The sequence below is a fragment of the Natrix helvetica genome (assembly GCF_964273705.1).
Source record: "Natrix helvetica genome assembly, chromosome: 2".
NCBI lineage: Eukaryota > Metazoa > Chordata > Lepidosauria > Squamata > Natricidae > Natrix > Natrix helvetica.
In genome coordinates, this window is record NC_138552.1 from 173,409,311 (window position 1) to 173,512,861 (window position 103,551).

The following is a 103,551-nucleotide window of genomic DNA, read 5'->3' on the forward strand; positions in this document are numbered from 1 at the left end:
CTGATTGGCTTTTAGCTGAGCTAGTTTCTGACTGGTGCAGGTTGGTGTCCCTGCTTAGATGCCTAACAGATCTCTTTGCCTCTGAGGATACCACAGTTGCTGGCAAAACATCAAGAAACCCGTTCTCTAGACCACAATCATTAAACTCTGTAAACCAATCCTAGTGCAGTTTTGCTCTACTATAATCATAAACTGGATAATAAAAAAAATAGAGACCACTTTATTTTGAATTTACTTTGATCAAGGTGTTTTATTGCATCTCAGAGGGTATACATGCATTGGGTTTTCCTCAAACCAAAATACAAAGCAAATCCATTTGAAATTCTCTCTCTAACTCTCTGTTGTTACAGGGTATGTTATCCCCACAATATACAACCACTTTTTAAAAATGGTACCACATGTTGATTAAATATTAATTTGAAAGACTTAGATGAACATCTTTCCAACCTAATATGCTTTAACAAAGAGCTGCCAAGCCACTTGTAACACTGATCAACAGTGACCTTATTAAGAAGTCAAAAATCTTAAGCTAAGCCATCAGCACACACAGTATGGAGAACAAACTAAAACGATAAAAGAACACTTTTGTTTACGGTAAAGGGCATAATTCAGGTTCAGTGTGACCTCTAATCACAAACAGTACAGAAAATACATAGTGTTGTAGGAGGATGAAAAACACTAATCTAAGATATGTACAGAGAAGAACAAAACTGACAGATGTACATAAAAGCAAAAGGGGGGAAAATTCATGATTTGCCCCTGGAAACAATGGGCAGCCGAAGTAGCCCGACAAACTTAAAGGAGTTTGCTTTTGTTATGTTTGATTTTTCTGAATTGTATGGCAAGAAACTTACCCTTTACTTGTTTTCAGTGCATTTTAAATATCAATGATAAATATGATGGTTTTAAAATGAAAATAAAAGGCAAATGTTTTTTAAAGAAATCTGATAAAATATTTTTATGTGGGGGATTTTTTTTAACAGCCTTTGTCAAGTAACTTGATAGAAGATTATTAATATGAATTTCATTCATATTAGAAGATAGAATGTCAGGAAATTAAAATGTACCCCACAACAAATTTGATAATAATCTTGCTTTGGGGAAAAAATTACATTCCACACACTTAAAAAAAAAAGGATTGACAGTGTTCTTCTTGCTACCCGATATAACCACAATATTGTTTTGTATAACAGATACGCAAAGGAAACTGGATTTGAAGAGAAAATTTAGAGGGTCGCCGAGGTTATTTACATTAAGACCTCCAGAAACACAGACACATCGCTCCAAATGGCTCACCACACAACAGCTGCATAATCTGTTCCTAATGGATTGGTTCAGAAAAGCACTAAGAAGGCATCAGAAACATACATCCAATGTTTAAGTTGAGAAACACATAAATTATAACCCAAGTACACAAACAGAGAGAGAGAGAGAGAGAGAGAGAAGGGATAACAACTAAAATAGTACACATTCCTATGATCACTTTCACAGCTGTGCTACACGTTTTGGAAGTAGGAGAGAAGTCTGAGTAAGCACTGGGTTTGGTACTGGTGGCTCACTTGGAAATTCTGAGCAACAAAATTCTTGTTTGCAGATTTCAAATTTGCATCTTCACTTATCCTTTCACAAAACTACAATCATGAAAAGAGGGGGGGGGGAAGAAGTGTTACAAAGTTTAAGGGACAGGCATTCAAAATTCAGTTTCATAATCTGATTTATATGCCAGACGACAGATGATACAACCTTCCTTTCCCTCAGCTATGTAATGCTCTGTTTTTTCCCCCCCTAAGATGCAAAATAATTGGAAACACATTTTCTTCCACATCTAATCTATAGAAAGAAGTTTAATACACATATCATTCTCTGCCTTTGGCACATATACATACACACAGAGAGCAGCAGACCTGTAACATTTGATTCAAGATACTAATCTAGTGCTTAAATTCAACTCTTGAAATGGAGACGTGGTTAGGAGAAATAGGGAAGTTTGATAACAAGTACGCCAGAGGTGGTAATTCTGCAGGTTCTGACAGATTTGCCCGAACAGGAAATCATGGTTGGCTCCGCCCACCTACCTCGGCTCTACGGCATCCCATTTAGGCCCTTTTTTTGGGCAAAGCGCATGCGCGGACGCAGAGCGCATGTGCAGATGTGGCACACGCTCACTCACATTTGCAAACTGGTAGGGAAGGTAAGTGAATACCATCCCTGAAGTACGCTGCATAGTGTACATGAATGTCTGCATTTTCTGTGTGAGAGCCAGGGAAGGGAAAGATACTGCTGCTTTTAAGGTTCATAGTTTTCGCTGCCTAGTGCAAACTTTGTCACTTGCTCAGGATTTATAGGAAGTCTTCTTCTCTCCAGCATAATCATTCTGTGAAGCAGAATGGGCTGACAAAAGAGATACAATACAATACAATAGCAGAGTTGGAAGGGACCTTGGAGGTCTTCTAGTCCAACCCCCTGCCTAGGCAGGAAACCCTATACCGTTTCAGACAAATGGCTATCCAACATCTTCTGAAAGGCTTGTTGGGGCATTCACAACTTCTGGAGGCAAGCTGTTCCACTGATTAATTGTTCTAACTGTCAGGATGTTTCTCCTAAGTTGCTTCTCTCCTTGATTAGTTTCCACCCATTGCTTCTTGTTCTACCCTCAGATGCCTTGGAGAATAGTTTGACTCCCTCTTCTTTGTGGCAACCCCTGAGATATTGGAACACTGCTATCATGTCTCCCCTAGTCCTTCTTTTCGTTAAACTAGACATACCCAGTTCCTGCAACCGTTCTTCATATGTTTTAGTCTCCAGTCCCCTAATCATCTTTGTTGCTCTTCTCTGCACTCTTTCTAGAGTCTCCCCATCTTTTCTACATCGTGGCGACCAGATCCTCCAAGTGAGCTTCTATGACGGAGTGTGAACATGAATCTGGGTGGTTTCTGTCCTAGTTCAACCCTTCAACCACTACATCATGTGAGCTGTTTGTTCAGCAAGCTCTGCACTGAATTAACATAATTCAAATCAAAACAAATTCTTAGCATCCCCTGTGAAATATAAAGGAGAATACAAGCCTGAATATATTCGAGGGAACGATGGAAGAAGAAAACCATACCTTAAATAGCTCATAAGAAATCTTTGATGTTAAGATCTGCTAGTGGGTCCTTTGTTGGAGGCTTCTTGGGACTCTGGGTGGCGGGTGTTGGACTTGGAGAAACCTTAATAGTTTTCATTATTCCAGAGGGATAAGAGCACAAAAGAAAAATATATATATAAGTATTACGATCCATCTCTAACCAAAATTAATATGCACTTCACAAATATGGGCTTCTGCTATGTCCCACTGAATGAATACGAGAACTATTGTGATGTTCAATATTTAAATTAATAAATAAAAACTGAAATAAAATCGCTTTATCGTGTTATCATATCCCTTTGAGGAAGGTGAGAGGTTTAGAAGTATGAAATATAAATAAATAAATTTGAACATTCACTGGGAGCAGGAATCATTTTTGGATCAGTGGCATACTTTTAATAGTTAAAGCAGCTTAAGAAGTAGTTTTTTTTTAAAGAAGTGTATTAAAAATTAAAAACTAAACAAATACACAAAATCCATATTGTAACTTTGAAAAGTCTTGATAGTATAAACTGAAAACAATAACATGTCACACTAGAATGCCTTCCAGAAATAAAAAGGAAATAAGTTAGAACATTGTCCTATATGACTTAACAAAAAAGGAGAAAAAATAAAATTTCTGTTTTCTCCAAAACCAGGCAAGTTCTCACTTGTGCACCAGGTCCTGCAGCTGCTCCAAATGGTGGCCTCATCATTGGTTGTCCATACATAAGAGGCTGCTGTGGCATCATCCCAACACCAGCTCCAGGAGGCTGCTGGAAATGATTTGAGAACAAACAATGTCTAAGAGATGCCATTTTTTAATCAAAAAACCCTCTTGATAAAATAGGCATGTTTCATTGGTGTGTGCGCGTACATATTTTAGGTGTCTTTTCAGGTGTCAACCCATTTCCACCTATATGCATCTCAGAGTAGAGTACATTAACTTAAGATGTCAGCTGGAAATTCCAGAAACTGGACTATAAACATTGCATCAGAAGAATACATCCTTCAGTACACAATACATTGTATAAATTTTTTTTTCCAGAAAGAGATAACATATAATGCACATTTTTCCTGGGGAAAAAGCATATATTTTGGCCACAATATTCAGAAAATAAGCTTCTGGAGATAAATCCTTAAAATATAGTTGGGAAAAAGAATACTATTTTCCAGGAAGAACTACAGTGGTATCTCCAGTAGTTATTCAAATTGCATTTTCCCAGATAAGATTACTGAGATTTTTTTTAAAGGCCAGTATAAAGGAGGAAGAAGTCACTTGGAGAAGTGGAAAGTAGTACTTTCCCCCTCCCATCATTCTTTGAGTCAATCCTTACCATCCCAAATCCTGATCCAGTTTGTGGAGAAGCGGCACCTGATGTAGGAGGGCCAGCAACTGCTGGAGGCACAGATCCTGTCTAGAGATTGGAACAATAGAGATAAATCACTAACTGGTTAAATTTTATACATATAAAAACAGTTTAAAAGCCCTCATGTATTTAATTGTCAAATGGCACAATTTTCAGCATTTATTAGGGAACTCTAGACCGCCACCATTAAGGCGGCATCAAATCAGTTCACTGCAGTCATTGTATCCTACTGCAAATGCTTCATTTAATAAATTATGCGATGCAAAAAGCTAGACTTATTAGACATACAAAAAATGTTGAAAACGACAAACACAGGAGGTTGGTTTTTTAATGGAATCAAACTGTTTTTTTGATTATTCCAATACCTTTTATGTGGAGCTACATTTGAACAATGTCCTGAGGATGTACCTGGGGTTGAAAAATGTGGCTAAAAGGCAGCTATTCAGCAGAGGGTAAAATGACTGTACCTTTTCCTTATGAATGAAGATAATAAAATATCTAAAAGAAATACTCCTGCCCCTCTGTTTCACTGCACAGAAAGAAAAAAATACCCGGAAATACCTATCAAGCAGAAAATAACTTGATCTACAGATGCAACGGTTATTTGCAAATTAGTAACACAAGTTTAGGTTGACTGTAAAAATAAAGAAATTTTGCATTAGTTTGGTAGTAGCCAGGTCTCTCTCAGTTAGTACAACTTCATAACAAAAGGCTACTTACATAAAAAACAATCGCCCAACCTTTCTGGTAGGAAAAAAAAACTTGCATTTAGTGTATTGCTTTCCTTGCCTGGAAAGATCATTACACTGTACAGTATTTAATATTTTATAGTCTTTTGTCAAAATATTTCCTATTGGAATGTCATTATTGCATTATTATTATTATTAGCTTGTAAAAAGAACGTAACTCTGAAAATAAATGCTTAACCAAAACTATACGAAAACTGCAAAACAAACTCAAAACATATCATTTGAGAAATGAGGAAGTGTTCCACTACTAGAACAGTAAGATAACAATGCAACATATAACAATAATAGGATGGGACTCCCATTTCCTTAAAAACGTATCAGAACTATAGTTTTGGAATAGACAAATGATGCTGATAATTTTGGATGTCAAAACTTTAATATCTGGCTGTATTTTGACATACTAACTGTGTCCCAATAGTTTAGCAATCATGTTCACACGGAATTTTGTACATCTATGAAATATGCAGTTATCTCCACATACCAAGGAGCCACTCGGAGGAACTCCAGATGACCATGTTGCAGGTGCTACTTTTGGTTGCCAGTTGGCTCCTCCTGTTAACCTCTTCTCTCCTGCATTCCACTGAAGGTCTCCCCTAAGATTTAGAATGATTTAGAATACAAGTGCTAACTTATTGCTAAACAGAATTGCAACCATAGCAAAGTTCTGGGCTGGAATCTTAAGTATAATCTTTAATCTTTATTGTCATTGTACTTAAATACAATGAAATTGGTTGCTGGCATAATCTTGCTGGCATAATTACGACATGCAATTTGTAAAGTGTTTGAATGGCAAGCACCAAAGAGAATTTGATACCCATTAACTGCACTCCACAATACAGAAGAAACTGCATCATGCATCTGGATTAATTAAGTACTGTATATAGAGGCATTGCTGTGCCTCTTCATTATTTATTCAGGAACAGAGATAGTTATGGAGTTAGAACTAGACATTTAATGACCATTTTAAGTTATGAAGGCCTCAGAAAGGGTGCCTTATAGCCAGTGGTGAAGTCTAATTTTTTTTTACTACCGGTTCTGTGTGCGTGGCTTGGTGTGTGTGCGTGGGGGGGTGTCATGTGACTGGGTGGGCGTGGCCAACCCCCCCCTTTTTAAAGCATTTTTTTCCTGCTGGTTCGGGCAAATAGGTAGGAAAAAATGTTTTAAAAATGAAAAAAATGGTTCTGACGATTGCGCGGATCAGCTGTGAGTCACACAATCGTCAGAACCTTTTTTTTCACTTTTTAAAGCATATTTTTACTACCTATTCACCTGAACCGTTAGTAAAAAATGCTTTAAAAAGTGGGAAAAAAGGTGCCAAAGATCGTGCAGTACAGCTGAGTGTCACGGGATCTTTTTTCTTCCACTTTTTAAAGCTTTTTTTACTATTGGTTGGGGCAAACTTTGGCATTTTTTTCTACCCGTTCTAGCAAACCGGTCAGAACCGGTAGCATTTCACCCCTGCTTATAGCCCATAAAGTACTTTTGGCTGTTGTAAAATGTCATGCCATCATCCTCGCAGTTACCTGATCACAATCTGGGTGCTTGGCAACTTGTTTGCACTTGTGACCAGTTGCCAAGACACCCACAATCACGTGTTCACCATTTGCATTTCTTCTCTGCTGGCTTTCCCAGAAAGTCATTGGGGAAGCCAACAGAGAAGGATGCAGGTTGCTGCTGCCTGTCAAGAGGATTCTCTCTAGTCTCGGGGGACTGGCAGAAAGAGCTGCCACCCAAGGACAACTGAATTGCTTCAGTGAGGTGAATAATGGAACTCAGATCCTGATCATTTGAGCTTCGTTTCTGTACCCCATGGAAGGAGTTTCCTTGGGCACATGGAGATGACATCTGCAGACTGCAGAAATGTAGCTCAGATTCTGATGATTTGAAGTCCATTTCTGCACCCCAGCAAAAGAGGAGGAGAGATTAGAACTGTGTGCGGAGGAGAGATTAGAACCTCCCCAAGGTACAGAATTGGAGTTCAGATCCTGAAGATTTGAATTCCATTCTGCATCCTGCTGAAGGAATTCCCTTCTATCCACACAGAGGAGCTGACATCCTTTGGCATGCAGATCTCTAGGGCAGAACGTAGAAAAGAGAGGGAGCCAAAATCCAAGCAGGGAACAGAGAGGAAGTGCAATAAGATAAGGAGCCTGGGGTGTTTCAGATGGATGGGAAAGGACTTAAAAGGCTAGTGCAGACCATGCATAAGTGTTTCTCCATGAGGATATGAAAATACTGTTTGGATTTCAACAGGGAAGATGTTCAGCTCCTGAGCGGAACCTCTAAGGGTCTTTCCCCCCCACTCACCCCATGCCTGACAAATTGGACTCTGTCCAGTTAGCAACCTGTGTGATTGTTTGATGGCCACAACAAGGAGTGCTGACTGTGTCCCAAATCCCAGGCTTAATTGTGGTCGTAAGTTGAGAATATCTGTAATTTACACTTGGTTTTTAGGAAAGTGAAGAAATTGTGGGGATATTACATTATGTTGTAAAATCTGATATTTTGGATTGTAAAAAAAAATAAAATTTTAACTGTTTTGCAAATTCATTTTACCTTTTGCAATATTAAATGTATAATAACGATTAATCACCAGCGCCACCATCAAAAGGCTATATAGGGACTATATAAAATACTGACTACAGTATTATGCTAGAAAGTACAGAAGGGAAATACACAACTATCTGGGACTTTGAATTAACCAGCTACTTACTTCTTTGTTGCGGTAATTCCAAGATCTGCAAAAGAAACCAAGAATTTAAAAAATTGTTTCGTATGATAGTAGATTGTAAGAAATAACATGCTTGTCTACCAAATCACTATGCAACTCATGTTTAGCTGACTTAGGCAGCATTCAGTCAGTTATCTAAAATTATAATAAACTATATCATGTTATACTTAATTTAATATATAATTACATTATATCTCTGAAAATTTTCTTATTCAGTCACTGATGTCAAAACTCTACCTGATCTAGACCTCAACTGAGGGATGAAATTCAGCAGGTTCTGAAGAACCAGTAACAGAAATTTTGAGTAGCTTGGAGAACCGGTAAATACCACCTCTGGGGAGGGAATGGAGATTTTGCAGTATCCTTCCCCTGCCACACCCACCAAGCCACGCCCACAGAACTGGTAGTAAAAAAAAAGTGAATTTCACCAGTGCCTCAACTTGCATGATTACTTTTTTGATTACTTTACTTGGTTACAACTGTCTTGATTACTTTCCTAACTATAAATACTATAAAAAATATGTTTTGTTAAAGAATGTCCATTAACTGGACTGAGCAACATGAAAACATGATGCACCTTGGTCTCAAAAGTTCAGGAGGAGAAAAGGAACTTTCTGTAACAACCTAAATTGTAACACAACTGCACTGTCCTCCCACATAAGGGAAGACATACACCCTTCAAAACATAGTAACTGAACTCAGGAATTGATGCAATGTGTAAAAGATCAACGGTCATAAAAAGAAAATCACTGTCAAAACCTAATAGTTTCTCTGACTTACTTCCTACTAAGTTTGCAAGGGAGGAGTCAAGATCACTTCCAATTGGTTTGGTAGCAGCTGAAGCAGAACCAGTAGCTGTGCCTCCACTGGATAAAGACTGACCGGTTTGCATTGTAGTGGGCATAAGAAGATCACCTAAGCCATCAAACACTGAAGATTTAAGAAAATCAATAGATTAGGAAAAATACTTGTTCAGACAACTAAGCTTTCACGTAATAAACAGAAGCTTAAATGGAGAATTCACAACCTTTTAAAAACATACAAAAATCACTACTGATCTTTGAACCATCACACAAATTTAATGCCAAAGTAATGCCAACATAAGGCATGCATGCTTTTTGACCAACACACTGAAATAAATGAATTCCAAACATATTACAATAAGACAAAGCATTAGACAACACTAATTTTTTAAACTATGAAAACAGTCCATGTTGCTGTACTGCACACTTTGTTTTTAACACCGATATATGGAAGAATTGATTTACATATTATTGTGTCCATAAATCTAATGAGAATGTTACCATTTTCTGGAACAGTAAAAAAAAAAAAAGGCAGTTTGACATTACTTTCATCCAGTATGGCCCCTAAAATCAATTCAGGTTTTCATATTCCATTTCTGGGTTTTTTCCACAACACTTGAACCAGAGTTTTTAATATCTGATTCGAAAGGAATAATAATTTATTAGCCAATTAGCTATTTAAGACTTACATCAGGTTTGTCTGAAGTGGGAGTATTGTAACTAATTATTATTTACTGATTTACAGATTTGGAAGGGAATCATAATAAAGAATTGTCTCTTATGTAAGGATTATTTTTATTAAAATATTGACATAACAAAGGAAGCTAGACAGCAAAATACTACAACTTACTAATGAATGCTTTCTAGGAACAAGTTCAGGGAGAGAGAGAAATTGAGCAGGTAGAGAGAAAGTAAAGTAAAAGACAAAGGTTTGGGGCAAGCATTGTTTTTGCTGACAAATTCAACAAAATTCCAGTGGGTGGGAATTCTTTTTCAGTGGAAAGAGCACTGACTATGTACTTTCAAGTTTGTGTCACTCTTAGCAACCATAGATTTTTCTCTAGGATGATCTGCCCCAGACTGGTCCTTTGGGTTTTGGAAAAGGCACAGATGATAGGAAATTCTTGTAAAATAGGGGCAGGGGGGCCATGGCATCCTGTGAACATACCTATATGGGCAGAAATAAACCATCATCTCCTCCAAATGTCATTAGGAGAGGAAGATATTATTAAATGGGGGCACGTTTACAGCATCTATTGCCAGTGAGAAATATTCTTCTTGGCTGTATTAATATTGCCATGGGACAAGGTGGAGGCCTTTCTTCTTATTTACTGTGGGTAAAGTCATTACTACTCTGCTGCTAATAGAAGCACAATAGTCATGTGTTATTTACCATGCAATTCATATCAGGTTGTCTGGCTTTGAGATGGATTTCACAAAAAACTCAATAATGCCCTACACAAAACACATTTATGTCTTCCAATTTACCATCAAGTTATATGGACAAATATGGATAAAATACAGGGTGGACATCAACTCCCAGAATTCCCGAGCCAGGAAGGAATTGGCATTGAAGGTTCAAATGACAAGCATGTAATCATGGGGCACCTGTGGCTTTAAGTGCAAATGGGTTGCCCAGAGTGTGATCACATGATTGCAAGGAAGGATGCTGGAACAGTTGCTGACCAAATGGTCATATACCCAAAAAATACCAAAAAACAACCCATGTCGTCCCTCTGTATCTAATGAAACAGAGCTATCTACTGCAATCCAGGCCAACATTACATAGTCAGTAACCCCAATTCATAACAGATACAGTATGCATGCTAATGTTAGTAAGCAGAGTTGCACTATGCTCCGGCAAGCATAAACTATAAAGCAAAGTACTACTAACTACTATTTGGTTTCTTTACTTCTTTCTGTTGCAGAACTCACCCAAAAGGCAAATTTGTAGCAAGGCCCCAGCATGGAAGTAGACAATGAAAGAGACACAAACAGAAACGACAGAGCAGTAATGAAAAGTCAAGCCTTGTGTCAAAGGACAAAATATCCTGGACCTCCTTTATTTTTAATTTCTGGTACCATGCATGCTTGGGAAAGGCTCTGGAGAACGGCAGCGCCACACAGGCATATGCTGAGTGTACAGGAATAAGGTATCTGCAATTTCAGGAGTTTCTTTTAAATGGGCATGCATATAAAGCACATGCAAAAATACAGAATATGTGCACTTCGGTTTGATGTGTGCTGAAATCCTACGGAAGAGAACTGAACAGAAGGAACTATTCTGAAAATTATATATTAAAAGTAGTATACTACATATTCATATTCACATATTCAACTGTTTCTGAATGCTTTCATTTAAAAAAAAAACAACCAATACTTTGGACATCTGGGAGAATTATAGTAACATATCTTGGAGACGAAAGCTGCGCAGAAGAATCCTTTCACTCACCTGAGGGATCGAAGGAACTGCCAGCAGGGGAAGGAGAAGGGGCTGCTCCAAAGGCTGCTTCAAAATTGGGCTGCAATATATTAGCCTGAGCTGGTGTGATGGGGGAAGGTGATGGAGATGGAGCAATAAAAGAACCTCCAAAACCTTTTTTTTTAAAAAAATAAAGAGAAAGAAATTAATTATTAGCCTAATAACTAATCCACAGGCCTGAAAAACATTATAATTGGCTTTGACAAACACAAAGTTCCTTTCCTCTTCTTGATGTCATTAATATTGTTGTTCCCACAGTGAAACTAAAAGGCACCAAGTATGAATGCAGAAAAGTATAGAGGTTTTTTTTTTAAGCAAAATTCTGCCTGTAAAGATATAAAGTGTGGCAATGAGCAGCAGTTGGGAAGTTAAATGTGTGGATTCACGCCAGGTAAGGAGTTTGCCCTGCGGAATTCTACTCTTCTACAGTTCACTGAGAAACAAATCAATGAGAAAGTTTTATTTAAAGAAAACATGTTCTGTGTGAAAGTGTTGATTCCTAAAATAAACAACATACAACAGAAGTATAACATGCATAGGAATGAATGAAAAGGTTAGTGAACTGTTCAATAGAGAGTAAAGCCATGGATGTGTGATGTTCCCCTTGTTACATAATGTATTGTATATGTATAGGAATATCTAAGGCAGTGGTTCTCAACTTGTGGGTTGGGACCCCTTTGGGGGTTGAGTGGCCCTTTCACAGGGGTCACTCAAGACCATCGGAAAACACATATATTTTAAAAAATATGGAAAACATAAAATAATTTTATAGTTGGGGGTCACCGCAACATGAAGAACTGTATTAAAGGGTTGCGGCATTAGGAAGGTTGAGAATCACCGATCTAAGGAATGCCTGTGATTGGTCTAGTGTTGTCAGGGTCATGTACAGTAGTTTGGTAAGCAAATATGTTGCAAACCTAAATGATTTACAGCAAACATTAGATACGTGTATAATACAATAAGGCAGTGCTCCCCAACATTTACAGCTTGGCAGCCAAGGGGCGGGAAAGGCAACTGGCCCACAACTTGCGCTAGTTGAGCTGCACACGAATGAGCACTGGCCTGCTGCTGACGCAAATCGAAGTGCGCAGATATGTACCCGCCCACCGCTAATGCAAGTTGAGCTGCATGGGTGAACACCAGGGGTGGGTTCCTGAACCGGTTAGTACCGGTTTGCTGCATGCAGGCGCGTTGCTTGCACATGCGCATTTGACTAAAAATTGCTCTGTGCATACGCAGAACCATGCCGGCAATGGCAAAAGACACCGGAGAACAAGTTCGGGGTGTCAGGACTGGTTCTGCGACCCAGGCCTGAATACTACTACCAGTTCAGCCAAACCGGGCCAAACTGGCAGCAACCCACCTTGGTGCACACCAGCCCACTGCTCACACAAATTCAGCTGTGCAGGTGTGTACCAGCCTGCCACTTGTGCAAGTCAAGCTGCTCATACATGGGCTCATTGCTCGCTCAGCCTGGTTCTGAACGGGCCACGCCCCAGGGGTTGGGAACCCTGCAATAAGGAGTGTGGGCCTGAAAATTAATGTACTAATGTGAAGGCTTTAGTGTTTGATAGACAAAATGGAATGAACAATTACAACTGATATATAAGTGGCAAAACAGAAAGCAGACATATGAATTGTGTGTCAGTAAATATTTTCTAACCATGACAAAATGGAAACATTTTGAGCAATAGAAAAGTAGTGGGTAGCACGTATTTTACAAATGAATGGAAGCAAAACAAGTGAAAAGGCTATCCATAAAAGTGCGCTTCTGCTAATTTTGTAAGGGTTGGGAATGTCAAAAGAAATGAAAACACTAATTGGAAATTGTTTACTTAGAAGTAAATGTGCTAAAACAGGAAGAGATAAGGGCCAAGAATGGATGCTGAAAAAATATAGATTGAACACAAAAGCAAGGGAACGGTATGAAAAGAGTACTTAAAAGCTTGGTGATACACAGACATTGAATGGGTATCAAATTACAAACATATAAGAACAGTGATTGTTGAAAAGGGGAAAACTGAGAATATTGTGATGGAGTTAATAAGAATTTCAGAAAAATAAATGGAAGAATTTATTACATTTAAGTCATCCCCTACCCCTTCTCTGAAGTTTACAAAATGTTGCCTTAACAACATTTTAAAAAGCAGATTAGCTTTTTTAAAATATAAGATTTGTATCTGTGTAGTAGAAAGGTTGCATGTTTACATTTATTCTTTAAAAATTAATCTCAGGAAGACACAATAGATCAGCAATTAATGTCATTCTTTTCCCCTACGTGTTGTAAACAGTTGGCGGATTTGGCATAGATTAGACCAACAACCCATTTTGACAACTGCTATTTCAGTTTGTATGAACTACTTTTCCTTCCTGCTGTAAATTGCAGAAGGAATAACCCCAAGGCACAGGAGGAAGAGCTGCAACCAAGACAACATTGAGATAAAAGAAATCTGAGTCAGGCTAGAACTGTAATCTGAGTAAACATTTCAGGCAAGACTCTTCCTACTTCTCAGAAAGATAAAAGGGAAAAAGGAAGCAAATTCAGACTTATAAGACTCTGCACTCTTGTAATAAGAACAATATTGGCATGCATGACTTTAGTTTTATAATTTGGTGCACCTAGGGCTGACAGAACAGAAAACAATATACACATTAGCATGCACTATCAAGTTTTGACCATACCGAAGAAAAAACCCACCAAGCATATTTTCTGAACTGTGTTATCTCAAATAAAATAAAAGGTTAATTAATTTGTAGCTGTTCATCAGAACATATGCTTTCTAATAAACTTGAATCTGTTTTATATCTTCTCTTCTGGGTGTTCATTGGATATTCAAAGCAGTAACAACAATGACAAATTTATGGAGCTAGAAATGGAATTTCTTTTGAAGTCTGAGTGAATTTCCATTCCTTGTCTTGTTGAGGACCCTAGCTCCAGACATTCAGGAAAACAAACAGAAAGCCATTCTGAACTAACATAAGAAATACCACGTCATATAATTTAATTGGTTCATGCACCCTGGATTGAAAGGGTCTTATTTAGCAGCAATTTGTGCTTTCTTTCCTGGCTTGCCTTTTTTCAAATCTAGAACACAGCTGTATACCATAAGAATTAGATTCCTACGAATTACATAACATTACTTAGTAGTGGTTATAGTATAGACCAGTGATGGCGAACCTATGGCACGCGTGCCACAGGTGGCACGCGAAGATTTGTCAGTGCACACGAGGCACTGCCCTGTCAGCTGGCCAGCTGAGTTCACCCTTTCTTAAAGCCATTTTTCGCCCTCCCCAGGCTCCAGAGGCTTTATAGGAGCCTGTGGAGGGCAAAAAGAGCCTCCCCCCCCTGGAGGCCCTCCAGAGGCTTCATGAGCTTCTCTGAAGCATCCGGAACGCAACGGCCCTACGGGCAAACCGGAAGTTCGGAAACTGACTTCCTGTTTGCTTGGAGGGTCATTTTGACTGCTCTGGAGGCTTCAGGGAAGCCTCTTGACTGCTCTGGAGGCTTCAGGGAAGCCTTCGGAGCGCTTAAAACGACCCTCTGAGCAAGTGACTTCCGGTTTGCTCGGAGGGTCGTTTTGAGCGCTCCGAAGGTTTCAGGGAAACCTCTTGACGGTCCCTGAAGCCTTCAGAGCACTTAAAATGACCCTCCGAGCAGGTCCCTGAAGCCTCCGGAGGGCTTCCGGGGGGGAGGCTGTTTTCGCCCTCCCCATGCTTCTATAAAGCCTCTGGAGCCTGGGGAGGGCGGAAAAAACATGCAAAAATGGGGGGGTCACGCCTGTAGCACGCGCATGCACACTGGGGGGTCGTGCATTGCATTATGGGTGCAGCATGCCTGCACACGACCCCGCTGCGCTCCCCCCACTTATGGCACGTGAACCAAAAAAGGTTCGCCATCTCTGGCATACACCAATATGTATCTACTTTGAATGGTGCCATATAAATTAATAGGTAAACAGGGGGAATACATGAGTGTCTCAATATCTTAATTATGACTAAGGATATTTTCTGCAAGCAGTGTGACTAATACTTATAACGATCATGTAAAGTCATATTAATATAGCTTCCTGGAGTGATGGGTTTCACAGAATGCTTATAGTTTGGAAGTCTAGTAGCCTTAGTGAGGGTTCATTGGCTATTCCTTTTGTCACAGTACAGAAAAGATGCAGTAAAAACATGCGCATCCTTTATTAAAAATACCACAATTATATTTCATTACCAGCTAATAGGTCAGCAGAAGCACTAGAAGCAGTTGAAACTGCAGGTTGGGGCTCTGAAGGGCCACTTCCAAAAGCATCTATTGATTTTTCCATAAGGCAGCAATAAAAGATAATAGGATTTAAAGATATTGTAAATATATAACCATGTAATACTTGGAGGGAGAATGCAACTATGAATATGACATAATTTTCAAGACCATAGAGGAATGATTGGTAAAATATATGAAACAATCTGAAGAATAGTTGTAACTGAGTAAGAGGAGTGGCAAAACCTGGGAGCGGAGTCAAAACAAAAATCAGCCTGGAGTTTCTATCTTGTCCAAGTCTGTTGTGGCTACATAGAGATTCCAGGCTGATTCCTCTTTTGACTCCATCCCCAGTTTCTGCCATTCCTTGCCCTGCAAGTTGTTCTAAAACCAGAAGAAACCAAAAAAGGATCCAAACAGACTATTTTAGAAGTATGACAGTTCTACTGATGAGAAGTGATGGCAGTGTTAAGATTTTCCACAGGAAGATGACCCCAAGAAAACGGCTAGCTTTCTAAGAGCATGTTCTCTTCCTCATTTCTCTACACCATTTTGAAACTATTTTTGTAAGCCTATGTAGATCTATGCATAGAAACTTTAAGGGATACAAGAGCCTGTAAGTATTCCCTGTCCAATGTCCAATAGAATTTTGTAGAAGGATATCATTCAATTCCTGTGCTGCTGCAAAATATAGGCCTTGGATCTCCCTTCCACCATAAACCATGCAGAAAATAAATAAATTGTATTGTTACTTCCCTAGTATCAGTTCACATTTTCTTAAGATCTTGTATGCACTCATCTGGCCATCTGTAAAATATGTCTGAGCAGAAAAGGGGTAGCTGCAAAATTCCAAGCCAACTTTCTTCTATTGCATTTTAAAGTGTATTGCTAGCTCTGATGATGAAAGGAATAGCATGCCGGCACTTTTGCAGAGAGGTGATTTTCTCAGTAGCTGTAACCATAGTTACACGAGGGTGTGGTTGTGCAGTGAGAAGGAAAGATATATTGTAGTCTAAACAAGTCCTACACAGAGGCATCACAAATAGGACACTGAAGGTTGATGGGGAGTAGGCTGGAAGCAGATACTCTTAATGAAATAAGAAAGGATGGAAAAATATTGGCATCTTGTCATTTGTAAAGTGGCCACTTAAGAAATCAAAAACAAAAAGTACTGTGAACAATTTGGTGCTTCGCCATTGCCCCCCCCCCAAATGAATGCAGACAGTGGGGATGTATAAAGCATTTGAATAAAGTGCTTCACAGCACACTTCACAGGAAATAAAATCAATGGAAGTTTCTGTTTGTTAAGACATCTGCAAATAGATTTTTTAAGCAGGCACAAAAGATGTGACTTCAGAATTCAACAGAAACCCTTTATTTTCTCTTTTCTAATGCACTGTTTCCTTCTTTTCCTCTTCTACATCTTACCTATCCATCCATCATCGAAGGTTTTCTGTGCACATGAGCAAGACAACCTCTGCTTGTTCCCACAAACTTGCAGTCCCACAAGAATACTCTTTAATGCCTCTCTTTCCTTGGCATTCTGCAGCTTTCCTTCTCTTGATCACATTTCAGGACAACCTGCAGACAGATTGTTCCAGCACCTAACTGAGCTGCCTGTTTGCCTGCCTTCCCATCTGCCTTTGGCAGACATATAAGGGGCATCAGAGCCAGGAGAGAGAGAGAGAGAGACTAACTGCTATGAAGCATATGGGATACGGATTCATTTGACTGAGATGGAGGCTGTACAAAAAAAAAGGCAATATATGAACAGTATTTTCAGGAGAAAAAAATATTTTTGATATCTGAAATGAACCAAATTTATCTGTGAAATTTAATGAGTGTGCTATCTAATAACACGTTTCATAGCTATTGCTATTCTGTAAATCTGGGGACTTTCCTAATTTATACTGTTTCCAATCAGTATAAATGTCCCTTCGGAGAGAGGGAGCGGTTTATAAATCTAAATAAAGTAAAGTAAAGTAAAGTATCTTCTGTAAGGTAAACATTCTGCCTGGTTGTATATTATCACTGCTGCTAATGAAAGTTGTCTTCATTTGTGCTTTTTCGCCTTTAAGTATCTAATGTTTTCTTGAGTAATATTGCAAATTATGAAGAACCTTTTGCCTTTTGATAAAAACTTTTTGCCTTTTGATAAAAAGCAGTAACAGTTTGTGCTTTATGCTTGGCCAGAGTTACATACATAGTTCCCTTCATGATTTGTAATTAAAAGACAGTAGATACTATGTATTAAAATAATTTCAATGTACACCCCAGAAGCAAATGTAGCATTTTACAACCTTCAGGTCACATCTGGCATTTTTGGGGGTGTCCCGATCAAGCCTATGTGAGGTCAATTAGAAATTAGAAATCAAAACTAAATAAGTGTATACATCACACACTCAATACAATTGCAATCCTTTTATTTTGAAGGTGACTATTTTTTCAATTTACATATGTGTGTCAATGCATGCATGTAGTCCTATTTTTTCGTTCCCCCTCCCCCCCCGGCATAAGAACCCCTGTTTCTCATATGGCCACTTGGGAAAATTAATTTCACACCCCTGACATAGGGAAATAATTGCTAAGCATCACAAGAGTAGCCTCAATTTTACCAGACTTATCTGAACAGATAGATACCGATAGATATATAGATAAATAGATAGATAGATAGATAGATAGATAGATAGATAGATAGATAGATAGATAGATAGATAGACAGACAGACAGACCCTTCATCCCCAATCTACAAATAGATAACAGGTAGCTGTCAAGAGAAATATACATGCTATAGAGAAGCATAATTGTAAAACTGAAAATTGTATACTGTAGGAGGAAGAATGCAATAGTTACTTGAACAAGAAAGGAATTCCATGCGTGGAAATAACGACAAGACAACAACAAAAAAAAAACCCCACACCTCAATTGCATTTTATAACACTCAGTTAAAAAGCAAACGAAGCACACCACACTGCAATAAAAGTAACTGTTGTGAAATGTTGAATTGCTGGCAAAGAAAAATGAAATGAACCCTGAAATGAAATGGGAAGTACTTGAATGGTGAGGAACAAAAATACCCACCACAAAACAGGTCAATCACACCTGAAGAGTCCACTTTAGCCGGGGAAGCAGTGGGCAGGGACGATGGTGCTGCAAATGCATCCACTGGAGTAAGCATGATAATATTTAGTATCAGCAAATTAGGAATGATGAGGCCATTACCTTGATTCCATGACCACACAATATATATATATATATATTGGAAAGATTTGGAAAAACTAAATTTTTCACAAAGTATCCACTATAAAAGCAGCGTGTTTAAAAATTAGATTGAAAAGAAAAACTGTTCTTTGGCCATTTTTAAATTTATCTTTGACACATGCAGGGACTGCACACGGTAATAGGTATGTATTTTATTATATAAATATATATTAGCCTTGGTTTTATATTATTGCATGTATAAGCTCAAGAGCTGTTTTTTTCCTGTTTTCTCATTTCATTCATGCTATAGGAATTCTGGTTAACTCGAAATATGATCAAATTTTATTGCCAGATATGTTTAATTATTTAGATTTCCTGGATTTTTGATAGCATGAAAACATCCTGATCATGGAAGCTTCATGAACCTTCTTTTAATAGATAAGCTGTGGAGGACAGTATTATGTCCCTAGACCCTGAAAATGCTTATTAATATAGCAGGTAATTGTCACTTAGAACTACATCTCAATTGCCAGGTAAATCTGTCAATAGGGAAGGTGCTATAAGACTATGTATCTCATAAAGCTCTTTTCCTGGGTTATGATTATAAACAAACTCTCCAGGTGGCTTTTGACTCTGTCCATTTTTCAGTAATAATTTGAACAGGAAGTGGAATGTGAATTGCACACAGAAGTCTGTAAACAGGATTAGCACTACAAATTTAGCAGAAAGTTGCACACGTTGCCTTCCTAAATTAAAATAATTATATTTTCATGTTTTATTATCAAGATTTTATGAGTACGATTAACAGTCTCATGTTCTAAGAATCTAAGTCAAACGCTTGTGTGGGAATTTGGGCAAGGCTTATACAATCTAAAATTTGGGAGAGGGAATTGTCTCTCTTTAAATATAATGGCGTAAATGTTCTCAAAGGCAGCGCCCCCCAACCTTTTGGGGGACAGGGCGGTTTTCCCATGGACCGGGAAGGTGTGGTTCTGCACACTGCCTGAATCCCACTCCTGTGTGGATGGGGACTTCACTCACTTGCACAGCCTGGTTCCTAGTGGGCCGCGGACCAGTGTTGGTCTGCGAATCAGGGGTTGAGTATCCCTGCCCAATGGTAATCTAAAGTGACTCAGGGAATATTCAAGAGATCAGCTCAGTTTTGACTTTATTAACTTTTCAGCAGTTTAAAACTGATCATGTTTCACAGGTATTTTGGAAGGAAAGTGACAAGCCACATGAGAATAACTTAGGTCTAAGAAGAAAGCGCCTACCTGATAAGAGATCACCAGTAAGAGAATTCTCGGGCCCAGGAGAAGCTCCAGTAGTTGCAGAAGAAAAAGTATCTTGCAGAAGCCAAAGAAAAATGAATTATAAATTACATGAAGATTGGAGATAGCTATTTGTATGATTGACAAAAAAAATGCTCAGCAATCAAATAAAATGGAAATTTTAAAACACAAGCTTGCATTATTATAGGACAGTACTTTTATATATATTTACCTGTCCCAAATAGGTCTATGCCAGGAGCTGCATCTGACTTAGGTGGTGCAGGAGCCTCAGCAGGTGTGGATTCAAACAAATCTAGATGAAGAATACATTGTGTCTTACTAATTTATATCTTCATGTTGTGAATTTTGTTTCTTTTCAAAAAATAATTGCCACGTAGTTTAAATATTTTTTTAAAATGACTGTTTCCATAGACTGAAAATCTAGTTCACCCCAAAATGTATCAGCAAGAAAGAAAGAATTAAATAAGTAAGTTACCACCAAAGATATCTAGAGCAGGAGGAGGAGCAGAGGTGGTGGTAGTGGTGGTAGGAGCAGATGTAGCAGCAGTAGTGACAGTAGCAGTAGTAGCAGCAGTTGTAGCAGGGACTGGAGGGGCCACAGCAGCAACTGGAGTAGGACTGGTTGCGGAAGTAATTGCACTAGTTGTAGGGGTAACTACAGGAACACCGGTCTCAGCTGGCTTCATAGCAAAGAGATCCAGCTCAGGAGCAGCCTCTGCATTGCCTTCTGATGGGGCAAAGGGGTCTTGTAAAAGGAAACGGTAGAATATACATATATATAAAGGATCAGCCGGGAAGGAGATAGGAAAAGCCACACCGTGTGTGGATTAAATCACACACACACATATCATCATTTATACATACATGCAAAACAGAGACCAAAGCAGTATTGGGTTGCTACTGGTTTGGGCCAGTTCAGCCGAACTGGTAGTGGTTTGGCGGTCTGGGTCGCTGGAACCAGCAGTGACCTAGGCCTACCACACTCCCCAAACTGGTTTTCCAGGCGGCGCCATAAGCGCTGCCATCTTGTTTTTTGCATCTGCACATGTGCAGAACAATTTTTATTGTACTGCGCATGCAGCACACATCAAGCACACGCGCTACATGGCCACGAGCAAACTGGCAGTAGTGACTGCTGGAACCAACCCCTGGACCAAAGGCACAGCTTTGTTAATTACTGTTGATTCTCTGACATCTGTACTTATAGGCGCTCATGTGCCCACATGCATTTTCCCTCTCACTTAAACTAAGGTGCTTTGAAAAGATCTGTTCCTAATTGGAGAACCATTCTATCAGCTACATGCAAGATTCAGCATTGCTAACATTTTTCAATTAAAAAAGGCTTTGGCGAAATCATGTAGGAATGCTTTCTTGACACAATTTTGTTCGATTAGAACTTTTGTCCAAATACCTGGGGGAAATGGGGTTTTTTTAGGAAAAAATCCCCCCCCCATCCTTAAGTGACAAACATACTGCCATGAAGTTTATTTTAATTAGTATGACACACACGACGACGACAGACGAGCTAATGAGATGGAACCCACCATTTCCTGAACATGCATCAAGAGCTGCTGCTACGGGGGTTGGGGTAGCTGGTGCTGCTGCCCCTTCAGGTGCTGTGGGGGCGTCACCAGGAGAAGTTGCAAAGGCATCTTGAGTGCAGGTTTAGAAACAGAAATTAAGAAGAATATAAAAAAAGAAGAAAATATAGTAAAAGGACCAAGTTAAATAGCACAAAAAAAAAAATCCCTTAAACAAAATGCGGGTTCATAGGGTGAAGGTTGCGTTTGTTTTGTGCAACGACCAACAGTTTTCAAACTGAACTCAACCCACGTAATTATATTAGGTCACGATGATTGCGATAGTCTGCAAGTACACACAAGGTAAGCAGAAAAGCTAATGGCAGGAAATGCTCCTTGTATAAGGGTCTTGAGCAGAATGCACACGTAGCCTCCAAAGAGGGGGACGGGACCCCTAATGGAGAACATCAAAATCATTCAATAACCAATACACTTAACAGAGTAACTTTTCCTTTTCTGTCAAATTGTTTTATATGTTCTCTAAGATGGGGGAAGTAAGTTAAAAAGAAGTTCCTACGGATTTTACTCCACTAGTGGTTGCCCACTTTAGGGAGTGGTGCTCATATCTGTTTCAAGGCCATTGAGCCAGAACTTCTGAAGACATTTCTGTGGTCATGTAGCTAGCACAAATGACCTATGATGGCGTGCTGTTACCTTTCCATCAAAGTGGTACCTATTTATCTACTTGCTTTTGCATGCTTTCGAACTGTTAAGCTGACAAGAGCTAGGGGGGATTGGAGCTTACCCAGTCACATTGCACTTGGGTCTTGAACTTAGTCTGCCAGCTTTCTAGCCAACAAGCCCAGTATATTAACCACAGGGCCACCGTGCTGCCCTCAGGGGAAGTAAAGTAGACTAAAAATGTTATTTGCACTACAACGCCTCTTAACTCGGACTACTGTAATTACATCCATAGCATTCTAATAATTCAGTTGACATTATTGGCCTTATTTATTTGCATTAAGTGATACACAAAGCAATTCACACCCTTGCAAGGTATTGGTCAAGCTTGGGGTGTGTACAAAGAGAACTTGTCTCCCTAAGATGCCACTGTATTGGTTGTAGGAAGCCAACCAAATGCCTACTTTTTCTTGCACACATCAAAGGTATAATTTTATATCCTTTTTAGCATTTCACAAGAGAGTGTGATTAAGACTCTGGATCAAGACCCAGTCTCCTTTTCAGGAACACCCCAGGAAGGGGTGGTGGAAACCTTCTGCTTCTGGATTTAAACTTGCTTGATACAATATAATTGAAAATAGCCAAAATCAGGGCATGCTTTCTAATTCTTGCTTGTGTCAATAAACTCTAGTTCAAACTAATTCCCAGTTAAGATACTGAGGCAAAATATGATTGGTTCACCACTTAGCAAACAGGAATTTATGGCTTGATAATGGCTAATTTTGGGTCAGGGATGTTAGAAAGTACAATATTAGGGTAGAACTACTTTTCCAGTGTTGTTAATACAACTGATTCTTGCATGGGACTACCTTCTTGCCACAAGTGTTTTCTTTTCATCTCCTTCAAGAGTATTTCTTGTCATCAGAGCAAAATTCTCACGATGGGCATAGCAGGGCAGTTCAAGTAGCTTAAACCACAGAAGGAAAAGTCACGGCACCTGATTGCTGTTTCCTCAGGTATCTCACAGTTCTCACACATCAAGGCAATTTTAAGGATAATCTTAGCTTTACTACATCATGAGAACATTATCACTGACCAGTTCTAGTCACTTTGAATAAGGGTATGGATTCTGATTTTTTTTCTCTTGACATCCTCAGGGATAAAAATTCACTAGCCTGTTTATGCAGTGCTAAACTATCCTTTAGAGTTAATCACAACAAGCCCTTTTTTATCAACTAGCAGAGAAAAATATAGACTGCAATTCACTAGCGCTACATGGTTGGGAAAATAATGCATTTGCACTTGCTGCAATTAAGAGACATCTAGAAATGTCGACTGAGTCATGGGAAACAGAAAAAGACTAGGTCTGGTTTTCTAAATTCAAATCTAGAAAAATATCCTGCCTCCAAGTAACGTTAAAGCTATTTAAAAAAGTAGAAGCTGCGCTATACCAATTTCCCCACTCTCTATTAATTGTGTAGAGTACCACAAACCCTGCCGACTCCAGCAGCATTAAATAAGATTGAGCAAAATGATCAGAAGAAAACGGGGAAAGACCAAAGTAGCCACAATAGGTGGGGAGTTTGAAAAGACAATTCAGAATTGAAAAAAAGGACGCTGTTGGTTTTGCCGCCATGCAATTTCCCACTAGAAACATCAAACTTACAATTTCTCTAGAAACAGGAGGACAGACATGCTTATTAAGACACAGACAATTTAATGTTAAAAATATTCATCCTCGAAAATAAAAATCCTGCTGCCTATTCTAAAAAGCTCACATAAACATGCATCTGATCTGCAACAGAATAAGTTAAAGCTGCCTAAGATCTATTAAAGAGCAAAGTAATAAGGAAAAAAGCAACAGGAAATGGAGTCTGCCAAATTCTCGTGCTGAACTTGAATTCTAATAAATGAAGCTTTTAAGCAATTTGGTTTTGCTTAACACGTTACAGAAAACTGTATGGCAGTTGTCCAATAACGGAGAACATTTCAATCTCAAGAACTCTACTTAGCTAAGGTAAACAGGAAGCTTTACCCTAAAGTCACACTGAAATGCTGAAAGCAGATACTGAAAATGGGATAAAATTTCACAGTTGTTATATTGGAAACATTTTGCTTACCTGAAGAATCACTAAATCAATTGTTACGTTTGTTTTACAGTACGTACTTTTACTCCTGAAAAACTTTTATCTCATCAAATTATATTATTCTACAGACTATAATTTACCAAATAAAGCAAGACAAGGGCCAACTTCCTCTCCCCAGTTTGGCATAACATGGTTAATAGTGATAAGTGCAGCAATACCAATAGATCTATTTCTCCCTTTCAGAGAAAGAAACCTGTACAACAAGGGTGTCAAACTTGCAGCCTGCGGGCCAGATGCGTCACATGCTGGCCACACCTACCCCCGGTTTAGTGAAGGGGGAAAAGTCACGATACGTCACATGACAACGTGACGCTGTGAGTTTGACACCCCTACCATACAATATTTATAACTAGCATCTCTGGTTAGCAGATATTTTGCTTAATTATCCAAAGTTCAATTTGCTTCAGAGGGTATAATTAATACAGGGGTGTCAAACCCGTGGCCCTGATGTGTCACATGCTGGGTACGCTTCTGCCTGGTTTAGCAAAGGGAGGAAAAGTCCCAATATGTCATGTGACATTGCCATGATGCCGCGGGTTTGACACCCGCGAGGTAATACATTTGGAGTACTAATTGGCGCTTCCAAGTCAGGTTGAATACAGCTTCAGAACAAGGGACCACCCATAAGCAGAGAGCGGAAAAAGATTAAACTCTTCTACAGGTCTCAAACCCATTGCTATGTGCAAGGAAAGAGATTTATGCTAGTTAATATAACACATTTATGATAAATAAATTCATTCCACCCATGTTCCTATGAAGATTACTTCCCAGAATCATTTTTGCAGGAGGTAACATGCACGTCGGGTCTCTTTTCAAGAATTTTTATTAATTCTGTAGGTGAAGTGAAGAAAGTTACCAAAATCGATAAGTGTTTCCTCCATCCTCCCCGTGTTTCAGTCAAGAAAGTGGTAGCGAATAAGTAAGCTAACTAACCTCCAAAGAGATCCACCTCAGCAGCCGCAGCCGCAGGAGCAGCACCGGTGGTAGTTGCAGAAGTAGTTGCTGTGTCAGCAGTTGCAACAGGAGGAGCTAGGATGGGTTCTGGTGCAAATGGATCTGAAATCTGTGGTTCAGAGGTAACACTGGAAAATCCAGCCAAACTGTCTACATGCGTCCATACAGGAAGATCAAACAGGAACAGTAAGGAGAAAAGGCCAAAATAACACTAGATTGCACAGTAAAATAAATTGAACAGAGACAGGCCTAGTCTAATTGAATATTTAAACATTTCAGCTGGAAAAACTGCTTAGAAATCAAGCATTACTCACCCTCTCCCAGGAGGTCTGTAACATGTCCATTAAAAGACAGCATTGTAAAGAAATAAAGAGGGTTAAGAAAGTCAACATGCATGCTACTTAGCAGTCACTCTCTGGCAATTTTGGGCTATTTCAAATCAGCAGGACTCTCCGCTAAGTCCAGATATGTCACAGGTATTGGCACGCAATACCTTTTACATGATGCTGTCACTTTTCCTTTTCCAAAGCACCTAGAAACAAAGACTTAAGTGACTAAGGCTTATCTCAACCCATCTCTGGCACAGCCTTATTCAACTACAAACTATTGTTGACAGCAAGAATTAACTTGATATGTTGGGCAAATACTGTCATTATTAGTTTTTTGAACACCCTGAACCTGAAACTGCACAACACTTCACAATCTAACCGGCAACAAAATCAGCAGAGATATGTGCTTTTAAATATTGATTTTAGAAATGACAGAAGCAAGGCAGTTTAAAAAGTTTAGAATTAAACATCTCTGAGTGAATGCAAATTAACAATTCTAATAAGTGGATTTATAATTTGGTTGTAATGAGCAATGACATCCACTGATAAATAGAAAAAGACTTCCCCCACCTTTGAAGCTGCAGAGGTGAGCAAAAATTGACTTAATAGCTGTTCTATGATTCTTAACCATTCCAGGTCAAGAGTGAAAAAAATGGTAAGCTTATTTGTCAATTTGGAAAGGAGACCCAAAATGCAACCAAGCAAATATAGTGAAGCAAGAGAGGCAGCTGCTTTGGGATTTACAGAAACCCTCTCATTGCCCATTTCTGTGCTTCCAACAATTGTTGTCTGGAAAACTCTCCTTGTTCCAGAAATTGTCCAATTGAGGTTAACTAAGACCATGCCTAGGAAAAAGCTACCCACCAGTAGCAAGAGCAGCCAGAGCCTTAATTCTGGTATAGGATTTGTGATGAAATTGCCCAAATATGCCAATCTTGTTAATATGTATGGCCCATTTCCAGAGAAAGATATTGTTTGATGGTTTGATAGGCAGCCCAGAACATTCCATATCATGCTACCTGAGCAAGCAGGGGAAAGAAGTAGATAGACTCCAGTTCTTGGGTAGACAATGTCAGGTTCTGGTCAGACCTGGCCATGTTTCTCAGCAATACACACTTCTCACTCACAAGCAGAGTCTTGAGGAAGAGAGTTCTGTCTAGGCAGGAAACCAGAGGTGGTATTCAGCCAGTTCAAACCAGTTCAGGCGAAGAGCCCACCCTTCCACTCCGGCTCTATGCTGTCCTATTTAGCCATATTTCCAAGCCGTGTGCGCAAGCAAAGCGCATGCACAGAAAGTGTGCACGCTCACAGCAAACTGGTGGTAAGCCTATGTGAAACCCACCTCTGCAGGTGACATGATTCACCCCAGTTATTGGCACCTAGAACGTGACTCTTTTATTTTGGAATTTTCTTGAGCAAAAATGGGAAAGCAATTGAGGATTAGTCCCCTTGTCTTGCCTGTCCAGCTATGGACAATGATGAGAAACAAGTTCTGTCTTTTTTATGCCAACTCACTTTGTTCTGTAGGGAGAACGAGGCAGACAGGAGCTGAGGCAAGGAAGGTTGAAGCTAACACAACCTTTATTAACAGTGACAAACAGCTCAAATGTAAGGCAAACCTCGAACCGGCAAACAGCAAAGTAAATGACAGCTGACAGCTCTTTTATACTAGAGCTGTCAGACGGTTAGCCAGTCAGGTAGCTAGATTCTCCCGCCAGCAGGCTCCTCGCGTCTTAGCCAATCAGGAACTAGCAATATAAGTCAATGACAGGGAACTTCAGTACTTAACACCCCTCTCCTCCCAGTTGGCACATGCGTAGTCCACCAAGTAGCTGGCCGGCGACGGCTCCGCCCTGATCATCTCAGTTCAGGGGTGGTGGTCAGAGGAGGAGTCTCTGCTGGCTGGGCCTGCGGAACTGCCGGGGACTGAGCGGCCGAGACGGCGGGAAGAGTGGCCTCCGCTGGACCAACTGGACTACCAGATAGGGCAGGTGACCAGAACGCATTGGAGAAGGGTGCAGAAGCGGCTTCTAATGGTGTTAGTTCACCAGGGCAGGATTGGGCCCCGGAAACGTTGAGCCCCAACGCGGAGAACCAGTTTAGCCCTAGGAGGCTGGGCAGCTGGCCGTCGACAATGATGAGGGGAAGAGGCCCATGGAAATTGTGGCTGGTGACCTGGAATGTGCCACAACCCACAATAGGAATCTGTTGCCCTTGATAGTCTCTGAGGCGAATCGGGCACTGCTTAAGGGTAGCCTTAGTAAGGCTGGGCACTATCCGCTTGATAGTGGCCCAAGAGACGAGGGATTTGGAAGAGCCAGTGTCCACTTCCATTTTACAGGGCTCTCCCTCAATTTGGACAATCAAATAGATCTTGTGGGCCGGCTTTGATAGCGCTGTGTGGCTGACGGCCCATTCAGAGTGCTGCTGGTCACCCGCGATGGTGAAACAGTCCTCGCGGTGCCTAGGAGCCTGTCTTGTGGACTGTCTTGGCAAGGCGCGTTCAGGAGGCCGAGCAGCAACTGGCATGGCCGCCTTGCACACCTTGGCCAAATGTCCCTTCCTGTCACACCGGTGGCAAATGGCGTCTTTGAACCTGCAGACTTTCATCTGAAGAACACCTGATATCCATAGTGTATGAGATTTCCTGAAATTGCTGTAGGATTCATTTGCGATCCTCTTCATTCTCTGCCCTCCTCTCTCATAGCCCACATACCTTCACCTGTAGCCAATGCCACTGCTGCTCCTTCTACACCCAGTCATACAGGTAGTCCTCGAGTTACGATTGCAATTGAGCCCAACATTTCTGTTGCTAAGCGAGGCAGTTGTTAAGTTAATTTTGCCTCCTTTTACAACCTTTCTCTCCACACTTGTTAAGTGAATCACTGCTCTTGTTAAGTTAGCAACATGGTTGTTAAGTGAATCTGGCTTTCCCATTGACTTTGCTTGCCAGAAAGTCGCAACAGGGGATCATGTGACCTGGGGACACTGAAACTGTCATAAATATGAGTCAGTTGCCAAGCATCTGAATTTTGATCATGTGACAATGGGGAATGCTGCAAAGGTTGTAAGTGTGAAAAATGGTCATGAGTCACTTTTGTCAGTGCCATGGTAACTTTAAACGGTGACTAAATGAACTGTTGTAAGTCGAGGACTACCTGTATATGCAGTTGGGTTAAAAGGGGATGCTAATGCCAGAGGTATATATACATGCGGCAGTGTAAAAGCAATGTTGTGGCCAGCAACTCACACAGACAAACATTGCATACACTCTCTCTTGCAGGTTTATTATATCACATTCTAATGGCCTAGAACAGTGGTTCCCAACCTGTGGGTTGGGACACCTTTGGGAGCGAGCGACCCTTTCACAGGGGTCACCTAAGACCATCAGAAAACACATATTTTTGAAAAAAATACGGAAAACATAAAATAATTTTATGGTTGGGGGTCACCACATGAGGAACTGTATTAAAGGGTCGCAGCATTAGGAAGGTTGAGACCCACTGGCCTAGAAGAAAGCTACGGCTATTTCTCAAAAATATTTTCTGAAACGAAATAGATTTTGTTTCTGTGTGTATTCTGAAAAAAATGTCCTTCTATCCATCTGTTGTACAAGTTTAGTCATGCCAACTGGGTGCATACTTTAATCATGTTCTTCTGTCTGGCTCAGGGTTGAATTCATGATGCCTTTAAAAGGTAAGTGAATTTTCATCTTCAGTGGCCCTCCAAAAATTCCATGTTGTAATCGACAGGACAAACATAGGCCCAAGCTCAGCAAACCAGCATAGGTTTTTCCTTCCCAAAAGGATTTGGTTGGCTGGTTGATTTGATGGCTCTGATGTCTATGTGTGATTGCATGCACATGTCCTCCATTCATGTTCTTACGTACTAAAGATACATAGTTCTTTAATGCATTTTGCTGCAAAGCTGCATTTGAACTTGTTGGTTGGCTTGTTTGCTGCAGTTCTGCCTCTCAGGCACTTTAAGGAAAAAAATTCTTGTTAAGTGAGGGTGAGTAGATTATTGCTTCTGTGCTACTGCTTAACTCAATATTACCCCCATTTGTTATTATCAGTTGATGGATTTTGTGCATTATGATCATGAAAATCTTTTGGCAGTACTTAGCTAATTCATCGCGTATTGCTGATCATCAATAGCAATTTCCCTAAATTACAGTTTTTAAACATTAAATGTAGTGCTGTCCTTTAGAAACTATGGAAAAGCCACATTTTTGATCAATCCTAACAAAAATCCCTGGTTCTCTGTAAAAATAGCTTTACAGAACAAATACAGAAAGCTAATTATTCTGTTAAACTATCCCCGTTTGAGCAGTACTTGTTCCTAGTGAAAATACTGCATTTTCTATCATTGCCAAAATAATTTAAAAAAATAGATTCTGCAGGAATACAATCCCTTCCTTCGCTGTTGGAGCAGTGTTGATGTAGGTATAGGATTAAAAATAAATTTCCCCTCATCCTTCCTGGAAAGACTCTTGAGACAATTCAAATACATGCGGATGTACTAAACAATTCTTGCTTTGATAGGGCAAACTGGGGAAGGAAAAAGATAGCGAAAACAATACTTCATTAAGTCCCAGAAAGGAAAGATCTATCTGCCTTGTTCCCTAGGATGGGACATAGATGGGATTTTTTCTTTATATTTGACCTCCTGAGAGAGCAGATGCATAGAAGAAAGCATGCAGCTGACAATACATTTATTTTCTTCCCCTTTTTCTAGCACTGCCAACACACATATTAAATGACATGAAGATGACCTCTAGGATAGAACTAGCTTTACCACTATGAAGATTGGGGGAACCAATTGAAGTGGCAAAAGCTGAAGAGAGAGCATCCTAATTGTTTATACGTATACATTACATGCAGGGGTGGGCTTCAAAAATTTCAGCAACGGGGAATGGAGAGAGCTGACGTTGCGACGATACGACGTGCGATCTTGGAGCTGCAAGATCACAGTTGATATTTCTACCACTGGGCGGTCCTTTTGGACCTAAACCGTCATGAAGAAACGGTGATAGAGAAAAGTATGTTCTGCTGATCTCAGGGACACCGCAAAGTCTCTGATTGATTCAGGAGAAGCTCTTTTTCCTGATGACAGAAACCCAGCCCTGAAGCTGCTGAAGTTGGGACAGCTCCGGAACGGAAAGAAAATGGAAGAGAATAGTGTGTCAGATTGGTGAGGAAATTTTATTATTAGAAAAGAAGCTACCCCAAAAAAATTAAAACTAAATTAAAATTGAAGACAAAAGAAAACAAGCGGCGAAATTAAGCTACATTAAACTTAGTGTGTTATCTTTTTTAAAAAACTCTCTTTTTACGAATGGAAGTTCTGCAAATGTTTCCTATTTTTTAAATTGGAAGGCTCAGTTTTTCTTCTTCTACTTTTTATTTTTTACTTTTTCTATATATACTTATGGATTAAAAATCTCTTGCTTTTCTACAACGTTTGATTGAATTTTTTTTATTAAGAATTTTTCTCCATAAGTCTGCTATTTAAAAAGGGCTGTAATAGCAGAGAAAAAAAGTAACACTGCCACTTTAAGGCTGGAGGTTGAATCATTGTATTTTCTTTCCGCTCTTTGATCAACGGAGGTCCTTTCAGTTTGTTTATTGAGAATGATAGTGGAAAGAGCACGGTTTGTTTATACAGCTGCTGTTTTAGAGTTTTTGCAGTGAAGGCAAAGTTTTGACTTGAAAGATTATAATGAACTTGTTTGGAATACAATAAAACCCTCGAATGCTATAGTGGCAGTGTTTATAAGTTGGAAGAATGGCGCAACATGAAAAAGAAACATTAATTAACTGGAACTTTACCTCAGACCTCAAAGTACAGAAGAAGAAAAAAGAGAAAATTTGATGGAAGTAAGGAGAAAAATCTTGACTGAAACATTGGTGATAACCAAAGATAAGTTGATGAAAGGAACAGATGGAGGGTTTCGAGTGCTCATAAGATATACAATGAGCAACAAGCTGCGAAAAGAAGTCCATAAAAGACTCACTAAGAAAACAACCAGAATATTAATTCCACAAATGACACGAGATATAAAACTGCACTACTACTGGAAAGATAGAGGTTGATGTAGTGAAAGTTTATAATAAAAATTAAGTCCAACTTAGTTAAATTTAGAGTATATATTTAGAGTATTTATATATAGTCATATAAATGAGTAATATTGATAATAATACATATATTGGTACTAGTTTGAGGATATGAAATTTTATACAAACTGCAAATGCGGACTATGAGAGGAGACTTAAAAGTATTTGTTATTAAATATAATCAATTTTTATTCAGAATATGTTAGAAATTTGAAATGTTATTGAATAGAATGCTATTACATAGTTTTACCTCAAATTTAGGATATTTCATACAAAAGGATCTAAAAGCAATTTATAGTCAAATGAATGTTTAATTATAATATTTTTATATAATATACTGGATTGATGATATGCGAATTTGTTTGAAATGAGTTGATAATTTGTGATTTTACATACATTTGAAAGTGAGGACTATGGAAGTGATGCACAAAAACTTTACAACCAAACGACATGCTGTACGTGATTGAAGAAGGTTCTATGTGTTATTTGTTGTCTGTTTTTGTCTGACCAAAAAAGAAAAATATTCTTTAAAAAAAAACCAAGAAATGATATACAAAGATTTTTGGGTTTGCGGAAATACCACCCCAAGAAAATAGAAATTAAAAGCTGGAAGAGACACCTGCAGCAATATAAAAAGAAAGGAAGAGAGGAAAAGGAGGGAAGGAAGAGAGAAGGTGAGGAGAGGAAGATAGAAGGGGGAAGCAGAGAAGGAGAGAGGGTAAGAAGGGGAAGAGGTAGAAAGAAGTAGGGGAGAGATAAGGGAAGAAGGAAGGGAAAGGAGAGGAGGAAAGAAGAAAGTAGAGAAGGGAGAGAGGGAGAGAAAGGAAGAGAGGAGAGGAGAGGAGAAGAGGAGGGAAGGAAGATAGTGAGGAGGAGAGGAAGATGGAAGGGAGAAGGAGAGAAGGTAGGAAGGGGAAGAGGAAGAGAGGATGAGGGGAGAGGTAAGGGAAGAAGGAAGGGAAAAGAGGAAGGAAGGAAGTAGAGAAGGGAGTGAGTGAGAAAAGGACAGGAGAAGAAGGTAGTGTCAAAATAGGTGAGGGATGGTAAACAAAACAACCCGAATGGAATATTACAATTCTATAAATGGAATGACAAATGTATTAGAATTATGAAGGTAAAAAAAAGAATAATTATGTGAATGCATGTCTAGAGAACAAAAAATAAAAAAACATGTTTTTTTTTTAATTCAGCAACGGGTTCTCTGCCCGGCTGCTGGGTGTATGTGGCCATAGTGGGCATGACCTAGTCGGCCTCCTGCACCACGGGGGGAGGGGGGAAGAGACGGGACATTTTCATCTTCCCCAGGCTCAGAGGGTTTCCTCAAGCCTCTGGGAAGGCGAAAACTGCCTCCCCTGGGCCCGGAGGATGTTTCAGGCCTTCCGGAACTTTCAAGAGGCCCGTTTTTCCCCACATCCTGAGCCTCTGCACTTACCTCACATACAAAACGGGTCGTGTGGAGACTCCTGGGAGGGGTGGAAGGGGCAGGGTGGGCAGGGCGGAGCAAGTCAGGGTTGGGATTTGGTGGTTCTTCAAACCAGCCATAACATTAACTACGGATTCTCCCAAACCCAGGTGAACCCATAGCAGCCCACCCCTGATTAAATGTGACCTTATAATCCAAAGGCCAAAAAGCAATCCTAGTTGAGTTGTCCAAGTCTCTTTTTCTGTTAGAGAATAATGGCAGGCGTATGCCACATAGCCTAGAGTGCCACTCTTGGGTATAGTGAAAGACAGCATTAGAAAATTTAACCCATAATACCTGTGATGGTTTGCTACAACAGACAAGGTTGCACTTTTGCAAATTGTTAGAAAGTTTTAATGCCACTCGTCAAGAAAAACATTATATAACTTAAATTGCTATTTTTAAATTACTAAAATCTGTGTGTCTGGTTGGTTTTATGACAGATTTGATATTCTCAATAGATGTTAAAAAATGCTCTGACTTCCAACAGTACCCACTGTAGTTTCCAATCTCCTGTATTTTAAATGGCAATTTAAAACATTCAAATTTTAAATGTCAAATTCCTTCTGTAGAAGGAGAAAATTAAACCCAACAGAATTAGGATAATAGTGCTTTGATTATAAGCCAATGAAATGTAAAATGAGAAAACACATTTCAGAATTTCTTTAGATTCAACCATAGGCTGATTCATGAAACAAAACCTTCAGGATACATTTGTTCGAAACATACAATGGAATAACGTCAGTACAAATTGTATTCAAAAATATTATTCTGAAGTTAAAATATGTTGTAAAGGTGAAACTTTAAAATTCATTATAATGGCATTCCGGTTCAGGCAAATAGGCAGGAAAAAAATGCTTTAAAAAGTGAAAAAAGAGCTTCCGACGATTGCACAGATCAGCTGTGAGCTGCACGATTGTCAGAAGCTTTCCCCCCACTTTTTAAAGCATTTTTTCACCCGAATTGGCAGGAAAAAATGCTTTAAAAAGTGAAAAAAAGTTGGCCACACCCACCGTCACATGAGACACACCCCGCCAAGCCATGCCCTCAGAACCAATGGGCAAAAAAATTAGATTTCACCACTGATGGTAGGTAGGAATGTAGTCTAAAACACCTGGAGGTCTGAATGACCAAGAAAGTCCAATTTACAAAATTGCTCTAATCAGCACAAATAGTCTTAGACATATGAAGATGGATTAAGAAACCGTGGTCAGCATTCCAGCTTTATTCTGAAATTAACTTTTAGAGAACTAAAATCATAAAGGTTTTACCTCCCCATGAAGTTGTTCCACCAGTGGGAGCTGCTGAAGCTGCTTGTGCAGAGCCAGATGTGAAGTCTGGTTGAAGATCTAGAAGATCACTGGAGAGCTTGGAAGCACTATTGAAAGAGAGAAATATCAAAAAAGGATTTGAATAAAAGTCATAAAACTAATTTTGAAATCCTATGAATTAATGTGCAAGAATTAAAACAAAAATAATGGCATACTCAAGAACATAATTAGAACTGTACAAATTGTTGTGAGCTTATATCAACATTCCGCAACCAAGTGTTTTCCAGATAAGTTAGTCTTCAAAAGTCATAATTTCTAGATTGATGAAGCTCATTTACTCATTATTAATCCACACGCCACAAAATTTTCAGGCAAAAAGAATTTGTAGGACATTTTGTAGGAATAAGGTACTGTTGGGATCTTCACCCCCCCTCTGAAAAAGAAACCTTAGGTTTGATTATGATTTGTACATTGAAGTGTTTGATTATGATTTGTACATTGATTATGATTTGTACATGTTTTGGCTTTTGTCTGCAATGCTTTTATAAGCATAAGTATCAGTATAATCAGTATAATCTTTATTGTCATTGTACTTAAATACAACGAAATTGGTTTTAACCTCACTGGTGCAAAATTATAACAGAAACGAAAAAAGAAAGAAAAAGAAAAAAAAAATAGCCTGTGCATGGAGTGATTGTGGTTGCATTTAAAAGTCTCACAGCCCAAGGATAGAAACTTTAATCTTTAAACCTGTTTGTTCGGCTGGCTATACTTGGATGTCTTCATAAAAACTTTGTCTTCTATCATCGAAGAAACACAAGAATAAACACACTTTAGAACATCTTGTAAGTAGTGACCACTATGAAGCCCAAAATTTCAGTTGTTAAGTGAGATATTTGTTAAGTGAGTTTTGACCCATTTTATGACCTTGCCACAATTGCTAAGTGAATCACTGCAGTTGTTAACTTAGTAACACTTGTTACGTGAATCTGCTTTTCCCATTGACTTTGTTTGTCAGAAGGTCACAAACGGTAATCACATGACCTCGGGACACTGCAATGGTTATAAATATGAACCAGTTGCCAAGTGTTTGATTTTTTTTTAAAGAATTTTATTGGTTTTTAAACATTTATGGGAAAAGGTAGATGGGTGCATAGAAAAATTTGGCAGCTCCCACGCTAGTGGTAGAAATCCCTCCAAATCTCACAATTTTTACAATATTAAAAACAAGATATAAAAGATAAGCAAAAACAGAATCTTATTCTACATTGTATCAACCATGTGTTCAATCATTTTTCCTTTGTCACTTTCTAGTATATCAACAATTACATATATTTCAAATACTTTTATTTTTGTGACCTGAGCCTTTTCGATATTGCTCCTTCCTCCCTGTCCCCAGGTGGAGCCACAAACCTCCCTTCCTTCATATCTTGTATCTTGCTACCCTTTTCACTACCTTCCCTGTGTTCGTCCTCTAGAAGAGAGAAATGTTTTTTAATGAAGGCTTCAGCCTCCTGCACTGTATTAATTCTAATCCCATTTCCCTCCCAAAAGATCAACATTCCCTCTGGCAATAACCATCTAAACCAAACTCCTTTATTGTATAATTTCTTTGATAAGGAGGAATACTACCTCCTTTTTTCTCTTATCTTTTTCGGAATCTGCTTAAGAATGGTGATTTCTTCATCTTTATATTTTAGTGGTCCCTCCCTTTGGGCCCCAAGCACCTCATCCCTTGTGGTCCTCCTGAGAAATTTAACAAGTACCTCCCTTGGAACATTATGACTTCTAGCATATGCTGAATTAATCCTATAAACCAGGTCCAGGTCCCACCACAACTGTTCTTTGTCTCTCTTAATATATTCTGCTAAGATTGTACTCATAATATCCTTAAGATCTTAATTTTCTGTCTCTGATAGGTTCTGGAATCTGAGAAAAAAGGACATTCTTTCAAATTCTATTTTTGCCATGAAGTTTTCCAATTCTACATTTCCCTTCCAGACTGCTTTAACCTCCTCCCCTAGCCCAGCCGTCCCCTCCTCCAACACCATAATTCTCTGTTTGTTTTCTGAAATATGATGTTGAACACCTCTGAGTTCATCTTTAAGATCTGTCACCTCTTTTTTCAACTCATTTTGACCCCTCATAATTTCTTGAAACATTTGGGTAACAGATACCTCTTTCGGGCTCTCTCCAGACCCTTCTTGTTGTAACAATGAGGTAATTTTCATTTGCTGCATACTTGGACTGGAGGTGGCAGACGGAGGAGCCGAAAATGACTTGCCCGTTGGTGGTTTCTTAGGCCCCATTTGTCTAAGTTCAGAGATGTATATAAGTCTTTTACAAAGAAAATGCTGTGCCGGTCCAAGAAGGCAGGCAGATCAGAAAGCGAAGAGTTAATTCTCCTTCACAGTTCCCAGACACCGAGGCACAGCAGAAAGGGGAAAGTCAAATAATCAAAGTCCAGGTGGACCATGTAACAGGAGAGGTCCCGGTCTCCCTCAGAGATGGTAATAAGACAATACCAGAGGTTTTTTTTTTCGAAGGTAGTTTCAAAAGGCAGACTTCATTTGTAAGTGCAAAGACAAAGACGGAAGGGAGCCATCTTAGCTCCTCCTTTCACAGGGAGAAGAACGGAGATTTCCATAAGGTTTTTTAAAAAAAGACAGCTCAGCAATCATCTCTTGCAATTGTGATAGCGATCTTTCTCACATAGTTAGTTCAAGTGACGAGTCAGCCTTTGTTCTCTCTCCATTCCAATAGAGAGAGAGATAGTTCAAATGCCGCTTAATCCGAGGGGGGGGGGTTAAGAGAAGAAACACCCCCCTCTAATCTTCAGTTTCAAATAAGTTGAACACGAAGTTACAGTAGTCTGCTGCTTATCCTTTAATGACGATTAAGGAGATCAGGGTGGCTCCCCCACCACCAGCATTCAGCCACTCTTCCTTGGATAACCTCCTTCCTCCTGGAGCCCATTCGGCGAAAGGGCGGACAGCCCGAAGCTGTCCCAAACCACCCCTTCCGCTCCCTGGCTCCTAGGCGAGCCTGAAAACACAGCCAGCTGCCGCTGATTCTGGGGGGTTTCAACGAGTCGCCCTTCGGCAGGGGATCCCTCCAAGGCCCCCTGTGCTCCTTATGGAGCCAACCGAGGAGACGAGCGGCGGACAACACGTCCGTCGCCAGCAGGAACCGGAAGTGATCTCCCGCCAAGTGTTTGAATTTAGATTATGTGATCATGGGGATGATGTAAAGGTCATCACTGTGAAAAACGGTTATAAGTCACTTTTATCAATGCCCTTGTAATTTTGAATGGTCACTAAACTGTTTTAAGTCGAGGAATACCTGTACAATTATTTAAAAGTAAGTATTGCATTTGCAACCAAACTAACCTGATTGGAGCCGTCGTTGAAGATGTTGCAAAAAGATCAACTGGTGGAGATGTATCAATACTTTTTGCTGGGGTAGAATTGGGAGATGTAACCGTTGTGGCTGGAGAAGACTGGAAAAAAACAGCTGGTTAGGACATATGACATTTATTTTATTCATTTAATAAAATTTATATGGCCACCCACTCACTCTCAGTGTCTCTGGGAAGTTTACAAAAAATTAAAAAAAAATTGATTTCCTGTTAAATAGAAAGCTAAAGAAATCATGCAATCATCATAAAATAAGTCTTTCTAAAATAGTAACCATTTCTGTTAAGTATTGGTATTTGGTACTCCATACTCCCCTATTCCAGGTTGATACCAGGAATACTGCATCTGTTTAGCTATGTTTAACAGAAAATATGCAAATTTATATGTCACATTGTACTTACATATCATTAAGTTGACTTAGTTACATCTGTCTTTTAAATTTACTTAATTTACTTAAAGAATAAATGTGAATTGGGAGGGGGGAGAAGTTCACTAAATACTCCTTTTAATATTATATCTTTAGTAATTTTTTGTGACGCAGGTTGAAAGCAGGATAAAGAGCAGTAAAAGAGATGAGTAAAAAGTCTGTAGGATACAAGGAAGGTACATTCTTTAGATCCACTTCCCAGAAAGCTAATACTTAGCTTTCCTTCCTCATATGGAAGGAAAGCCTGCAAATATATGCAGATTTTAACAGTGAACAAAAAAAGCTAATGTATCCCTATTTTTATAGGAAGGTTCCAAGCTTGCCCAGACTCTCAAAAATTCCAGTAATATCACAACATGAAGTTTGACTTAAATGAACACTATTTAATTATTATGTCATAAACTTCAAATTAGCTTTATAAAAACCCATCCCATTTTAAAATTATTTCAATATTTTGGATAGCCCTTAAAGAACAGAGGAGATAGGATAATATTAAAGAATCAAGAGCCAAAACAAGAATTACAGCATGAAAAGCATTTCAAAAAGGCTGCTCTGAACACGTCCTTGAATTTTTGCTCACAACTCAGCATTATCTGATGAGCAATGATTAAGTAAGATTTCAAATTTACTGGCCAGCGCAAAAATTGGCATCTTGTCAAGATCCACGTAGGAAAAGATACTAGCAGTATATCTTTCTATCAAGAATGCTCCTTTGCTGTAAGAGTTCACATACATTTTACCATTAAAACAAAAACAGTACATTCCTGACGGAGGGTGAGTTTGCATGGAGTATAAATCTCTGTACAATAAATGCCTTATTTAAAAGCTTCAAAACTAAGTCCATTTTAAAAGTTGGCTTTATCATAGTAGATATTATAAAATTCAAGTCCAGCTGAGATCTTTTCTGGAAAAAAATGAATTCAGTGTATACATTAAAAGTTGGATAACCCCATGTATTTTATAAAAGTGATATTAATATAAAATATTTTGGACAGAATTTGGCATGCAGTTAATTATGAAGGCGGTGACAACTCTGAAATGTAGACTGTTTACTATGACAGTTTGTCAGGCAGCTGATGGACAGCAATAGGACCTTTGATTCTGGAATGTTGAATAAAACATAGTAAGACAGGCTTTTGTGGACTATATTAATTGTGGTGAGAAAGGCCTACCATATTGTAGATCTTTCATCTAATTTCAGAAGTCTATTTGTTCAGGATATGGTAGTAACCTTCAACCATCATATCAGAGCTATAAAACACTAACTTTTGCTTTGCCTTTGGGAAAGAAATTAAACTACTTTCATCTAAACTTTTGAAATGCTGATTATTTTTGTTGAATTTTTTTTTACTGGATTTCAACTCTCTAAAATTATTCAGCTTTTGTTTTGTCTGTTGCTGAGAGCACTCTAGGGATTTCAGTACTAAATATACTTCTGCATCTACATTTGGCTGTTAGGAAAATTGCAGTGTTGATAAAAGACAGCACAGTTTTTTTATATAAAGACTCTGCTATGAAATCATCATAAATTGTTTTACTAGTCTTAGATTTAATCCTGAGAAGTATTTCCAACCTTATTTAAAAATTGTATTGCCAAAGCAGCCTCCGCCAGCAACCTCAAAGCTGTCAAATTCGAAATCTATAGTAACTAGGAAATGTCCAAGAAACCACTAGGTTTCATATTTTTGCTTCACAGCAGGAAAATTTTCCATACAATTATTTTCAAAGTTAAATCATGCATGAAACCTCATGTAGAATGAATTTTTAAAAAGCCTTTAAAAATATAACCTTCAACATGTCCAATAGGATGTCAGAAGAGCTTATGAGCATGGAAGTTACTTTAAAAAGGGTACATTTGTAATGTGAAAAATAGATCACGAGCGTTATTACAAAATGGTTGTCAGGAAGAACAATTACAAATACCACAGACAAATATATCTATTGCTCAAAGTAGTAGTCTGCTGGCTCCTCATCCACCTATTCCAGCCCAGTGGATTGGGTTTGAAATTGTCACACATAAGGCAAAGAAAAGCTAATCCCCACCCCCTTTTTTTTACACCTGACAAAGAAGCAACTCTGTTCTGTGCTGACTACAAAACACAACTCTGTGTCCACTATAGTCCAAGTCCTGCTTCATATTAAACCAAATCCCAATATGGATTAGCATGTTGTGTGAATGTGTTCATTACACAATGATATGTGCACATCCAAGGCAGATTTCTGGTGCAGTTAGTAATACTCATTTCGCCAGCACTTATTTTCAATTTCCTGTGCCCTAAAACACAGCAGCCTAAATTCTTAGGTTATGCTGTTGAAAGACAAGACAGCATAATGTGATTAAATCCATCATTATACATTTTCCCCATTAAAACATGATTGCTGGTTGTAAATTCATTCGTCATGCAGTCCTTATAACTTACTTTTGAGAGTGTCGGAGAAGGTGTGCAAGGGTGTGCAACATGTGCTGCATATGATCAGGAGGGTACATTGCTCTACACGTGGCTAACACAGTGTGAATGCAGAGGGGATGTAGATGAAGCACTGGTGGGGTGAGATCTACACCAGCAACTTGAAATCTTCCCAACTGGCTTCCCCACTGACTTTCTGGAGAAGCTGGCATGGAAGGTTGCATATGATGGTCCCATGATTTCAGGGTGCTTAGCAATCTGATGTAAGTGCCATCTTGTAATTTCATGACTGTGGGTAGGCCAAGATGCCCAGAACCTTGACGACTAATCGTAATCACCATTCATTCAGTGTTGTTGTAACCTGGAACTCATGTTGACCAAAAGATCATGAGTCAAGGACTACCTATATTACTTAATGTTTGAATTCAGGGAAGCTAGTCTCCCTTTGGTGCCACTGAAATCACATCTATATCACCGGGGCTAAAGGACAATTGATTTCCTATGGATACACGTTTGATTCTGTAGTGTAATCCTCTGGAAAGAAGTCACGGTGGAAAGAGGTCAACTTGTGTAATATTTTTCACATAGAAATGAAAAGTAGTATAGGTATGTAGGATGTAAAATAGAAGAGATCAAATATCATTTTTTTCAATTTTTATGAAGCACAAGATGTTTCCAGTTTACATACTTAATTGAAGACTCAACTACTAATATCAATTTTTAGATTACCTTGCCCAAGGGGGAACCAGCACCAGACCTAGAAGGATTAAATTAAGAAAATATGATTCAGGAACAGACTTTATTTGGTAGTTGTAAACTCACAGAAAAATCTGGCAGACAGCATAAATATGATTTTAAACAATAGTAATTGTCTATACAATTGTAAAACTAATGTTTCATTTTAAAAACAGATGGGAAAACATATTAACAATAGGAATAACTTGTTTCTTCCTAAACCTTTTTTCATTGCTCTTTTTTTAAAAGAAAAGATTTAAAATATTCTCTAATAATTTCACTTTAAATCAAATATAACATGGTTAAAATGTGAGATTAATTGATCTGTTTGGATATCATGGCAAATCACGATGTAAGTTAAAGTGCCCATGAAAATGATAAAAAGATAAAAGGAACACGACAAATCGAAATTGTTGATAATTATTGTATGTCAAATCAGAAAAAGGTGAGTTAAATATGTATTTTGAACCTTAATCTCATCCCTGATTTTTTGTTAAAAAATATTGCCCTAACTGAAACAGAGAGGCAAGGTCATCACAACACTTAAGTTATTTTGTTTAACTGCAAATGGTGATGGTAAGAGATACCTTATTCTCAGAATATATTAGCGAGGTTTTAATTTTTAGTTATATGTTTTGTTACAAGTAGAGCTACATTTTTTAAAAAAAAAATAGTCCCTTACATGTACAGATTCATTCCTAGAAACTTCATCAACATGAAGCATTTTTGGCAACAGTACAGAAGGAGTTTGCTGCTGTTGTTTTTCCCCCCAGTGTTTTAGTTCTTACTCTTACCTTCCTGATGCTTTAGTCTATCGTCCAAATATTAATTTAGCTTAGCTAACACTATCTATCTTGATATGGCTATATTTTAAAGTAAATTAATAATTTTGTAGCTATAAGCTGTATAAAAATATATTTTCAATTCTGTGAATTGTGTAGTTTTATATATTATATATGTAGTATAAATTATTAATATAATTTAATCTTATATTTCTGAACTGTCCATCCCTTCTATATGTATATCTAAACCTTGCCCTAAATCCAACCCAAAATTAGGGTCTTATCACCTCCAAACAAAAAGCAATCAATACTTGTTACCCAAATCTTTAAAAAAAATTATTTAACTTCCCTTTGATTTTGAATAGTTTGGTTAAAAAGATTAAATGTGGGTTCTTATCACATCCTGAAAGCTTATAGGAGATTAATCTTTTTATGGTTTACTGCAAGGAGCTAAATAGAATCAGTGAGGCGGTAAGTCATGTAACGATTTACCTAACAGTATGAGTTTACAGTTAATTATCTTTTAGAACAGAAATTATATTTTCATAAATACTATAAACATGAAAATTACCATTGTGCTTCACAGGCATTTCATTTTCCAGAGATCCAAAACAGCATGCCAATTACTGGTAAGAAACTAATATTCATAAAATATAAGCTTTCATTAAAGAGGCTGATCCAAAATACACACAGGCATACACATTAGTGTGTTAAGTTTACTTACCCATCACTAAATGGCAAAAGATCCATTATGCAAATAAAAAAGAGGGATACAGAAAAACAAGATCAGTTAATGTCAGCCTATTTTAATTTCTTCCAATCACACTAACATTGGATGATAAAATGTAGACCATTAAAAAGTCTGCTTAGAGTAGAACACAAGGAATTTTATATGTTAGCTTTATAATGGGTTATTTGTAGTATGTATATTCAGGAGGAAATTCTGTTGAGTTCTCTTGGCCTTACTTAATTAGGATTACAATCTCGGTTAAACTGAACTGGGCTGTATTAGGCTACCTATAATATTCAGACATATTCTACTTTACAACAATTTCTGTGCAACACAAAAGCCAGATCTTGGATATGCCATTTTGAAATAACATTATGTAACTGATTTTGGAATATGCAAAAAATGCAGAGATGAAAAGGAAGCAACATTCTGTATTAATTTTTGTATAATCTCATAAATGCATCAAGTTTCTTTACTGTACCAAGTGACAGAGCAAAGTTCAAAGTGCACTGTGTGATTGAAGGAAACTACTGATACAAGCTACAAATTTCTATCTGTTTTACTCATTTATAATAATTGTAAATATTTACAGTTGTAAATTTGACCTACATGGTCAAATATACCACGTGTATTACCACACATCTACTCTGTTTCTCTCCATTACAGCTTCTTTCATCAACTGGAAACAAGACTGTTATGCCATTTTTGCTGTCCAGGAAAAACCAATTAATATACGGTATTTCATACCAACAGGTAAGCAATAGTCTCACAATACATATATGTACCACCCATTCTGAAAGGAAGACAGGGGACAATGTGTTCGTGCGAAGAAGTATGTGTATAGATCAGTGATGGCTAACCTTTTCTGGACTGAGTGTCCAAAGTGCGTGTGCGCAATTGCATGCATGTGCTCCCAAACCCCCAAAATGCAATGCACATGGCCCCTGCACATGCCCCCCACCCCCTATGCATGTGCCCCACCCTCCCTGTGCACCCGCATATATGGCCCTCCGCACGTGCCCCCCCCCACACGGCAGAGACCCGATGACCAGCTGGCCAACAGGTGTGCGCACATGTGCAGTGAAGCTGAACTGGGGTGACAGCTCCGGTGCCCACAGAGAGGGCGCTGCGTGCCACGTGTGGCACACATGGCATACGTTCGCCATCACAGGTATAGACAGTAGAGAAGCTCTATATTGCTAATATTCCTTCGATAAGTGGCAAGCAATAAAGTTATCACTAGGCAATGGGAAGTTCAGGAACAGAGAGATACATGTGACTTATTACAATCACCAGTTGAGATGCTGTTTTGTGTTTACTATAGCATAATGAATGCTCAATGCTTTTTCTAGTAAGGAGCCAAAAACTTCACCAAGCAATGCTCAAACGTATACACGGATTCTCTCCCCGTAACGTCTTTAGATCAATCTATAAAATCTCTTCATACTTGTTCCCAGGTTTCTTTCCTTCCAAAGTATTTAGATGCTGTTCAAGAGTCTCCATAAGACTACTGGGAGCCTAAAAATATAATGAAAAGATACATTTAAAACCAAGCAGCATTAGAAAAAGCAACTGATATAGAGCTCAAGGGGTACTTCCAGAGTTTTTTTCTTCTTTGAATCGATTATTTGCATGGATATGCTATTTATTTATTTGTTAGTTTGTTAAATTTATTTGTCATCTATCCCATTTAATTCATAAAAGAACTGTGCAAAAGACAACTTCCATGCTACTATAGGTTGTATATTATGCCAAAGTACATTTTTTGAAGGAAGACGTTATTAATTGGAAAACAAATTGAAACCAGAATGGCTATATATTAAACATTATTAATAGCACAAATGTTAATCTCTACAAAAGATATATGCATGCATACTTAAATACGCATTGAATAATAAATCTGGCAATTGTTCTCTGTACTTTTACTTTACTTTTATTTAGATTTTTATACCGCCCCCTCTCCCCAAAGGGACTCGGGGCGGTGTACAGTCAAATAAAAACACATCAATAAATAGAAAATACAAACACAAAGAGGAGGCAATAAGAAACTGTACATTTCTGCAGTAAAGTAGTTAAAAGCAATATTTAAATACCCTAAAAATACCCAATTAAAATATCTGCCAGGAGGTAGAATAAAACTATAAATGGGCCAGGCCAGCTAAACGGAACAGGTGAGTCTTCAGTTTTTGTCGAAAGGAGCGGAAGTCGGTGGTGGTTCTGATATCGAGGGGGAGGTCATTCCAGAGGGTTGGGCCCATCACAGAGAAGGCTCTACTCCTAGGTGCCGCCCGTTGGCATTGCTTAGTGGACGGCACCCGGAGGAGTCCTTCCCTGTGAGAGTGAATCGGTCGCAGGGAAGTGTGTGGTAGGATGCGATCCCGCAAGTACCTAGGTCCTGAGCCATGGAGCACTTTAAAGATGGTAATTAACACCTTGAAACGCACTCGAAAGACCACAGGCAGCCAGTGCAGCTCGCGCAGGAGCGGTGTTACATGGGAGTACCTAGTACTCCCCATAATAGCCCACGCGGCTGCGTTCTGGACTAGCTGCAGTCTTCGAGCGCGTCCCAAGGGAAGCCCCATGTAGAATTAGATCAGTAACATAGCAGGGACCTATACACTAAAATGGACACAAAACGTGAGGTCCTCATACTAGACCTTTCCTCCCTGTAATGTTAACCAATGCCTACCACACTTCCACTTTCTATGTCTAATAATATAAAGGAAAGGCATAAGGCACAAAACACATTACATATTAGAGGTTATGAATGCTGAAGGTTAGTGGTCAGAATTCAGTTTCTCATAAAACCTAGTTTGTCCTTCAAAGTTTATGTTACTAGCCTGAATATTTCTTAAAAGCAACTCATGACTTTCTTCAGAATTATTTTTTCAAACCTGCTCAGGGCATATTTTAATTTTTTAAAAGAATCATAAAGTTCTCTAGTCAGCCATTGTAAAAATGTATTTTTAAAAAAATCCATGCATTAATATTACAATTATGATTACATTCAATTTAAGTAATCTCTCCCTTAATATTCATAGTACTGTTTTAATCTATTCATGCCCCTGCTGTTATTAAAATGAGAAAAGACTCCGTGCAGTAAGAACAAAGAGTATGTTTGGCATTTCCAGATGAAGTAATACATATAAGCAGATTTCCAGTGATCAGAATTTTTTTTCCAGGTATAAGGTAAATTACACATTATGTTTCATCAAGACAACAAGTACATCAATTGTACAGGCCTTAAATGACTTTTCATCACTTAGGTTAACAATACTATAAGTTTTTAAATAGTAGATTAAATTTAAACCATTGAAAACCTAATTGGGCATAACAATATAGAAATATTATTGTTGTTGTTGATTGCGAAGTTGTGTCTGACCCATCACGACCCCAAGGACAACGTTGTCCATGGGGTTTTCATGGCAAAGATACTGGAGTGGGTTGCCATTTCCTTCTCCAGTGGATCACGTTTTGTCAGAAAGATTTTAGCTAGGATTAATTTAGCAACATTGCTTTTGAACCTGTTTAATTTATAACAAATTACCTTCAAGTTGCAACACAGCTGGACACACACTACAGATTTAATGCAAACTTTTCTGACCTTATCTAAACTTCAACTTGCAAAATATACCTTGGAAGAAGACCAGGGTATCATCTACATTCACAACAAAATCCTGGAGTATAGATAAAATTCTTCTAAAAAATATGTAGAGATGTGTTCTCCTGCCTCAAGAAATGTTTCTTAATTTAAGTGCAAACTGCCTTACAGATACCAATGGATTCAAACTGATTATACTTACCGGTAATAACCTATTTTCCCTATGAAAACTTTTTTTAATCATTTTTCCCAGGGATATGGAATGAACTGGACTTACAAGCTGTAAGTCACTGGTTGAAATCACATGATCTGTAATACTAGTTTTTAAGGATTGTGCCAGGACCTTTCTAAAACCATTACTTATAAAGACATCATTAAAATAAAATTGTCTAATTAAATCAACAAATGTTCAACTTTTCTGTCAACTTTTTATCCATTATCTGAGATGGTTGCCATGTGCTATATAAATGGCTTTTAAATTCAGAATCGGCAAAAGGTATAATGGCCAACACATCCTTTTTTTCTAAATGTTAAAGAAATATATTTCACATTCTCCTCTATAACGATATGCATTACATATTTTCTTTTTTTAATATATTGTCATAATGGACCACTGAAGAATCCTGTTCTTCATCATAAGACAGAAAAGCAGTCAAGTATTATAGTCTACTACCATTTCTGAAAATCTAAGGGTACTGAATACAAAATCATGAAATGTACCATAATTAGGAAATATGCCTCTAATCTTACCAAAACAGATAATGAAGACTTTATTGATTCATAATGTGTTGATAAACCACCAATTTTTTGACCACACACACATTTATTAGTTTATATAAATAGTTAGAACATATCTATTTAACAGTAAAATAAGTATATAAATGAATATAAATAAAATATAAAAACCAAAGTAGCCTTTATACTACTTCAAAGTATAATCAGAAATCTCCATGCATGAATCCATAGGAAGTTTGGTGTATGGAATTTATATGAATTGATGAAGCCACGTTTTCCTCAAGTGGATATTGATGCTTGAGGATGTCATGGATACATTCATGTTTTCTCTTGGCAACAATATAGAACTGGTTTGCCACTGCCTCTGTTTATTTGTTTTTTTAAAATTTTCCAATCTAATCTTAATCTGTTACTCTAGGATTCCATTATATTCTCCCATCCAAGCACCATTTGGTCTGCCTTGCTTGATTTTTGAGATCAGCCAAGGTCAGCTAAGTGCTGCCATCTAGCTGGCCATTTTGGAAAATACTTTTGTAATTAAATGATTACAGTATGCCTTTCTATATTCAATAAATCAAAACATTACTTGCAAACAGATAAGGGATCTTTCTGCACTTTTATTTTGCTTTTTGCCTTTTTCCACCTTTTCAACTTACTTTCTCCCTGCTTGTTTACTTTTTTATTCATGTTATTGAAATTTAATAAATTACCTTAAAAACAAAAGAGAACATCAAGGCTAATTTATTCTGTTCCAATTGAAAGATGCGCAGTTAACTAGGTGGAGCAGACTTTTAGGGAAAATAAATGATTATGCTATTATTTATTTATTTGATTATTTTTATAACAATCAACTGATCATCAACTGTGCAATATGATTATACTTGTATTCAAAAGTCACATTCTGTTCATGTTTCATTCATTTATGCAGAAACCCTTTTTAACTCTGAACGTTTCAATATCTGTGGTTATGAAAGCTCAGAAAAACTTTTAAGAAACTTCAAACACGGATGGTTTATTTTCTAAATCAGGGCTGTCAAACTCACGGCACGCGGGCCAGGTGCACCATGCACTGGCCACGCCCACCCTTGCTTTAGCGAAGGGGAAAAAAGTTGTGATACGTCACGTAATGACACTGTGACAACACGAGTTTGACACCCCTGTTCTAAATCATGTACCAAGACTCTCAAAATTGCTCATACCACTAATAGTATCCTATTTTCTTCACTACCAGGTTGGTAGCAGGAGCACACATCTGGGTGGGTGGGTGAGACCTCATGCCACCGCCACTCCCCGTTCACTCGAACTGGTGCGAACTGGCAGAATACCATCTCTGGATCATACACTACTTAACAGCATGGATGTTAAGATATCCAAAAGAAAGCATGACAAAAGTAATTTAAATTAAAACCAAATGCTTTCAAACTCCAAGTTGTTTTAAACTACTGCTTTAGCTGCCTGCCAACAGGCAAGCATTAAGTCATGGCATTGGCTTTTATGAGTGAGGAGCATTCTACCGTGTCCTCAATGGATGATGATGGGAAAGTCTGCAAATTCTCCATTATTGAATATAATACCAACAGCAGTCTTAAAAAGACCATTGTGTTGAATTAAACTCCTGAACAATTCCCTAGTGCACTAAAATACTGGAAGATATATAAAATATATAAAACTGTAAAATACAAATATCCTTATTCATGATTAAGGAATTTACAAAATCTCTTGGTTTCAATTTAAACAAGATTACAATTCCAACACTCAACTTTCTAACTATGATTGGGCATTATCATGAAAAAGCACAAAAGAAAAATTATAACCAAAGCAAGACAAAACACAACACTTTATGTTTATTTGAAGCTACAGTAATCATATATTTTGTCAAAAGAAAAACAGTAAGCAAAAAGGAGAACGGTAGCGGAATTTATTTACTGTACTTCAAACAATTTCTAGTACATTACTGTGAAAAAGCTAATGATTATTTTGATAGTTGTGCAATATTAGGTCAGTGTAATTTAAATTCTATCTACCTGTAATGTGTAATTAGAAAAAAACATGTTTCACTTATATGAAAAATGTTACATTGTTATAGATAGGATGCCATCATAATGCTTGCAAGTACATCATCCTTATGCAGAAATTACTTTATTTTTGTTCAGTAACATACTTAAGTTTTTTAAATGTTGCTGAAATATATTTGCAATAAATAACATTTTCAAAATCCTTAAAGGTAGTTATTAACCCTCTATATTACCAATGCAATAATAAATAATGACTGTACTCATGTACAAAGTAGAAATATGAATAAAAGTTTTCATTTATTTGTATCAATGTATTTTACATCTAATAATTTATAAGCAATTGGTTTTATTATGGTAGCCCTAAACCAGGGGTGTCAAACTCAATTTGATTGAGGGCCACATCAGGGTTGTGTTTGACCTTGGAGGCCTGAGGTGGGCATGGCCAGGATGAACGTGGCCAGCTCGATGTCACTCCTGCCGGGGGCACCTGTGGTGGCCCGAACACTGTGCCAGCAAAAACAGGCTCCACAGCTCCATTTTCTGCTGCCATGGCCTCCTGAAACAGAGCCCGGGAGCCCATTAGTATCCCACAGCCGGATCTGGCCCCCGGGCCTTGAGTTTGATATTCCTGCCCTAAACCTATCTCTTCCTTGGAAAGAAAAAAATTAAGCGATGTTATGGACCAAGTCAAAGCACTGGTACAAATCCTAAAGAACTTCCTCTGTCAAGGGTACTATTTGTACTCTCAGACCTTCCAAAGGTGCTTTCTTTCAAAAAGCTACTGGAATTTCTTCTTTTGCTTGAAACGGTTTCACTTCTCATCCAAGAACCTTCCTCAGTTCTGAAAGCTTCTTCAGTTCTGGTTTCATCTTTGGGACAACCATGACATGAATGACTGAGAATCTCCATAGATATTGCACTCTCAGAGTTTGGGAACAAACTGTACCTCTAGAAAGGGGGGGGGGGGGGATGGAAGCTTTCTTCATTACATACAATATCTCTAAATACCCTAAAAATGGAAATTTCCTAAATAAATGGCCTAAAATTGGAAATCCTAATCTAGAAACAAAGCTATGATCAAAATGGTTGCCATTTTCAGGAAGCATAGCTTTAAAATAGTTAACACTTTTAGGTTGCTTGCCAAATGAACAGATTTTTTTTGGTAACTTTTAACCACTTTCAAGCTGAACGCAACTTACTTGCGTGAGATCGGGAATATCGCCTTTGTCAATTCCAACTTGCTGTAGATCAAGAAAGAAATGAAAATAAAATTGTTTAAGTTTCACATTTGTGATCACAAACCAAAGAGCAATATAAATCATCAAGCAACAACAGGTGAACTGAATTGTTAAGTGTAACATAGTTAATTATCATCTGACAGAGAGAAACTTCTAGAAGCTTTCAAGACTGAACACAGCCTTTTGAGATAAGCCAGGCCAAAAAAACCAGACACATTGGGGATTTAACAAATGCAACTCTGTTGTTGTAGACCAGAGTGTCAAACTCATGATGACACGTTGTCATTGCATGACATTTCACAACTCCCCCCCTTCCTTAAAACGGGTGCGCGTGGTCAGGGTCACGCATCCGGCCCACAAGTTTGACACCCCTGTTGTAGACTGTAGTAATCAAATTTTATTTAAGTGATGGTAATTAATCAATCAATTAAGCAAATAAACAAGTGTATTTTCAAGTTTATCTCTGTCCCATCTTATAGTAAACAATCCCAAGGTTTTTAGTTATTTTTTAAATACATCTATTAGACTTATTGTCACTCAGAATCATCCTGGAGTTTGACAGCTTTAACAAATACAACAAAATCAAGATGAATTTTTTTTTCTTATGCTTGCTTTAATCTATGGATTGTGTAATAATGTTAATTCTTTCACACATTCTCCAAGTATATCTCTATTTATTTTATCTTTTTACAATTTGAGGCATAGGTCTCTGGGACTTCTTTGTACATACCATGGAGCATTCCACTGTAAAACCATGCAAACATTGGATGTTGAAAACCAACCACCTGGTGATTACTTCCATTAGTTGTCTGTCATTTATTTCCGTTTTAGGAATGTTCACTACTAGTTAAATCACAAATCAATGTACTATCATTTTAAATGTGTAACTGACATTAAATATAATCATTATTTCTTCCATCTTCCAGTCTTTTTCACAAAATTCAGTACATTGCAGAATATTTGCAATTTTTACAGTCTACTATTCTTTCTATGAATGTTTCACTTACCTCTGCAACTTTAAGAAATTCTGATACTCTCGTCATCCTAGTAAGAAACCGCTTATAAATTTCAAGGGCATCTTTGCACTGTCCTTTCTTCATTTCAAAAAACTTCTCTGGAAGAGATATATTTGACAATCTCAATCTCTAGTATTCATCATAAGCAGTACATCGGAAGGCTTGACATTTCACTATGAAGAAAAATCTTCATAAATGATATTATTAAAAAGATGGCAGAAAGCAATTATGGCCAGATTTGTCTTTTTGTCCTATTCCACCCCGCAAACTTCTATGAACGATCCCAATTTCAAGTTTTATTTTATAGTATTCCCTAACCTTAATTCTTTTTATTTCTTTAAACTGAAATCGCAGGAAAATGTGTTTCTAAGACAAAATGAATAATGAATTCAAAAAAACCTTAGCTAACTAAGCGTGTTTGCAACCATTTGCTTGGTACAACTCCCCCCCCCCCTATAGGGGCTATCAAAAACATGACAATATGATCTGTGCCAAATAGGAAGTTTGCTTCATTAATACATTGCCAAAAGCGTATGCTGAAGTGCTTATCTAAGCATCACTAAATACAGTATTTGGACACAGCCAGATGTTTGTAATAAAAAGCAAGGCTTCAATTCTTAAAATAGCAAAACAAGACTCTGGCCTTGAATTTGCTACCTGGATTGTTGAGGCTTATTCTTCCATAATAAGAAGAGCTGTGTGGCGCAGTGGTTACAGTGCAGTACTGCAGGCTACTTCTGCTGCCTGCCAGCTGCCTGCAATTTGGCAGTTCAAGTCTCACCAGGCTCAAGGATGACTCAGCCTGCCATCCTTCCGGGCTGGATAAAATGAGGACCCAAATTGTTGGGGGCAATATGCTGACTCTATAAACCGCTTAGAGAGGGCTGTAAAGCACGATGAAGCGGTATATAAGTACTATTGTTATAATGACGCTGGCAACTGGTGCTGGTTCTTATTGATTAATTTAAGTTGCCTAACTAAAGTGCTTGAGCACAGAGATGTTCCATATCAGTGGTATAATCCTCTGACGTCTTCTACCCGTTTGGTGAGTCTGCTCTTGAATGCGCACTTTGTGTGCACATGCATACCTGATGCGCGCCCGGGCAGCACTAAAAAAGGAACATTTTGAAGCCTTCCAAGTCTGCAAAGGTAAGTAGAACAGTAAGGGGGAGGGGGAAATCCGCTGTGCCACGCAATTTAATTAGCTAGAAAGCAGGAAATCTGACGATTCCAGTTAATATAAATCACGCATCACAGCTGATTTTTGCCCAGCTGATCATCAGAAATACTGGTTCGCCTGAACCGGTAGCATTTTTTACTATCAGTTTGGGTGAATCAGTCTGAACCAGTAGCATTTCACCCCCATTCCACACCTGTGATTAATCAGTCAGTCAGTCAGTCAATCAGATTACGGTATTTCTGAAGGGAACAAAACGGTTTAGCCTTCTTTTGAAAGAATCTGACCAAAAATAATCTGGCTACAATCATAGGTCCAGAAAAGAATCACATACCTAATAAATTAATGACTCCATCATTGTAACAAGCAAAAAGCTTGATGAGATCTTTGAACAGAAGCATAAATGCAGCATTTATGACCCCATTTGTCAGTTCATTTGGATGAACCTGTATAAGAAAAGCCCATGATTTATTATAAACATACAACATTCAGACTAGCTTTTCTTTCTGCACAATGTAAAACATTAGCAGATATATTTATTGTTCAGGTTAAGGAGTCTAAATAGAAGTCTAAACAGAAAGTATGTTTCTGAAGATGCAGTAAATTCAGCAATGCTAAACTACAAGAATGAACATCTCAGGTTAGGCTGCTAGAACTAATGAAATTTAGATAAACCCAATAAAAATTGAATATTAATGCACATCCTTTTGAAGTTTGTGTAACACTAATGGTAAAATGATGACACTTGGTTGTGACTTTCAATGAAGCGCAAAAAGGTAATTCAATCTTCAGCCTTCAGCCATTTATTTTTTTCTGCAGCTTGACAAAATACAATCACTTTCCTTTTACAAATTAAATGTTTCATGGGTTTTTTTTATATTCAAAGTAAGAAGTGTTTTTCTGTAACCATAAAAGTTTAAGGAAAACATAAGCCCATACATCAAATTCAAGAAGTGCATCTATTTGTCCTTGTAATATTGGCATGCTCTTCAGTAGTTTTTCTGGGGGCATCGTCCTCATAACACCATCAGCCCTGAGGAAACAAAAGCAAAACCAACATACATCTTATTGTATAACAAATACTTTAAGGCAATCTGCAACACTTTTTTTAAAATGTTATATTCAATTCTGGATGAAATAGTCAAATCATCTGCTTGTGATAATGTCATCTGAAATTATCATTAATATTGATAGACTACTGGAAATAAAGAAAAAGAAATATTGTATCTAAATAGTTATTATTATCATCAACTAGTAATTGTTAATTTTCAATCAATGCTGTGTAAATATCATTGTACTGAAACAATATAACATATTAAGGTTTGTAAAAACGTAAGGAAAAAAAAGGGAAAGATTAGTCAAATATATTAATGGCAACTCAAATGCCACAAGGCGTGATTAACCTGATTAATAAATCTTCAAAATCTGTGGCCAAGGCATCTGCCAAAAACTGAAAACATCATTAGCCGGTGGCTAAATATCCCCATGAGACTATAGAAAGAATAAACATTATAATAAATATTATTTCAGGGCAATACGTACCTTCAAAAGGATTCCCGTGTTAATTCATTTTAAAACAGATGGATAAGATAAGAAAATGTTTGCGCAACAGGCAATCCAGTTTTCATTATCTAAATTATTACTTATGAAGATGGGACTTTTAGCTTTCCCAATTTCACCTCTTGTTTTAGGTAAAAGTCATGTATTTTTTCCAGCATTAAAAACTAGAATCTGGGTATGAAGCTTAAATCTGTTCCTTATTCCATGAGAAACTGAATTCTGGGATAATCCTAGTTTGAAAAACGCAGGGTAGATTTTTTTAAATTTTCATGGGCAAAAAACATATTAATTTTGTTTGTCCTCTTACTACCAAAACATTAGTTTTTTTGGAACAAGAATTTGGATTGTTTAAAATAGCAAAATGACTACTTAATCATTTAAATATATATTTTAACCTCCTGATTTAGACCATTTAAACCATTAGCATTTTATGAAATGTCTATCAAATTTTAATACTTTAACTTAGCATAATTTAGTTTCAAATGATCCTAAATCTGCAGTTCAATTTTATAGAAAATTGAAGTATATCATTATCCAAGGTCCCTTCCAGCTTATTCTATTCTACAATTAATATTGGTAATTTGCAAGAAAATTTGAATAAAAAGAATGAGTATCCTGCATACCAGATGGGATATTTACCAAGGGATGGCTGTCCATCTTCAATAGATTGGAAGTAATATATGACAGAATGCATGTTTTAGATTTGTTTCATGATTGTCCCATTTGACCTATTTGATGTTGGGAACAGTAATAAAGTTTAATATGTGAATGCTATTTGAACTATATGATGAAAAACTAGAATTTGATTCCTAAAATTTCTGGATTTATTGTGCACCGTGGATAGCCAATATATTGTTTTATTTTAATGGAGACAACATTAAACCAATTTAAAATCATGGACTGATACAATACAATACTATAGTAGAGTTGGAAGGGACCTTGGAGGTCTTCTAGTCCAACCCTATACCGTTTCAGACAAATAGCTATCCAACATCTTCTTAAAGACTTCCAGTGTTGGGACATTCACAACTTCTGGAGGCAAGCTGTTCCACTGATTAATTGTTCTAACTGTCAGGAAATTTCTCCTCAGTTCTAAGTTGCTTCTCTCCTTGATTAGTTTCCACCCATTGCTTCTTGTTCTACCCTCAGGTGCCTTGGAGAATAGTTTGACTCCCTCTTCTTTGTTTGATGTTGACTTATTTTCCATTTATGAATTAACTTTGTATTATTTGTAGGGAAAGGCTGACTAACATTATTCTATCTGATCAGGATTTAATTTGCTATTTAAAAACTGAGTTGGTTCTTCCATATTTTAGTCCTTTTCTTCCTTCTTTGCATCAGTATTTCTTTATTTTTTATATGTTAAAGTAATACTTTAAAAAACATATTGAATATGCAACCTCTGGAGTGTCTAGAGGTATAATCTGCTGCTTGGCAACAGAAATTTCTCCAACATGGAAGACTTTAATGAGTCCCTCTGTTTTGCCTGGAAGTCAGATGGAAAATACTATTTTTCCCCCTATGAAAGTACTGGTACTTAGCCACGTAAGCCTGGAAATTAGAAAGGGAGAATACATCTTACAAGTAAAAGTTTAGGCATTTGCTACAGCACACCAAATTAAAAGCTGGGAAGCTGCAATGATAATTGAATTTGAATAGATGGTTAAAAAAGAATAAATAATATTATACCTAATACAAACTCTTTTGAGATTTTGATGTTGGCATAAATAATGGTTTCAAACAAAAGCCGTTAGCCATTTTTAATAGGCCATTAGCACTGGGAAATGCCCAAATGTGGTTGTAGAATCTTAGTTAAAAAGAAGTCCTGTGTGAAACATGGCCACAAATCATAAGGGAATGAACCAGAGGTGGCATTCAGCAGGTTCTGACCAGTTCTGGAGAACCGGTAGCAGAAATTTTGAGTAGTTCAGAGAACTGTAAATACCACCTCTGACTGCCCATCTATTCTCTGCCTCCCGAGTCCCAGCTGATCGGGAGGGAATGGAGATTTTACAGTATCCTTCCCCAAGCCACGCCCACAGAACCAGTAGTAAAAAAATTTGAATCCCACCACTGGAATGAATCCTTCAGTGATCTATTTCATACACACTTAGATACTTTCTGATTGCATCAGGAACTATAGCGCAATGTTCTCTACAAGAACTGAGTGCAAATCTGGCCTGCAGGAGTGCCTGACAAAGGTCATCTCTTAAACTAGGCTGATAGTCAAGTTCCTTCAAAGCCAATTTAGCTACAGACACTGTTTCACCGAGACTCTTCCCCCAAAGACATGCCCTTAAGTGAGAACGCAGTCCTATTTCATAAAGATCTGATAATGCATGCATGATTCCCTCACAAGGCAAAAAAAGGCACAATGGATGTTTATTGCCACAGTTCTATTACTTCCTGATGGGTGCTCCGATGGCCATAAAACCCAAGCAGCAACATAGTTCAAAAGACTAAAACTTGAGAGGAATAAGTACTAGAGGAGTAAGAAATTAAAGATGTTACTACTGAGTGGCCACAAATGCAAATGCAATTGAGGTATGAGTAAGATGTCAAGACTTATGGTTTTTATAAAGAGCAAACAACCTTTGTTCAAATACTGTTAACGGTGAATGAAAAATTAATTTAAAAATTATATTATTTTTTCTTAAGCCTAAAAATGAAAGCTGAACAGGTGAAAGTTGCCCAATGATAGTTTGGGCAAAAAGATTTTTGGACATAATATAGAATTAAATAATTGTGGGAAAGAAATTATAAATTGACGATGGCAACTACGTATAAATAAAACTTGTATAAAATGTTTTATAGGGGTGACTTTCCACCGGCGGGGCTAGCAAAAATGTTTAAAAATATATCCACCAAGTACCAGGCACATACTATCATATGTGGTGGACATGTCCAAAAGCAAAATAATAATAATAATCTGGACAAAAGTGCACACGTGATCAGAAAAAATGTTAAGGCAACACATGGATTATAAGCAGAAGTATTTCTGTTAAGCATAATACCAGAAAAATATGACAAAGGGAATGTATATTTGATATTACATGTTTTGACAGCAGCAAGAATTGCATTTGCACAATATTGGAAAAAACAAGAAAACACCAATGGAAGAAGACATAATTAAAAAAATATTAGACTGTGCAGTCTAATGGATAGTTTAACACTGAACATAAAGAAAAAGAAGAACACAAAGTACTTCCAAATTTGGGATTTGTTTTATCAATGGTCGGAAAATAGAAGTAGAAATTAGGATGTTAAAAAGTATTATGTAAACAAATTGACTCAGACAGTATGATGTCCACTAAGCACATATTGTATGTAAAGAGAAGATAAATAAATATATATTAAAAAAAGATGTTACTACTGAAATTATCAGAAGAAAACTGAGGGAAAAGGAAGGAATTCAATTTTTAAACAGAACATGATGTGAGAGAAGGCAGAAATCTTAGCAAAATGTTGGACTCTTTAGACATTCTATTGGATAAACACACAAAACAACCTGTTATACTTAACAAATGGCAATACTTGCATGCCAGAATGCTTTTTAACATTTTTTTCAGTATTATTCCTTTTTAATGATTCACACAAATGTAATAACAGGTGATTATTAGAAACAATTACACCAACAATACATCAATTTGTTGTGTTGGATAGTAGTATAATATAGTATAGGACATTGTCAGAAGTATTTACAACAATATTCAAGTTAGGTTAGGATAGGATAGGATAGAATAGGATAGGATACTACCAGAAACAATTACAGCAACATTCAATTAATTACACCGCAACATCAATATTGATACTAAATAAGGAGAGCTTACCCCTTTTTTACTCTTGCAAAATCAAATGCCATTTGTCTGTATGAAAATGCTTTTTCATTCAGATATCTACTGTAGCGCCTGATAAAAGTTGACATATCGTATCCTAGAAAAAGAAACCATAATATGGAAATTTTTGATTTATTAATTTATTACAGTGAATGAGAAAAACTGATAATTAATGATGCAAACCTATTGGATATTTCTGTCATTATTCCAACCACTCTAAAAGTCTAAGTAAAAGAAGGCCCACTTTTACAGTAATTGTCTCGTTATTAACACCAAACCAAAATTAGCTATTACTAATGTGTATAATATATATATAGCTTTTTTATTCTTTCTCAATCAATATTTCCCCAAATCTCTTCTTTAAATACAGGTTACATTAATAAACCCCAAAGGGAGAGCAGAGAGAGTCTTGTAAATTTCAAGGTACAACTAGTTTTGAATAACAGGCAATACTTGTTACAGTAATCACTGGTACACATTCTGATCTAAAGAACTGTTAAACTAGAAAACCATGGTGGACCATCGTGTATTGGATGCTGATAAAATAAAGACAAGCTGCAGTATATGTTTGACAGGGCTATGATGAAAGAGTGAGAGGACAATTCCTCTATCAATACCCTATAAGATTTTACTTAGCTCTGCAATGTGCTCATGAAATTGTGCTGCAGAGAGAGGCTTGCATACAGTATAGCAGAATTATGCAATCTTTGCATTCCAGGATTTAATTCATAGAATCCTATATGGAGTTATTTTGTTGATAGCCTTGGGGAAAGAGTACAATACTAAAATTTCAGGAATCCACAACTACTTTCATCTTAGAACAGGGGTGTGAAACTTGCGTCATCACGTTGTTGTCACGTGACATATCACAACTTTCCCCCGCTTTGCTAAAACAGGGGTGAGTGTTGCACTCTTAGAAGGTTTCCCCTTTTCATTTTCTCCTTACATTCTCTCTTTTCTAATTAACCTGGCTGTGATATGTTTAAACTTTTCTGTATTAAGAGTACAAGGCACCTACATTCCTTCTAAGATACTCACATCAACAAATTTCAAGTGACAGCCTGCCAAACCATATTGCAGAGGAATTAACAGATGTAAGGCTGCCTACAGTTATTTTTTTTAACAAAACATGTTTACCAGGAATTGGAAACTTACACTAAAACTGCCTAGGTATGACATCATAGCAAAGAATCAGTATAACAATCCTTTATAGAATATTGAGCCTGGTATAAATTTCTTGCTGCTTATTAAACAAAAATGGCCATTCATTATCAAGCATCCAACTTTATATTTTATTTTTATCCTCATTCGATATCAGAAAACCATATCTGGAACATAAAGACATACAAATAAATTTACTTATATTAACTGCATAATCTTTATTAAATTAAAACCTGCTTTCCAGAATGTAAGTTTTTATTCACACACACCTCACACTAAGGACTAGTTTTCTGCTTGTTGATTTTCTTAAGAAAAATGCTATTTAAAAAATAAATAAAGTGGCACTGTTTCACTTTAACTGTGACCTAAAATAACAATGAGGCAGTATCTCAAAGTGCTTAGAAAGGTTATTTTGGTGTGTTTAGAAAAGTACACAGAAATGTAGATTAAGAGCAAAGATAAATGTAACCTTTACTGTTTAAGTTTGTGATATTTGCTTTCATCTAAATACGTAAGACTAAACAACTATGAAAAAAATGTTATATTTCTGCTCATGTTATTTTCTGTAAATAAGCTAACATACTAAACTTGATAAAGAGAATGGTTTTTCTTACCATGTGATCCACTTTTGTCCAAAAAATTGCTGAGATTGAATAGTGTGTTTCTAGATGCCAAATATTGAATAAATCTCTAAGAGAAAAACAATAAAATTAATTATATTACTCTTCCTTTTTCATAGCATATCCCTAAACATGTTTCATTTCTGCTTTAAAAAATGCAATATTTCATTACATAATTAATATCTCATTTGTACATAACTCTATTTATGTGTGTCAGCTTTTATACAAGTACCTAGACACAGATAAGGTAATGGTAAAGGTTCCCCTCGCACATATGTGCTTGTTGTTCCCAACTCTAGGGGGCGGTGTTCATCTCTGTTTCAAAGAGCCAGCGCTGTCCGAAGACGTCTCTGTGGTCATGTGGCCGGCATGACTAAACGCCAATGACCCACGGAGCACTGTTATCTTCCCACCAAATGTGGCCCCTATTTTTCTAATTGCATTTTTACATGCTTTCAAACTGCTAGGTTGACAGAAGCTGGGACAAGTAACGGGAGCTCACTCTGTTCTGCAGCACTACCTTTTCCTTTAGACACAGATGGCTGTTCACAAATCTGAATATGCACTGAATCCTTCCATATTAAAAAAAAGTTAAACCATTCATGTTGTATTTAGACATACCAATGTTAGAAGTCAATTATTTGCACATAAGACAAGCTTTAACCTAAAAATTAACAGACAACTGCATTTTACATACAACCAATAAGTACCTCTGATCATATGTAAAATGCAGTTAACATATTGCTTCTTTAACAAAGCTGACACAAGATTACTGCTAACATATACTAAAGAAGCCATGTCTCCTTGGGTCATTGTTTCAAAGTTATTTCTTTACCTAAATAGAAAAACCGAATTGTTAACAGCAGGTAAAAAAGTAGTGGAAGCAAGAGCAATTTCTCACTTCCTGCCGGCTTTCCCATTGACTTTCCTTGTGGAAATTTGGCAGGGAGCACCAGAAATCTCCTTCCCTTCCCTTTCCAGCAGGCAATAAAGGAAGCAGGCTGGGTGGGACAGGGAAGGAGGGATGTGAGACTAGTTAAGAAATTGTCATGCAACACTGAAAATGAAGATCGGGTTGAAGGATGCAGCAGCAGCCAACAGCACTAAAACAGCCACAACTTTCCAACTTTCATTACCTTGGGAGTCATTGAGCCCAAATTTTGGACAGATTCTATAAATTAGCTCATTAGAGGTACATTGATTCAAAAATGGTTTCCCTTTGTGCACCATTTCTCCCAGTTAAAGTTCATGACTGGTTAAAGTTCACAACAACATTTGGCAAAGCAGAACCTACTCATCTGGCTGGAATCCACACTGTATAACGGACATTAATTCAATTGAATGAGTCCACAGGTATTTCATGAGAAGAGTACTCCACTCCTCTGCTTGCAATAGAATACCTTATGCCACTAGGCTTGAAATGGACCTGGGCAACCTAGAACTATGCTGCCTACGGTCTGACCTAAGCTTAGTACACAAAATTGTCTGCTACAACATCCTACCTGTCAACGACTACTTCAGCTTTAACCGCAATAATATGTGGGCAAACAATAGATACAAACTCACAGTAAACCGCTCCAAACGAGATTGCAGAAAATATGACTTCAGCAACAGAGTTGTCAATGCCTGGAATGCACTACCCAACTCTGTTGTTACATCCTCAAACCCCCAAAACTTTAACCTTAAACTGTCTATCGTGGATCACTCTATTCCTAAGAGGTCTGTAATAAGTACACCAGCATGCCTACCGTCCCTATCCTACTGTTCCCATTTATTTGTACTCATTTCTTATATATATATATATATATATATATATATATATATATATATATATATATATATATATATATATATATATATATATATATATATATATATATATATATATATATATATATATATATATGTTTGATTATACTTATATGTTTATATGTTATATTCATACTCACACTTGTTTTCTCATACCAAAAATAAATAAATAAATAAATACTTCTTGGTAAACTAAAAAAATGTGGGATAGACAGCCTCCCCACCAGATGGAGTCATAACTGGTTGACGAATCGCACTCAGCGTCTAGTCCCTAATGGAACTACATCTTTATGGAGGGAAGCAAGCAGTGGGGTACCTCAAGTTGCCATTTTAGCCCCCAAACTCTTCAATAGCTTTGTGTTCTGAGAGTTTTAGTGGTATACAGATTATATTAAGGAAAGTATTGTTTTCTATTTGAATTCCAATTCAGGAAAACTTAAGATCATGTTTTACTCTTACAGTGCAAGACATTATTCTGGATAAACAATAAAATAATACTGCATAGTCTGAATAAAAGGATAGAGACCTCACTCTTTATGCTAGGTTTCTAAAAGAGCAAATAACGTGAACAACATAGAGAAATACCAGTTCACATAAAACTAAGTTCTCACTCTCCTCCAGTTTTAGATAAACAAATTGTTTTCTTTACTAAGCAAAAAACTGATTGTGTATGGGATATCAGCAGATATTTATTAAAACTGATAGGGGAGGCTCTGTAAAAAAAAACTTTAAAGATAAGATTTGAAGCAAATACTTTGCCACGCATTCAAAGTAAAAAAAATAAAATAAAATGAGATCTCAGTTCATAAATACACACATATAGTATAAGAAAATTAAAAAGGTTGCCTCTTTTTAAAAATTATGAAAATATGTGTTGATCAAAGCACTTTTCTTTGTATATCAGAGAAGTATAGAGATCTTATTTTTACATAACAACACTAAACTCTTTCAGCGGTTTCTAACATTGCATGATGAAAGGCCTAACAGTTACATATCTAAATCCTGAGTTTCCATATCCTCTAATATCTATTTCAAATGATCCCCAATCTCCAGAGCATATCTATTAGATGCATGAAATGCTGAGGTAGAATTATCTCCTTCAGTAAGCAGAGTGGATCATTTACTCTTTGAAACTTTCATACAGAAAACCCCACATAACCTAAATATTTTATACTGCCTTAACTGTGTATCAGATAATAATAATAATAATAATAATAATAATAATAATAATAATAATAATAATAACAACAACAACAATAATAATAACAACAATAATAACAATAACAATAATAATATCAAGCGAGGAATTTTCCAGGGTGATTCACTTTCACCTCTTCTCTTCATCATCGCAATGATCCCACTATCAGTAATCTTAAAAAAAATGAAATTAGGCTACCAAACAGCCAAAGAAGCTGAAAAAATTTCACATTTATTATATATGGATGATTTGAAACTCTATGGAAAGTCAGAAATAGAAATCCAATCACTGACAAACACAGTCCGAGTATTCAGCACCGATATTTCAATGCAGTTTGGCATGGAAAAATGCGCCACTGTATCCATAAAAAGGGGCAAAATCACTACATGTGAGGGAATTGAAATGCCCAATGGCCAACTAATTAAATGCAATGAAAATGAAGCCTACAAATACTTAGGCATTTTGCAGTTGGATAACATCAAACATGGAGAAGTAAAAACTATTGTCAGGAAGAGAGTACACCAACAGAGTTAGGAAAATTTTGAAATCTAAATTAAATGGTGGAAATACAATCAAGGCCATAAATACCTGGGCAATACCAGTTATAAGATACACAGCTGGTATAGTTAACTGGACACAAACTGATTTGGACATTTTGGGCCGAAAAAACAGGAAACTAATGACAATGCACTACAGTTTACATCCACGTGGTGACACTGATAGACTATACCTGCCCCGAAAATCAGGTGGCAGAGGATTATTACAAGTGAAGCAAATAGTTGAAGAAGAAAAACATGCACTGGCTGATAATTTAAAAGAAAGTCAAGAACATCTATTAATCGAAGTAAAGAACAAAAATCTATTGAAGGCCCAACAGACGAAACAAGAATACAGAAAAGATGTGATAAAATCAAGAATGGAGAGTTGGCAGAACAAAACATTACATGGTCAATTTCTGGAAAAAATAAAAGATAAAGTGGACAGTAAAAAAACTTGGTTATGGTTAACAACGGGTACATTAAAGAAAGAAACAGAGTCACTAATCCTGGCTGCGCAAGAACAAGCTATCCGAACAAATGCCATTAAGGCCAAAATCGAAAAATCCTCTGATGATGCCAAATGCAGACTCTGCAAAGAAGTTGATGAAACTGTTGACCACATACTCAGCTGCTGTAAAAAAAATCGCGCAGACTGACTATAAAATGCGGCACAATTCAGTGGCACAAATGATCCACTGGAATTTGTGCAAAAATTATAATATTAAAACAGCAACAAACTGGTGGGAACATAAGCCTGAAAAAGTCATCGAGAGTCAGATGGTCAAGATCTTGTGGGATTTTCGCATACAAACGGATAAAATACTGGCGCATAATACACCAGACATCACACTGGTTGAGAAAAATAAGGTTACAATCATAGACATCGCAATACCAGGTGATAGCAGGGTCGCTGAGAAGGAATATGAAAAATCGCGAAATACCAGGACTTAAAAATCGAAATCCAACTATTATGGCACAAACCAGCAGTGGTAATTCCAGTGGTAATCGGCACACTGGGTGCTATTCCAAAAACACTGGAATTACATTTAAAACAGTTAAAAATTGACAAAATCACCATCAGTCAAATGCAAAAGGCTGCACTGCTTGGATCTGCACACATATTACGAAAATACGTTACGACATCCTAGGCCCCTGGGTGGGGCCCAACTAGTAATTAATGCCAAATCCGGCGAAACAACTGGCCACTGTGATACACTTCTGTTGATGCAATAATAATAATAATAATAATAATAATAATAATAATAATAATAATAATAATAATAATAATCTTTAATTTATAAACCGCACCCTTTCTTAAACAGGACTCGGGGCGGTGTACAGTCATATTAAAACAGTATGAATACAAAATATAGATATACTTAAGTATACAAATAGCTAAGTTGACTATTTGCTACAACTTTTTCTTTTTTAGAGTCTATGAGACAAACACAGGCTTTCTTAACAATCCCTTGCTTTAGCTTTGAGGATTAAAATGCTTACCTCATTGCCATGAACCATTAGATGATGTGTTGTAACTAAGGCTTTGAAGACAACAACCCAACTAGTGTTTGTCGCTCTCTCAAAGAGGGTATCAGCCATTTGTGGAATGTTGACATTTGTCTCATTTGTGGCCTGGATTAGATCTACAATATTTGGTGAAGGAGAGAATAGTAACAGTAAATATAGAGAGAAGATGATATACTGGTTAAAGAGAGTATAGTTACAAATTATTGACCAAAATCATTACACTATACAGTAGTACTTTCACTTTAAAAAAAAGATGAAGGTTAAAAATGAGTCATTCAGTGCATAATGCTTAGAAAAGCCAGTAGAAGATAAAATGGGAAACAGTTTCTTACTGGATGGTCAAACATTATTGCTATTACCAAAGTTGATTTTGTGAGAGTTTGTTTTTGCAGTGAATGAATAACAACAGGAGAAGAAACAATAAATGAACAAATGATAAATATGTGGCCCAAGTCCATTTTCGATTTGGCTCAATTAAAATTATAGCCATTTTTGTGTATATGTATAAATGTTTTGCTGTTTTAATCTTTTCAAACTCCCACCATTCCCATATCAGAAGAAAACTGTAACCAATTAATTAAACATATTTTTCCTTTTGCTACTTTATAGCCTTGCCTTTGAAAATATTAAATGAGTAACCTGTACAAGGGACATCTTTTTTACATTATTCTCTCATATCCATTTCTCCTATAACAGTTCATGCCACAACAGCTGTAGCAGAAGAAAATCCATTAATTGAGACTTTTCAGCCATTTCTACTTTAGACCAATATATGAAGAGTTGGTTTAGAATCAGTTTACACAATTATCTTTTCAGATTCTCAAGTTTAGTAAAGCAAAACTTTTAGAATGAGAGAGAGAAATGGGGGAAAGGGAGGGGGGGAGAGAGAGAACCTATGTTTTTACACATGACTGGATGTTATACTATCAATCAAGTTTAGAACTGAATAATTATTGTTGCCCAAATCAACTGTCCTTTTAGGCAACATGTAATAGATACACAGATGTCACATTACAAACGCAAAACAAGCACACAGAAAACAGCAGGTATTATCTCGATTTAAATATGTCTACCTAGTCATAGTATATTTTATTGATTTAATGACAAATGTTTTTTTCTTTCTTATAAGCCTGTCTAGAAGCTCAGTGACCTAATCATGACATGCTATAATAGAGCAGATTAATGTGAAGCAATTTATATTATTGTAGATTTATTCTTATCACTATGCTCATATCAATTCCTATGATGATCATATTTCTTCCTGTTATATTTCAGTAAGAATTGCTATTATTTATAGAGTTTAATCTTGGGAATGGGAAAAGTCACTGCTGCCAACTCACTGCTTACTCGCCACGGGACAATTCAACAATTCAATTTAATTATTTACAATAGTTTAAAAATATTTTAATTTTTGTCATTCTCATTTCATTTTGTCCCTCCTTTGGCATCCTTTCTTTAATGATTCTCTTTCATTATTTCTTCAACATTACTGTAACTCTTGTCCCGTGGCAAGTTGGCCAAGGCAAGTTGTCATAGACCTTCCACAGAAGTGCTGTATATGCTTGGAAAAGTATTCTAGAGAAGTTCTTTGGAGTTCATGTGAGCATAGCACTCCTCTGCTAATACAGTAAATAAAACAACCTGATTGTTTTTGAGCCTGAAAAAAGATGTGGCTGCTTTAAGAGTTATATTAACTTTTAATGTAAACCATCCTTCCAACAATCATAGTCATCTTTAGACTAGCATGGATACCTGAAAAAAATAGGAGTTATTTTAATAAATGGTAAAGAGATAATATAAAGTCAAAAATACTTCTAAATCATTTTCAAAGAATGCACTGCACTAAAACACAGCAATAATTTTTAATTCTTTGAAAACCTATTAATAAATTCTGTGTTTAAAATCAAATGAGAAAGAGATGTTTGTGTACTGTATACATAAGATGGCGCATCTCTCTATACAAAGAGATTCATGAGGCAGGGAGTTAAAATTGCTTCAATAAAACTGTAAGAGAGCAGGCAGCAATAAAATCGCTAAATAATTATTGTTATTGCTAAATATAAAATACACAAATAATCATGACATAGAGAAGGTTATATTATATACTGTTAAATGCTTCATCAGGGCATGCTCACAACTCTAAATGTAATACAGCAGTAGTAAAGTCACCACATATTCACAACTCTAAATGTAATGCAGCAGTAGTAAAGTCACCACAATAGTACATGATCAATGATTCCTGGATATGTTGAATCAGAAGAAATGACAAACAGGGAGAATTGCTTTCATTTCCCAACATTTGTCATCTAAGATGGCACTTTCATTCCGATCATAAGGATGACTTCAAGAGAATTGTAATTATCACCTCATAGAATTCTACATCAATTTATATTTATATTGAGGGGGGGAGAGAAACCTATTTGAAAAATATGGTCTTACTTCATACAGGTAGTTGTCAACCACAATTGGTTCCAGAATTTCTGTTGCTAAGGAAATTGTTGAGTGAGTCACCCCCAATTTTACAACCTTTTCTGCCCGAATTGTTAAGCAATTCTCTTTAGTTGTTAAGTGAATCACTACAATCATTAAATGAATCAATTTCCACCACTGACTTTGCTTGTCAGAAGCTATTTGGGAAGGTCACAAATGGTGATCACATGACCCCAACAGTCTTTAATACGTGCCAATTGCTAAGCACAATCAACTTCTGGTACCACATGAATACAACCATGCAACTTCCTGATGAAACCACATATACTGTGATGGGGAAAAAAATACATGCAGATTAGTAATCTGCAAACACAAACATTTCCTGATTTGGTAAATGTATTTGTATCACTTTGATCTGAGGAATACAAAGTCTTAAGGGACATTTTAGTTTGACTTAATGGGCGATTTGTGATTTATATAGCTGCCTATCTCAAATACATAACTCAATCGTCTTTCCCGTCGCTTTAGTCAGTACAAACAAGCCAATCATTACGTTAAACAAATAAAAATGAATGTGATGTCAAGAAATAATGATGGCCAAAAATCATCGGGGGACACTGTCAAGATTCAATAAGAAGACTGAGACACTGGATTGGGGGCATCTTAGTGATAAGAATCCTTCTATGTCCCAAGGTATGGTACTGCCAGGCCCCTCCAAAGAGACCAAGCAAGTGTGATGAGGCATTTTTACTTCAGCCTCTTCCTGGCTGGCTGGCTGGCTGGCTTATCACAATCTCCAACTGTGAACAAAGAGCTGTATCTTGCTTGTTCAGCTGGGATTTAAGCAATGATGCTGCAACTTCTCAGTTGCTAGAAGGAGCTATGGCATCTGGCTCTGTGCTCTATCCCTGGCATTTTGATCTCACTCCTGAAGATGGATCATGAAAGACACAGCTGTCAGTCACTTGTCTCAAGGTGGCTATGTTTGGGAAACAAAGTTGCAAACCCAGTACAATTTTGTCAGGGCACAATTAATATAGAATACATTAGATAGTTTTAATAGTATTCTCACACATAGAACAGATGCCTAGTTTTTGTTATAACACCACATCAGGGGTTATATTGCTTTCTCAATATAAGAATGCCTATGTCATACCCAACTACTCTTTTGTTAATGATCATCTCTCATAACTTTCTCCCATCAACCCTAAACCTTTCCTCACCCAAGAACAACTATACAACTGATTGAAACCAAGATAGAGCATCACAAAGGCTTTTTATGTTTTAGCTTATTTTTTCATAGCATTTATGAATAGATTTAGAGTGAATCCACTGTTTTTTTCTCCAATTGTCAGTAATCAGGTTGAATTGACATCTTTTCTTAACTCCAAAGTTGTATCACAAATTAAATAATGGTATAAGAATAATGCAATGTTTTTCTCATTTTCCCTGAGAACCACTCAATTTGAAAATTTAAAACAGTCAACCCCCAACACCAATATATACTGTTTTACAAACAGTATATTTCCCACATGTTCACTCCAATCTTTCTGATGCAGCAAACTGGGAGTGGTGGGGGAGGGGGAGAGGGGATGGTTTCATGTATGTGTGCGCTGCTTTCACAAATGTAGCTTCGCGGATGTGCATGAACGCATGTGCACTCGCCCACCACTTCCATGGCCCAGTTTCAAGCAGGCCAAAGCCTGACTCTGTGACCACTGGTCTAAAGAGAGTTCAATATGATTTGCAACACTTTGGTAACTGATCACAATCATGGAAGTCAATCATTTAGGTTTTCAGTTAAAACCAGGAAGGTTCATGGGAATGATTAAATTGCCTTGAGTTAGTTAAAAATAATACAACCTGGTATGGTCTAATTCTGGCCTTCTTTTTCACGTATGAAAGCAAGTATGGGTATATCCACAGGGATATATATTCACTGTTTCCATTTTTCAAAGGAGGAACAAGCCAGCAAATTACATATCCATCACCTTATTAAGCATCTTTAGCAAGATTAATACTACTTTAACATTCATATTGGAAACCAAGGGACTGGTTGGAACAAGAAAATCTCCTAGCAGATGAACAGAGTAACTTTAATTGACGAGTATCTCAGAGTCAGGCTTCAGAGATTTAATGTCTGCTTTTGATTTTTTTTTTTCTTCCATTCAATCGTGTCTGATTTTTGGAAGATTTGCCGGGACAAGTCCTTGCAAATTTTTGGCAAGATTTCCTATGGAGCCTTTCTATAAATTCACTCTACAGGAGCACAACCAGTTTTGCGTTTTTAAGAGCAGTTTCCCATTCTGTCTCAAATACTGAATATAGAATACAGCTATCCATAGTCAACCTTTGATTAAACCTAGATGATAGAAATTCCTTCTATCAATTGGCCTAGCACCTTTAATACTTTGATGACAATAAAAATAGTAAGAAAGAAACAAAAAGACTAGAGCACATGCTCTCCAACAACTAATGCCCAGATAAGCAGGGATTAATACCAAGCAAACGATCAAGCAGAAAACAATATCCTAATGAATATGAGAAAACCATACCCCACCAACAACAACAACACTGGCAGGACAACCTACTGTACATAGATAACTATCTTTAAAGCGCTCCATGGCTTAGGACCTAGTTACTTGCGGGATCGTATTCTGCCCCATACATCCCTGTGACCAATTCGCTCGCACAGAGAGGGCCTCCTCCAGGTGCCGTCCACTAGACAGTGTCGTGGGGCGGCGCCTAGGAGTAGAGCCTTCTCTGTGGCGGGCCCAGCCCTGTGGAATGACCTCCCTCCGGATATTAGGAATACCTCTGACCTCCGCTCCTTTCGTATTAAGCTTAAGACCCACCTATTCCAAGCAGCTGGCCTGGCTCAACTTTGATCTAACCATATCGCTCCTGACGGGTTTTTAACTGGGTATCTTAATTATATTTAATTTCTAGGGGTTTTTAAATACTGTATTTTAATTGTTTTTATTGATCAGCCGACCTCCTCCTTGTGTGTGTCTCAGTATATGTCTCTGTTATATGTTTGTTTTGTCCACATATTTATTTCATATGTTTCATTGTACGCCGCCCCGAGTCCTTCGGGAGAGGGTGCGGCTAAGAAATAAATATATTATTATTATTATTATAAACAGGAAGCAATTCCATATAACAGAAACAACAGAATAAAATACTTAATACTTTTAACAGAAATAACAAAAAAAAACAGAGTTGGAAGGGATCTTGTAGGCCATCTAGTCCAACCCCACATCCAAGCAGGAGACCCTACACCATTTCTGACAGATGGCAGTCCAGTCTCTTCTCAGTCAGATTGTCACACTGATATTACCTACTTGAATAATGAAATCTGCAAAGAAACAAACCAAACTGAAGAGTGTATCAAGGACTCCACAGTCCCATGAATGACATATATTCTTTTATACTCTAATTATAATTTTAAATTTTTTTAATAACATATAATTACAAGAAATCCTCATTCCACAACCACAATTGGAACTGGCAATTTGGTTGTTAAACAAAACGGTCTTTAAGTGAAGCCACAAGTTTGCTTATAGAAAGATTTCAGCTTTCCTTTGCTTTATAGAATATTATAAATACAAAAATTGGTTACTTTTTTCATCACCATCTTTGCCACAAACAGCCACTAAATGAGGACTGACTGTATTACGATAAATATAACTCACAGGTACAGATTTAATTTGTATTTCATAATTGTCTTATAAAGTTCAATATTTTATTGTTTTGAGTTCCATAGTAACTTCATATTGACAGAGAACAAAAAGCTATTTCACAACTTTATAGTTGACATCCATAAAATTTACAAATATGGGTTATTCTTATGGCTGTTAACCCTATAGCACCGTGATGGCGAATCTATGGCACGCGTGCCACAAGTGGCACGCGGAGCCATTTGTCAGGGCACGCGAGGCTCTGCCCTGTCAGCTGGCCAGTGCGCATACGCACGATGGCCAGCTGAGTTCACCTTTTTAAAAGCTATTTTTCGCCTTCCCCAGGCTCCAGAGGCTTTATAGGAGCCTGGGGAGGGCGAAAAGAGCCCCCCCGCCCCCCCCGGAGGCTTCAGGGACCATCCCTGAAGCCTTCGGAACGCTTAAAACCACCCTCCGAGCAAACCGGAAATGACTTCCGGGTTGCTCAGAGCGTCATTTTAAGCGTTCCGAAGGCTTCAGGGACCGTCTGGACGGTGGAGGGAGGGGGGACTCTATGGCCTTCCTGCCATGTGTCCCGCACAGGAATCCGTCCCCTCGGGGCTTTGCGCGGGCGTCGCAAGGATTAAGCCGAAAGGGGGGGGACGGGGAAAGCGAAGGGGGCTTTGTTGTCCTCCTTCTCCTTCTCCTCCTTTCGCCCTCCGGCTCGAACGCGGCGCCAGGGCCTGGCAGGCAGCAAATGAATCGGAGCCTGCCGACTGGAGGAAGAGGGTGAGAGGCGGGTCCTGTGAACGGCGGCAGCAGCGGCGGCAATAGTCGCAACTCGGCGGCGGGCCGCCCCGGCTGGGAGACAAAGGAGGGGAAAAGCGGCAGGCAGCTGAGTTGCGACTATTGAGCGTGGCGCAGCGCCGCCTAAGGCCGGGATCGAGGCAGCTGCGCGGCCTGCCTGGCGTGGCGCAGCTAGAGGAGGAGGAGGAGGCGAAGGCGGCGCGGCCGAGGCCTGACGGCCGCGCAGCTGCCTCGATCCCTTGCGCCGCTCCACCCAGCCTCTGCACGCTTGCCCGGCCTTCACATCGCTGCCGCCGCCGCCAGGACGGACTCGGCCGAAGGGAAGTCCGTCAGGCCTCGGCCGCGCCTGCCCTGGCGGCGGCTGCGGCAGCGATGTGAAGGCCGGGCCCTGGCGAGTGCGCAGAGGCTGGGCGGAGCGGTGCAAGGACGCCGGGCCCGAGGCGCCGCGCGGCGGAGGCGATCAGAGCCCAGGCGATCGAGAAGCACGTCTCGTGCCTGTTCAGGGACCGTCCTGAGGCTTCTCTGAAGCCTTCAGAGCTCTTAAAACGACCATCCGAGCAACCCGGAAGTCACTTCCAGGTTGCTCGGAGGGTGGTTTTAAGTGTTCCGAAGGCTTCAGGGAAGCCTCCAGACGTTCCCTGAAGCCTCCGGAGGGCCTGTGGGGGACGGGGGAGGCTCTTTTCGCCGTCCCCAGGCTCCTATAAAGCCTCTGGAGCCTGGGGAGGGCGAAAAAAGCATGCAAAAATGGGCGCGTTGTGCACGCATGCGCACTGGGGGGCACGTTGCATTATGGGTGCGGCACGCCCGCACACGACCCCCCGCGCTCCCCCCACTTATGGCACGCGAGCCAAAAAAGGTTCGCCATCGCTGCTATAGCAAATGTCATAATATGTTTTTATTTTTGGTTGGGTTAAGATCAAAATATAGTTTACTAATAGATAATAAAGAAAATAATGGTGGATATTATTGACTGCATATTTGAACAGATAATATCCTAATTTCTTTTCTTCTTCAATTTGGCTTCTTTTTTGGCAGAGCAAACAAATGTCCAGACTCTAAAAGTTTTAACAATAGCAATAATGATTAGACTTATATACAATTTCACAGTGCTTTTACAGCCCTCTCTAAGCGGTTTAGAGTCGGCATATTGCCCCCAACAATCTGGCTCCTCATTTTACCCACCTTGGAAAGATGGAAGGCTGAGTCAACCTTGAGCCTGATGAGATTTGAACTGCCAAATTGCAGGCAACCAGCAGTCCGCAGAAGTAGCCTGCAGTACTGCACTCCAACCACTGAGCCACTGCAGCGGCTGTCTTTAAATGCTGAAACTCACTTCATCTGACCCCATCAGAGTTATATTATATCCACTACAAGCCTTTTCAAATATTTACCAGAAGGTTGCAAATTACATATAGAATATAATCATTAGTGGGAGGCGTAAAAGCTTTTGTAACAGAATTGACCATCAGTACAATTTTCCACAGGATCCAGAACCAGTAAAGGCAGCTTCTGGATAACTCTGACAGCTGTGCACACTTTTCTTCCCAATTTTAAACTTTCCATACATCCTGGCAAATGCTTGAAAGGAATTTATTTTGCTATTTCTTGTTGCTTACTGTTTGTGTTGCTTCTTTTTTTATTCATTATTTATTTATATCATATTTTTAATGGAATACCTACTGATGCTATTAAAAAATAAACAGAAAGTGCAGGGGGAAAAAAGAGAGAGGGAAACTATAGAAATAAATGTATGTAAATTAAATTAAATAAAGATACAGATACTCCTCGGCTTACAAAAATTCCTTCAGTGACTGTTTGAATTTACAACGGCACTGAAAAAGTGACTTACGACCATTTTTCACACTTACGACCATTGCAGCATCCCCATGTGACCAAAATGCAGATGCTTAGGGAACTGACTCACATTTATGACTGTTATAGTGTCCCAGGGAGATGTGATCACTTTTTGTGACCTTCTGACAATCAAAGTCAATAGGGAAAACCAGATTCACTTAACAATCGTGTTACTAATTGAAGAACTGCAGTGATTCACTTAACAACTGTGGTAAGAAAGGTCATAAATGAAGCAAAATTCAATTAACAAATGTCTCATTTAGCAACAAACATTTTGGGCTCAATTGTGGTCGTAAGTCAAGAACTACTAGCATGTAGAAAATTAGTGGGAAATGAGGAGTATGGGAAAGCATTGTCTTGTATATCATAGCACTTTAAATTAAAATTCAATTTGCAATTACATTTGCACTAATTTAAATACTAACCAGCATCAATTTGGGGGGGGGGGGGTTCAGATCAGACGGGTCATAGGAATCCACTGCAATACTATGAATCAGTGTTGCCGAGCAAACAAGGGATAACTGAATGTTGAAGGAATAAATATTCTATTAATAGCTTTCTACTTTAGGAATATATATGCTTTAGGCATTTATGCTACACAAACATTTCTTTCAAATCATGTTTAGGTTAGACTCCAGAAGTGGTATATTTACATAATGTTTCTTGATAAACAGTGCTTCCATTTATAGTGGAAGTATTTGTAATCATTCTATTTTTAATCAAAATAGAGATATAACAACTTCTGGCAAATTAATTAAGCACTAGCTATTAAGCAGTAATTTACCTTTCATCTGAAAATCAATGTATCTTTTAATGAGGAGAGTTATATTCTAGGCAAAATCAGAGGGCATATTATTTTTTAAAAGCTGTTTGGATACACACTTTTCAGACATTTTTTTAGAGTAGAATCGTTAACAGAACAGTCAATAATGGGCATCCGATTTGAATTAAATTTTGCTACTGATTTAGTGATGATTTTCAATGCCTTATTTCCTACAAGTTCAGACATTCTATGTAAAAATCGATCATACATCAGTATGTGAGTCAACTTGCAGAGGAAGAATATTGTACTTCATAGTAGGGAGATAAGTGGCTCCAAAATGTATTAAATAGATTTAATAAATGCATTTGAAATATTATTGTAATTGTTGATATACTAGAAAGTGACAAAAAAAGAAATGATTGAACACATGGTTGATATAATGTAGAACAAGATTCTGTTTTTGCTTATCTTTTATACGTTGCCTTTAACATTGTAAAAATTGTGAGATTTGGAGGGATTTCTACCACTAGCACGGGAGCTGCCAAAATTTTCTATGTACCCTTTTACCTTTCCCCATAAATGTTTAAAAACCAATGAAATTCTTTTTAAAAAATGTATTAAATAAAAATAAATTTAAAAAGAATGTTAACTGATCCATACTGTTTTTAATTAAATAGATAAATAACTAGCTATGAAAACTGCATTTTTATAATTGAAAATTGGGGTTTTATTTATTTATGAGCCATGATGGCACAGTGGTTAAAGTGCAGTACTGCAGGCTACTTCTGCTGCCTGCTGGCTGCCTGCACTTTGGCAGTTCAAATCTCACCAGGCTCAAGGTTGACTCAGCCTTTCATCCTTCCGAGGTGGGTAAAGTGAGGACCCATATTGTTGGGGAATATATGCTGACTCTATAGAGTGCTTAGAGAGGGCTGTAAAGCAATGTAAAGTGGTATATAAGTCTAACCGCTATTGCTATTTTTTTATTAAATTTATTTGCCACAAGGCAAATTGATTATTGATTATTGTTTGTTAATATTTGAAGGTGTTATAAAACTCTGTAATTTAATTCAACAAAAGCATCACTCGATGACAGTCAACCTCACTCATCATACTAATGAAGCTCAGCTAAAGGATAGATGATCTGATGCTCAGCATCCTTGGCCAGTGTAGTCAATATCAAGATACAGTGGGAAATATAATTCAAATAGGTGGGTTGCCTATTGCTGTTTAAATAAGTGTCTATCGAACACATAGATTAGTTCTCTCATACTACCCTAGAATAACTAACAAGTGGAAGAGTTTCCCTAATGGTTCTATGTTTAAAAAAAACCTTATGTTCTATATTGTAACAAAAAGGAGGAAACAGACAAAAAAGCACCCCTAGTATTTTGAGAATATTTTTCTCCAGAAAATTTTATATTGCTAGATTACCACTGAGTAAAGAGGAACCAAGTCCCACTCAGGTATTTTTCTGAAGAGGAGGCATGGAAACAGATGTTAGAAGCATATAGATCACACACTAGGCTCACTCCATATCACCCCAATTTTCAAAGCTTATTTCCCTATGTTCAATAGAAAACCATTTACTGAACTTCATATAAGCAAGAAATCGGACAAAACAGTTCTATGCTGCATGTAGCAATAGCAGTAGCATTTAGACATATATAGCTTCATAGTGCTTTATAGCCCTCTCTAAGCAGTTTACAGAGTCAGCATATTGCCCCCAACAATCTGGGTCCTCACTTTAGCAACTTCAGAAAGATGAAAGGCTGAGTCAACCTTGAGCCGGTCAGAATCAAACTGCTGGCATTGAGCAGTGAGTTAGCCTGTAACACTGCACTCTAACTACTGCATTGCCACAGCTTATATGTAGGCTTATAAGTACTACCATATTTTTTGGAGTATAAGACGTATCGGAGTATAAAACGCGCCAAGGTTTTGAAGAGGCAAATTAAAAAAAAAAGTTTTCGCACTCTGCAGACCTCCCAAAAACGGCCTGTTTTTTTCCCCAAAAAAAGAGAGGCATGAATAGCCTTTAAGAGGCTTGTAGAGTGCTCCTGGAGGGGGGGAGGAGAGCAAAAAATGGCCCGTTTTTTTGCAAAAGCGGGCCCATTTTTTGTCAAAAAAAAGGGCATGGATAGCATTTGCACTGTGGTAGATCTTAGTTGTCCCACGTTCCCAGAACCTATAAGATCTGTGATTTGAGTCATAACCAACAAATATTAACTGCCTTGCACGAGCTTGTCCCTTTAACCTAATCTGTGCAGGAATATGCACCCATGCAGGAACTTCAAACGTGTGCAAGTAGCTCAAATCAGGTTTCCTACCATGCCAACGAGTAAATGGTACCTCTCCAGTAGAAGCATTTACAATGTTGTTCAGTAAATGATTAGCACACATCATGGCTTCACCCCATAATGTTTCAGACAATCCTGAATCGGCTAACATGGTTATAGTCATAGCTTGTAACGTTTGCCCTCTCCTTTCCACAAATGCATTGTGTTGAGGTCTATAAGGAGCAGAACGTTTATGCTCAATACCAGCTGTTTTTAACATAGTTAGGAACTTATAATTTGTAAACTCCGTCCCATTATCAGTAACTACAGTAATAACCTTGGCTTTTATCTTTCTTTCCGCAAATCTCAGCCAATTAAAAAATGGTTGAAATGTTTCTGTCTTGTCCTTCATTAAGTAGCAGAAACCATATCTTGAGTAATGATCCATGATACTCAAAACATAACAGGCACCTCCCAAACTGGGTTTTATAGGTCCAATTATATCAGCAAAAACAGCTTCCAAAAGTTCCTTCGTTTTAAACTCATTATATCTTGTTTGCTGGAGTAACCCTGCTCTTTTCCTTACTACATACATTACAATTTAAATACTTACTGCAAGGTTTTAATTTCACTCCCTCTGACAACTTTACAGTTTGTTGCAGCGTTTTGAAATTAATGTGCCCCATACGCCTATGTAACAGATGTATGCATTCATCATGTGGCTTAGCATTTGTATACACAGAATTAACTACACTTTCATCAGACATTACATACAAACTATTCTTTAAATTAGCAGTAACCATTTTACCTGCTTTCTCTATGACACATTTATCTCCCCTAAAGGTTACTACATAGCCAATCTTAACTAGAGCTCTTACTGATAATAAATTAAATTTCAGTTTAGGTATATACAACATGGATAAATGCTCATTTACAAATGAACACCTTGCCATACCTTCAGCAGATGCTTTCACCCTCCATCTATTTGCCAAAGATACATGTTGCTTGCTGGCAGACATTTTTATAAAACAATTCTTATTTCTAGTAATACACTGTGATGCTCCACTATCAACAACTCATGAATTATGGCTTATTGGTGCATTTCTAGAGATAGTTAAAGTAGACATACCTAAGTCGACATTATCATATTTCTTAGCCTTTCTAGTATTCTGTCGTTTCGCATTTTTACAGAATCTAGTTATATGCCCCTTTGCCCCACAAGAAAAACAGTTTCTAACAGTATAGGCAGTTGAAGGTGACTCTACATGTTGTGGTGGTTTCACTCTCAGTTGCTCTCTTTCCAACCTTCTTCTGGACTCTTCCAACAGGCGTGCAGTTATGTCAGTCAATGTTAGTTCATTTCGGGTTAGGACCTCGAGGGACGATACAAAATCATCATAACTCTCATCCAGTGATGACAGAATGATGTAAACTTGATGTAACTGAGAAAATAAGTTCTTTTTCATGTAGCTCTTGGAAAACTCCTTTTATAAAGTTTAAATGAGCTAACATATCTCCACCCTTCAGAAGACGGGTTCTAAACAGTTTGCAGGTAAGATGTATATGTGCACCTACAGTGTCACGTACATATTCTTCAAATTCTCCCAACATCTTGCTGCAGAATTCTCCCCACGAATATGAACTAACAGTGTTAGACCAATTATACACAATGCTTGTTCGTTGCATCTTTGAAACTCTGCTATCTTCTTGGCATCATCCTCGACATCTGGATTCCAAGAAGTCACGTCCGGTGGATTCTGTACAGCATCCCACAATCCTTCAGTACGCAGGAGTAAGCTGCACTTCATTGACCAGGAAACATAGTTTGTTCCATCCAACCGGGTTATCAGTGATAAATTTGCTGATGGTGCGTGTGCCATCTTCTCCATAATAGTAAACACTTATAAACTAAACAGCTATCTGTATACGGTAATGCGTATCAACACCAACTCTTTTTAGCTACGTCTGGTACACTCTGGGTACACAAGGTACACTGGGCCCATAACCAGTGTTAAGTAATTAAGCTCCCCGTTAGAAGAGCGAGTATGCAGAGAAGCGTAATGAGAGTGATATGGAATAACACGCACAAACCAGCATACAGAGACACTGAATAGTATAAAAATATAGTAGTTTACTATGTAGAAATATAGAGGTATTCAGAGTCCGGTTAACAGTCCAAGTCATACACGGTTCAGTAATTCAGTTATCGAAATAGTCAGTCTAACACACAAAGTATAGCTAAACAGTAGCAAACCACAATACCTCAAAATACACCTGATCAGCTTCTAATAAAACAGAGAGAGAACTAACAGCCATTCTGGCTCCCTCTTATAGCTGCTTGAGGTAACAAAACAATTGCATTTCTCTAGCATTTAAAGTAACAGTAAAGTAATCATAGCTTATATACATTGCCAAGCCAAGCCTAGGATTACATCCCTAACAGTGAGGTATCCCAAGGCTTTGTCTTAGGCCCAGTACTCTTAAATATCTTCATCACTGATTTAGATGAGGGGATAGATGGGGAATTCATCAAATTTGCAGATAATACCAAGCTGGCAGGAATAACCAACACTCCAGAACATAGGCTTAAGATACAGAAGGATCTTGACCGACTTCAGCATTGGGCCCTATCCAACAAAATGAAATTCAGTGGACAATCACGTCAATATGAGCCAGCAGTGTGCTGTAGCTACTAAAAAAGCCAACACAGGCTGCACTGACAGAGAGAGAGAATCAAGATCACATGAAGTATTAATACCACTTTATAATGCCTTGGTAGGACCACACTTGGAATACTGCATCCAGTTTTGGTCACCATGATGTTAAAAAGAAGTCCAGAAAGAGTACAGAGAAAGAAGAGCAGTAAAAATGATAGGGGACTGGAGGCTAAAACATATAAAGAACAGTTGCTGGAATTGGGTATGTCTAGTTACTGAAAACAAGTACTAGAGGTGACATGATAGCAGTGTTTCAGTATCTAAGGGGCTGCCAGAAAGAAAAGGGAGTCAACCTATTCTCCAAAGCACTTAAAAACAGGATAAGAAGCAATGGATGGAAACCAATCAAGGAGAGAAGCAAACTAGAACTAAGGAGAAATTTCCTGACAGTTAGACTTGCCTCCAGAACTTGTGGATGCTCCAACATTGAAAGTTTTAAAGAAGAGATTGGACAATCATTTGTCTGAAATGGTATAGGGCAGTGATGGCGAACCTATGGCACGTGTGCCACAGGTGGCACGCGGAGCATTTGTCAGGGCACGCGAGGCGCTGCCCTGTCAGCTGACCAGCGTGCATGCGTGTGTTAGCCAGCTGAGTTCACCCTTTTTTAAAGCCATTTTTCGCCCTCCCTAGGCTCCAGAGGCTTTATGGGAGCCTGGGGAGGGCGAAAAGAGATTCCCCCCCCCCGGAGGCTTCAGGGACCGTCCGGAGGCTTCCCTGAAGCCTTCAGAACGCTTAAAACGACCCTCCGAGGAAACCGGAAGTGACTTCCGGTTTGCTCGGAGGGTCGTTTTGAGCGCTCCAAAGGCATCAGGGAAGCCTCTGGACGGTCCCTGAAGCCTCCGGAGGGCCTCCATGGGGGCGGGGGAGGCTCTTTTCGCCCTCCCCAGGCTCCTATAAAGCCTCTGGAGCCTGGGGAGGGCGAAAAAACCATGTAAAAATGGGGGGAATGGCTGTAGTGTGCGCATGCGCACTGGGGGGGTTGCGCATTGCATTATGGGTGTGGCATGCCCACACACGACCCCCCTGTGCTCCCCCCACTTCTGGCACGCGAGCCAAAAAAGGTTCGCCACCGCTGGTATAGGGTTTCCTGCTTGAGCAAGGGGTTGGACTAGAAGACCTTCAAGGTCCCTTCCAACTCTGTTATTCTGTTAAATGGGAATTCACATATTCTTAAAGAAAACATACAGTGGTGTGTTTGTTTATCTAGGTCAGTGATGGCTAACCTTTTTGTTGAGTGCCAAAAGTGTTTGTGCGCCAGCGTGCACACGCACCCTCAAGACAATGTGTGCTTGACACCCCCTTCCCCCCGTGCATGCATGCACATTCCCCTGTGCTCCCCCCACCCCCACACATGTGCACGCAATCCCCTCTGCGCCCCATTGTGGTACGAGTAGGCCTCCCTGCTGCCTCCTGGAACCAAAACGTCCTCCCCGTGCCCCCCATGCATGCACATGCAACCCCCACCCCCATGCATGCATGCACATCTCCTGCATGCCCCATGCCCCCTGTGCATGTGCAGCAGAGACCCCAAAATTAGCTGGCCAGCGGGAGACACATGTGCATGTGAGGTGGAGCTGAGCTGGGGGGATGGCTTGCGTGCCCGCAGAGAGGGCTTTGCGTGCTACCTGTGGCATGTGTGCCATAGGTTCGCCATCACGGATCTTGGTGGTCCCCATATTTTTTGAACATTTATTTATTGATCTGCAATTGCAAAAAGTATGAGAAATACCGCCATAGAGCACAAGATGCATCATTCATGGTATGCAGGTACTTTATTCAAATCTGAATTGCACCAAAGGTTTTTGTACTATTTCTCCTATTAAAAGAAATACTGTTCTGTTTAAATTATTTAAAAATTTGCATCAGTACCGTAGCTGCTATGATTTCATCCTAACTTTGAATCACAAAGTAATCTTAAATGTGATCTTCCCCATTTTTCTCTGTTCAGGTCTGCAGTCACACATGAAAAGTGAATACAGATGCATGGTATTATATAAGAGAAACAGCCAAGTTCACTTACCTCCTCATCGGTGACAAGTAGAAATGATTTCTAACAATAAGCAAGGGAAAAGGTGACTGCAAGAGTTTTTAGTAGTGCAAGATTCATTTAAAAAGCTAAGAGTGGAGGCGGACTTGATAGGCTGTCCCAGCTATAATAGAATCTTACAAGTATTGTGATCTATAATGATTTTTTTAAAGACCCAATCACTTTTGTAATATTATTTCTAAGATTCTATTATACTTCTGCCAGCCTATCAGGTCTGCCTCCACTCTTAGCATTCTAAATGAATCACGCACTACTAAAAACTCTTGCGGTATCATACATATGGTTTTCTTTTGTGGATTTCACTAATCAGGGAGCTACGGCTGCATCTAGCTCTTCACATGAATGCTTGCAATACTGTACTTCAATTGTTCATGGGGGGAAAAAACCAAGCATTTTTAGCAAATGCACAGACAAATAACTAGCTTGGGGGTACTCCTTGATTTCAAACTGTCGGCAGAGGCACAGCAGGCCTCAATAAGAAGAAACGCCTAGGGCTGACAAACCATTTCCAGCCCTATCTGAATAGGGATAGCTTAGCTTCAATAACTGATGCTATAATAAATTCTGCACTACTGGGAAAAAAGACTTACAAACATTGACTTGAAAGCCCAGAAATTGCAGCCTTTATAGAACTAGCTTGTTACTTAGAGGAGGGCTGAAAAGGATACATAATACTGGTTCCTGAATTGATGGACTGGCTACCTGTGAGCTACCAAGCCTAAATAAAGGCCTAAGCAGCTTAGGATCCAAAAATATAAAATACTGCCTCTCCCAGTATTAACTAAGTAATGAGCTAAAATCAGGGGAGACCACAGCCTGTGGCCTCAACTTAGGTGTGGCTCAGAATGTCCTTCTGATATCCCAAATTCTATTTTACTGAGTAAGAAACATTTTTAGTCCAACTGTTTTAGAAATCAGTTAAAGGCATTTGTATATCCTGGCATTTTCAGAATAGCTATTGTCCCAAGATCAGACTGTTTTTCCACTGAGTTCTGTTTTAAACCCTTATGCTACTATTAGTTTTACTCTCTTGTTTTATAGAACTCTGCATTTATCCTCTTTTTTTCCTGCATGCTATTCATAATAGTCTTGTCCTATTAATATTAAAATATTAGCCCACATTTAAGTATTATTATTCACTGAGATCAAATTGGCTGGAAAAGAGAGCTGGGGAACTGCAGCTCCTAGATCAGTGATGGCTGACCTTTTTGCCATCGTGTGCCAAGGGGGGATCGTGCGCGGGCATGCCCGCTCCCATAATTCCATGTGTGCGGGGCCCCATGCATGTGCACGACCCCCCATAATATGCACGTGACCCCCGCCCTCCCCCCTGCTTTTGGCACACAATGGCACGGTGGATCCGTTTTTCGCCCTCCCCAGGCTCCAGAGGCTTTAAGTAGCCTGGGGAGGGCGAAAACGGCCTCCCCCGCCCCCTCAGAGGCTTCAGGAAAGCTGCCTCCGGAGGGCGAAAAACAGCCCTACAGGCAACATGGAAGTTCAAAGACAGACGTCCGGGTTGCCCATACGGCCGTTTTTCGCCCTCCAGAGGCTTCAGGGGGCTATTCTGAAGCCGCCAGAGGGAGAAAAACGGCCCAACATGCAAACCGGAAGTCAGTTCCCGAACTTCCAATTTGTGCATTGGGTTGTTTTTCGTCCTCCAGAGGCTTCAGGGAAGCCTCCAGAGGGCAGAAAACAGCCCAAAATGAAGGCTGAAGTCAGCTGGTCAGAGTGCACATGCGCACTGGAGCTGACAGGGCAACGCCTCGCATGCCCTAACAAATGGCTCCACATGACATTTGTGGCACACGTGCCATAGGTTCGCCATCACAGTCCTAGATTCTCCACCATGATAAATATATCTGTTGGGAATTATAATTCAGCAATGTCTGAAGCGTTCCCAAGAACCCAATTTAGAGTTCTTCCTATTGCAAAGTATTAACTATTTTCACTGTATTGAGTTAGATATAAAGGCAAGATTTAATAATAATAATAATAATAATAATAATAATAATAATAATAATAATAACAACAACAACAACAACAACAACAACAACAACAATAATAATAATAATAATAATAATGTGCTCTGGGACTTTGGAATTCAAACAGACCAGCACCTGCCACCCCAGACTTAGCAACCGTTGTTGTTAAGACAGACGAAAAAGTCTGGATAGTGAACCTATAAATAGCAGGATAGAAGAGAAAGAACTGGAGAAAACCACAAAATACAAGACCTGCAAATAGAAGTAGAATGACCGTAGCAAGAGAAAGCACAGAAGTACAAATAGTAATAGGCGCCTAGGACGCCAGCCCCCAAAATCTGGAGCATCACTTGAATACCATCAATACTGATAAAGTCATCACTAGTCAATTGGAAAAGGCAGCTTTACTTGAAATAGCTTATATCAGTGATGGCGAACCTATGGCACGCGGAGCCATTTGTCAGAGCACGTGAGGCGCTGCCCTGTCAGCTGGCCAGTGCACATGCGCAGCTGAGTTCACCCTTTTTTAAAACCATTTTTCACCCTCCCCAGGCTCCAGAGGCTTTATAGGAGCCTGGGGAGGGCGAAAACAGCCTCCCCCGCTTCCCCGAAAGCCCTCCGGAGGCGTCAAGGAAGCCTCCGGACAGTCCCTGAAGCCTTCGGAACACTTAAAACAACCCTCCGAGCAAATCGGAAGTGACTTCCGGTTTGCTCGGAGGGCCGTTTTGAGCGCTCCAAAGGCATCAGGGAAACCTCCGGATGGTCCCTGAAGCCTTCGGAGCGCTTAAAATGACCCTCCGAGCAAACCGGAAGTGACTTCCGGTTTGCTCGGTCGTTTTGAGCGCTCCGAGGGCTTTAGGGACTGTCCGGAGGCTTTGCTAATGCCTCCGGAGGGCGTCCGGGGGGACGGGGGAGGCTGTTTTCGCCCTCCCCAGGCTCCTATAAAGCCTCTGGAGCCTGGAGAGGGCAAAAAAAGCATGTAAAATGGGAGGGGGAGTGCCTGTAGTGCGCACATGCGCACTGGGGACTGCGCATTGCATTATGGGTGTGGCACACCCGCACACGACCCCCCTGCACTCCCCCCACTTATGGCACGCGAGCCAAAAAAGGTTTGCCATCGCTGGCTTATATCCCAGGAGATGCCAGGACCACCACTGGTGGGTCCACGGCGGGTAGCTGTAATGCTTGGGAGAAATCTGGCTCAATATTATAAAAATGTCTGTCGTTACTACCAGGGTTTGGGAAGGCAGTGGGTTTCTCCCATTGTTTCTTCACGACTTCCAGGAAGAGGTGAGGGGCAGGAATCTCCTCCTTCACCACCTTGGGTTCAGAAAAAACTGGGCCCCAAGGCTTTTTTGCTGCAGGCCCATCAGAAGCGCCCTCTTTAGCCCCCTCCCATCTATCCCCCCTCCTCTTCTACCTGTGCAGTAGCCAGCATAAATTTGGGGGGAATAGTCCAGTAAATGCCGGAGGTTTCGGCTTGTCATCCTCCTCATCCTCAGACAGGTCAGGATCTCTCTGGGGTCTGTCCCCTGCTACTGAACTTTCACTAATCAGGGAAGGAGAGGCAGGGCAGCTCACGGGATTGGATGGAGGCTGAGTCTGGGATGAGCTGGCCCTAAGATTCCCACCTTGATCTGGTGCTAAGGCCCGAGCAGTCTGCTGCTGCAATCCATGCGCAATTCCAGAGGCAATTGCTCTTTCGATGAGATTTTGCAGCCCCCTTGACAGATTACCTACATCCAGAGAATCCCAGCCGGAATTCTCTGGCTCCTGAGCTACCCCAGCTTGGGGAGCTAGAGTGGACCTGGGTAGGGCCTAGGATACACGTGGGCGTTCCAAGTTCAAATCCTGGTCCTCTAAGGAAAGGGGAGGAGAAGGAGATCTTTCCCCCAAAAATCCCCCTAGGGAATCTGGGGAACCTGGAGGGTGTCCAGGCTGGAACTCACCCCCCAATGGAGATCTGGAGGGGGGGGGAAGCACTAAGCCTATCCTGCAAGGCCCTCAGTTTTTCAGCCCTGAAAAAAGTCTTTGAGAGGGCCTTGTGCCTCCTCAGTTCATCCCTCTGGGTGGCACGAGAGGGGTCGGGGTTGGCAGCCTTTAGGGCCCTGGCAGAAGCAGTGGGTTGCTGCCTGGTTGAAGGTCCCTCCCCAGGGGAGCATGGGGGAGAAGGAGACCTCACCGCCTCCTCCGCCATCTTGGCCACATGGGGGAGTAGGAAAAATAAGGAAAAAACTAATTACCCTCCTTGCGCAGCCTGCTGGCTCTCCCTCTCTTCCGCTGCCCTTCTGGGCAGCCACTGCCTCAACACCGAGAGTGGTGTGTTTGGGGGCTGCTGCCGAGGCTTGCCTCGGCCCGCGTAGCTTTGCGTGCTTTCCTCCGCTCCGCGCTCAGTTAAAAAGAACTTCTTCGCGCTCTTCTCAGCGCTCCATACTCTCTGTGGCTCAAATCCAGCTGCCAAAGCCGTTTAAAAGTTGATTGGGGCAATGCGGGGCCTCTGGGCTGGGAATCCCTAGCCTCTAGCCTCCCAGTCGCAAGAAACCCTAGGGATCGTCGGCACGTGTTTGGCTAAGCCGGAATGGCCGCTGCAACCTCAGCGCTCTCTCCAATCCCTAGGATACAAAGTAACACTCCCTGGTGGTTAGGAAGAAAAACCACGTAGAGCAGAGAGCTAGATTCAGAGGCAAGGAGGCAAGGAGGTTCCAGTAGAGATAGAAATCGCAGGAGAAGTTTAAAATATAAGTCGTTATTTGGCCGGACTTAGATGAACTGGAGAAGAAAGGGTGGAGCACAGAGGCATGTCTTCAGCTTCATCCCAGTTTCATGGCCAAATGGGCGTGTCAATACCATCCACTGGAGCCTCCTGTCCCTCACTCCAGAAAAACAATACTAATGATATGAGAAATGTCTACAAGAATCAGGAAGCAATCACAATACATCTACTATGCTACCTAACATCTCTGGCACTTTGCTTTCAAAGGACCCTAATCAATTTTCAAGTGTATTGCTTGATCATAAAAACATTACCTATTTCTTCTTTGGATAATTCCTTTTACAGGCAATTCCTTTGACCAGACTAGTTAAAATTCCTGTTAAATATTAAACTGTATTTCAATTGCAGTCTCTTTACTTTCTTTTTAATTTCAACAGCAATGCATACTTCAGTCTTATAAACTATTATGTACAGAAACATATAGCTTTATATCACTGTTTTCTACAATTAAAAAATTGGTACAGCTAAACCAATAAACTGGGCTTAGAAGGAAGAGAACAAGCCATGATATTAAGCAATGGCCTGCGGTGATTCAATATGCTATCTCGACCTAATTTTCATATCCATTATTTCCAATTTGTCTGGCTCCATATGTTTCACCAAGTTTTTTAACCATGCTTTATATGCAACCATATGGAATGCCTGATAATTCATTAAGCCATATAATTGCAGTTATATTTAGCAACCTGTCCAAACACAGGTGTATTGGATGTAGTGCAGTTAATGTAAAAATTTAAAGCACAATTTGTAACCAAGGCTTATTTTGTGGCTTACCTGTTAAGCAATGGCTTTAAATGTCATTTGAATGCAATCTAAGAACTAGTTTGGGGGAGGGAGTGTCTTTGTGTCTTGCAGTCAGTATTGACCCCTAACAACTGCCTGGACTATTATTCTGTTTTTACAATAATGGGGAAGAATTGCACATCACAGGAAAGCAAATAAATCACATGATAAGAGTATTACATGTACATTAGGGTAATGATAAATTATAGTAAATTGAGGCCTCATGGAAAGGACAAGAACAGAATTCCAAAGCACAAAGCTATACAGCTCACTGCTTACTGAACACAATTATATTGAACCAATGTCAACATTCCAAGAAGGCTCCACATCCATTTGCACTACACAGGTGACCCTGAGGACACAGATAAATCTCCAGGTGGCCTCAACCACTCTCTAGAAGAATGCAAATGTCCAGCTGTCTGCAAGGAGTATAAATTCTTCCATTCCCACCATCCAATCAGAGCTGAAGAAGCTTCTTGGACGAGAAGTGAACTGTATTCAAAGAAAAATCAGAAAGTCGAGTTGCCTTTTGAAAAAGCACCTTTGGGACAACCATAACCTAGATGACTTATAATCTCCATAGATGCCTGAACCAATACAACAGATATTATTGGTAATTAAGCAAAACTGTATAGTTCCACTTAGAACTCAACAATCTGGCTCAGATGACAATACTATTTTATTCTGTGCTTAACCTTAGTATGTCATTTAAATATGGGCCATGAAACTGAATACCTCTAGCTTCTCCTTAGCTTATCTTAGCTTTGGTTCTGAGTATCATCTCTGCCTGGAGATGCATCTAATGAGAGTTACCAAAAAATAAGTCTACTTTTTCTTCCACCAAATAGAGTCTCTGGGACTAGCCAGTGAAGATATGGATTTGTATTTTTCACAAATGAGATACAGGAAGTTATGACTGGCTAACTACTTCAATAGCATGGATATTGACCATGGAGTTACTAACTTCCTTACGATTAACATTTAAGACAATATAAGCTATGGACAAAATCATAGTTTTAGACTGTCTCCATTCTGGGAGAGGCTGAGCCTAGAAAGTTGGGAGCAAATTTTATATGGATTAAGAGTTGGCTTGCAGTTTCATCATTAACACTTTGAGGCACGTCAAAGTAAATCTCTTAGGCAAGCCTACAAAGCAAAAACGTCTTGTGTTGTCTTATCTTTTTTTTAAAGTAATAAATTTACATCCTCAGCCCTAAAAGACATGCTGCTGAACTCTTCCAACCTTTGCTGCCATCTCCTGCAGTCCAATGGCTTTACTAGCCACAGAATGACCATTGGCTTACCTGAAGGGTCCTTTTCTGTGCACCGCGGGAGAGTCCAAGCAATGGGTTAATTCAGTCTGGTTGCCCTTGGATACCGAGGAACTTTTTTTCTCCCTTTAACCACACCTCCTCGTGTGATTACTGCCAGAATTAATGCCGAAAAAGTCAATCTGTCGAGAGGATGGAGCGAAGGCGTCCAAGATGTCTTTAGTTAAGAAAAGGAACGAATCCCCGGGCCGAAGACCAGGGTGGGTTGGACTCTCCCGCGGTGCACAGAAAAGGACCCTTCAGGTAAGCCAATGGTCATTTTCCTGTGCACCGCTTGGAGAGTCCAAGCAATGGGACATACCCAAGTTATTGTCCGGTTGGGTGGGCAGAAGCAGAGTCCCGGGATTCGGTCGAAGACACAACCCCTTGAAGCACCCTCCTGCCAAAGGACGCCTCAGCCGAGGCGTAAATGTCCAGTTTGTAATGACGGATGAAGGGCGACGGGGAGGACCATGTAGCCGCCTTACAAATGTCTAGGATTGATGCCTGGGTGGCCCAGGCCGCCGTGGCGGCCGCGCTGCGAGTGGAGTGCGCAGTGATGCCCTGTGGCACCGACCTGGACTGGCTTTCGTAGGCCAAGGCGATGCAGGCGCGCAGCCACCTGCCAACAGTAGAAGAGGAGACTTTCTTGCCCAGGGAACCTGGATGAAATGACACGAACAAGGACTCCGACTTCCGGAATTCGGGGGTGCGGGCGATGTATGTTTTCAGCGCCCTTCTCACGTCCAACATGTGCCACTGTCGTTCCCTGGGATGTGACGGTCGCGGACAGAAATCAGGAATTACAATTTCTTGCGTTCTATGGAACCAAGTATTAACCTTTGGAATAAAGGTAGGGTCCAGTCTCAACACCACCCTGTCTGGGTGGACGGTACATAGGTCCTGGCGAACCGACAGGGCTGCCAGTTCTGATATACGACGAGCTGACGTCACGGCGATGAGGAATGCCGTCTTGAGTGTGAGGTGACGTAGTGACGTAGTGCTGAGGGGCTCGAAGGGTGGAGCGGTGAGCGCCTGCAGAACTACGGACAGCTGCCAGGTGGGGTAACGATGGACCGTGGGAGGTCGTAAGTTACAGGCTCCTTTGAGAAAGGAACGGACCCTGGGAACCTTGCTAAGGGGCAAGACCGGGTCACCGGCCCAAACGGTGGAGAGGGCCGCCACCTGTCGTCGAAGGGTATTTGGAGCGAGGCACTTGGTAAGACCCCCTTGTAGAAAGTCCAGGACGCGGGAGACCGGAGCCGTCACCGGGTCTAAACGTAAGGCGTCGCACCATTTGGCGAAGGAAGCCCACGAGGCATCGTAGATTCGAGTGGTTGACGGTCGCCTAGCTGCCTGAATGGTGTGGACTACCTCCTCTGAGAAGCCCTCGCGCATCAGCTGGTCCCCCTCAAGTGCCAGACGGCCAATTGGAGCCATTGGGGCTCTGGATGAGTTACGGCCCCCTGGCTGAGGGAGACTTGGTCTGGAGGAATCTTCCACGGAGGTGACAGGGAGAGGCTGACCAGGTCAGCGAACCACGATTGACGGGGCCAGTGCGGGGCCACGAGGAGTACCTCCGCCTCCTCCGCGATGATCTTGTGGATGACTTGTGGAATCAGGGGCAGAGGAGGAAAGGCATAAAGTAGGCCCCGGGGCCAAGGGGAGCGAAGGGCATCCGTCCCTTCCGCCCCCGGGGACTGGAAGCGGGAGAAATAGCGGTGAAGTTGAGCATTTTCCCTGGATGCGAATAGGTCGACCGTGGGAGTGCCGAACCTGCGGAACAGCTGGCGAAACAGAGCCGGATCCAGTTTCCACTCTGCCGGGTCTATGGTGGTCCTGCTCAGCCAGTCCGCCTGGGTGTTGTCGACTCCCGAAATATGGTCGGAACGAAGAGATGCCAGATGTCTCTCCGCCCAGCGCCCCAGGGATTCCGCTTCCTTCATCAATGTCTTGGATCTGGTGCCCCCCTGGCGGTTTATGTGGGCCTTGGTGGCCACATTGTCCGTCATCAATAGGACATGTTGATGGTGAATGTCCTGGTGAAAATGTCGGAGTGCCAGGCGGGCCGCACGCAGTTCCAGAAGATTGATGCTGCAGGAGCTCTCTGCGAGTGACCATTTGCCTTGCACCACTAGATGACCCATGTGTGCCGCCCAGCCGGCGAGGCTTGCGTCTGTGGTGACCACTAACCGGTTGGGCTCCTTGAACAGGTGGCCCTTGAGGAGTGCAGGGGACGTCCACCATCGGAGCGATCTCTTCACTGCTGGGGGAACGCTCACCAGTCGATTCGAGTTGCTCCTTGAGGCCCTCTGGTGAGGAAGGAGGAGCCATTGGAGAGCTCTGGAGTGAAGGCGAGCCCATGGGACGATTGAGATGGAAGAGATCATTTTTCCCAACAGCTGTGACAGGAGGACGATCGGTACCTGTCTCGCGAGCATCACCTTGCGGGTCATGGCCACTAAGCTGTCTAGCCTGTCCTGGGATAGGAAGACCCTGCACAGGGAAGTGTCTATGACCGCCCCCAGGTGGATAAGTCTGGTGGTGGGAACCAGATGGCTTTTCTTCAGATTTAGGGAAAAACCGTGGCTCCTCAGGGTTCTCATTGTGATGCGGAGGTCCCGCAAGGCCTGCTGCCTGGACGACGACTGGATCAGGATGTCGTCCAGGTAGCACTGGAGCCTTATGGGTCTGCGCCTCAGTTGGGCTGCTACAACCGCCAGGACCTTGGTGAAGGTCCTGGGGGCCGACGACAGGCCGAAGGGGAGGGCCCGGTATTGAAAATGCCTGCCGGCATAAAAGAAGCGCAGGAACCTCCTGTGCTGGGGACGGATGGGGATGTGTAGGTAAGCCTCCTTGAGGTCGATAGAGGTAAGGAGGTCTCCCTGACGGATCCCCGACAGGATGGACTGGAGGGACTGCATCTTGAACCTCCGGTAGGCAATGTGCCTGTTGAGGTTCTTTAGGTCCAAGATGGCCCTCCAGCCCCCCGAGTTCTTTGGTACCAGGAAGAGGATGGAGTAGAACCCCCTCCCCTCCTGGTCGGGGGGGACCTGCTCTATCGCGTCTATCTCCAGGAGATGAAGAATCTCCTGGTTCATAAGCTCCCTCTTCAGAGGACAGGAAGGAGTGGGGCACCGGATGAAGTTCCGGGGAGGGGGGGATAGGAATTCTAGGGATAGGCCCTCCCTTACAATCTGGAGGACCCAGGCGTCCTCCGTGGTCTGGGCCCAATGGTGGGCGAATAGCTGGAGGCGCCCCCCTATGGGTGACAGGCCCGGGCAGTCACTTAGATTTGCGGAAGGGCCTGTTAGAGGCACCTCCGCGGTTGGATTTACGGAAGCCGAATTGTTGTCTACCTCTGTCCCTAAAGGAGGATCTGTCCTGGAACCTGTCCCCTGACTGACCGGCCAGTCGGTATGACGGGGTGAAGGAAGAAGAGGTAGAGGGTTCAGAGGCACGAAAGGGCTGCCTCCTGGGGTATGGAGCGGACTTGCGGTCCTGCTTCTTAGTGGTGGAAGGTAAAATCTTTCTTTTATCTTTGGATTCAATGAGGAGAGGCTCAAGCGCCTCCCCAAATAATTTGGCGCCCTTAAAGGGGGCTGAGGCCAGCTTCCATTTATGCTTCTGGTCCGCCTGCCAGTGGCAGAGCCAGAGCAGGCGGCGTGAGGTGATGTTGGCCACCAAGGCTCTAGAAGCAAATTTAGAAGCGTTAAGGGATGCGTCCGCCACATATTGGGAGGCCGCAATTATTTTTGAAATATCCTGGCGGAGGCGCAAGTCTCCTGCCGGGAGTTTGGCCAACAGTTCCCTTAGCCATATAACGGAGGCCCTGCTAAAAAAGGAGGCGGAAGAGGAGGCTTTGATGGCCCAGGCAGCCGCCAGGTGGGCCTTATGGCATACTCTCTCCGCCTTCTTATCCTCCGCCTTGAGCCCATCCAGCAGATCTGCTGGAAGGGAGGAGTTGGAGGTGAGGGCAGTGATAGGAGGGTCCACGGCTGGGAGAACCAAAAGGTCTTCCAAGGTGGGGTCCATAGAGTAAAGTTTCTTGTCTGCCCCGCTGGGGGAAGACAAGGTGGCTGGTTGGGCCCACTGGCGTTGGATTAAGTCCAGGAATAAGCCTGGAACCGGGACCAGCTCTTGTTGGGGGGCCGGGACGTCGAACATGGCCGCATTGGGGTTTTCGGGAACAGCATCGGCCAAAGGTTGGGCCGGCTTAGGTTTAATCCCTACCCTGGTAGCTAGTTTGGCCTTGTGGAGGATGGACTTAAAGAGAGTAGGTTTGAAAAGTCCGGAAAAAGAAGGGGCGTCCGGGGGGAGGCCCTCGTCTTCAGATAGCTCCTGGCCGTCCTGGTCAGCGTCCTCGATGGCGGAGGTTTCGCTGACCACGGATGACTCAAGGGACGGATGGCGGGCACGCTTGGCTGGAGGAGGGGCCGCCGGGCCCCGGGGAGTGGCCCCTGACCCCGAAGGGGGAGGGGAGCGTTTTTGGAGGCCCTCAGCAATGCCTCTGGCGATAGCACGATCGACCAAGGCCTGCATGCGCGGTGACAGCTCGGACTCCTGATCAGAGTCTGATTCTGGGTCCCTGGGGTCCTGGAGATGGTAGTGGGAGCCCCCAGCCGGGGGAGCCCTGGTGTGACCCTCTGGGACTGGGTCCTGTTCATATGACCAGGACGGGGCAGGAGAAACTGGTTCCACCAGTGATCTGTCCGGGGACAGATCCTGAGACTCTACCTCCTCATTCATCAATGCCAAGATATCACCTCTGGATGGGGGAATGGGGGCCACCTCTGGGGGGGATCCTGTCCCAGCCTGGCGCCGGGCCTTCTCAAATTGTTTATCAAGGGCCCGCTGGCGCCTCTCAGCATCCTTGGTTTCGGCTGCAGATGGGGCCTTGACAGGGTGCTTATTAGTGGCCCCTGAGACGCCCTAGCCCACACTCCCACCCCTACTGGAAGGGGGATCCTTGCTAGGGGCCTGAGAGGGGCCGGATCTAGCCTCAAGGGAATCTGATGGAGGGGGCAGCTCCATGCCAATGACCGCACAAGGATGATGCAGAAAACACAGGCAAGCGGGTAGGCTGCAGCGGAATTCGACTGGCTACACTGAAAAGCATAAAAAAGACAATCATGATTAATAATGCAGGCATAGGCAAAATCAATAAATCCATTTCAGCCTAACACTAGTAGCCAGATGAGAGGAGGACACCCAGGAGGTTGAGTTATGAGGTGGGCCCGCAGCTCAGGCTGCAGTAACCCCTGCAGGAGAGACAGGGAAGTCAGTAGGCCAGGAGACTAGAGGCTTTAAAAAGGGGAAGGCCTGGCCAGATCTTAAGGATAGAGAAAAAATTCTTCCCTGTGCCGGTGCAAAGGACACGTGGTGGCCAAATTACCAGCGCCGCTGATGTCCAGTGAGTGGTGACCGAGGGTCTGCTGGGCGGGCCCGGCGAGGCCCTGTGGCCACCAGGCGGCCTCCTGCATGAGCGTGGCTGAGCGGCAGAGGCCTGAAATTAAAGGCGCGAACTTTTCGCGCCTAAAAATGGCCGCCGCAACAGCGAGGAGCTGGGCGGAGAGGAAAGCGGCAGCCAGGATCAATCCGGGCCGCTCGTTGCTCCGCGGCGGCTGAGGGGTGGAAAAAAACGCAGGGAAGTCAAAAAAACGAAAAAAAAACTAGGCCGGAAAATAACAACCGGGGAGGGAACCGAGCCAAAAAACAAAAGAAAAAAACCCCCTCGCCGCTGCTGCCGCGCTCTAGGAGCAAGCGGCAAGTTTCCAAGCCTGCACGAGTGCGAGGCTGTGGAGAAAAAACCTCCCCCACACACGCTTACCTCCTGGCCTTCGAGTTAGCTTGATGTTGATTGCAGAAGAACAAAAGGCAAGGAGAAAAATTCGTTTTAAAGAGGAAAAGGTTTTCCAAAAATTTAGGAGAGTCCAAGCCAAAGATTAATAGCCTGAACTCAAATATGCATCCGATCTGGGCACTGAGGAATTAATTCTGGCAGTAATCACACGAGGAGGTGTGGTTAAAGGGAGAAAAAAAGTTCCTCAGTATCCAAGGGCAACCAGACTGAATTAACCCATTGCTTGGACTCTCCAAGCGGTGCACAGGAAAACAACTGATTTTGATTTATTAACATGGCCCCTTGCCCTTGCCAAGTGGTGCAAGCCTGATCTTATAGAATACTTAAATGACCATGGTCTGCAAATGTGATCTTGTCAGATAATTTGTTGCTGGAAAGTGTTGCAAATACAAATTTACCAATTCACATTTTTATGGACAACAGAGTATATAACCAAGCCATCATTGTCTAATAAAATCAAAACATTGAAAACAGATAGCTATCCTGAATATACTTATTAGGAAGTTGGCTTCAATGAACCAAATGACAAAATAATCAAATGTTTATTTGGATGTAATTATTAGTCAGATCAGTTAACCAAAGTTTTGAGAGATATGCATTAGACTAAAAGAATAAAAGCAATAAAAGCAACATCAACGATCACCCTAAGGATACAACGTAAAAAACTGTAACACAATCTTTCCCATCTGTTTAAAAATGCAAAATGTCTTTCCTTTGAGCAAAATAAACCAACAAACAAAAAATTGGGAAGCACTTCCAAAGATGGTGCACTACAACGAAGAGGTGTTTCCTCTTCTATCTAAATATGCAGTGCAATTTGATGAAGATATTTGCAAAAGAATCTTTGCAGACAGCCTAAGGATCTGGTCAGAAAGACAGAGGAGAAGATCTTCCATTAGATTCTGGCCCCAAACTATCTCAGATTTTAAATGCATACATTAATATTTTGAGTTGGATGCAGAAAAGGGTTTGGAATCAAGCAGCACTAGAAACGTCTAACCATGGCAGTTATTTTGGAGAAATTAAAGTTTGGAAACATTTCATACATGTTATTCAGAACTCAAAACAACAGAATCTATCTGCTCTTCTCATTGTAATAATGGATCCAGGAGCACTTCCATAAAATAGAAGGAGATTCCTTCCAGAAAAGGCTCAACTAGAGAATGAACCACCCGCCACTTGTAATTTCTTCTCTGGACTGACCTTCAATTTATCAATTCGCATCCAGTCCATTATTCTGCTCAGATATCGATATTCACCATCTCACCTGGGTTAGATGAGAAGGAGAAATGAAATTGGGTGGCCGTCCTCATATAACATGTTCACTTATATTTCCAAATAAAGTTTACAGACAACTGCGGGAGAAAGTGAACCACGGGGCTTACCAGGGCTCAGTATAAATTGCCAGGGAATATAAAACAGTAAATTTTTTGGTAAAGGATGTTCAAGTAGAAATTGCATCACTATAAATAAAACTCTCTATTCTCATTCCAGACAGTTCATCCAGACATATACCATGCTCAAGGTTACTGAAGATTTATGGGAGGACCAAGTGAAACCTAATGGTTGTATCTACTCTTTCAGCAATGTCACCGAGTCTGACTAAATCATTTTTTCCAAGAGTATTTAGAGTTGGTCACTAACCACTCATCTAACAATCCATCTTTAAGAAAAGGATGATGATAATAATTACTCTGATGTCCTCCTCCACTTCTGAGTCCAAAGATTTCTTCAAGGATGTTCCAATGCTCTCTCTTTTCAGGATGGCAATACAATCTCATTTCAAAACAAGGAATGGATTCTATTGGCTCCTATTAGCCATTCAGGGGTGGATTTTTGCTGGCTTTACTGCTGGTTTGCTTGTGCGCGCGCTTTGCACTGAATATGCGTCGTGTGTGCATGCGCAGTTCAATTAAAATTGTTCTGCGCATGCACAAAACTAAAAGAAACCAAGATGGCGGGGCAACGGCAGCGACTGGGGAACCGGTTCAGGGGCATGGCAGGCCTGGGTCACTGCCGGTTCCAGCGACTCAGGCCACCATACCATTACCGGATCAGCCGAACCGGGCCAAACCAGTAGAAACCCACCTCTGTAGCGATTTCATCCTAACTAAATTCTACCAAGCTAAAGGACGGCATCATACATGCAAGAGGTAAGGTAAACCTATCCAAGGGTATTTTCCAAAACTTTAAACCTCAACTGAACTCAAGCAGAGCTGACAATAAATATCTCCATTCTAATGGAATTCCATCAACAATGGCGTGTTAAATAGGAGCAATTTTTAGCTTGAAGGATTTTACAAATTATTACAGTTAACCACTGAGAATATGGCCAAGTCCCTTTCCGGAATAAATCATAATAAATATTTCAGTATATAAAAGAGCTTCACCAGATGACATTGCAAAATGCTGTGGAACTGAATCACGCTCATTATAAGAGAACAGACTTCACAAAGAGCTCGAATTCAGTTTTTCTTTTATGTGTCATCAATTGAACCTTAGAGTTTCAATAGAAATTCTATGAGAAATTAAGGAACCCCCCCCTCCCCCCAAAAAAGAAAAATTGCCAAATGTAGGTTCCAAATTTTCTAAGGTATAGCAAAAAGGGCAATGCTTGTAAGCTGATATTCAGGACTTCCAGTCCTGGGGTAGTATGGATGGGCATTGTTAAGTTATTAAGCTCCCCGTTAGAAGAGCGAGTATGCAGAGAAGCGTAATGAGAGTGATATGGAATAACACGCACAAACCAGCATACAGAGACACTGAATAGTATAAAAATATAGTAGTTTACTATGTAGAAATATAGAGGTATTCAGAGTCCGGTTAACAGTCCAAGTCATACATGGTTCAGTAATTCAGTTATCAAAATAGTCAAACACACAAAATATAGCTAAACTAACAGCCATTCTGGCTCCATCTTATAGCTGCTTGAGGTAACAAACCAATCACATCTCTGAATCATTTAAAGTAACAGTAAAGTAACCATAGCTTATATACATTGCTAAGGCAAGCCTAGGGTTACATCCCTCACAGGCATTTGCATTCATGACAACTCATTCCTTTGCTGCTCGATCAGGGATTTGGCGAAAATATTCTTTTTTTAACTAAAAGATTCTGCAGCCTGAAAATGTTTGAAACCAACTGCTTTAACCCATGTTCACTCAAGTTCAGTAGCTGCATGCCTGTTGACTTTATTGCCAAGAACCTATCTTAATCTGTCAAGAAAAAAAGATGCCTGTTCAATTACCTAAGTAAATGTCATATTGAAATACTAGTCATACCAACTGGAGAATCCCACAGGGCTCTAGCAGTATATTTAAAACCACTAGAGTTGATTACTTTCAATGAAGCAGATGCAGAGGCTCAAAATCTAAGGCCTCAGTGCCACAGACAGACCTGATATCTTGGAATGATGTCTAAAATATGTTATCAGATTAATATTTTAAATAAGACATAAGGGATTCAACGTTATTCAATGTAGGGCTGAACAGTCACCATATTAACCATATTTTATTTCAATTACATGAAATCAGCTTCATTTCTGTAGGCTGTTCAAAGACTACCTGTGGCTAATATTTGGAAAGTATTTATGGCATTTGCTCAAATACTACAGAAAAATCCCACTACATATGCATATTGTCCCAGGTGTAACCTATATCCACACTGAGGAATGGGTTGCTATGCTGAATATATTCTATTAGAAACACATTATTAGAATCTATTTCTGAAATTTCATTCAATACTGAATCAAACCTGCTTTTCATTACATCTCCCGATACATTAACAGTTCATATCTCAGACGATCAAAATGGATCTACTTCTTTCCAGAAAACAAAGAAACATAATTATCATAATTAATTATGTTTAATAATTGCCATACTGTATTTTGAACTTGCTGGCTAGTGATTACAAATTAATTACAAATGTTAGCATTTTGAATGCTAGCAATCATTCTACTAATAATCAATCAGAAGCAGAGGACAACCAAATTAAGTTCACTTGTAAATAAGTCTAAACAACCAGTTCTTTTGAAATCGTATAGTCACTGTATGTACATTATTTACATCACCAAATAAGCCATTCATAAAACACTAACCCCAATGGCTTAATTATTTTGTCTGCAAGTCTTAACTTCAGAAAAGGGAACTAGTACACCCTGGAAAATTTCTGCAAAAGTCCCAGACGCTTTTACCACAGGTTCATTTATTTTGCACTTACGCTTTCCCAAGTACCAGAATCTTACTACTACAGGTGGTCCTCGACTTACCATAGTTCATAGAGTGTCCGTTCAAAGTTACAACAGCACTGAAAAATGTGACTTATGAAATTAGAATGTGACTTATGACAACTTTTCAGTTACGAACTTTGAAGCATGCCCCTGATAATGTGATCAAAATTCAGATGCTGGCAAATGCTTCATATTTATGACCGTTGCAGTATCCCGGCATCAGTTGATCACCTTTTGCAACCTTTTGACAAGCAAAGCCAATGGGTAAGCCAGATTCATTTAACAGCCGTGTTACTAACTTAACAACTGCAGTGATTCACTTAACAACTGTGGCAAGAAATTGTTTTAAAATGGGGCAAAATTCAGTTAACAAATGTCTCGCTTAGCAACAGAAATTTTGGGCTCAATTGTAGTCTCAAGTTGAACACTACCTGTATATGACAATTAAATTTTTTAGTATTATTTTCTGAGGCACTTGAAACCAAGAAACCAGGACACCCATAAATGGAAATACAGTGCCATAAACTACCATACAGGTGAGCCTTGCTTTTGTTTATTTATTTTTAAAGATACAACCTCATTTTTTTACCATCACTATATGTATACAATACACATTTCTGTCATTTTACTCTTGCTTCTGTACTTTATGGGTATACCATATTCAATCATTTTTTGAGAAAGATCAGAAAGAAAGAATGGGATATTCAGATGCTAAAATGTAAAACTGGTCATTAATAGCAGGGCACCAAGTGATTCTGGCTGCACAAGTAGAAGACATTAATGTTACCCCTCAAACTAATTTCCCTTGAACTTCAGTTATAAAGAGAAAGGAATTCAGGGCACCTTAAGCCTTTTTCTAATCCATCCTACACTTCACAACTGATAAATATAATGCAAATAAGCTTTTCCATTAAGCTCTCCAAGGTCATAAAATGGGGCAAAGCTCACTTAAAAAATGTCTCATTTAGCAACAGGAATTTTGGACTCAAGCGGTTGTAAATCAAAAACTAGCTGTATCTATTGCAATATTTTTCTCACTTCCAAAAACTTAACATGCTTCACAATGACATTAGTGCATTACTAAAATGTTAGCAATCTAATTCAGTATATTTTTGAATAAAATACACAAAGTAGAAATAACAATGGATTGATAACAAACATTACTGAATTATCCTTCTATGAAATAACTATTTTGATTATTAAATGAAACATGTGGAGAATCAGAGTCTCTATGCATGACTGCTTAGGATTATATAGATTATTAATATATTAAGTAACAACATATTAATTACCTTGCTATGGAAACATAGTAAGAAACAACAACTTCAGGGGTTGCTGTGAGTTCACTACCTTATAATTCTGTGACCCTAAAAAAAACTGCAGCAAGATATGAAAAAACAGCACAACTTGCTGTTTTAGACCCTACTATCTTGAGTATGACCCAATATACCATACAGTTGTGCAATTGTAATGTGTCATGCGAAATAAAGAGTATAAAATATAAAAGAATTAATTATAATAACAATCCATTTCCAATCCATTTAAGATTTGAAGTTAAATCCAAGTGAGATAACCTACACATACTGGAGTGTAACTCTGGCCCAATATTCAAGCGCATTCTTTCCTATAAGCCAGAAGGATTTCAAGGAAGTGTAAGCAGATTTCAGGCTTGACTAACTCAACAAACCATGTAATTTTTTTTCTTTTAGAATGAGTTCACACATCACATTAAGCCAAAAAGAAACGCCATCACATTTTCGTATAATTGGCAAACTGGAACACTAATATTCAACACAAAAATCTACTCCTTCTTGAATAGTGCTATGTGGAGGGTGGCCATTTTGTTTCTTCTTCAAAGTGACAATGTGATGTGAAAAAATATTTTACTCCACCATGATTTGATTTCTTAACACTGATTTGCGATCAGAATAAGTAAATTTTCAATTAAAAGGAGCCCCAGAACACTGGGCGGTAGATATTGTTTGCTGTGACTTTCCACATGAGAAATATCCTATTTTGCAAAGATTTGTAGGAAAAGGAAAGATTCTATATTTTCATAACAAATCTGCCATTGCCATGTATTTCTGTAGACTTGATCACCTTGAGAATATGGAAAGATTGATAATAAATGGGCAAACATGTTACAAAAACTATGCAAGTGGCTGTATCTTCTCATTCCTACTAGTACTGGTTTAGCTCCACAACTTGCAAACACAAAATCATATATAGCATTGAGAAAAGAACTGGTGACCCACTAGATTATTATAAAACCTATGACTCATGGGCACAGATGGTAACAGCTGTAACTCAATAGTATCTGGAATGCTATAGAATAGATTGATGCTCCAGACTTAAGATGAAGTGAGAACTCACTTTGATATAGCGTAGAAGACCAAGCTAAAACATCAGAAGGAAGTAAAACTCACTACAAAAATTTGGTACATACATTCAGTAGTCCTCATTTAAGGATCACAATTGGGAACCTGGTCATTAGGTGAGGTGGCTGCTTAGTGAAATCACAACTGCACTTACAATCTTACTTCAGCTTTCTTTGCTTTACAAGCCCGCTAAGGTCATGGATGCAAGGATTGGTCCTAAAGTTATTTTTCATCGTTCCAACAACATACAGTCACTAAACAAGGCCTACCTATACTGCCAATATAACCATGACCAACATATAATGCATGCAACAGTTTGCTTTGGTAACTGTTGAAGAACTGAGTTTTCCATTCTGAATAATGAAGATATCCATTTGAATTATGCCTTTTCTAGTTTAACACTCCAAATACACAATGAATCATTACAGAGGTTACAATGATGAAGAACTATTCAATTCCACTATGTTCAAAATTCTACTTGTAAAAATTTTTGTATTGCTAGTTAAGCCAAACAGTAATTCTGGAGTGAATTCAGGTGACCAAAGCAAGGAAGAATATTTCACTGTTTTCCAGATTCAAATCGATTTCCTGCTACTCAAAATGAAGAAAATGGTCAAACAGAACTTCAGAACTTATGCAACAACCAATTCATTTTCCCAAGATGCCTCACACAGGGCTTCGTCAAGACAGGAGATTAGTGTCTGAGAAGTATTGAATTGTATGCTTAAAAATCACACACGACCATGCTATATAAAAAGATGCTTACAATCCAGGTGTTTCTTCTTGGGGCCCATCACTTCATGTGTGGTTGCTTTGCAGACCGCTCTGGCTACAGCTGATCCTGTAACGCTGTACTGAGCAGCTGCGATGCGATCTGTCAGCGTCTGACCTGACATCTTCAACTAATTCTAGGACTGCTGCCACTTCTATAAAAAAAGGGGGGGAGGAAAACAATTGAGGGGAGGAGAAAAAGAAAAGATAAGATGATTTGTCCATTAAAAGTAGATTCCCTCTAAAGCCGGGCTCTCAGTTCACTCCTTCCCCCAACCCCCATCTTTTCTGTTGTGTAACTGTTTGCACTGAAATGTGTGGCCACGGATGTTTTAGAGATGGGGGAATAAAGAGGAAATATGACTCAGGAGATCAGGAGATTAAGAGGTTAAGGTGTGTGTGTGTGGGTGGGGGAAGAGATTCCTTTTCCTTCGGTGAACTGCATCCCTTGACCAATATGATGGCGGGTACTGCAAACTACCACCTCCCTCTCCGCTATTTATGTTGGAGGGAGGGCACGAGAAAAGGCTCCCCCCCCCCCGCGTCTCCAAAGCGCAGGCCTTCCCGACTGAGCCTCAAGAGGGCTCCCAGGATGAATTTAATAGCTCGTCTCCCATTCGGCCACTTATCCACCCCGGCTTCCTCTTGCAGCCTATTTCCACTGCAGAACCGGGTCGTCCCCCCCCCCCCTCCACCGGTCGCCCTGCGTTTCCACTCCGCTGTCTGAGGAGAGATTATATCATTGCGCCATATTATGCCCTCTCGGAGCCTATTCGCCACCCCCCCGGTCCACAGGCAGCAGCAGCTCCCTCCTCGAAGACGAGACTACCCGCAGGCCGCTCCATTCTTCCACAGCCCGGCCAACCCCACCCCGACATCATACACCCCAAACCCCTATTCCTTCGGCTCCCTTTCCTTACCCCAATCCCTGGTTTTCCTTGATTTGCAATGCTATGCAATGCAATGCCCCCCTCCCGCAGCAGCACCACCACTTCCAATGCGCAGGGAAGGATGATATCAGATAGCAGCCGCGTCTGGTTATCCGGACACAGCGGCACCCCTCATCCCCAACCTCACCCAATGCTGAAGATTGTTAAATGCCTGCCAGGCCTTCTTTGCCCTCCCCCCCAACACCTCCCCCACTCCCCACTCCCAGGAACGCAGAAGAACCCAACGCGGCGAACCTGTCAACACGCTCCCGTCCTCCCGGCGCGCGCCGCCGTGTCTCTTCCTCTCCCTTGCTTAGCTCTCGGGTGAGAGCTATGAGAAGGCCCCCGCCGCCGCCGATCCTACCGCCGCAACCTTTTTTGCCCCCGCCCGGCTGGCAGCAGCTGCGACGAGAAGCCCTCCTCCTCCTCCTCCTCCCCCCAGTTCGCACCGGGCGCTTTGCTCCAGCGCGCGGGAAGGCGCGCCTAGAGCGCACTTGGCCTCTCCCTCAGGTGCAAGGAGGCTGGCGAGGGTGAGGGCGGGGGTGGGGGGTGGGAGAGGAGGATTGGCCGAGAGGAAGATGCGCTAAGGCTGCTGCGGAAGCTCCGGCGGAGCGCAAGCTTTTTCCACGCCCAAGAGGAGCCGCCGCTATTTCTAGCTTAATCTCCGCTTGCTCGCCAGGCAGCCTAATCTCTGGCGTGCGCGCGGCTGCATGCGTTCCCCGGGGTGGCCCTAGAGCAAGAATAGGGCGAACGCCTGGCAGTCGTACTATACGCCAACCCCGATAACACACCTCTTGTCTTTCCTCCCGGTTCACTCTTTTCGGCTGGTTCTTTCGCGCAACCTCGCGGGTTTGGGGCTTTTTTTCCCCGCTCCCCAGAATCAGGTGACCCGGAGCGGACGAACCGAATAGCCCTCCAGGGGCGGTAAAACCTGAGAAAGTCCCTCTTATGCCCAAAGGGGACGCCCGTCACCGCCGGGATTTCC

The 103,551-nt window shown here is 39.9% G+C and overlaps 1 protein-coding gene across 1 annotated transcript; it reads right to left on the reverse strand.

The window, feature by feature from the left end:
- Positions 1-219: 219 nt before the first annotated feature.
- SNAP91 (synaptosome associated protein 91) lies at positions 220-103,286 on the reverse strand. Its single transcript, XM_081940234.1, has 30 exons — positions 102,822-103,286; positions 101,633-101,792; positions 64,964-65,106; positions 59,912-59,987; positions 58,131-58,233; positions 53,680-53,773; positions 53,075-53,186; positions 51,555-51,661; positions 50,509-50,550; positions 44,406-44,476; positions 41,441-41,468; positions 37,850-37,959; positions 34,461-34,567; positions 25,597-25,611; positions 25,262-25,432; positions 21,525-21,632; positions 20,456-20,725; positions 20,192-20,272; positions 19,963-20,034; positions 18,569-18,652; positions 15,461-15,538; positions 11,212-11,355; positions 8,737-8,886; positions 7,939-7,963; positions 5,707-5,818; positions 5,197-5,220; positions 4,444-4,524; positions 3,778-3,882; positions 3,107-3,209; positions 220-1,631 (listed from the first exon to the last, which is right to left on the reverse strand). Exons 2-29 carry the CDS (start codon positions 101,760-101,762, stop codon positions 3,117-3,119), a joined length of 2,736 nt encoding a protein of 911 aa, XP_081796360.1. The 5' UTR covers positions 101,763-101,792; positions 102,822-103,286; the 3' UTR covers positions 220-1,631; positions 3,107-3,116.
- Between the last annotated feature and the right edge of the window lie 265 nt (positions 103,287-103,551).

Bases quoted from the DNA above. Each gene is read 5' to 3' on its own strand.
- SNAP91 (XM_081940234.1), bottom strand. From the start codon at position 101,762: ATGTCAGGTCAGACGCTGACAGATCGCATCGCAGCTGCTCAGTACAGC. The intron at 8,887-11,211 runs GTGAGTGAAAGG...TTAAATCTTCAG, and splicing joins CAGTTCCTTCGATCCCTCAG to TGTTTGATGGCTTAGGTGAT. The intron at 3,883-4,443 runs GTAAGGATTGAC...AATCATTTCCAG, and splicing joins CTGGATCAGGATTTGGGATG to CAGCCTCCTGGAGCTGGTGT.